Below are 142,880 nucleotides of genomic sequence, written 5' to 3'. Positions count from 1 at the left end.
CCCGACCTCCCTCCTGCTCACCCGACCTCCCTCCTCCTCACCTGACCTCCCCGCTGCTCACCTGACCTCCCTCCTGCTCACCTGACCTCCCTCCTGCTCACCCGACCTCCCTGTTGCTCACCCGACCTCCCTCCTGCTCACCCGACCTCCCTCCTGCTCACCTGACCTCCCTCCTGCTCACCCGACCTCCCTCCTGCTCACCTGACCTCCCTCCTGCTCACCAGACCTCCCTCCTGCTCACCCGACCTCCCTCCTGCTCACCCGACCTCCCTCCTGCTCACCCGACCTCCCTCCTGCTCACCTGACCTCCCTCCTGCTCACCCGACCTCCCTCCTTCTCACCCGACCTCCCTCCTGCTCACCCGACCTCCCTCCTGCTCACCCGACCTCCCTGCTGCTCACCTGACCTCCCTCCTGCTCACTTGACCTCCCTCCTGCTCACCTGACCTCCCTCCTGCTCACCTGACCTCCCTCCTGCTCACCCGACCTCCCTCCTTCTCACCCGACCTCCCTCCTGCTCACTTGACCCCCCTCCTGCTCACCTGACCTCCCTCCTGCTCACCCGACCTCCCTCCTTCTCACCCGACCTCCCTCCTGCTCACTTGACCCCCCTCCTGCTCACCCGACCTCCCTCCTTCTCACCCGACCTCCCTCCTGCTCACTTGACCCCCCTCCTGCTCACCTGACCTCCCTCCTGCTCACCCGACCTTCCTCCTGCTCACCTGACCTCCCTCCTGCTCACCCGACCTCCCTCCTTCTCACCCGACCTCCCTCCTGCTCACTTGACCCCCCTCCTGCTCACCTGACCTCCCTCCTGCTCACCCGACCTTCCTCCTGCTCACCTGACCTCCCTCTTGCTCACTTGACCCCCCTCCTGCTCACCCGACCTCCCTCCTGCTCACCTGACCTCCCTCCCGACCTCCCTCCTGCTCACCCAACCTCCCTCCTGCTCACCTGACCTCCCTCCCGACCTCCCTCCTGCTCACCCGACCTCCCCCTGCTCACCTGACCTCCCTCCTGCTCACCTGACCTCCCTCCTGCTCACCTGACCTCCCTCCTGCTCACCTGACCTCCCTGCTGCTCACCAGACCTCCCTCCTGCTCACCTGACCTCCCTCCTGCTCACCCGACCTCCCTGTTACTCACCCGACCTCCCTCCTGCTCACCCGACCTCCCCCTGCTCACCTGACCTCCCCCCTGCTCACCTGACCTCCCTCCTGCTCACCTGACCTCCCTCCTTCTCACCTGACCTCCCTCCTTCTCACCCGACCTCCCTCCTGCTCACCCGACCTCCCTCCTGCTCACCCGACCTCCCTCCTGCTCACCCGACCTTCCTCCTGCTCACCCGACCTCCCTCCTGCTCACCTGACCTCCCTCCTGCTCACCCGACCTCCCTCCTCCTCACCTGACCTCCCTCCTGCTCACCCGACCTCCCTCCTCCTCACCTGACCTCCCTCCTGCTCACCCGACCTCCCTCCTGCTCACCTGACCTCCCTCCTGCTCACCTGACCTCCCTCCTGCTCACCCGACCTCCCTCCTGCTCACCCGACCTCCCTCCTCCTCACCTGACCTCCCTCCTGCTCACCCGACCTCCCTCCTCCTCACCTGACCTCCCTCCTGCTCACCCGACCTCCCTCCTGCTCACCTGACCTCCCTCCTCCTCACCCGACCTCCCTCCTGCTCACCCGACCTCCCTCCTCCTCACCCGACCTCCCCGCTGCTCACCTGACCTCCCTCCTGCTCACCTGACCTCCCTCCTGCTCACCCGACCTCCCTGTTGCTCACCTGACCTCCCTCCTGCTCACCCGACCTCCCTCCTGCTCACCCGACCTCCCTCCTCCTCACCTGACCTCCCCGCTGCTCACCTGACCTCCCTCCTCCTCACCCGACCTCCCTCCTGCTCACCCGACCTCCCTCCTCCTCACCTGACCTCCCCGCTGCTCACCTGACCTCCCTCCTGCTCACCTGACCTCCCTCCTGCTCACCCGACCTCCCTGTTGCTCACCCGACCTCCCTCCTGCTCACCCGACCTCCCTCCTGCTCACCTGACCTCCCTCCTGCTCACCCGACCTCCCTCCTGCTCACCTGACCTCCCTCCTGCTCACCAGACCTCCCTCCTGCTCACCCGACCTCCCTCCTGCTCACCCGACCTCCCTCCTGCTCACCCGACCTCCCTCCTGCTCACCTGACCTCCCTCCTGCTCACCCGACCTCCCTCCTTCTCACCCGACCTCCCTCCTGCTCACCCGACCTCCCTCCTGCTCACCCGACCTCCCTGCTGCTCACCTGACCTCCCTCCTGCTCACTTGACCTCCCTCCTGCTCACCTGACCTCCCTCCTGCTCACCTGACCTCCCTCCTGCTCACCCGACCTCCCTCCTTCTCACCCGACCTCCCTCCTGCTCACTTGACCCCCCTCCTGCTCACCTGACCTCCCTCCTGCTCACCCGACCTCCCTCCTTCTCACCCGACCTCCCTCCTGCTCACTTGACCCCCCTCCTGCTCACCCGACCTCCCTCCTTCTCACCCGACCTCCCTCCTGCTCACTTGACCCCCCTCCTGCTCACCTGACCTCCCTCCTGCTCACCCGACCTTCCTCCTGCTCACCTGACCTCCCTCCTGCTCACCCGGCCTCCCTCCTTCTCACCCGACCTCCCTCCTGCTCACTTGACCCCCCTCCTGCTCACCTGACCTCCCTCCTGCTCACCCGACCTTCCTCCTGCTCACCTGACCTCCCTCTTGCTCACTTGACCCCCCTCCTGCTCACCCGACCTCCCTCCTGCTCACCTGACCTCCCTCCCGACCTCCCTCCTGCTCACCCAACCTCCCTCCTGCTCACCTGACCTCCCTCCCGACCTCCCTCCTGCTCACCTGACCTCCCTCCTGCTCACCCGACCTCCCTGTTGCTCACCTGACCTCTCTCCTGCTCACCTGACCTCCCTCCTGCTCACCCGACCTCCCTCCTGCTCACCCGACCTCCCTCCTGCTCACCTGACCTCCCTCCTGCTCACCTGACCTCCCTCCTGCTCACCCGACCTCCCTCCTGCTCACCCGACCTCCCTCCTGCTCACCCGACCTCCCTCCTGCTCACCCGACCTCCCTCCTGCTCACCCGACCTCCCTCCTGCTCACCTGACCTCCCTCCTGCTCACCCGACCTCCCTCCTGCTCACCCGACCTCCCTCCTGCTCACCTGACCTCCCTCCTGCTCACCCGACCTCCCTCCTGCTCACCCGACCTCCCTCCTGCTCACCTGACCTCCCTCCTGCTCACCTGACCTCCCTCCTGCTCACCCGACCTCCCTCCTGCTCACCTGACCTCCCTCCTGCTCACCCGACCTCCCTCCTGCTCACCCGACCTCCCTCCTGCTCACCTGACCTCCCTCCTGCTCACCTGACCTCCCTCCTGCTCACCTGACCTCCCTCCTGCTCACCCGACCTCCCTCCTCCTCACCTGACCTCCCTCCTGCTCACCCGACCTCCCTCCTCCTCACCTGACCTCCCTCCTGCTCACCCGACCTCCCTCCTGCTCACCTGACCTCCCTCCTGCTCACCTGACCTCCCTCCTGCTCACCCGACCTCCCTCCTGCTCACCTGACCTCCCTCCTGCTCACCTGACCTCCCTCCTGTTCACCCGACCTCCCTCCTCCTCACCTGACCTCCCTCCTGCTCACCCGACCTCCCTCCTCCTCACCCGACCTCCCTCCTGCTCACCCGACCTCCCTCCTGCTCACCTGACCTCCCTCCTCCTCACCCGACCTCCCTCCTGCTCACCCGACCTCCCTCCTCCTCACCTGACCTCCCCGCTGCTCACCTGACCTCCCTCCTCCTCACCCGACCTCCCTCCTGCTCACCTGACCTCCCTCCTGCTCACCTGACCTCCCTCCTGCTCACCCGACCTCCCTGTTGCTCACCCGACCTCCCTCCTGCTCACCCGACCTCCCTCCTGCTCACCCGACCTCCCTCCTGCTCACCTGACCTCCCTCCTGCTCACCTGACCTCCCTCCTGCTCACCCGACCTCCCTCCTGCTCACCCGACCTCCCTCCTCCTCACCTGACCTCCCCGCTGCTCACCTGACCTCCCTCCTGCTCACCTGACCTCCCTCCTGCTCACCCGACCTCCCTGTTGCTCACCCGACCTCCCTCCTGCTCACCCGACCTCCCTCCTGCTCACCTGACCTCCCTCCTGCTCACCCGACCTCCCTCCTATTCACCTGACCTCCCTCCTGCTCACCAGACCTCCCTCCTGCTCACCCGACCTCCCTGTTGCTCACCCGACCTCCCTCCTGCTCACCCGACCTCCCTCCTGCTCACCCGACCTCCCTCCTGCTCACCCGACCTCCCTCCTGCTCACCCGACCTCCCTCCTGCTCACCCGACCTTCCTCCTGCTCACCCGACCTCCCTCCTGCTCACCTGACCTCCCTCCTGCTCACCAGACCTCCCTCCTGCTCACCCGACCTCCCTCCTGCTCACCCGACCTCCCTCCTGCTCACCCGACCTCCCTCCTCCTCACCCGACCTCCCTCCTGCTCACCCGACCTCCCTCCTCCTCACCTGACCTCCCTCCTGCTCACCTGACCTCCCTCCTGCTCACCCGACCTCCCTATTGCTCACCTGACCTCCCTCCTGCTCACCCGACCTCCCTCCTGCTCACCCGACCTCCCTCCTGCTCACCTGACCTCCCTCCTGCTCACCTGACCTCCCTCCTCCTCACCCGACCTCCCTCCTGCTCACCTGACCTCCCTCCTGCTCACCTGACCTCCCTCCTGCTCACCCGACCTCCCTCCTGCTCACCCGACCTCCCTCCTCCTCACCTGACCTCCCCGCTGCTCACCTGACCTCCCTCCTGCTCACCTGACCTCCCTCCTCCTCACCCGACCTCCCTCCTGCTCACCCGACCTCCCTCCTCCTCACCTGACCTCCCCGCTGCTCACCTGACCTCCCTCCTGCTCACCCGACCTCCCTCCTGCTCACCTGACCTCCCTCCTGCTCACCCGACCTCCCTGCAGCTCACCCGACCTCCCTCCTGCTCACCTGACCTCCCTCCTCCTCACCCGACCTCCCTCCTGCTCACCCGACCTCCCTCCTCCTCACCTGACCTCCCCGCTGCTCACCTGACCTCCCTCCTGCTCACCCGACCTCCCTGTTGCTCACCTGACCTCCCTCCTGCTCACCCGACCTCCCTCCTCCTCACCTGACCTCCCTCCTGCTCACCCGACCTCCCTCCTGCTCACCCGACCTCCCTCCTGCTCACCTGACCTCCCTCCTGCTCACCAGACCTCCCTCCTGCTCACCCGACCTCCCTCCTGCTCACCCGACCTCCCTCCTGCTCACCCGACCTCCCTCCTGCTCACCCGACCTCCCTCCTCCTCACCCGACCTCCCTCCTGCTCACCCGACCTCCCTCCTCCTCACCTGACCTCCCCGCTGCTCACCTGACCTCCCTCCTGCTCACCTGACCTCCCTCCTGCTCACCCGACCTCCCTCCTGCTCACCCGACCTCCCTCCTGCTCACCCGACCTCCCTCCTGCTCACCCGACCTCCCTCCTCCTCACCCGACCTCCCTCCTGCTCACCCGACCTCCCTCCTGCTCACCTGACCTCCCTCCTGCTCACCCGACCTCCCTATTGCTCACCTGACCTCCCTCCTGCTCACCCGACCTCCCTCCTGCTCACCCGACCTCCCTCCTGCTCACCTGACCTCCCTCCTGCTCACCTGACCTCCCTCCTCCTCACCCGACCTCCCTCCTGCTCACCCGACCTCCCTCCTCCTCACCTGACCTCGCCGCTGCTCACCTGACCTCCCTCCTGCTCACCTGACCTCCCTCCTGCTCACCTGACCTCCCTCCTGCTCACCCGACCTCCCTGCAGCTCACCCGACCTCCCTCCTGCTCACCCGACCTCCCTCCTGCTCACCCGACCTCCCTCCTGCTCACCCGACCTCCCTCCTCCTCACCTGACCTCCCCGCTGCTCACCTGACCTCCCTCCTGCTCACCTGACCTCCCTCCTCCTCACCCGACCTCCCTCCTGCTCACCCGACCTCCCTCCTCCTCACCTGACCTCCCCGCTGCTCACCTGACCTCCCTCCTGCTCACCCGACCTCCCTCCTGCTCACCCGACCTCCCTCCTGCTCACCTGACCTCCCTCCTGCTCACCCGACCTCCCTCCTCCTCACCTGACCTCCCCGCTGCTCACCTGACCTCCCTCCTGCTCACCCGACCTTCCTCCTGCTCACCCGACCTCCCTCCTGCTCACCTGACCTCCCTCCTGCTCACCAGACCTCCCTCCTGCTCACCCGACCTCCCTCCTGCTCACCCGACCTCCCTCCTGCTCACCCGACCTCCCTCCTGCTCACCCGACCTCCCTCCCCCTCACCTGACCTCCCCGCTGCTCACCTGACCTCCCTCCTGCTCACCTGACCTCCCTCCTGCTCACCCGACCTCCCTATTGCTCACCTGACCTCCCTCCTGCTCACCCGACCTCCCTCCTGCTCACCCGACCTCCCTCCTGCTCACCTGACCTCCCTCCTGCTCACCTGACCTCCCTCCTGCTCACCCGACCTCCCTCCTGCTCACCTGACCTCCCTCCTGCTCACCTGACCTCCCCGCTGCTCACCTGACCTCCCTCCTGCTCACCCGACCTCCCTCCTGCTCACCCGACCTCCCTCCTGCTCACCTGACCTCCCTCCTGCTCACCTGACCTCCCTCTTGCTCACCTGACCTCCCTCCTGCTCACCCGACCTCCCTCTTGCTCACCTGACCTCCCTCCTGCTCACCTGACCTCCCTCCTGCTCACCTGACCTCCCTCCTGCTCACCCGACCTCCCTGTTGCTCACCTGACCTCCCTCCTGCTCACCCGACCTCCCTGTTGCTCACCTGACCTCTCTCCTGCTCACCCGACCTCCCTCCTGCTCACCTGACCTCCCTCCTGCTCACCCGACCTCCCTCCTGCTCACCCGACCTCCCTCCTGCTCACCTGACCTCCCTCCTGCTCACCCGACCTCCCTCCTGCTCACCCGACCTCCCTCCTGCTCACCCGACCTCCCTCTTGCTCACCTGACCTCCCTCCTGCTCACCTGACCTCCCTCCTGCTCACCCGACCTCCCTCCTGCTCACCTGACCTCCCTCCTGCTCACCTGACCTCCCCGCTGCTCACCTGACCTCCCTCCTGCTCACCCGACCTCCCTCCTGCTCACCCGACCTCCCTCCTGCTCACCTGACCTCCCTCCTGCTCACCTGACCTCCCTCTTGCTCACCTGACCTCCCTCCTGCTCACCTGACCTCCCTCCTGCTCACCTGACCTCCCTCCTGCTCACCTGACCTCCCTCCTGCTCACCTGACCTCCCTCTTGCTCACCCGACCTCCCTCCTGCTCACCTGACCTCCCTCCTGCTCACCTGACCTCCCTGCTTCTCACCTGACCTCCCTCCTGCTCACCTGACCTCCCTCCTGCTCACCTGACCTCCCTCCTGCTCACCTGACCTCCCTCCTGCTCACCTGACCTCCCTCTTGCTCACCCGACCTCCCTGCTTCTCACCTGACCTCCCTCCTGCTCACCCGACCTCCCTCCTGCTCACCTGACCTCCCTCCTGCTCACCTGACCTCCCTGCTTCTCACCTGACCTCCCTCCTGCTCACCTGACCTCCCTCCTGCTTACCTGACCTCCCTCCTGCTCACCCGACCTCCCTCCTGCTCACCCGACCTCCCTGTTGCTCACCTGACCTCCCTCCTGCTCACCTGACCTCCCTCCTGCTCACCTGACCTCCCTCCTGCTCACCTGACCTCCCTGTTGCTCACCTGACCTCCCTCCTGCTCACCCGACCTCCCTGTTGCTCACCTGACCTCCCTCCTGCTCACCTGACCTCCCTCCTGCTCACCTGACCTCCCTCCTGCTCACCTGACCTCCCTCCTGCTCACCCGACCTCCCTCCTGCTCACCCGACCTCCCTCCTGCTCACCCGACCTCCCTCCTGCTCTCCTGACCTCCCTCCTGCTCACCTGACCTCCCTCCTGCTCACCTGACCTCCTTCCTGCTCACCCGACCTCCCTCCTGCTCACCCGACCTCCCTCCTGCTCTCCTGACCTCCCTCCTGCTCACCCGACCTCCCTCCTGCTCACCTGACCTCCCTCTTGCTCACCCGACCTCCCTGCTTCTCACCTGACCTCCCTCCTGCTCACCCGACCTCCCTCCTGCTCACCTGACCTCCCTCCTGCTCACCTGACCTCCCTGCTTCTCACCTGACCTCCCTCCTGCTCACCTGACCTCCCTCCTGCTTACCTGACCTCCCTCCTGCTCACCTGACCTCCCTCCTGCTCACCTGACCTCCCTCCTGCTCACCTGACCTCCCTGCTTCTCACCTGACCTCCCTCCTGCTCACCCGACCTCCCTGTTGCTCACCTGACCTCCCTCCTGCTCACCCGACCTCCCTGCTTCTCACCTGACCTCCCTCCTGCTCACCTGACCTCCCTCCTGCTTACCTGACCTCCCTCCTGCTCACCTGACCTCCCTCCTGCTCACCTGACCTCCCTCCTGCTCACCTGACCTCCCTGCTTCTCACCTGACCTCCCTCCTGCTCACCCGACCTCCCTGTTGCTCACCTGACCTCCCTCCTGCTCACCCGACCTCCTTCCTGCTCACCCGACCTCCCTCCTGCTCACCCGACCTCCCTCCTGCTCTCCTGACCTCCCTCCTGCTCACCCGACCTCCCTCCTGCTCACCTGACCTCCCTCCTGCTCACCTGACCTCCCTCCTGCTCACCCGACCTCCCTCCTGCTCACCCGACCTCCCTCCTGCTCACCTGACCTCCCTCCTGCTCACCTGACCTCCCTCTTGCTCACCTGACCTCCCTCCTGCTCACCTGACCTCCCTCCTGCTCACCTGACCTCCCTCCTGCTCACCTGACCTCCCTCCTGCTCACCTGACCTCCCTCTTGCTCACCCGACCTCCCTCCTGCTCACCTGACCTCCCTCCTGCTCACCTGACCTCCCTCCTGCTCACCTGACCTCCCTCCTGCTCACCTGACCTCCCTCTTGCTCACCCGACCTCCCTCCTGCTCACCTGACCTCCCTCTTGCTCACCCGACCTCCCTCCTGCTCACCTGACCTCCCTCCTGCTCACCTGACCTCCCTGCTTCTCACCTGACCTCCCTCCTGCTCACCTGACCTCCCTCCTGCTCACCTGACCTCCCTCCTGCTCACCCGACCTCCCTCCTGCTCACCTGACCTCCCTCTTGCTCACCTGACCTCCCTCCTGCTCACCTGACCTCCCTCCTGCTCACCTGACCTCCCTCCTGCTCACCTGACCTCCCTGCTTCTCACCTGACCTCCCTCCTGCTCACCTGACCTCCCTCCTGCTTACCTGACCTCCCTCCTGCTCACCTGACCTCCCTCCTGCTCACCTGACCTCCCTGCTTCTCACCTGACCTCCCTCCTGCTCACCTGACCTCCCTCCTGCTTACCTGACCTCCCTCCTGCTCACCTGACCTCCCTCCTGCTCACCTGACCTCCCTCCTGCTCACCTGACCTCCCTGTTGCTCACCTGACCTCCCTCCTGCTCACCCGACCTCCCTGTTGCTCACCTGACCTCCCTCCTGCTCACCTGACCTCCCTCCTGCTCACTTGACCTCCCTCCTTCTCACCTGACCTCCCTCCTGCTCACCTGACCTCCCTCCTGCTCACCCGACCTCCCTGCTTCTCACCTGACCTCCCTCCTGCTCACCTGACCTCCCTCCTGCTTACCTGACCTCCCTCCTGCTCACCTGACCTCCCTCCTGCTCACCTGACCTCCCTCCTGCTTACCTGACCTCCCTCCTGCTCACCTGACCTCCCTCCTGCTCACCTGACCTCCCTCCTGCTCACCTGACCTCCCTGTTGCTCACCTGACCTCCCTCCTGCTCACCCGACCTCCCTGCTTCTCACCTGACCTCCCTCCTGCTCACCCGACCTCCCTGTTGCTCACCTGACCTCCCTCCTGCTCACCCGACCTCCTTCCTGCTCACCCGACCTCCCTCCTGCTCACCCGACCTCCCTCCTGCTCTCCTGACCTCCCTCCTGCTCACCCGACCTCCCTCCTGCTCACCTGACCTCCCTCCTGCTCACCTGACCTCCCTCCTGCTCACCCGACCTCCCTCCTGCTCACCCGACCTCCCTCCTGCTCACCTGACCTCCCTCTTGCTCACCTGACCTCCCTCCTGCTCACCTGACCTCCCTCCTGCTCACCTGACCTCCCTCCTGCTCACCTGACCTCCCTCTTGCTCACCCGACCTCCCTCCTGCTCACCTGACCTCCCTCCTGCTCACCTGACCTCCCTCCTGCTCACCTGACCTCCCTCCTGCTCACCTGACCTCCCTCTTGCTCACCCGACCTCCCTCCTGCTCACCTGACCTCCCTCTTGCTCACCCGACCTCCCTCCTGCTCACCTGACCTCCCTCCTGCTCACCTGACCTCCCTGCTTCTCACCTGACCTCCCTCCTGCTCACCTGACCTCCCTCCTGCTCACCTGACCTCCCTCCTGCTCACCCGACCTCCCTCCTGCTCACCTGACCTCCCTCTTGCTCACCTGACCTCCCTCCTGCTCACCTGACCTCCCTCCTGCTCACCTGACCTCCCTCCTGCTCACCTGACCTCCCTGCTTCTCACCTGACCTCCCTCCTGCTCACCTGACCTCCCTCCTGCTTACCTGACCTCCCTCCTGCTCACCTGACCTCCCTCCTGCTCACCTGACCTCCCTGCTTCTCACCTGACCTCCCTCCTGCTCACCTGACCTCCCTCCTGCTTACCTGACCTCCCTCCTGCTCACCTGACCTCCCTCCTGCTCACCTGACCTCCCTCCTGCTCACCTGACCTCCCTGTTGCTCACCTGACCTCCCTCCTGCTCACCCGACCTCCCTGTTGCTCACCTGACCTCCCTCCTGCTCACCTGACCTCCCTCCTGCTCACTTGACCTCCCTCCTTCTCACCTGACCTCCCTCCTGCTCACCTGACCTCCCTCCTGCTCACCCGACCTCCCTCCTGCTCACCCGACCTCCCTCCTGCTCTCCTGACCTCCCTCCTGCTCACCCGACCTCCCTCCTGCTCACCTGACCTCCCTCCTGCTCACCTGACCTCCCTCCTGCTCACCTGACCTCCCTCCTGCTCTCCTGACCTCCCTCCTGCTCACCCGACCTCCCTCCTGCTCACCTGACCTCCCTCCTGCTCACCTGACCTCCCTCCTGCTCACCTGACCTCCCTCCTGCTCACCTGACCTCCCTGTTGCTCACCTGACCTCCCTCCTGCTCACCCGACCTCCCTGTTGCTCACCTGACCTCCCTCCTGCTCACCTGACCTCCCTCCTGCTCACTTGACCTCCCTCCTTCTCACCTGACCTCCCTCCTGCTCACCTGACCTCCCTCCTGCTCACCCGACCTCCCTCCTGCTCACCCGACCTCCCTCCTGCTCTCCTGACCTCCCTCCTGCTCACCCGACCTCCCTCCTGCTCACCTGACCTCCCTCCTGCTCACCTGACCTCCCTCCTGCTCACCCGACCTCCCTCCTGCTCACCCGACCTGATCAGAGATTGATGGAGGAAGCTGACCCGAGTGCAGACAATGGTGAATACTCCTCAATCCCCAAAAGAACAGTGGCACAAACTCCAACACAAAAAAGAGATTAGGCGAGACAATGTAACAGCAGTACTGTCACCTCAAATCAGCAGCTGTCAACACGCCATCTATTTGTGCTGCAACAACTCTCCTGTTATCTGATAAGCACAACAGAAAATCCTTTTCCGTTTTCTTATAAACTTAGCTTCATATCAAGAGAATGATTAAAAATATAAGTTCTAACGATTAGACAATATTAAAGAATAAATTTAAGCATTAGCTAAGCATCAGAAGTTTCTGAAGAACATTTTAAAGATGTAAAACATCTGTGGACTGGCAAAATTAAAGTCAGATTAAATCCTTTGGCTTGTGAGCAAAGGGATACTTGGAGAAAAATGGTGCAGAATTTCATGAACAGAACAACTCTCCAACTGTTAAAGACAGCGTGGATCAATCATCATCAGGGTGGCCATCAAAGTAACCTGAGCCAAACATCCCTGAAAGTCTGTGGGCTTTAAAGCTGGAGAGTTTATTCACAGAGTTCATTGTTGTCTCTTTTTTAATTATATGATGGTGCTGTCTGTAAAAGATGTGAAAGCTTTCATAGCCACCTGCCTAACACTGAGCATTTCTTCCTCGTGATGCCAAAAGAGCTCTGACCAATCGGGGTGAGGACAGATAAGATCTGAGGGTGACCCAGAGTTTCTGGTATCGGGATGTTAGCAATTCATCCTTTGGACCCTTTGTAGGATGAGTTTTTGGTGTCAGTTTGCTTCCCAGAGGTAGCATCAGATCCCATCAGAGCTCAGGGGCCGGGTGAACACACTGAGGTCCTGCTGACAGTCTTCTTCTGTGAGCGAGTACTGCTGCCGTATGCCGGGGTGTGACCGATGAGAAAAATGTAGGTAGGGAGGTACATGTTGATAAAATGAACAGTTAAACTTCACTTGTTGGTGGTTTTGATGTTGGGGCTGATTGGAGTATGCGCACATTTTCAAAAAACAGTGATTCAGACAGCTGGAGTTTTACATGAAACAAACTTGAGGAACAGGATCATTATATGTACACCATGCTTCCATCTATTACTTTTCAGGAGGAGAGTCCAGGTGCCGAACTGGCCTGTCTGCATTCTGGATCTTGTGCCGCTTGAAAAATTTGCAGCATCGTGAAACACAAAATATGAGAGTGGACCCACGAATCATGTATTAGACAAGAAAGGGACACAATTCCAATCTCAAAGGTCCAGAAATTGGTCTCCTCAGTTCCCAGAAGTTTACGGAGTGTTGTTAAAAGAAGAGGGGATGCTGCACAGTGGGAAACATCCCAACTTTGAGTGAAGTTGCTGCCATCCAATTCAAGATGAGCTAAAACTTTTCATGCCTGCATACTTGTTATGTTTTCTGTAACGTAGCTTCACTAACTCTTAGTTTGTTTTTATTTCATTTTGGTTCCACGTCACTTCACTAACTCTCCTGTCATTTCAGATCCTGCCTTTCTTCCCTGCCATGCAATCTGCTCATTTCCCCGCCCATCTCCCCCTCACCTGCAGTCCATTTGCTCATTAAGTCCTCAGTATATATATACTAGTCCATTTTCACTTGATCCCTGCTCTTCTATAGGAAAGAGGAAATTTCATCTTGAAAAAATGTTTTTGCACATCAACAGAAAGAATTCAGAAAACATTTATCGTTCAAATCATCAGTGCATATTTAATGTGGATTAAAAGAACATTACAATAAAGTAATATTGACAATTCTGTAGCCCCACAACATTGCCAAACTAACATGAAAAGTCTTTCATCTGTGTTGTACACATCCAATTTACTTTATTTCTCCCTTCTTAAGGACTATTATTTATTTGGCAATCATTTGCTCAGCAACAGATGGGTCATGTGCAGACATTTATAGGAAAGCAGTTGGTGCAACAAATCTCATTCAGGTAATAAAAAAAAAAAAGCCTTTTGGACAGTCAGCAAGTTAGCTTAATGACAGTTAGCCAAGTAGCTTAAAGTCCGTAAAGTCTGGTCAAACTCAAAGTTTTTAAAGTTACACAATGGAAAAAAAACAATGGAGATTAGCGGATTTGTTGCAGTACACGTTTCACTTTAAAGCAATTAAAGCTCATGTTTGGGAGAAGGAGGGGATATTAGCATGTAGAATAGTTATACCTTCTTGAGATATTTTACTGTGGATCTCAGCCACTTTTGAAAGACACTTTTACTTTGTAATCAGTGAGTGTAAAGGTAGAGGTAACAAAAAACTTCCTACATTCAACGTTTAACATTTAATAGGCTGCTCTGACAAATATGCAGTAAGCTTGAATTCTTTACGTGCTCATTTGGGTGAAATGCTTACAATTTCACCCAGATGATGATGTCTTTCTAACCCTAACCAAGTATTTTTTTGTCTGTCTAAGCCTAGCTAAACATTTGGAGAAAAAATGCAATACAAAATTAAAACAAAATGTGTATATATGGTCCTAAATTTCTAATAATAACATAATATTTGCCTAATATTGCCTCTAATATTTGACCTCATGAACTTTGGGAATGGCAGTATTTATTACAGGCTTTAGGTTCTGTTTTTGACTTTCAATCAGAGATCCTGACTGACCTTCCTAAGCCAAAAATAGCCCCCATCAGTCCTGGTGTCCTCTGGTTTAAAGAGCTTAAATCAGAAAAGGAGAAGGATCTTTCACATCTTCTCTACAATGTCACAGATACTGCATTCTGTCAGATAATACAAAAGGAATAACAATTTTAGAAAAATAGATGTTCATAAGTATGTTCAACATTACAAAGACAAAAAATTTATATTTTAGGCATAACTTCTCCTCCTTAAAGAAACCCTCCTGCAACATGCCACATAATATTCTCACCTCCTGTATTTTTTCTTCACTCTCTTAAAGAGTATAAATGACAGTATCAAAAAAGAAAAAGGATAATAAGTTGTGTCTTAGCCACTGAGTCCTCTTGTTACAGGGCAGAGGGTAAAGATGAGGGGCCAAGAGTGAAATGTTAACTTCAGTAGCCCTTCATGGCGATGGAGGCGCCTCCCATGTTGTCATGACGTTTGATCTGATATATCATCAGGAGGCTGATCAGCAGGCCCAGCAGCTATAAGGACAAACAGGTGGTCAGTAAGAAAATGACACAGGTGACACGTGAAGCAGATAAAATGGTAGGCATCGGTTCAAACCTACTTAACCACATCTTATCTCTGGTGTGGGAGCTAAAGGACAGCTCGTTTTCCCACTTTTAGGTTTGAGCTGCTTTTAATTAAATCCTCATTTTTGACGTTATAGAAGCACAGAGCTGTATTGTCTCCAATTATTCATTTGGTTTCTTTGACATTAGGAGGTTTTTTTTAATCATTCTGTTATCGAGACAACACAGCTTGTTTTAGCAAGTTAATTTATCTGGTTTTCTTCAGATCACAACATATAATAACATGTTTACAGAGAAAGAAGAGCTTTAATTTCTCCAGCGCACACGATGATGAGGGGAATGTAAAAGAAAAATGAGTGGTTCCTGTGATGACACCTCATTCATTATCGCTGTCATGACAGTTGTGGAGGATCTGTAACATTAAGTCCAGGCATGTTTGTGCCATTCTGTTTGCCTGACTGCTCTTGATCTGCATGGGCCTGAAAATATCTAACCTGACTGACCATACTTTGATTTTTCTAATACAACCTTCTCATCAAGCTAAAGCAACCAAGCTACGTCAATGATATGTATAAACACAGGAATATTAAAACATTCTTAACATTGCAAAATAACACAAGATTTTAAGAAGAAACTAAAGTGAACCACTCACTGTTAAAGCTTTTAGTTGTTATCTCATGATATACCCTGTTTTACAGTTATATTCCTGTGCTTTAATTGCTCTCATATGCTAAACCATAAAAATCCTATGTGTGATGTGATCTCATACTGCATTAGTTCTAATCATGTGACGATGTGGCGTATGAACAAAGGGAGATGCTTCAGGACAGAGCCTTCCAGAGGTCAACTGAGTTTAACTGAGGTCAAACTACAACGCACAATGCCTGATTCTAACTAGTTTGTAGATGCATCTCTTTGAATGATTATCGTCAAGGTCTCACACTCTGAATTTGCAGATGTGTCTCCAACATCCACCTCAAGAACATTTGAAACATTAAATATCTAACTTTATTGCCTCCACAAAGGAGGTTATTTGATTTGTATGGCTTATTTTTTTTATCTTTAGGACTGATAGAAAGTTTTGGGACAAATTCACTTGAGATTTTGAGTTACCAGAGGAGTGGCGTCACTCTAATCAGAGGTTATCTAATGTTTTATTGTAGAAAGCTACCACTCTGTTAGATTTACAAAGAGAAGTTTGAATGGGACTGTGATTGGCTCAATTTCAGTGAAGAAAATGTGGGCTAAATGAAGCTAAATGACAACAAAGCAGAAAGGACAGTGGGGCTTACAGCAGTGACTGCAAATCCAAAGAGGATGCCCATGACGATCTTGAAGACTATGTCAACCAATGAAAAGATGATCTCACTGCAGGGCTGCAGAAGGGACAGTGCAGGTGAAATAAAAACAAGTCATAAGTTGGAAACATGACAGGGTGGCAAAGTGGACGGTGCTTAGATTGACTGCTTGGCTGGTTGATAGCATACCTGTGCATAGATCTTGGTCGGACCAGAGGTTCCCTGTCAAAAAAAAAAAACAAGAGCAAAATGTGGTAAGAACCACAGGTTAAAGGTATCTTAAAAAAATAGAATATCTAAAGAAAAGAATAAAAAAGATGCAAAGTAGATGCCTGAGTGTGCTGGTGGAACCATATTCTGATGTTAAGATTAAAGCTACAGATCTCTGAGAAGGAAGTGGTGAAATTCTTAAATATCACCATTTGAGCTGTTTAAGAAACTAAGAATTAAGAAAATGATTTGGATCTCAAGCGCTTGCTGTAGTAAAATGTGACCTTTTGAATAACTCTTTGGCCACTGAGTTGTTCTGTATGTTAATGCAGTCATTAAAAATCATAAAACCATTTTCTGAAATGTACCTGAGGTTTGGATTCACATGGAGATGAGCCAAACAGCCCTCCTGAAGACGAGCATGCACAGGAGTCGGGGATCGTTTCACCCCAGTCCTTGGCACTCACCACTCCACAGCAGTGGGCCTGCAGCCACATGAGAGCGTTGTTGGGGTTATTTTCAGTGGGTCTATCAACTTTTTTTTACATTTCTTAAAATGTCCTCATAATAACTGTGAAAATTTGAACAAACACTCTTGAATGCAGAACATATGAACAAAAATAAAGCAGTTTTGTATTCATCATCAAACATCCACATAGCTTAGCCAGATGAAGATAAATAGTGCAAAGAGCATTACACTTTGTTGCATTTCTTCCAGCATATTTCTAAACTCTTTGGTGGCCATTAAGTTGTCGACATACTCCATGGAGGCACCCCTGAAGCCATCTGCTGCCTACAAGGTGAGAGAGAACATCATTAATGTAATGGAAAACTAAAGATGAATAAGATATTAGAATCAAGACACAAGGTGAAGGACATTAGTATCAAGGTAGACAGATACTAAAAACAGACAAAGAAAGAAAAAACAGACCTGCTCTCCGTTGAAAGTTTCTCTAAATACACAGTAAGAAAGACTAAAGTCAGATTTCTGAGTTGAACACAAGAGAGAGTGGGTCCTCATAAACCTTTGGGTCTCAAGCAGCAGCCTATTGGTTATTCTATTTTACTTGTTGGCCATTAGCAAGGCGCCGTCACCCATTAGCATTTCATGTCTGTCAACTAGCATCCTCAGGCTGGACGCTCGCCGTCTTTTTTCTGCTTAGTCATAAATTGTGAAATACGCCACTGATACCAACTGTGCACTTGACCTTTACTATAGTATATGGCTGCTACTATAATCTTGAAATCAATTTCTATTAAATGTCTCTTGCCAAGGACAGTGGGACTTCTTGGTAAAATAAATTGGTCACATGAGACTTTTTTGCCACTTTCAGCCACTCAGTTACCAGCACAAACGTATCTTTTCAGTAGGTGGCTTTTACAAGGATATCACCTCTGATATCACAACCTATGTCCCTATCACAGCAGCATAACTTATAGCTTAATTTTCAACATTGGCTTTCAGTCTCTCCAGACACTCTCAAAAAGCACTGGCACCTGCTGGTTATCGGCTGCCTCTGGTGAATCCTTCAGCCGCTGGGCCTTGCTGTCAAAACTCAGGAGGTCAGGAAAAGTGTGATCTTACATCAATATTCACCCAAAATCTTTCCCATAATTACCCCCCAACACTTTGGTTCTTGAGGAAATGCCACGTAATCTCATTTAGCAAACAAACTGGTGAGAATTATTCAAATCCAGATCAAAAGTGTAAAGAATGCAAATGGTCAGATGGACATATCCAAACCAATCCATTTTATTCATAAAGCACAGTTTAAATAAACACAAAGGTTCCCAAAGTGCTGTACAATAAAACAAACACAATAAAACTTAATAAATAAATAAAGACTGTCCACCCCAGATAAAATATCTGTGCACATTAAAAGCCAAAGAAAAGGTGCGTTTTAAGGAGAGATTTAAAATGTGCAGCGGCCCTCTGAGCTACAGCCTCAGGAGCAGGCTGACCTGAAAGATCGGCTGGGTGTGGGGGGGTGCAGAAGTTCAGGGAGGTACGAGCATTCAGAGATTAGATGAGAGTACAACATAATCCAGACCGAGATAGAGGAGCTGATAGACAGATATTATATCTTACCTTGTTTCTGATGACAGCCACGATAATCCCAAATATGAGCATGATGAGCATCCCAACGCCCATGAAACCTGCAAACTGTACATAAACCAACATGAGCAACAATCATGGAACTGTTAAATCTTCCTGAGCTTACTGCTGACAGACCACAATTAAAACAAACCAAAAAAAAGTTTAATTTAGTTCATTTACCCTTTGAGTTCTTTTTCATGTATAACAAGGACTCTTGTACGTACTATTTTGAGGGCCAGGTCTCTCTCAGAGCAGGCAGCGTAGATCCCGAAGGAGGAGAGGCCCAAGACACCGATGGCAATCACCCAGAGCCAGCCCACACCGGGGCCTCCGATTGCATTCAACTGCTCAGGCAAGACAGGACAAAACAAACACTGATCTACTGCTGAGCTCCAAGGTCAAAAAGCGGTTGCTATACCATGAAATCAACGCTTTTATGTGTTCTCAAAAATAAATAATCTTTGTAGAGGTTGACAAATATAGTCCATATATTAAAAAGAGGTTTAAAAACATTTTGTGTTGACCAATTTACTCCTATTGGACTATTTACCTTCAAAGGTTTGGTTACAAAAGGAATATAATTGTGTGAGTTGAGTAATAAAAAGACATTTTCAGATGTGGTTATTGTTTAAGTTATTTATCATCTTAATCATGGAAGTTTTAACTATTGCAGTTAGCTGTGCCATGCAGTACCACTGATGACCATAAGATGGCGACTCTCAAACAGACTTGGGTTCTTGTGATCACTGTGCTGTTCGTACCTCTGAAATAACGCCATAGATACTAAGCCTCAAAGCCAGGTTTCAAGTGTCACTCGTCAGCTACACACTCTTGTCCAAATAAAGTCACTTTTGGCTAGCAAGACACCGGGGGCTGAATGTGAACTGGATGAGTTCTTTGACTTTCAGAAAGTACTGGGATTCTGACTCCAGTGCCTGTGGGGCTGTCACACTGGGTTCCTTGAATGATTTATAATCCTACAAAGGAGTGAAAACAGCCCTGCGGAGTTTCTGTGTTTAACTGAAACTCAATACGTGTTAGTGTGAGCTGATTAAATCGTGCTAAACATTATCCTGGAATGTGCTACTCATGAGCAACAATACAAACTGAAACCACACTAAACAGGACGGTGTAGTTTGTGCTAATGACTGTGTTGTCTGGTTAGTCATCCAGAAGTATTGCTCGTGAAGTCGTGGCACGGATGATGATCCAGAGTCTTGCCATAGGCTCCCACACTATCCCACTTCTCAACTGGGGGACGTCAAAGATGCTTTTATGTTCTGTTCGATAAGCCTGTCCTGATCCAGCAGTGATTGTGGATTTGGGCCAGCTTTGAGTGAGAATTTGTACATATAGATGCATCAGAACCAAGAGCTCACATGTAATCACTGTACAAATACGCAAGATTTATAACTGGCTCCTTTTTAGAACCGGTTCATTTAGGATTTTGGCATTCGTGCTTTGGACCACTTGGGGAAGGAATTCAATACTGTTCTTGGTCTAATTATTTCCTGTAGCTTCCTGGGTTTGGGCAATCAAGGGGCCAAGGCATTATGACTCACTGGGATTCTTGGAAGTTACAGCAGAAGGCAGTTCCACATCTGGTTGGTTCCATGAAACACGTGACTTAAGTGTTTATTTACAAGCTTCTAAACAGATTGTCATGAATTGGAAAGTTAGATGAAACTCAGATGAAAACGCGGTCTTTTGTAAAGGTCAGTACTTGGTAAAAAGCCAAGTTTCAACTCATACTGTAAATCCTGGAAAACAATTACTTGTTTGTAAAATGTTCAACGAAGACGGAAGACACAGTGAACCATAGAATAAGCTACACCCAGAGACATCCTGTTTTTCTGTCAAACGAGAGAGGAAACTTCTCCCCGAGCTGTGTCTGCTTTAAGAAAAGAAACCAGAGCCTCCAACACATTTGGGCCACTGCCCAGCTCTGTGTAAACAGTCTTTAGCTCAATTTGTTTTAATCATCTACAAGCACTTATTACGTAAAGTAAAAATGTGCTCCGTGTGCACTGTGCAAATGATGCCCAGATCAAGCTCCACTCTCACGGATACAAACGTAGTACTCTACTTTTGGCCACCAAATTTCTTTATATAGAAATCTCTAATGAACGAAAGGTGGAAATTTACTAGACTGATCACTGCACAGGCTGTCCCAGGAGAACGTCCCGATTCACTGTGATATGGAAGGGTTTGGGGGCCGGAGCAAAAAGTGCAGCACACAAGCTGCTGTAGAGCTTCAAGTGGCTGTTTTTTTAAATGCCTGGAGTTTTGTGGATATGAATCTGGACGCTTTTTTTTACACTGAACAACTGTTACTGTGTGTATGTCAGCGCAAGGCCTAATCCCTCTGCTTTGCAGAAGTAAAAATGGGGAGTTGAAAAAGAGAACGGTTGCTTGACATTGATCGGTTTTAAGGCATCTGGGAAATGTGGATGGTGATGGGGAGTGAGGAGGTTGGAGTTAGGGGAGGGGGCAGGGATAGATTGCATATTCACATGTGCCAGACTCCAAAATGAGGCAAAGGCGTAGTTACATATCAGCCATTTTAGGCCGTTTTCATAGACAAAAAAACAAGTTAACATTTGCATTGAATTATTATTGACTGGACTACACAGATGAAGCGGGTTCAACAGTAATGTTATCCTTTACCTGAATGCTGATGGCGGTAGCTTTCACAGCCAAATACATCAGCACACATCCGATGATCTGGGGACAGAGTCACAGAGCTTAGTTAGTGTTTAACTAAGTAAAACCACCAGGTTGAGACTGTTAGAAACGTAGGACATGCCTGAAATCATCAAAGAACTGTCAAATCAATTTTTAAAGAGAGTGCATTTTCACTTCACACTTTCTCTCAAAGTGAATTAGTTTACTAGCATGATTCAGTCATTAAATCACGGTTTATATTTGTATAAAACAAAAAAACAAGTGTTGACTGAGAAGAGAATCTGACAGAACTGTTTTCAACTTTCTGCTGTAGATTAAACTATATGAATGTATAGTTTAATGTATATATGAATGACTTATAACCCATTCAAAGACACTTAAATATTATACACTCATTGTATCAATCAATACATTTATCATTTAAAAGAGCCTTTTTTATTAAGGGATCTCCAAGAGAGTTAATCTGTCCTTTTAGAGGCTTGATATGTATTTAAAAGCACGCGCACGTCGCGATGTTTGTCATTTCAGAAAGAGACACAAGAGGGAGACAGAGAGCTAAATACCTGAGCCAACTTTGGCCTGTGAACAGAACAGTTGATAAGTGCACATGTGGCTTTCATATGCACCACCATAGACACATTATATAATTTAGTCCGGGGGGGAGGGGGCGGTGTCGATAGGAGGATTTTTTTTCTACCTTTTTTTGTGTCAGTTACTGGAAGTGACTGTTGACCGGACATAAATGAAATGCAGGTTAATGTTTTAGAAAGGTTTTAGCACTTTTTATTTTAAATTGTCAAATCTTTTGTATTTAACATAATTGTTTTTATATAATTCACCCCTAATTGTATGATAATATATTCTTTACCCCTTTTGAATTAAATCCTTTTCACTTTCTTTGTGAGAAAAAAAGGTTGAAAATCCCCAAATTCGACACTTTTTTCATTTTTTCTCACTCAAATCTTGTCTTAGTTCATTTTTCTGCAGCATGTAATCTCAACTATGATGTTTAGAAATGAATTCTACTTCAGTTTGTTTGCTCTTTTGCTGTGATTAATTTGGGGGAAAAGAAGAGATGGAGAACCAAACAAAATCACCAAATTTCACTGAAAATTACACGCAAGTGAGAAAAAACAAAAGAATAAAAGAATTTCCACTTACCGCAAATAAAACATTGAAGAAGATGAAAAGGCATTTGAGGCATCCGTTTATTTTTCCCATCTTCACTTTTTACTGATTGACTCAGGAAAAGAAGCCGTGTGCACACGTACAGTACAGTAAGGTGATGTGTGTGCTGTGCTGTGTTGAATAGCAGAGTATGTCAATGATGGGAAGGCAGAGCTATGGCACACAGAGCAGATCTGCAGCCAAACGGTGCAACGTGCTGATGTCATGAAAATAACAAACCTTCACAACTTTTCATATCATATACATTATATTATATAATATTAGAATGATATATGAGTATGAAATGTATTTTATGTACAGTACTAAAAATGTTTGAAATCACTTAATCAACCTCAAAAAGTGCAAATCATTATAAGATATCAAATAATAATGCACATAAATAAAAAGTTAACTCTTACATGACCGGGAAACAGAAATGTCAGAACATACATCAGGTTAATGGCCTTTGCAGTGGATAAAAAGGAAACCTCACACTACTTGTGGGCACTTGTCTAGCTGCTTTAGATCTATGGTGTCTGTATCTGAAGGAGAAGACCCCACCCCCGCTTTGTGTGGGAGGGAGGCCTGTAACATTTTTCAAGGAAAACATGTGGAGGTCAGAGAAGAAGAAGAAGAAAAAAACAGGCAATAATGAGCTGCTTGTACCCCACGACAGCTTGGGGAAGTTGAAGCCATGAAATTGGAGAATACAGTATCCACTGTGCCCTTTTTTAGGGCCTACTTCAACCCATCTTTTAACACTGGAAATCCCAAACTTTCATTGGGGTCTAAAGGAGGGAGTTTAAAGAAAATATGTAGGCAGGACAGGGGAGATGCCTGTGTACAGTAAAAGTGTCTGTGAGCGAATACAGCCAGTCCTTCAAAAGCCTGCACTCATGTCAACAAGTGTCATTAACACAATGTCAGTCACCACTGATATGACTGGCAGAGGAAATGACCTCAAAATATGACGGTTAAGCTAAAGCTGTGGCTTAGCTGTGAAAAAGTCTAATAATGCTGCAGATGCATCAGCGGAGAACGTAACCGCAAGCACCTCTTTTTGTCAATTTAACTGACAAATGCCACTCAGCCAGGACTTTCCTCAATGCTCTAACTCGGAGTTCGAAGCTGAGCTGACATCTTTGTGCACAGAGCCATGACAAAAAGTATCACTCAGTCAGCGCTACTGTGCACTCAAGTTGAACAAAAACAAACTCCTCGGCGGATTCCAAAGTTGTAGGTAGGCTAAGACCGTGAACTCACAGTGAAATCGCTCACTTGCGTGATCTCTGGCATTTTACTCATCAAGTCATTTATATAATATTTGTTATATTTATTTCAGGCTAAGACGGTGTCAGAGCCCTACACGTGTCAGTCTTTGAAAAGAAAAGTGAAAGGGAAGAGTTTAACCGTTGCTTTCCACAGAGCTGCATTCAGAGGAAGAAGGAGGGGGAGTTTTACAATTTTAGTGGTTTTATCTGACAGATATTAGGTGCTTTTCAAAGCTTTGAATTACTTGAATAAGTACAAAGCTGGCTGATCTATGCCTTAAATCTATGAGAACTATCTGAAAACGTACAAACTCGTACGTACTTGTGGAACCTGAAGACAAAACATGGACAAGATAGAACACGTTATGAACAATTTACTGTGCTATGTTTTAAAAAAAAAGATTAGACATTCGCCAATCATTGAGGCTTTAACAGCGAAATGACATTTCAGACGTGCCCTCCGTTAAACGAAGAGGCAGTTTGGCTTTCTGTGAAAGGGATTGTGTGGCACACCTTTGTGTGCACTGCAGCTGCCTGGCATGACCTGCCCACGGATCAGCAGTGACTCATAGTTCAGAAAAATTAGTGATGACAAACAAAACCTGGTTTATGCATTTAGCAGACACTTTTATCCAAAGCAACTTACACTGGTAGGGGAGGATAAGGGGTTCCTGCCCTACTGGAGATAGTACCTTTCATGTGCCCAGGTCACCCACGTGAAAGGTGGCAATCTTACCTCTACACTGTCCAATCTTGCAAAAATTAAGATGATCTAAGAGCTCTGCTGGCTTTATATTCTCTGAACATATCACAGATGTATTTTGGGCCTGAACCGTTCTGGGATTTGTAAACCATCAGCAGGCTTTTAAAATCTATTCTGTGACTGACTGGAAGCCAGTGTACAGATTTTAAAGCTGGTGTGATGTGTTCAGATCTCTTAGTCCTGGTTAAAACTCCAGCAGCAGCGTTCTGGATGAGCTGCAGATGTTTAATGCTCTTTTTGGGAAGTCCAGTTAAAAGACTCCCAGCCGGTTCATATGGCTCTAACATGTCAGAGATGCACTTTGGTGCTAGACCATGAAGAGACTTGTACACGAGCAGAGCTAATTTAAAGTCTATTCTCTGAGCGACAGGAAGCCAGTGCAGAGACCTGAATACGGTCGTATTTCCTGGTTCTAGTCAGGACTGAGCAGCAGCGTTCTGGATGTACTGCAGCTGTCTTACGGCCCGTTTAGAGCCCAGTGAGCAGCCGTTACAGTAGTCTAACCTGCTGGAGACAAATGCATGGATTAGTCTTTCTCATTCTGCTTTAGACACTATTCCTTTGATTCTGGCAATGTTTTTAGATGGTAAAAAGCTGCTGATGTTATTGATTTAATGTGGCTGTTAAAGTTCAGGTCTGAGTTCAATATTACCCCTAGATTTCTAACCTGATTATTAGGTTTTAGAGAGAGAGTCTCAAGGTGACTGATAACACTTTCTCTTTGGGCACTTCCTTTGTTTCTTTCCTTTTGCCCAGTAGTTTTATCTTGTGATACTTTCATATTTTCGATGAGGCAATGTTGTGAGAAAACAATGGAACTCATAAGCAGGACGGTGACCTTAAATCCCAGTTGGCAGAGGAGAAAAACAAACACGGGAAACCGCCCTTTCAGGGCCCACTCATTATCACCCTGCCCACAGAAGAACACATACCACAAGAGGGTTTCATGCAGAACTGGTGAAAAGGGTGGACTGACAACTGCAGAGTTACAGTAGAGTTGCAGTGCTCTAATTCAAGAGCCAGCAGTGACAGAGAAATGTTCCCACATATCTACAACTGCTTGTACGTTTCCTTTCTCTTGTGCACTTGAGAGTTTTTCCATAATTCAAAGGAGTGTTTCTCATTATCCTTGGAAAAGAGCTGTTATCATGCACAAATCAAACCCCCCCCCCCCCCCCCCCCCCAACAAAGAAAAGCAGAGACGAGCTGACTAATCTTAAGTGAATATTTGGATGGAAACATTTGTTTCTCCAACTGTAAGATAAGAAAATCGTGTTTCTGGATGCAGCCTGCAGCAATATCCAAAGTTCTGACTTATAAGTGTGCTATAAATCCTGACTTTAAGTGCATAAAAGTTTCCATGAAATCAAATCTGATGTTCAAACAGCTGAAAGTCATTTAGTAGTGTTTGTCAGTTCCTGGATAATTCTTATATTCGAGTGTGTTTACTGACCTTGTATCAATATCACATTATTTGATGGAACTGAATCAAATGTTGAAGCTTTTTTTGGTAAAACCCATTTTGATTCCCATTGGTAAACATGACCCTGCCCAAACCTTTTTGCATCAACACTTAGCAAACAGGAGCTGAGTTTTGAAAGTGAAATGTTACCCTTCTTGACAAATGCGAGCAGACTGGTCTGACACCAGGTTGTGCATACAGCCGTCTGGGCCAGAGGTAGACAGAGAGTCTGTATGATTCAGTGAATGGAGCTGGTTGCAGACCCAGAGGTCACTCTGTAGGAAGAATTAGGGACAAATCAGATTCGAGCAGTCATTGGTAGCCAGTGAAGTCGGGGACCGAGAGCCATTCTTCGATATTAGGGGAAGTTCCGCCGTGGCCTGCTTGACATAAGAGGCATTTATAAACACTTGGGGGAACTATTTATGACCTCAACTTCAGGGCTTATGCTGTCCTGTACTTACCTTAGATCGTATTTTTCATTTTCCTCTAACTCAAGGGTTTCTCTGAAATTTAACAGTAATGTCATTTGTTGTTGCCCCATCCTCTTCTCAAGGTGCTTTTCTCATCAGTGTCTCATCAGAGTTTCTTAAAATAGAACAGGAAATGGAGCAGTTATGAGGTTCTTCTGTTGCAGAACCAACTGCCATTTTGGGTGCAGGAAGCGGACATCCTCTCTAGATTTAAGTTTTTTTTTAACTTTTTTTTTCGATAAAGCGAGGGTTATTGATGGCCTGCATTCTCAGGGCGGGGGATTGAACCAAATAGAAGTTTTGCCGCAGTCTGCTGGCATCCTCAGATAGACAAGCTATTATTTTAAATTGGCAATGAATGAATTAGACTCATTTGGAATTTGATTTGATTGGATTATGTTACCATTGATTGGATTATAATTGGCTTGAATTGGACTGAAGTGTCTTGAGATGACATTTGCTTTGATTTGACGCCACATAAATAAAACTTAATTAAACTGAATTTTGTTGGCGCCCTCTTCTCTTGTTTCCATAAGATTCCATATTTAACCCTTCATTTCAACTGTGTGCCATAAAATGTCTTTATCAACAATTTCTACCCACTTAGCACGCTATTGTGTCCTTTTTTTTAAGCATTTGTTTGAAAAAATAAAAAGATGTACCGGTTCTCTTGCCCAATGACAGCTGGGAGAAACTCCAGCCCACCCATAACCCTGAGTTGGATTAAGCGGGTATAGAAAATGGAGGGATGGACAATAGATTCAGTTTTTTGTGACTATTTCACATTTTACCCTGAGACGCTCATTATCTGTGTTGACTGAAAGTTATTAAATGATATTTCTCTAAATTTTCCTGCATTATAAATGCTGAGTTTGCAGGATTTTGTGAAATTATGCCAAATTGTGCTGAAATTTAGGCCCTGGAAGCCAGTGAGTAATGAAGTGATATGTGACCTTTTTGGTTAATCAAACATCAGATGTTGCTGCATTCTGAACCAGCTGTCTTGATTCTGTGCATGATGGGAGATCTGCCAGAGAAGTATTGTGGTAGTCAAACCAAAAGATAACCACGGTGTATACCTATGGTTTGGTGGTAAACTGAGACAGAAGCAAAGTGTCATTTCTTAATTGCACTTTTCAACACAAGAAATCAGAGAGTTAAAGTTCAGAAAAGGATGGTTGTCAACGGCGACGTCCTGCTTTTTCATAACCTTTGTTTGAAATAAAGATGAATGTATTTTCATATCAATGGTGGTTGTCAGGCATGACCAAACTCTCAGTCTTGGAGAAGTTTAGTCAACATCGGACATTTTCTCATCTCAGTCGAATAGGGAATTTCCAAACAGGTTCAGGATTGGTTAACACCAAGGTCCTTCCTGCCCTGCATAATTAACATTTTCCTTTGCTCCACACCTGATCTTTCAAGCATCTGCAGAGTTTGAAAAGCTGGTACACATGTGTTAGAGCAGAAATATGCAGAACAGGAGGGTGGGAAAATGTTGCTTGAGCCTGTCCTCAGATGACGAGATCAGACTTCAACAAGCTTGTTTCTGTTGTTTCAAAAGGCAACAACTCTGAAGTCTCAATCAACCTAATTTCATATTTATATTTACAGTAAATTAGAGCTAAAAGACAAAGCGGCAGACAGACAGAACTTAATGTGGATGCAAACCAGACCTGCCTGTTATAAGTTCAGAGCAGATCTCCACATCGTCACACTGCCTTGCCCCCATTTCACCTTTCAGGATCATTAACTTTTTGCGTTTCAAAATGCACTTTAGAGAGGGCTTTTCTGCCAATGTTGTTCAGGATGCAGTCGATGTTATGTACGTTTTCTCCTCCAAACTAGGTAGTGGAAGCATGTATGATATGCATTTTCCAAAAGTCAGCATCCACTGTCATGACATTAATATCAAGAGAAGGTTTGTCCATATGAACAGCTGTGCCATTAAAGACTAAATCTCTTTTTGGCCGACAGTAATTTGTCCTTATAGCTTGAGGCACTCGAAGTAACAGAAACATCTGTTTTTAAACCTCAACAGCAGTGACTTTGTACAGGAATCATGATGCAGGTACTTGGGTCAAACAGTCTGCAAAACTTTTAAAGACTAGTTTCATGAAGGAAGTACTTTCTTTTTGGAGGAAAAAGAAAACATAACTCACATCACTGCAAAAAAAAGAAAAAAAGAGGAAGTGTACATACTACAGTGGAAAAGCACAATGACCACAACAACATTTGCAAAATTTCACAAGTACTTCATGAAGGAGAGTATCAGCTCCACTGTAGCTCTGTAGGAGTGACAGCCTGCGTGGGACAGATAAGTTTTTCAGTTGCTAACAAAACCTCTAAAGCCACCTCAGCTGTACACAACTGACATAACCAAGGAATCACTCCAATAGATAAACATGTATTTATTTACAGAAAAACACAGAATAACACACCCTTTCTCTGAACTAGAAAAACAACACCCAGCACATTCATTTCCCATCACACATACTCATATTCTTAGATAGAGACTCTGGAGATTCCAAATTAACAGGTTTTTTTTATTATTATTACTCAACTTTATTTATAAAGCCCTTTAAAAACAGCTGTGGCTGAAACAAAGTGCTGTACATGAGTAACAACACAAAGTATAAGACATAAAACATAAGAACAACACAATTTTAAAACAATAAAAACATAAAGCAAAAACAGAAACAGAGTCTCGTGCTGGGTTAAAAGCCAGGGAGTAAAAATGAGTTTTAAGACGAGTTTGTTTTAAAAAAAATGGATTATCTAATGTGCAATGGGAGGTCATTCCAAAATTTAGGACCGGCAGCTGAAAAGGCTCCATCTCCTCTGAGCTTCCGTTTAGCCCTTGGTACCTCCAGGAGCAGCTGATCAGCTGACCTGAGGCACCGGGCAGGAGTGTAGGGATGGAGCAGCTCAGAGAGGTAAGGCGGGGCGAGCCCATTTAAAGATTAAAAAACAAATGAAAGAATCTTAAAATGGACTCTAAAATGCACAGGCAGCCAGTGGAGGGAGGCTAAAATGGAAGTAATGTGCTTCCTCAAACGTGTTCCAGTTAGGAGGCGCGCTGCAGCAATGTGGACTAACTGGCGACGTGCGAGGGAGGACTGATGTAACCAAGATAAAGTGCATTACAGTAATCCAGCTGAGATGTAATGAAGGCGTGGATTACTGTCTCAAAGTGTGTACGTGCAAGGAAGGGCTTCACCTGTGCCAGCTGCCAAAGATAAAAAAAAAAAAAAGCTGGACCTCACTATTGCACTAATTTGCCGGTCCAATTTAAAATCGCTGTCCATCTTAAAACCCAAGTTTGTGACTGTTACCTTCCTGTATTGCACCAAGGGGCCCAAGTCAACAGGAGGGTGTTCACAAGAGCCACTGGGACTGAACACCATCACCTTTGTTTTGTTTTCATTAAACTTTAAAAAGTTCAAAGACATCCAGGCTTTAATGTCTTCAAGACATAACAGAAGTGGTTTCAGAGAGAAAGCATCCTTCTTCCCTAGTGGCACATGGATCTGGCTGTCATCAGCGTAACAATGAGAAGAGATGCCATGCTTTCTAAGGATGGAACCCAGGGGCAGCAGGTACAATGAGAAAAGCAGGGGCCCTAAAAGTGAACCTTGTGGAACCCCATATGACAGCGGAGCAGAGCAGAACTCAGAACCACCAAGTTTTACACACATTCTTCTGTCTGCCAGGTAGGTAGGACTTGAACCAGTCCACGGCGGTACCAGAGATGCCAACTGGGTGCTGCAACTGAGGCACTAAAATGTTGTGGTCCACGGTATCAAAAGCCGCTGTTAAGTGTAGGAGGACAAGAGTCACAAATTCTCCAGAGTCATTCGCCAGGAGGATGTCATTAAAAACTCTTAATAAAGCTGACTCTGTGCTATGCAATGTTTTAAAGCAGGACTTTAAGACCTCCAACTTTAAACAAAGAGCTGCAGTGAAATCTGATCCTCAGATGTCAATCCTCAGTTCTAAGAAAACAGTTTACCCATATCATTCTTATCCAGCCAAAAATCTTTAGGTGGGCAGTTTGCCAAAATGCCAGGAGGTTGAAAACCGTTTCTCAGAAGTCAAGTTTAGTTTTGAACCAGTTTGAGTTTCATTTTTCCAGAAGTGGAAAGTGTGGAAAGTGTTTGTCACTCATTTTAAAATTGGTAAACACTCTTTTTATGAATAAAATGCTCTGATATTATATTCCTCTGTGTAGATACCTTCATGTCAGTATGATGGGAATAAAAGAGATTTCAAAGCCTCTTTATTTGCTTGCGTTTTTGTTTTTTTTCATTTTGTCTGTGCTTAAGTTTCAGTTTCAGTTTTCATGTCCTACTCCATTTTGTTTTTTGTTGCAAGACTGTGAAGATTTCTATACAAGATTTATGATGATCACCAAGCTGAAGTTTTTCATTCATTTTTGTACGTGCTGTGGTTCTTCTGTAGGTAAATTTGTACCCGTCAAGCGAAAGCTTCCCTTGTGATTCTTTGTGAGTTGTTTAAACGTGCTGGTTGTTGCCATTCTGTGAATTAACAATAGACAGCATGGGGAAGCTGTTTTTTAATGGGGAAGTCAAATTAAGCCTGCTGAGATCTTATCACAAAACAAAGTCGACTGTCTGCAGATGATGTCTGATAGATCCGACCACTACTGATCCCTATGCAATAATGTGGGTTTCCTCACGTAGACAACATCTCCTTCAGGCTGAAACACAAGCAATAGACTTTGTACCTCAGAGATCGACATAGAGGGGGAAATATTTTTACACTTAACATCTGCAGCTTTGGTGAACTACCTGTTTCCTCATTTTGGTATCTTAACGCACCCTCTTTACTACTGGACCCTGTTGACATTTTTTTGAGCTTATTCAGCATGTTGAATTGACTTTGGGTTGGTCAGTAACAATTATTCCGACTGAGTGTTAAGTGGAGGTTGAGAATAGGATACCATCCATTAAGTGCAGTTTATCCTTATTTTTCATCTCTGCTTCATTCTTTCTTTTTCCAAAACTTCACATTTTCACAGACTACGCAGTTTAATAATTATTGGCTGCAGCTCCCATCACGTGACACAACACTACCAGACACAAGACTACTGCCCAAAACGAAGTAATCTAGCCGTCTTTGAGCCTGAATTATGTACCTAGTTACTGAATGTGTGGACAAATGTTCCACTGAGACGAACCAGTCTAATCTGTTCCTCAGAAATGACAGTCTATTTGAACAGGATTGGTCCCTCGTACACTGAATGTTGTTGGTGAATGTTGTTTCATACAAGTTGTAATCTTGCTGTGAGCCGTGTTGTCAAAACCAATATAAGTAAAAGGGGAAAAAAATGGTGGAAAAAGGATCTGAGAAGGGGCTAAATGCTCAGTAGTAAAATAAAATTTAATATAAATATATATACACACAGTGACGAGGCCAAATGTGTGAAAATAATGTTTTTTTCAAAGAGACATAGAAGCACAGAGCTGACGTCACGTCGACGCTGGCAACGTTTCGGATGACTATGAATTTAGCTTCAGGCAGAGTATGTGAAGCTCCTGCTGCACACCTGTTGCTCATCTACCTTCATCAGTCACTGGCTTTATAAGGACTGGCTGGAGCCACAGATGACGCCAGATTGTCTTACTACCTTCGTGTTACTCCCCAGTGAAACCTTCATTTCTGGAATCCTGTTGGATTATTACTCAGTTATTCATCACTCTACTCCGGATCTGCTATCTGCTGTCTCTCATGCCTGCTTGCCCTGTCTAGCTAAGGAAACCAACAGATTTCACCGAAACTTGTCTTCAGTCCAATCTCCCGTCCTGAGCCTGAGGCGACTGTGGAAAAGAACGTTTCTTCCCTTTTAACAGGAAGAAACCTCTGGCAGAACCAGACTCAGGAAGGGTGGCCATCTGCCTCGACCAGCTGGGGTTTGAGAAGACAGAAAAGAGGGAAAAGAGGGGGGGGAAACACCATAACACCATTCAAAGGATACCTGTTGGAACAGGGAAACACAAGTTAATAACCACAATAATGTCACATGTACATAAAATCAATTGAGAAATTAAACAGGGGGAAAAAGAGAGGAAAGTGAGGAAAGGTGTGACAGATGAGGTCCCCCAGCAGTCTAAGCCTATAGCAGCTTAACTATGGGATGTTTCAGGGTCACCTGAGCCATCCCTAACTATAAGCTTTATCAAAAAGGAACGTTTTAAGCCTGATCTTTAAAGTGGAAAGGGTGTCTGCTTCCCGGACATTTCCTGGCAGCTGGTTCCATAGAGAGGGGCCTGATAACTGAAGGCTCTACCTCCCATTCTGCTTTTAGAAACTCTGGGAACAACAAGTAAACCTGCAGTTTGGGAGCGAAGTGCTCTGTTAGGAAAATATCTTACAATTAAATCTTTAAGATATGATGGAGCTCGGTCATTAAGAGCTTTATATGTGAGGAGAAGAATCTTAAATTCTATTCTGAATTTAACAGGGAGCCAATGAAGAGAAGCTAAAACTGGAGAAACATGATCTCTCCTGTTAGTTCTCATCAGAACTCTGGCTGCAGCATTTTGGATCAGCTGGAGGCTTTTCAGAGAATATGTGGGACAGCCCAATAATAAGGAATTACAGTAGTCCAGTCCTGAAGTAACAAATGCATGAACTAGTTTCTCTGCATCACCCTGAGACAGGATGCTCCTGATTTTAGCAATATTACACTCCTCAGCCTCCCTGGTAGGGTCTATTTGGGGGTATTGGAGAGGAGGATCCGTCGGATTGTCGAATCTCGGATTCAGGAGGAACAGTGCGGTTTTCGTCCTGCCCGTGGAACAGTGGACCAGCTCTACACCCTCAGCAGGGTCCTTGAGGGTGCATGGGAGTTCGCCAAACCAGTCTACATATGTTTTGTGGACTTGGAGAAAGCGTTCGACCTCGTCCCTCAGGGAGTCCTGTGGGGGGTGCTCCAGGAGTATGGAATGCTCCCTTGGGCTGCTCGGTCTCTGTATGACCGGTGTCAGAGTTTGGTCCGCATTGCCGGCAGTAAATCGAATGTGTTTCCGGTGAGGGTTGGACTCTGTCAGGGCTGCCCTTTGTCACTGATTGTGTGAAGTGTGAAGTTGCTGGGATGAGAATCAGCACCTCCAAATCCGAGACCATGGTCCTCAGCAGGAAAAGGGTGGATTCCCCTCTCCAGGTTGAGAATGATATCCTTCCCCCAGTGGAGGAGTTCAAGTATCTCGGGGCCTTGTTCACGAGTGAGGAACGAATGGAGCGGTAGATTGAAACTCTCAATTTACTGGTCAATCTACGTTCCTACCCTCACCTATGGTCACGAGCTGTGGGTAGAGACCGAAAGAACAAGATTGAGAATACAAGCGGCCCTAAGATCCTTTGTGAATACGGCCACAGGACCGTCAGGACCATCCACTCAAGTACAATTACTGTAATGAGTTCATTCACACAGCTGAGAGATTAACTTTTTATCAACAGTGACACCAAGCATGTTCCGTCCACGCCGCCCTGAAATGGGTTTTAATGACCAGCCGCAGGTCAAGACAGCTTTTCTCAGTTAAGCGTTATAACCAGGGTGAAACATTTCCATTCTTTCAACAATGTGGAGAAAGTCACTCAAGCTTTAATCAGTTCAAAAGTTGACTACTGCAGCTCCCTGTATAGACCACACACTGTTGTCAACGTTCAGAATACCGCAGCCCAGCTCCTGAATGGTGAAGAACATATTGCATCCTGAAATCTTTGCATTGGTTTCTGTCTCCCACTTCAAATCAGCTCATTCTCATCACTACAATCTTTTAAATATTGTCTTGTTTGACACACCTTTTCTCACAGGCTTTTCCAGGTTGACTATTACCTGGGTTTTAACCCCTTTAACTCTTCATTATCTCATTATATTATCATCAGTTTTTACCCTGCTTTCTATTTTTCTTACTTCATTTTTTTTATTCTGTTTTTTGTGTTGAATTTGTTCATTGTGTTCTGGTTGTGTTTGATGATGCTTGTTCATCACTATGAGCAACGATGTGTTATTAAATGTGCTATAGAAATAATCTAAATTTGACTACTGCCAGATGTTTCACAAAGAAAGTAAACTGGGGGATTATGGTTACATTCAGTTCCTCAAATACAAGTTTAGAGTCAATGTTCTGTGTAAATGTTTGCTTTAGAGGTGAAACTTTATTCATGCTTCTGTTTAAGTCAGCATCAGTTCGTGGCCATTTTCATCAGTAAAGAACAAACTAAATATGTCGGGGACCCAAACTACCATAATCAAAAATAAATAAATATATGAAGAAATACATAATCAAATACGTTTTTACATTTTAGTTCACCAGCAATCTCCCTGACAGGACGTCATTGCCTCTCACAAGAAAGTAGATCAAAGTCAGCTGCTTTCCTGTACACTGAGAACTGATTGGTTGACACTGTTTCTTGCAGATGAGAATTATTCTGTAGATAAAGGTCAATAACACCCACCTTATTACCATACATTTGAAGGGGACAAAGGGTGAAGAAAAGTAATAATGTGGAAAGGTGAGAAAATAGAATAAAAAATAATAAACATGGAAACAAATATAAAGTAAGTAAAAAATAAATTGATAGATGAATGGAAATGTTTAATTATTCATTTATTTAGCCAAAGACAGTTTGGCTATCATTTTATGTTAGCTTAAGGTTTTAATATTATTATAATTTTTTTGCATTAAAAGAAAAAAAAAAACAGTTTTAACCTTAGCTTCTTCACAAGTGTCTCTATATGTGACTTGAAAGTGATTAAGACACCCAAGTATTTATATTCGTGAACCACCTCTATTTCATTTCCCTCAAGAGTTGTCAGTGATGGGGTAATTTGTGGCAGTAAATAATTGTGTCATCAGCATAGACATGCAAATTAGCATCTGTCACATTTATACTCAGGTTATTGATGTAAGTAATGAATAAGAGGGAACCTAACACAGAACCCTGCGGCACCCCCTTGTGGACAGTAACAGTATCAGAACACAGGTTATCGTACTTAATACTATTAATAAGATAGTTGGTGAACCAAGTAACTGCTTGCTCAAAGAGTCCTGCTTGCAAGAGTCTAAATTTTTTAATATTGTGGTCGACTGTATCAAACGCTTTCGACAAATCAATAAAAAGAGATGTACAATGTAGTTTCTTGTCAAGTGCAACAGAAATGTCATTTACCACCTTCAATGCAGCTGTGATAGTACTATGCTTTTTCCTGAAACCAGATTGATATTTCGATAAAATGGTATTAGAATGTAAAAACACCTTTACTTGCTCACTCACAAGAGCTTCAAGAACCTTTGCCACCACTAATAAATTGGATATTGGTCTATAATTAGTTAAAATGGCTGAGTCACCCCCTTTTAATAAAGGAGAAAAGGCTCATTTCCATACAGAGGGAATTTCCTTCTCCTCCACTGTAAGATTAAAAAGGAATGCCAAAGGTTGTGCTACAAAATCAGCTGCCAGTTTCAGAAAAAAAGGATCAATTAAATCAGGTCCAGAGGGTTTTCTGGGACCTAAAGCTTTAAGGGCTTTATGAACATCTTGAACAGAGAAAGGTACAAAATCGAAAGGCTGACCCCTCTACATTGGAAAGTCGGTGGGTGGTCTCTCAGAGACGGATCCCGCAGAGTCAAATAGAGAAGCAGGAAGATATAAAATGCTTGTTAAAACAATTCAATACCTCCATTCTGTCATAGAGAGGGACAGAATCCTTTAGAACATATGTAGGTAGAGCTTGAGTACTTTCACTCACAGAAAGAGAATTTATAACTTTCCAAAATTTCCGTGGATTATTTAGGTTCTCAGTGGTGACAGACAACTGATATTCAGATTTGGCTTTCTTGATAAAAGAAGAGTATTTGTTTCGCAGTTGTCTGAAAACAAGCCAGTCAATAGAAGAACCTGTTTTCCTTGCTTTGGCCCAAGCCAGGTTACGCTCATAAATATACTCTACATAAGGGATCAGACCTATTTTTTTCCAATCAAAATTAGACAAATCATGATGGTAGGCTTGCTCATTAAAAGGTTTAAGGTTCCTCTTATAAATGATGCGAGACTTTAATTTGGGCATCTTAGTGTTTCTTATAGCAGCAACAACACAGTGGTCATTTAAGTCACCGCAGAACACACCCAAAGAGGAGAATTTATGAGGATCATTCGTCAAAATTATATCAATCAAGGTGGACTTCTCAGGGCTTTTAAGATTTTTAAGATTTTAAATCATCAGAAACTGGCTTAAGCCAATCCCAATTCAAATCACCAGCTAAAACAAGTTCACTGTAATTCAGTCTTGACAAAAGCTGTTTAAATGATTGTAACGCTTCCTTGGAGGCAGATGGAGGCCTGTGGCACCCAACAACAGTTATACAAAGGCCCCTAGTGATTTCTACAGTCAATGTAAAAAATTCCAGTTGTTTGCAGATGGATTCAGACAGAACAAGGCCAGCATTAAATTTGGATTTGATATAGATAGCAACACCGCCACCTTTCTTTGGCCTGTCAAACATTGTAACCAACCATATCAATATCTTCATCAGCAATAGATTTGAACAGCCAAGTTTCCGAAATTACAACAATGTCAGCATCTGTTGATTTAGCCCAAATCCTAACCATGTCCATCTTGGTTAATAAGCTGCGCACATTGAGATGAACAATTTTAAGACCAGACAAAGATTCAAAATTAGATGGTGTCTGGATACACTGCAGCTCAGGGCCAGGGTTAGGTCGCACATTACCAGATAAAGGTAATAATAAGAGAATCTGTTGAGCTCTGCTTCGTATCATTACATGCTGAAACCAAGTAGGATCTCTCACAGGACAAGAGGTATATATGCAGAGCTAAAAAGCTTTGAAGTTGGGGTAAGTCTCTGGGCAGGTTCATGTACTGTGCCGTATGGAGTGGTGGTTGTACCGGTTGTAAGTGCATCTGTGAGACAAAGGACAAAGAAGAGTCAATAGAAATACCATAACTCAACAACTTTCAACACTTAAAGATGTAAAGAGAAGTAGTCAGTGTGGTTTGGATGGCTTCTGCTCCAGCAGACAGTGCAGGCCTCTGGCTTCAGTATGGTGTAGATTCAACGCACAGCACAAGCCAGTATAGCCAATGTAACTGACTTGTATATCATGTTTATAGAAGATTTGAGGGCTCTCATATGTCAAAAGTCGATAAACAGCTGTGACTAAAAGGCTGTTATGGCCTTGGGGGGGCTTTGAGTCCAGTCCTGCTGGTATACGGCATGCTGGTTGTGTTTGTTTGTCTTTCAGGTGCTGATCGGTAACTAGGTGCACCTGGCTGGTGCAGAGGCTAGGTCCGCCTACCCCGATGCCAGCTCTCTCCTTGGCTTCCACCGCAGCGGCTTCTTTGCTGTTTTCTTTCCCGTTTCTTACGTTTTACATGCACAGACAACATGCATCCGTTGTGGACCATTGCAGCCACACGTTTACACACACCACTGATACTGACACTCACACGTCATTCTTTTCCCAATGTTTGATTTAATAAAATACGTTTTGTTTTGTCAACATCTCCCTTTTTGTTGCGGCTCTTGAGCCGGTCGTAACAAAGGCCTAGTAAAAAAAATAAGAAGCTGCAGTACGAGGTTGACATCATGGATTCTCCTGCTATGCAGAACAGCTGATCAGACTGAACTCTCAGTGACAAAGTCAATGAACATCTGAAAACCTGATTCTAGAAAAAAAGTTTCTGCACCATCAGTCAGTTCATCTAAAATAGGGTAGTCAGATGCAGCAACCAGGGCATTGAAAAATAAAAACACGATTATTGCTGTATCATTATCCTTCATTCATTGGTCAACAAATCACTAAAGACATAAACTCAACCATCTCATCCATATCATTTGCCACTGTTGTTATCATTGGTGTGGACTTCCCCGTCCAACTGAACTGGAGCAATAAAAGTACAATAGCTTTAGAAGTGTCTTTAGAACCTGATTATTATTTAGACGGCTTCTGCCCAGTTGATCTCTCTGAGCTAACAACAGCAATAGTCTCTTCTAAACCATCAACTTGTATTTTAGACCCAATCCCAACCAGACTGTTCAAGGGGGTTTTCCCCTTAATCAACACTTCCATATTGGATTTGATCAATCTGTCTTTGTTGACAGGATATGTACCTCAGACTTTTAAGGTTGCTGTAATTAAACTTTAACTTTAAAAATCTACTCTTGATTCAGAAGTGTTGGCTAATTATCGACCTATATCCAATCTCCCTTTTTTGTCTAAAGTTCTTGAAAAATAGTTGCAGTTCAACTTTGTGATCATTTACATAGAAATAATCTGTTTGAAGAGTTTCAGTCAGGATTCAGAGTGCATCATAGCACAGAAACGGCACTGGTGAAAGTTACCAATGATCTCCTGTTAGCTTCTGATAGCGGACTTGTTTCTGTGCTTGTCCTGTTGGATCTCAGTGCTGCATTTGATACGATCGATCACAGCATTCTGTTACAGAGACTTCAACGTGTTATTGGGATTAAAGGAACTGCATTAGGCTGGTTTAAGTCATATTTATCTGATAGATTCCAGTTTGTTCTTGTAAATGAAGAATCTTCCTCACACACCAGAGTAAGTCATGGAGTTCCTCAGGGTTCTGTGCTTGGACCGATTCTTTTTACTTTGTACATGCTTCCATTAGGTAACATTATCAGACAGCATGGCATAAATTTCCATTGTTATGCTGATGATACTCAGCTGTACTTATCTATGAAACCAGATGAAACCAATAGGTTGGTCAGACTACAAGCCTGTCTTAAAGACATAAAGACCTGGATGACTCAGAACTGTCTGCTTCTAAATTCAGACAAAACTGAAGTTGTTCTCTTTGGACCTGAGCGCTTCAGGGAGAAATTGTCTAGTTATATAGTTACTCTAGATGGTATTTCCTTGGCTTCTAGTTCTACAGTGAGGAACCTTGGAGTTATTTTTGACCAGAATGTATCATTTGATGCACATATAAAACTGGTTTCTAGGACTGCCTTCTTTAACCTTCGTAATATTGCTAAAATCAGGAACATCCTGTCTCAGGGTGATGCAGAGAAACTAGTTCATGCATTTGTTACTTCATGATTGGACGAATGTAATTCCTTATTATTGGGCTGTCCCACATATTCTCTGAAAAGCCTCCAGCTGATCCAAAATGCTGCAGCCAGAGTTCTGATGAGAACTAACAGGAGAGATCATGTTTCTCCAGTTTTAGCTTCTCTTCATTGGCTCCCTGTTAAATTCAGAATAGAATTTAAGATTCTTCAGTTATCAGGCCCCTGTCTTGTGGAACCAGCTGCCAGTAAATGTCCGGGAAGCAGACACCCTTTCCACTTTTAAGATTAGGCTTAAAACTTTCCTTTCTGATAAAGCTTATAGTTAGGGATGGCTCAGGTAATCCTGAAACATCCCATAGTTCTGCTGCTATAGGCTTAGACTGCTGGGGAACCTCATCTGTCACACCTTTCCTCACTTTGCTCTCTTTCCTCTGTTTAATTTCTCCAATGATTTTATGTCCATGTGACATTATTATAAATGGTAAATGGACTTGTATAGCGCTTTTCTAGTCTAGCTGACCACTCAAAGCGCTTCACTACATGCCGCATTCACCCCACTCACACACATTCATACAGCACGTCTTAAGATTCATAACTACATGCTTTTCTAATCATTCATACACACATTCATACCCCCAATGATACACTGGGGAGGCAACTTGGGGTTCAGTGTCTTGCCAAGGACGCTTCGACATGTATCCTGGGGATTCCAGAGTCGAACCACCGAGAGACCTTCCGATTGGTGGGTGACTGCTCTTCCTCCTGAGCTACAGCCGCCCCTGTGCGGTTAATAACCCTCATTGTGGTTATTAACTTGTGTTTCCCTGTTCCAACAGGTATCCTTTGAATGGTGTTATGGTGTTTTTTCCCCCTCTTTTCCCTCTTTTCTGTTTTCTCAAACCCCAGCTGGTCGAGGCGGATGGCCACGCTTCCTGGTTCTGGTTCTGCCAAAGGTTTCTTCCTGGTTCTGGTTCTGCCAGAGGTTTCTTCCTGTTAAAAGGGAGTCGTTAATTTCCGCTGTCGCCTCAGGGATGCTCAGGACGGGAGATTGGACTGAAGACAAGTTTCGGTGCAATGAATGAATTGGATTATTTTGAAATGAATTAACTGGATTTAATTGGATTATGATTACAATTAACTGAATTTAAATTGGCTTGAATTGGACTATATTGTTTAAGTGCCTTGAGATGGCAATTGTTGTAATTTGGCGCTATAAAAATAAAACTGAATTGAATTGAATTTACTGCGATCTTTTTAATGCTGTCCCTCAGTTACTCCTCTTCGTGTGGATGACCTTTCCGGTTACTGAAAGACGGTCTGGAAGACATTTCCTCTGTGATGCAATAATGGAGCAATTGAAAACAGGAAGGGTGGGCCAAAGGACAGACAAATCCTTTTTCTTAGAACTGCTCAAAATTTTACCAGAAAGCTCATCACAATTCCTGTGAGACTGCAAAAGACCTTCAGGTGGTGGTGTTGAGTTCTACTGATCAGCCACACCTGCACAAACACGGCTGAAATGAGCAAAGGTGTGTCTGCAAAACGCAGGGGGAAACATTAACATCACAAACAAATCACCGCCTATTGAACATGGTGGTTGATTGATCATCCTTTGGGATTGTGTCTCAACTGGTGAAGAACATATCAATGGCAGAAAGCTTTTATCAAACAGCTAAACTAAGGGTGCTGCCAAGCAGGAAATTCAGAAACTCAGGAAAGTCTAAACAACAAACTGAAGGTTGAACAAAAAATGTAACCATAGTTAAACACATGATGACACTAAACTAAGGATGTGCTAAACAGATACTGTAAACTAAACAGGACACAAACCTAATACAAACAGAATCTAACAGAGGAATGAGGACTAACACAGAATCAACTCAACAAACTTCCAGAACTCAAACATAAACTGCATTAAAACACAGAGCAGAGACTAATCTAAGACGTGAGGAATAACTAAACCAGATCCCATAACAAAAACTGAAGCTGTGATGATAATCATGTATCTACAATGAACTTATCATGGGAAACAAAGGCCAAATAATAAAGTAGAATACCCATGAACTAAATTGCCATGAACATAACTTAACCCACAAACCCTAACAGAGGGTTCTTTTACCAATGCTGAATGTTGGTTAAAGGTATTTGGGTTGTGTGAGAAAGGAAAGGGTCCCAGGTTTTGTTGAATTTTGTCAGCGATCCTTTAGCTGTATGTTTTGTTTTTTCTAGGTGTAAAAATGGCATTTCTTTTCTAACCAGGAGTAAGTGCCAGGTGGTGCAGGGCTCTTCCAGTGCACCAGTATTCGGTAAATGCAGTGACATTTCCAACAAAGATTTTTTCAGGTAGGGAGGGAAATTATGCTATATATGCGATATCATTTTTGCAATATCGCACAGTTGGAAGTATTGGAACAGACTCTGATTTGCGATACCAAACTTATTGTTATCTACAAATAAGGCCTAGTTTATGCTTCTGCATCATGTGGACAGCATAGGACTGAGCATTCAAAGTTCTGCATCGAGGGAACGTGTTGCTCTGCAATTCACCGCCATGCTGCTAGGGGTGCGTGGCTGTGTGTTTGTGTGGTTTCAGGTTATAGCCGAGGCCTTGCTTTTTCTTCCGGTCACAGTAAACAACAGTAAGCAATGGCAACGTGATGGAGCAGCTGTATTTGCAGTTGGAGCTCATCAATATTGAAGAAAAAATGCTTATATTGCAAATGTTGAAGCGCAGGCAACAGAGAAGACGTTTGCGGAGGTGGTTTGTACGACCGGTCGAGGCTGAACGGGTGAATTTATAACACTGGTTCACCCTCTGAGGGACCTAGATGAAAAAATGCGACTCGTCAGAACTAGGTTTTAGTCACCGAAAGAGACTAATGGAAGTTATCGCAGCTCGAACAACGTGTGCCTTAACACCACAGAAATCTTGAAATGTCTGCTTAAATTGATTTTTATTGTCAGCTGGTCATCTAAAGATTTTTAAAGATGTTGCCATTTTGAGTAAAAGTCTCCGAGCACATAAATAGAACAGGAGAAAGATGAGCATTTTAACAACTTTGTTGATCTCCAACTGCTTCTCACAAATTATAGATGTTTAGGAAAAAAGAACAATCACAAACTGATTTCAGCCTGGCAAGCACCAGTTTTCTATAATATTTACTTTACTGGCAGTGGCAAAAGGCCTGGATTTGGAAAAGATTCAATAAGCATCAGGCTGAAACAGGATGCACTCCCTGGCTGATGTCACAATACCCAGAGTTGAGCAAGATAAGTAAATTCCATCCTTTACTGGAAAAAGGAAATAATCATGTGGTCCAATGTTTTGCTGAATCAGGGAGGCCACAGAAAAGCCTTACTACTCATTAGAACTGGGCAAGAACAGACTTAACATTCAGGAAACTACTGACGGCAGAGGTGACAAACAGATGGAACAAAGCAGCTTCAATACTGACAGGAAAATGAACTAACTCAGGCAGTAAAGCTGCAGTAAATCAACTGGTGCAAACTGAAAGCAGAAACCAATTTAACTGAATCATTCATGAAAAGGAAGGACTTTTTTAGGAAGCAAGGAATAAGGAGGAACAAAAAGGAAATGAGGAAAAGATACATAACATGGATCAAAACGAAGACCAACAAAGAAATCAGAGCAACAACAGAACCACAAAACATACAGACACATATGACACAAATTAACAAAATGACATATTACACTGTGTCATTATTTACTGAATGAAAACTAAACCGAAACACAGAAGCAGTGTGAAAAAATAAGTGAACCCTTACTGCTTCCATTGGAATTAAGAGGGTAAGTAGCAACCAGGTGCTGCTGATCAATGCTCTGATTAACTGATCATCAGTCGGTGTGAGCAGCTCTATAAAAGCAGAAGTTCTGTCAGTTTTCAGGTGTGTTTTAACACGATGCCAAGGAGGAAAGACATCAGCAATGATCTCAGATAAGCAGCTGTTGTAAGACAAGGACATTTTATTTGTATAGCACATTTTATACACAAGTGTAACTCAATGTGCTTTACATAGCAGGAAAATAAATAACAGAATAAAAGGATGAAAGGATGAAAGGATAAAAAGTGCAAAGACACGTAAAACAAAGCAAGACAATAAAACCTTCTGTAAAATCTACTCAGCCGGAACCAGAAGTAGTGCAAGATAGAATTAATAAAATGCTTTGGTAAGAAAGAATAATACAAGAAAAAAGGAGATAATAAACACTTAAGAGTATCTGTAACTCTAACCATCATCAAATTTCAAAGGACTGACAAAACAAGAAGGTTTTGAGCCTTGATTTAAAAGTAGCAACATTTGGGACAAGTGTTTCAGGGAGTTTGTTCCAGAAATAAGCAGAACAATGTCTGAATGATGCTTTACCATTTTTTGTCTTAGGACTATAAACCCTTAGCAGTCCCTTTCCAGATGAGCTAAGGGTTCTGGATGATTGATGGGGAATAAGAACATTTAGCAGGTATTTTGGGCCCAAACCATTTAGGGATTTGTAGACCAGAAAATTAATTTTAAATTCAACTCTCTCACACAGAGGAAGCCAGTGCAAAGATCTGAGAACTGGTGTGATGTGGTCGTATTTTTGGTTTTTTGTGAGTACCCGTGCAGCTGCATTTTGAACACGCTGTAATTTTTGGATTGTTCTCTTTGGAAGGCCGGTATAAAGTCCATTGCAGTAGCCGAGTCTACTCGAGATAAAAGCATGGACAGGTTTTTCCAGGTCTGATGTAGATAGAAGACCTCTAATCCTTGATATATTTTTAAGTGGTAAAATGTCAACTTGGTTAGTGAATTAATCTGGTTTTCAAAGTGTAAGTCAGCATCTAATATAACACCCAAGTTTCTGGCATGGTTTGTCGTGTAGTGATAGGGTTTTCAGATAAGCACTGACCTTTATTCTCTCATTTTTGATAGGACCAAAAACAATAACTTCTGTTTTGTTCTTGTTCAGCTGCAGGAAATTATGGGACGTCCAGTCATTTATCAGTGAGATACAGTGATAAAGGGAATCAATCAGGCTGTAGTCATCAGGAGAGAAGGCAATGTAAATTTGTGTATCATCCGCATAGATATGGTAGTTGACATTGTTGTCTCACAAAAGTTTTCCTGAGGGAAGCATGTAAAGGTTAAATAAGAGAGGACCAAGGACTGAACCTTGAGGAACTCCACACCTCATGTCAACCTTCTGGGAGACAAAATTGCCAATGGAAACAAAAAAGTATCTGTCTTGTAGGTAAGATCTAAACCAGCAAAGGGCTGTATCAGACAGTCCAACCCATTTATTTAGTCTTTCTAATAGTATAGAATTATAGTGAACTCAAATGTGGAAATTAATACAAACTTAAACCTTTGGAAGACTCCAACATTCCTGTGTGGAGATGTTCGTGTGTAAGGACTAGATGGGGTATTCTACACCAAGAAAGAGACCAAGATCGTCTCATTTACAACAACATTTGCCCTATGAAAGGATTTTGGGGAGGTTTCTCAGTCCCTCTTTCCACAGACCTGCGCCATAAACTTTGGTGGATGCATTAACGACTGAGTGCTAACTAAGCTGAACAAACAAAAGACCCTCTTAAGAGAATAAACAGGCTAAAACACTCCCTACCTGATCTGGACAAAGTAAACCAAAGGTGACATCTACTCTGTCCCATCCAGACGAGAGACAGACGTCTCATGGAACCCTCAAAATGACTTTACTCAGATTCACTTTCAGTCGAATCTTAAAACTGTATTAAATGTGTTTTATATCTTTGTACAGGTTCTTTCAGGTTATCTTTTCAGGTTATCCATAGTTAAATCCAAATGAAGTCAATAACTGGACATTCATATGAAGTAAAGCACCTGTTAACCGATGTTTCCTGCTGTTTCTTCTTGTCTTCCGTGTTTAACACAGGAAAACAACATTATTTGGTTCATTGTTCATATGTCATAACTTTACAGATATCCATCCATGAATTTTGAGACTCATAATCGTTACCTATGTTATGTTATGTTGTTATTTGATGTCTTTATATCCTGAATCTACGTTATATCTTTAACTTTCATATCTTAACAAGTTGTGGTGTTTTCAGGATCCTCTAGACGAATGTTTATGAGACGGAGGAATGGAGAAATCGAGTTTCTTTGTTTTATCAGACTTCATGCTAGAATTAGATCCTACACAACACACCCAGGCAGACGTCACAACAGTTTCAGGCATACCATCGGCTGAAAGTGTAGCGTAAGCCTACATCATGCCCCGCCTCCACGAGTCAAACTGCGAGTCAAAAGTCAAACGAAGGATGGAAGATCGGTATGAAAAGATGAAAGATGAAAAAGACTAAGACAGACAGAAAGATACAGGATAGAAAGATGAGAAGGAAGATGAAGATCCGAGCAAAGACAAAAACAGAATGTAGTAGAAAGATTGACATCATTGTGTTTTTCGTTCGTCCGTTTGTTTACGTCGCACGTTTTTAACTCCACTGCTGCACGCGTTATAACATGGTTAGTTTTTCTTGCCAAGAAAACCACTTTAAGCTTGTCAACCTTTTGTTGATATTTTTGTGAATTTAAGTTAATCTCATCAGAGTTGGTCAGCAACCAAACGAGCTCCAACACTTGGACAATTTTGTCACTCTTTGTGGTGAACCCTCGATACCCGCCGGGTCCGTCTCCTGGGCCACGGAAAGCCCCCCCCCTCCAGTGTAGAAGAGCAACCTGTCTCAGACGACTTGAAAGTCCATGAATGTCACCCACGACTAAGGAAGGCCTTGAGACGCAGAACCGAGAGAAACCCCCTTGGACCCTGCTGGCTCACCTGGTGTGTTCAGAGCTGACTAACAGGGCGAAAGTGTCAGCCCAAGTAAGGGCTGCCCTCTAATAAATGATAAATGTTAACCGGATGGTGTAGTGGTAAGATTGCCACCTTTCGTGTGGATGACAAGAGTGAAAATTCCCTGCATGGAAGGTTCTACCTCCAGTCGGGGTCCTCAGGCAAGACCCCCCTACCCTGACTGCCTAAGTTGCTTTGGATAAAAGCATCTGCTAAATGCATAAACATAATTAGTAAACAAATCTAGATCATTTGAGTAATTCCAGCCCCCCCTTAGTTTCCTTTCAGTGTTTTCTATGTAATCACCCGTATTGAAAGTGTTTCTCATGTTTGTCTCAAGGATCGTGTCTTTGGTCATATCGTTTTAATAAATCGTTCATATATATAAAATTAACAGGTTGTGTTGTATGTTTTCTTTACGTAATGTCGGTCAAACCAAACGAGAATTCACAAAGTAGCTCTATGAGACTGAAACATTCATTTTAACATGCCAGAATCATAAGATTCTGTCTTTTTCCTTCTTTGAAGGTGGTGCCCATACATGTAAGGTTAAATAAGGTTTATTTAGATAGTAAGAACTTCTGGTAAATTCTTATAATTTATCACTTTACGCTACACCATCAATCTGGGAAGAGTTATGAGGCCATTTTCTATTTTCTAACTATTTGGAGTCCATCTTTCTACAGAGAATGATTTGAGAAGAAATTTGTCTGTTTCCACTGACAAAGAACTGGCTCTGGGCCAGAAAAACAGTTCCAGGGTAGCACCTGCTCTTTGCTGGGCTAGAGGAAAGAACTGGGGGGGGGGCATTTTCCACTAAGATAATATGGATGCAGTAAAGCAGCAGTGGTCTGTGGAGGAGACAACCTGTCTCCTAGCGATATGATGAACATAACCATCTCACATTCAGTGTAAGTAAGAGTCAAAACGTTATAAGGTTATTACCTGTCTCCTAGAACGCAATCGCCCTTCACTCAAAACCTGTCGATCAACACAAACATATTGTATCTGCTGTTTTCTGATCCCAATGAAGCACCGTAAAGCCAGAAGCAGCAGCTGCACAAACGCAAAGTCGTCCATTATTATTGTTGTTGTTGCTGCTTCTTCTTCTTCTTCTCCGTGTTGTTGTTGCTTCAATGTTTGCGCCAAGGTGTCTGCAAATACAACGACGTAACTGACGTATACAGTGACGCAATGACGTGGCGCCCCTTAGCACCCCGAGCTATGGAAGAGCAAACTGGTTCTCAGCTGGTTCGCAAGTTGAACGAGTTGTGAACCAGCACTGGAACTGATTTGATGGAAAAGGGATATGTGTATACCAAAGTATTCTAGAGTCAAATGTGAGGCCATCTGTCCCACAGCTAAAGCTGGGCTGAAACTGGCTCATCAACAGGACAAAGATCCCAAACACAGCAGCAGATCTACAGCAGAATGTGTGAAAAAGAAAAGAATCAAGGTGTTGCAATGGTCCAGTCAGAGTCCAGAGCTCAGCCTGACTGAAATGCTGTGGTGGGACCTTAAGAGAGCTGTGCAGAAACCAATGCTGCAAACCTCAATGAGCTGAAGCAGCGCTGGAGAGAAGAGTGCAAACTTTAGAATAAAGGTGTCACTCATGTGTCCTTCATGTCTCCTGTGAAAGCGTTGATAGAACAAACAGAAACACGAATATGAATGAGCTCTGCTCTGTTCATTCAGATGGCAGAAGTTCATTCTCAAAACTTCTGCCACTTTAAATGATGTTGGAATGTCCATTTTCCCGATAGTGAGATACAGAAATAGCCACCCACCCTGAACCTTCAGTACATTGTTATCATACAGCTGCAGCTGCCTTCTATTGCATGTCTTTTCAGCCTGTGACTGGAGGCTCTTTGCCATTTAGGCTATTGACACTTCTTGACCAAGCTCTCCAAAATAAAGATTTTCTTAAAACTAAGTTCTCTTTTCTTTCCTCTTGTTAATCTTCTCACAACTGCTCAGGTTTATCCAGATTCTTTTTGAAGGGGTCTGAATCAGAGGATGGGAATAGCTGTACTCAGCCAGCTCAAGTCTCGCTACTTCAGGTGCATTTCATTTAAACAAATGCATTTCCTGTGAGGCTTTGAGAGCCTGTAGTCTCTATTTCTGTTAGATTTGCTCATTCTAAACTAATGTCGGACACCTTCGGAAACAGGCACATATTCATTTCTAAATTGATTCAGTTTATTCTGTATTGCCTGCCTGACTTTAACAACTCAGACTCAGAGAATAAAGGATGCATGTAGGAACTTTTTGTATGGGACTTTTAGCAAGCACAAACTGATCAAACAGAGTTTTAAGATTAAAATACTCATAGTGGTCCCTGATTTTCCTGGACCATCAGAACCACAGTTTCCAACCCATACATTCATCCTAATTTTGATTACACTCTCAAAAAATGCCTGATGGACGATGGGTTTTGTTTTGTACATAGAAAGTTTGGTTATGTAAGCTTTCATTTTTTATGTTTTCGGTGATAATGTTGTCAGGAAATGGGCTTAGGAGCATTTCAAATACCCATAGCTCACATGCTGATCTGCTACAGATGAAATATCTCTGCTTCCATCTTGTGGTTGAAACATGAAACTCCACACAAAAGTCACAAAAAATTGGAGAGCTTCTATTAATGAAGCCTGATTTGAGTATGAGAACAAAGCATTTCATCACAACAATTTAAAGATCTCTTTTTATAGATTAAAGTTTATTTTTCAATCGTTACAAAATCCTTTTAAAATGTTTGAAAAAGCACACAGACACAGAGATTTGAACAAACTTTACACACCATTTTACACATAACCACTAAGATTCATTACATTGACCTGCTGGTTTTATATCATTTTACCAACAAACTGAAAACACTGCAGTCAGGCTTTAAGAGCTGAATGTCAAACTGTAGATCCCTGAAGAAAAGTTCTTCTAAATGACAAATTGGTGCCATTTAAAAAAAAAAAAGAAAGGATTTCATCAGAATGATGTCACTGCTTGGTGAAATAAAAACATGCTGTTTATTTTTCACCCGCAGAGTTGGTGCCTTCTGCTTGTCTTTGAATAATAACTCCTCTTTGCAGCATTTGTGACTTCTTCAGTGGACCTTTTCTGAAAGTTTGAGACTTCCTTTGTTGAATTTACATTTTTAGAAGTTCCATCTGCAGGCAGCATATGTACCGATGTCTTTATTATAGGTGGGTGATGAGAGGTTAGGTCAGAGAGGGTTTAGGCTCATATTTCACTCTGTTGAAGTCATCGACTGTAGCTTCTACAGGAGGCGTCTTCCAGTATTCTTCCAGACCCAAAGCCAGACATAGAACAATGGAAGTTATCTGCAACACACAAACAAACTGCATGAGGGAAGGTTTTACTCACATGCATCAGTGTGCTGGCGTACAGCAGTATTTTTTAGTTTTGGGTTGGGGCTGCACAGAGGTGTGGTGGTTAGCTCCAGGTTCAACTCCCAGCTGGTTCTTTCTCTGTGGGGTTTGCATGTTCTCCCTGTGTATGCTTGGGTTCTCTCTGCATACTCTGGCTTCCTCCCACCGTCCAAAAACATGCATCTTAGGTTAAATGGTGTCTCTAAATTGTCCCTATGAGTGAGTGTGTCTCATTTGTCTTTGTGTGACCCTGTGATGGACTGGCAACCTGTCCAGGATGTACCCCGCCTCCCGCCCAATGACCACTGGGATAGGCTCCAGCCCCCCCCCCGACCCGACAGTTGGATTAAGCTGGTATAGAAAATTGATGGATTTTTGGGAAGCATTGAGAACTTAGTTTGGTTCCATCACAACAACAAATTTTGAATATTTCAAACTAATTCATTGATCCAGAAGACTTGCTGACCTTGATCTCTTCCTGAAAACAAAGCAATTCTGCAGATCTTTGTTTCCATCTAGAATCTGTCAAATAAAGGTTCAAACTAAATGAATTAGTAAACCAAATATTAAACCAAAGATTTAACTTTTGACTGCATTTGAACTTTTTCTGGAAAGGGAGATTCTCGAAAGTATAATCAATATCTAGAATACTCCAATACTCACAAAACTTCTCGATACTTGAAACCTAATCTTTCAATCATGTCAAGAGGCAGATTAAAATGACAGTTTTACAGTTCCGAGTAATCTTGAATAGCAGTTCGTCTGAGCTCCTATTGAAAAATGCCAAACTTCTGAAAACTTACCAGGAAACATGCAGACTGATCTGGAATCTTCTTTATGAACTTGTAGTTTGATAAACATACCTTCAATCATTCCAGTTGTTGTTTCCAGAAAAGCGTGGATAGTATAGAATATCGAGAGACTGATCGGTAACAGTAACCAGATCTAAAGCATTTCAAACTCTGCAAGAAATATATGAATTTTTTATCTGTTTGTCTTTGTGAAGACGGGACATAAAGCTAACTGAGCCAGAACAGAAAAGCTACCAACACCACTGACCATGAAGGAATTCAATACTCAAGCCAACATCCTCACTTTCAGAAACACAAACCATCTTTCAAAACTGATCTCAAACCGAAATGGGAACATTTCCCAAAACTATTGGAGTCAGAACTTGTTTAAATAAATAATTGTTACTACTTTCTGTCATTTTTCTTTTTCGCTCTGTTAAAATCAACAGAGTCAGCAGTATCATCAGTTATAATCCATTCCACAAGTTGACGTTGTGTATTATTAATCTAAGATTTCAATCTTTAAAGTTCACAGTGAGGATGTGACATTTAAAAAGGAATAAACAGTGAACGTTACTTTACCGCAATGGTGGCGAACGCTGAAATGATCCCAATTCTGAGCTTGATTGGGAAACTCAGATGTCTCTTCAGGATGGGCCCACAGGGCTGCAACACACAGAGGTTAAAGGTCAACATTCAGCATGAATAAAAACATGCTTTTCCTTCCTTTGGTTAATAATGTAAATATAACTTCCTTTCCTCCATTAATGAACCGCCAAGAGTTTGAATGAAATGTACTTTATTGTCCTCATTCCTAAATCTTCCTTGTGCCAAACTAAAGCTGCAAGACAGTACAAATGGAAACAGGAAATGTCATATAAGACTCAGATAGAACACAAGCATTAAGATCAAAATTGCAGCTGCCCTAAAAACACTTAAAAAGGTCAGAGGTCAGCTAAAAATGATGAAGACCAGACGAGGACACGAAGACATGCAGCCTGAAAGCTCATAATCCATTTGTTCAGGACAAAATGTGGTGTTTTAGAACAGAGACATCTTTAAAATGGCTTAATTGGCTCAGGACATACAGGACGTGGAAATAGAAGGAAAATATGAAAGTCTTGGTAAAAGGACAGTGATAAGTACTGAAAAATGCCCAAAAAGTCAGCAAAACAGGGAAGGAAAATAGTTAAACAGCATTAATAAAACTACTAATGAAATAACACATGGGGGAAAGTTAGCAGGGGTGATAATAAAAGGGAGTGGGAATGCATTAACAAAGGGAGGCAGATGAAGAGAGATGATTCATTTACCTTGGAGAATACCCATGATTCATCTGAGGTATTTTGGGGCGGAGACAGAGGATCACTGCTGACCATCAAACAGGATCCCTCTGAGCTGGGGTAATCAGGCCGAGAGATGACAAACAAAAAGAACTGAAACTGGAGCTTCCTCTCTATTTTACTGAGGGTTTTACTATTTCTACTGTTATTCGTGGAAAAACTTCTTCTGATATGTATTTATATCCTTGCAAACTAAACCAAATGTGCAAATTTCCTCCAGAGATTCCTCCGGTCCTCACATGTTTTAAGATGAGGTGAATCCAACCTCAGATGAACAGCAACACAGAACATATTACACTGTGTCATTAGTTATTATCGTTGAACAACGGCACCATATTGAGGTTGTTTTTACCTCATTTTAACACCTGGAAGGGACCAGTTTTTTTTCATTTTGTCTCAATGCACAAACCTTAGAATTCAAAGAGTGTCTACTTTCCCGTTCACAGCTTTGAAAATTAAAAGAAAAACACTTGAAAGTGAAGACTCTTCATAGACTTTTCTTCATAAAAATCGGCTTTAGTAGCTTTAAACGTCCTTCACGATAAATCAGGAACTTTTCCTGAAATCTGGAAAGTTTTCTTAAACCCTTTCAAAAAGATCTTTCCCAGGTTGACTTTTCAGTTTCATAAAGTTATCCTGAGAATCTCTGAGGCGAATGCAAGCACATGAGCAAACTCAAAAGTTCATGCAGCCATAATGACGATCTCAGGGTTTTGACCAGCAGTAGAATCCACAAACAGTTCCACAAATCCGGATATTCTCAGCAAAAAGCTGAAACTCTTCTTGAAAACTACCAACCTTTGAATCCTTTTAACTTGCCTTTTAACCTGATTTGTTGCATCATCCAAAACTGAAATACTTCACTGCCTCAAGCTTTCATAGGAATTTGGAGATATATGTTGACTGTCTTACCTCAGCTCCCGGTCAGAGGTGGAAGGTGTGCAGAAACAGGAGCCTGGAAACTTATTCTTCCAGTCTTTAAAAGTTGTCAAGCCACAGCAGGAGTCCTCAGAAACATGCAAACATTATAAATGATGTTTACCTCAGCACATTAACAAACCCCACCTGCCACAAAACGAAGGTTCCTCAGCTGATAGAGCTGCATGCTTAATGGCAACAATGTTTGACTAACTAGTTCATTACATTTGATCTATTTTGCCCCTTTAATTCTTCTTCTTCGTATGTCTTACCGAGGCCTGGAGTTTCTCCAGCTCACTCTGGATGTAACGCTCGGCTCTGTAGAGAGGAGTCACATTGAGAAACAACTCGTCCACAGCACTGTCCATCTGCAGAACAGAGTTCAAGCCTTAATGCTGTTTTGTTCCATATAACCTGCTCATCTCCCAAACAAAATGTTTGCATGTTATATACAAGACCAAGTATTACAAAATGCTAAAAACATGGTTTCCAGACAGAGATGGTAAAAAATCTCAGGATATATTTTACTTCCGAAAAGAAACACAGCCTATGCAAGTACAAAGATTTCCCAGGTTGGTAATACTACATTATACCATTATCTACTATCATATCTGCCATTATTATCTTCTCAAAGATCATAACTTAGTCTTAATCTGACACAGGAGTGTATCAGTAAGAAGCACTTTGGATCTGAATTTCTTTCTAATCAACAGTTAGTACCGTTTGTAGACCTGAACTCAAACTCAAATGTAAATCAAAAACAAAACCTTCTCATTGCTGCAGTTCTGTGGAATTTGGCCCAGAAATGGGATGAATGTTGAGAAACTGGGCTTTCAAATGAACCCCAACTCATATAACTTGTGGGCCAGTTACCATCTCATAATAAAACACATGAAATATTCTTATTTCTTCTAAATCCTCACAGGACTATTACTTTTTGTGCACAACACATTCTGGTTAAAAGGAATAGCATAAAATGGCCTGGTTTGACAGTTAATGTTTACAGAATCTACATCTGTCCTGACAGTCGGACACACGTAGATTCTGCACCATATTGTGCTGCTTTGCTCTAAAAGTCCATTTGAACAAAGGAAGTAAAGAAGTGTTTAAATAAGAATGAGAGCTCTCTGCATTCACAGAAGTTAAGCACACACAGCAGCTCTTTATTCTGCTCTTAGAGGTGTAAAAAAAACCTGAGAGCAAGACACACCCTTGCCGTCAAACACTCAGCGAGTTTCCATGTCACTGGACAAAAAAGGATTGTGCTAGTCTGACTAAAACTGGACTTTTAAAATGCATGTGAGTCCAACTGAAATCATATGAAATCAAACTTCTCCAACTCCTGACACTGTGGTCGGGGACTGAATCACTCCTGCATGCACCCTTGTATCTTTAAAGTGTGCTGAATTCTGAACAAAGTCGCTCTCATTCACATATTTTTCTGATTCTTTTGTCAGACGGCTTAACCTTCAGAAACTGGGATTAAAAATCAGCACATCGGGATGTCAACTTGCATTTCCAGACTCTGTTCTAATAAAATCTTTATGTATGAATGTCTTCAATTGTTAACTCTATTTTTGCTCCAATGCATGCGTGCCAGGACAAGGATGGGGGTCAAATGAAACATTTGCAGGATTCACACAGACATTTGCTTTTAGGACAGTGGTGTTACATCCAGCAGCTGCAGGGAGCGCCAAAGAGCAAATAATAAAGTGTTAAAGTGTTACTTTAACACTGTTCTCAGCCATTCAAAGCTTAGAACCACAACAATGAAGTTCAAGTGCAGCAAAACAAAATCACATCACAACATAAACTGACAATTGGTTGGTTATTTAATGGTGCTTGAAACAAATAGTTCCATGAATCTTAGCAATATCTGGAGAAGGTGTCCTAAGACAAAGTCACCATCCCCCTCAACTCACTTCAGTGTTTACCTTGAACAGCTGATGAGAGAAGGCAGAGCTCTGTTCCACATTTCCTCCCAACCTTGAGGCAATCTATAAGGCTGAGCAGAGGCCACATGCATTGCACTGTAATGTGCAGAAAATTGAGCAATTTTGGGGGGGGCTCCATCTCACACCGCTGCAACCCATAAAGCATTGCTACATAAACAACAATGGCAGACTTTAAGTAAATGTTTTTTCTTTGATACAACAAAAATGTAACCCTGAGAAATCCTGAGTCTATATAACAAAAGCCATACAAGTCATATCAGTCAAGGTTCTGGTTCTTAAATGTGGGATATTAAGAGCTGCAATACACACTGCAGCCTCGAGGGGGCAGTGAGAGAAACAGACATAAAGTTACCTGAGCTTGAACTTGAACCAGAGGTGAGGCAACAACTGTCAGAGCCACGAACTCCACGAAAATTAGAGTAGAAAACTGGAGAAGAGAAGAAGGTTCTGTATCACTATGTCATCCAGGGTCATCCTTGTGAATCAGAGGAACAAATGTGTGTGTGTGTGTTCATTACTCTCACCACCAAGAGCAGAGGTTTATAGTCCAAAGACGCAGCACACATGCCCAGAACAGACAGAACCACTGTGATTGGACCAAACACCTGCAGCACCAGTAACCCATCACTGGTGGACAACTGGTCGAACAACTGGAGCGCAAAAAAGACTCATGAACTTGAACAGAAGCATATCAGTAACATGAGCTTTATCATTGCTGTTCGCAGCTCTTGTGTAATCAAAAGTTTTCTTTATTGAAAGTTTTGTCATGAGGTAGGAAAAATCTGGTCAGTATGATTGTTGAAACTCATCAGTTTACCAGCCTGCTGTTCATCTTTGTTTCAGAAAAAGACTGTTTTAACCTGATTTACAACAGATCAGTGTTTGTCTCTGTGTGGCCCTGTCCAGGGTGAACCCCGCCTCTCACCCCATGACCACTGGGATAGGCTCCAGCCCCCCCCCCCCCGCAACCCGACCGACGGATTAAGAGGGTATAGAAAACGGATGGATGGACAATAGATCAATGTAATTTCCCTTTAAGACCTCCAACTGCAGGTCACCTGATATTGTCTTTATCTACTTTGGACACAGGAATCATTCCTCGTGTGAATTCGGACAGGATCAGTGATACATTTACGTCTTTCAGAGGTAAAAATGGGAAGGGCTCCACCAGTCTTTAAAAGACTGAACAAGCAAATAATACAACACACATATAATACATAATATTTCCGAGCAAACAATGTTATCACCTACCGTCCATCGCACTGTTAAAATGTTGTAAAATGACGTCTTTGAACTTCCTTTGGGCTTTCGCTGTCGTACAGGTGAATTTGAACCAGCAGTGATTTAGGCTGGCTCAGTAGCACAGTCTGTAATATTATTGCATTGTTTATTTCCTCAAATAGAGGTAGGCTGGGGGAGGAGGTTATTAGGTATTTCTCTGCAAAAAAATTGCATACTTGTTGTTTGTTATAGACATTTTCAATGGAACACTGATGGCCTCCAACTCCATCACAGGCGCTTCCACTGGAAAGCAGGAAATCAAAGACACTTGCAACAAATGGCCACTGTGCACTGAGTTGAGGTTCTGAGGGCTGGGTCTGGGAGTAATTGGGTCATTTGGGATTGGGAACCCACATCCAGTCTCCATGCACACTTCAACATCAAATCTGTCGAGTCCTCAGAACAAGCAGTCAGTAGAGCAGTTGTATGGTGGATAGCGAGGCCTTGGAGGACAGTACGGCCACAGGGAGCCCATCTTAAAACGGCAGCCATCGCACCAGCTCAGTCGAAGGCAAAGGGCTCCCCAGGAGGAGCAAAAGAAGTTGGGTGACCAGAGCCAGCAGGCCAACAACAGACTTCCTTTGCTGCACACAGCCGGTGACAGACCAGGCGAGAGATCCTCACAGTGACATGTCCAGCTTTGCTGCTTGATGTCAGTTCTTTACACTGCTGTTTTAACTGAGCATTAAATATCATTCAGTAAAAGCACCCTGCAGTAATCCAGCATCCGGGACGATATGGTGATGAAGTAATGCTAACGGAACGGTTAACTTCACATCTGGAGCGTACATGAAGGATTTGGAACAAGATGTGCTGTCGTATTTTTCAGGGAAGACATTGCTTATTTCAGCAAGACTAATCTTACCATGCACACGTAACAACAGTATGACTTCATACTGGGTGCTAAACTGACCTGCCTGCCTTCCACACCTGTCACCTACCTCCGCAACTGGTACATTGCCATCAATAGAGGAAAATCCAACACCGATCATCACCAAACCAGACACCTGTGGAATGATATAGAAGGAAAGTTTAGAAGAGGGATCAAACTGCTGCAACTGAGAGTTTGTTGGGTTTTTCAGAGGGGGGGGGGGGGGGGCTTTAATGGCAGCAGCAGCATTCCTCTGGAACTGCTCTTCATCCCCAGAGAGACTCTGATCAGACTCCCATCAGCTGGGAACAGTGACAGCTCTTGTTCACAGACGTCATCTGTTTCGTAATCTAAGTTTTCTCAGGCAGCCCTTTTGCACAAACACGCGTCACTTCCTTCATGCCTAAGTTTCCAGACTGCGTTAGCTATATTTACTATTTCTTAAACTTTTCCTTGCAGTTTGACCTTTTTATCTCGTCAGTTTTAGTAACTGTTACACTGTATGAGCAACAACAGAAAAGGACCAAAACAAAAACAGCTCCAAAGATATGAATCTGTGGCAAAATAATATAAAACAATCTTGCATGCAATCACAATTACCACTGGGACGAGCAACATGAACACAAAGTGACAGACAGTCATGGAAAAACAAGACAGTACACCCACTTTCACTACTTAAGTTTTATATTTCAGAACATAATTAAAAAGTTTTAGCTTTTAAAATGAGGTAAATATAACCTCAGATGAACATCAACACATGACACATTGTGTCATTGTTGAGCAAAAATAAGCCAAAACACAGAAGCAGTGTGTGAAAAACTAAGTGAACCCTCACTGCTTCCACAGTAAGAAGCAGCCAGGAGCTGCTGATCAATGCTCTGATTAATTGATCATCAGTCAGTGTGAGCAGCTCTATAAAAGCAGGAGTTCTGTCAGTTTTCAGGTGTGTTTTAACACGATGCCAAGGAGGAAAGACACCAGCAATGATCTTAGAGAAGCAGCTGCTGCTGCCCATCAGTCTGGGAAGAGTTATAAGGCCATTTCCAAACTATCTGGAGTCCATCATTCTACAGAGAGAAAGATTATTCACAAGTGGAAAACATTCAGGGAAGGGTTGCAGCAGAAAGCCTCTTCTCTGTAAAAGGCAGCAAGAATTTACCAGTTTAAGACCTGGTACGAACCAGGTGTTTTATTTAACCACACAACTGGGGGTGAGCTTTACTTTTGACATGAATGTCTAAACCGACCATAGCATGATGAGAGACAACAACAAAGTGAGATAAACCATCAACAGCTGGATGGAAAAATGACCTCAAAGGAAAAAAAGACCAGAAAATTACAAATAAACCACAAAGGAAATGACTATAAGCTAACGACAATATGAAAGCCTGGTTTTCTGAAACAGCCATAGAGTCAAAAAGGGGGGGTGAGCATGCAGTGAAACAGGCATAAAGAAGGAAATAAAAGCAACAAAAAATGTAAAGTGGGAAAAGAAATGAAAATCAAAGAAAGAAAAGAGTTAATCTGCTCTCTTTAAAGTGCTCCTTGAAACCCAAATCCTGGTAGAAATACAGAGGTGAAATTCTCCTGTGATTTACAGTTGGCTTAAAGTGAAGTATGCAACATAATCTGTAATCAGCAGATAAGCAGCAAAACAGGAAGTAGGAAAAACATTGTTCAGTCACAAATGTTAGATGAGGACATGAGCAGAACCAAAAGCATGTTGAAATTCTGCAAAACATTCTATAAGATAAACAAAACCCAACAGATGAGTTTCTTTTAACATTTCATACAGATTTATCTTTATATAGTACGTTTGTGAATGGAAAACAAAGAAGATGGCGAAATGAAACAAGGACAAGAAAGAAGTTAGCGACAAAAAGATGAAGCCAAAATTTGAGAGAGAAGATCAAGAAACAGAAGACAGGAAGAAGATTACAGGAGGAGGAAATACACAAAGATTAAACACTATTCACACACTCAAACAAATACTTTCAGATCAGTAATTAAATTAATCATTTTTGGGGGTTTCACAGAAAATTTTTAAAGAAGTTTGAAACCTTTTTTTCTGCCAAACACCATCAGTCAGCTTCAGTTCTACAACAGGAAGGACAAACACTATTCAGCCCAAAAGTATTCACTTAATTGATGATTCTCTGATATGTATCATATGTTGGGCTGAGATGTGGTCAAGGCCCATGAATGGCATCCCAGAGGTGACCACTCCCTTCAGGATTAAGATATTTATCACAACGTGAAAGGATCAACCAGAGCAAGTTAGCACTAACCAACAGAATAACCCCTTAAAAAAACATTTAATATTAAGGATAGGTATCTCGTCCTGATAAGATGATCTTTCTAGATTTCGCATTTCTATTTACAAGGGGTGAGACGATTTAATACAGAACCATTCTGGTTTGACTTAATGAGAGTTGATTCCAAGCAGTCTGACATCATTTCAACAATAAGTGTGTCACCGGTTACACACCTTCTGAAAGATGTATTCTCAAAAACCAAGAAAAAAATCATTTCTGATTTGCTTCATTCTTTCCTTTGATAAACATGTCAAATTTAGAGTGAAATACAGTCTTTTGCTAATGCTAATTCTAACCGATGCTGTGGTTAGAAAATGTCCTCCTTATCCGCCTCTTTATCTGTGTTCTTGTTGTGCTCGTTGTAGTCGTATACAGGGATTCATCGCCATGGTGATCTGTCATTCCATTGCTTTACTTGATTGATGTTTGACAAACTTTTTCAAATGAGAAATTCAAATGCTGTCAGCGATGGTTATTGGTTATTGATGGTAATACGGATGTATTTGTTTTTACCTCGCATGCAAAAACTGTGGGTGTTTACACTGCTTACACCATGAGATCTGAAGGACAGCTGATACAATGTTTAAATGATGTGCACATGCAGCACCTGCACAGTGACAGTGCAGACCCATTCCTAATCTTTTCTTGGTGTCTTGCTCAGAACCCGAGTCAACCAGACTTTAATGGTAGAATCCTCTCTTGATCATTTTCTGGCACATTTCCTTCAGTCCAGGAGTCCATGTACCAATGTGATTACATCCCTAATATTAAAATGGGGTTCTGATTCATATCAGCTTATCTTCACACCACCACCTCAAATGCATCAAGAAGAAGGGACCCTAAAATTGTTCCCTGAGGAACTCCACAGGCTATTTTAGTGTTTCTAAAAATGATAATTTCATAAGTAAATGATCACCCAAACTAAAACCTATTTTCTAAGATGAAGATAAGTCTGTTGAAATAATACCAAACTGATATAATCAGCTACTTTTACTTTAATAAAATGCACCACGCATGAAACCATTAATGTTGTTCATTCTGAAGATAGACAATGCTCTACACCTTTAAATAGAAGACACAAATAAAACTGTTCATTGATATTTCACACATTTGTTGAACACTGGTAATGAATAATCATCCTTTTAATAATGCACCTGATCAAAGTAATCTCTTTTATGATGCAACATAAGGTTGAGCATTTCATCTATGTCAGTGCAACATGTTTTTAAATGTGTGACGTTCTCATTGAGCTTTGTTTGGAAAATATTCAAAGTTTATATCATTATCAAGTTGGAAAACACATGAAGATTACTTTTACTTGAACATACAAAAGTTCATGTGAATAAACGCCAAAAAGCCGTCACACAGAAAGATCATAAAGCCCGCTGTAATAAAATAATGTGCCTGATACAGAGTAAAAGGCCAAAAGTATTGCTCAATTGTTTTCTACTTTTTAAATGAGCTGATCAATCTCACATCACAGATGAAGATCCCACCCCCACCCCCCATTATCATCGAGCTGTTAGCATTTAGCTTACCATTAGCAGCACAGTGACACAGATGGCAAGTCCTCGCAAGTAACTCCTGCAGCGAGCCATGACCGCCGCCTCAGAGAGCCGAGCTGAAACAGAGCAAAGACCAGCCAGAGCCAACTGTGTGCATGTGAGTGTGTGTGATGGATGTTATTTGGAGCTCAGGAGTGCTTGGCTGCAGGACCAAGAACATGACCAAGTTTGGAGAGGAGAGGAGAGGAGAGGAGAGGAGAGGAGAGGAGAGGAGAGGAGAGGAGAGGAGAGGAGAGGAGAGGAGAGGAGAGGAGAGGAGAGGAGAGGAGAGGAGAGGAGAGGAGAGGAGAGGAGAGGAGAGGAGAGGAGAGGAGAGGAGAGGAGAGGAGAGGAGAGGAGAGGAGAGGAGAGGAGAGGAGAGGAGAGGAGAGGAGAGACTTCCTATTTTTCATCCTATTAAGAGGAAGAAAAACAGGAAGGGAGGCGGAAGGACGGAAGGGTTAAAAAAGAAAGTGAAAGTTAAAGATAAGAGGCAGATAAACAAGGAGTAAGTGTGAGGGTGGGGCAGGAGGAAATATGATTTCTTACACAGATTTCTTTTAACACACCACAAACACAGCGGCAAAATGCTTTTAAGAACAAGTTGCAGCAGCCTGATATGAGTGTTGGCAACCGCAGAGTCAGACGTCTCTCTCTATGACGACTTCCTGCTGTGATCTCTGCTGATAAGATGCTCAAACCACCTCAGATGACTGCCTCTAGTGGGTCTGAGCAGCTCACCTGTTCACCACGGGGAAAGGATATTATTACAGAAATCCAGCTGTGACCTGACAGGACCTGAGAGATGCATCTGGACCTTCAGCTGATCCATCTACTGTTGGCCCAAGCCTCATCAGAAATGGTCTCCATGGAAGGGTGGCTGTCAAGAAGCCGTTCTTAAGGAAGGGAAACAGGGAGAAAAGGCTGAGCTATGCCAAATGACACAAGAAGTGGACTGAAAATCAGTGGCAACAGGTCTTATGGAGGGATGAATCCTCCCCAGAGCCCGGACCTCAACATTATTGAAGCAGTGTGGGATCATCTGACAGAGAACGGAACAAAAGGCAGCCCACATCCAAAGAAGAGCTTTGGGATGTCCTTCAAGAAGCCTGGAGAACTATTCCTGAAGACTCCTTAAAGAAATGACAGAAAGCTTGTCTCAGAGGGTTCAAGCTGAGTTGGAGAATAAAGGAGCTCAGACCAGATATTCACTTTAAAGGTGCTGAGAACTGATAAAAAACTCTGTTTCTGCCTCAGATTCTGGGTTTATGTTCATGTTTGATCATGACTGCAACCATTTCCTGTTTTCTGTCACGGTTTATGTTTTGATTAAACTTGTTTTCAGGTCTTTTATCATGTTTCCAGGCTTCTTGTCGTGTTTTTTCCCTGTCACTGAGCTTCACTCAAGTCACCTGTTTTCTGTTCCACAGCTGCTCCTCATCACGAATCACCTCCCCACAGTATTTAGTTTCCATGTTTCCAGCACTCCTTGCGAAATCCTCACGAACTTCATGATCACGCCACGGCTTGTGAAGTCAGGTTTTTGCCACCACAGCCACAGTTATTTCACTTGTTATTTCGTCTTGTTATCCATACTTATTTTGTTATTTATCCATAGTCTTGCTCAGTGATTCTAACGTTAAGTATTAACTGATGATAACGGCTCAGCCGCGCTTTCTGTTTTTGCCCTTTGTGCGTTTTGTTAATAAATCTTGTTTTTGTGAAGTCTGCATCTGGGTCCTCCCTCCCCGCACCAACATCTTGACATTTTCCTGGAATAAGGGATGGTTTAGGACGCAAGACTCAGCTTTGTGTTTCCATGTGTTCATAACATCTGTCGTCTAAGACATTATCATTATCTTCTTGTTGTATCACTTTGTTTTCATGTCAAATTTAATCTCAGTGAGGCCGGTTGAATTTAATAAAAGGGAAAGGAATCCGTCTGAGTCACTTAGCACCGTGCTGTGTTGACTCAAGGCTAAAAATAACTGAAGGGATGACTGTCTGTGTGTTAAAGTCATAAATAGTATCCCTGCTCGCTGCTTGTTTCCCAGCAGCCGCTCTTATTGGAGCACATGCTTCAGATGCTCGGTGAAGTGGAACAGATTCATCCATCGCTGTCCACTGTGTGAGATGCACACACAGATGCAGCTGCTACATGTCAGGTGGAGCTTTTGTTCTGTGACTAGTAAGTGAAACAATCTTCTGAGTGTTTAATAAACTGTTTCTACAGCAGGAACACAGCTGCACTACGGAGAGGAGAAACAACAAGCAACTGTGGCAATCCTCTGTCAAACATCTGTCCTGAGCTCCTGCAGCACACTGAGTTCTCCTGACACTTTCATGTTTTGGACAGTTAACATTTAAGCCGATAGGGGGCGCTATGAAGACGGTACCAGACTGAATATAGTGAAATATTCACCAGTTCAAATGATGGCATTCAGATTTTATTCATTTGTTATTTGCCATTTTCACAGGGCATCGAGTAAAGTATAAACCTAAGAGAGTCACAGTTTACTGAGAACTCCATGTACTGCATTACAAATACAGGAAATAAATCACTTTTCAGTCACTGTAGCTCTCATTGTTGAACCTGAAGTTGGTATTAAACTCAGAAACGACCACATTTATTCCGTCATTTGGATTTGAATTCCTTAGATTAGACTTGAGGAGATTATGATATGTATTACAGTGAATTTCTTTATGATTGGTTAAACGTATCTTTGAAGTGCCCTCAGATGACACTTGTTGTGATTTGGTGCAAGATCAATGAAATTGAACCAGAAACCTAAACTTCTGGTCAGAAAATGCAGACAGAAAGCAAACAGTACATTGTTCCTTTCTCACTATGGAGGATTAAGATGATGTTGTCTTAATGCAGGCATCTCCATCATTACTTTTTGTTATATGATGCTGCATTAAGCTTCTTGACAAACCACTGCACCATGTCTAACTCTTCAGGAAGCCGTTCTCTAACCAAGATAAGAAAATGTTGCTGATTTTATTAACAGGAACAACATAGAACCATATTACATGGCAGCAGACCAGCAGCTTGTGGGATCCTCTTTTACTTCCTGATATCGTTCTGTGAGTATGTGGCCAAAACCCAATCTCTGTCCGGCACCGCTGTGTCTGAGGTTGGCCCAGCATCTTCCGTTATCACCTTGACAGAGAGCATTCTGACCCTGAACGATATGTGGCGTGAGCCCTGCTCTCATCTGATCACTGTGGGAGGTGTGGGATCGGACAGAATGGACAAGCTTGGACCCCTGACCAGGACCCAGCAGGAATATCAAGAAGGCACTGTGGTTTTCTCATGGAGACAGGGCTGCAGGAACCACTCTGACACCTCTCTACTCAGCTTTAAGCACATCCGGGCAGATGGAGAGATGTCGGCTGGGAGTTTCTGTCCGTGTTGTCTATTGAGAGAGTTCACCTGTGTTACCTGCCAATGACATCTTCTGCCAAGTTGTTACCAAGCAACAAAAACACCCCGGGCCATGGATGGCGATCTCTGAAGACCTTCCTCTCTGCTACACTTCAACTTTCTGCATGTTTGTCAGCTGATTGATATTTCATTTTGTAATCTATCTATAACAATAGCATTTTTATACATATAATGAATACTGCAGCAATATCATTTTCCAGCTGGGAATAATCAAATATCCCCCCCAACAAACTAAACTTTCTACGTCCTTCTGGAGTTATAAACATGTAGTTTTTGCTATTAAAATTCATATCAAGCTAACAAATGTGCTACGCTGTGCTAAACAAAATGGTGACGGATGGGAGAAGCTGAAAATAAGGATCTGTAGCCAGACGGAGAGCAGAAGCTGCAGCTTCTTTCAGTTTTCTGTCATTTCTTTTAACTCAGATGCTGAGTTAAAAGGAGGAACGTTTGCATATTTTTACTCAAATCACTTAAAAAAGCATAAAAAGACTGCAGAGAAGCTTAAAATGCATGTAAAATGCATGTAAATGGCATCCAAAATGTGCATCTGATGCTTGACAAGATCATTCATTTCTTTAGTGTGGACACAAGAGATAAACCTCTGATTTAATTTATGTAATGAATGAAGAGAAGCAAGGAAAGTGATCTCTGGCATTTATCAGAAATGTTCCTGTGACACTGACCTGCGCACACTCACAGCTCACAGATGGAGGCAGGCAGCTGCAGTTTCATTCATCACGTATTGTGTTTAGACAGCTGGAACACTGATGAAACTTGTTTAAACAGCAGCAGGCTGCAGATACTCAGGCAGCTTCAGTACATCAACAAACGTCATCGTCTGTCACACTTCAGCTCAGCAGGCAGCCCAAGCTACGGCCTGCGGACCAACAGCGGTCCAGCGGTGGAGGTCAGGGGTCTCCCCGGGTAAAAGGTCCACAGAAGCTGGATTAACTCGGATTCTTTCACCTACTAATTCACTGTAAATTACTAAATAGCTTGCTGTGTTAAATAAATGGTTCATAATGAGTTCCCAAACCATTTTATGGCTGATGTCAGATTAATATTTAGAGGACATTTTTACAGACTCAAACGTGTGAAAATCTAAATTTGGTTAGCCTTTCTCTGACAAACATTTCACCAATGAAAACACATTATATTCTATTTTTTTCTTAGAAAACCACCTGTTCTAAGTAAGTCACCCGTTTTCCTTTTCCCTTAAAATTAGTGCCAAAATGAGAGAAACTTTTAGATAGATGATGAACAAACAGACTCTAGAATACGGTCCGATCTGTAAGAAAACATAAAAACATTCCAATTGATAATTACCAATTTATAGAATATATATTTTCCTTTTAATTAAGTTTTAACCATCCTTCAAAGGGCCTTCAAAGCTGGTAGGAGGTGGGAACGATTCAGGGGAAACTGAAGGTGAACGTCAGGGAGGCTGAGGAGGATTACAGTGGAAACTCCAGCAGAACAACATGAGGGAAGTCTGGAGGAATGAGGACAATCTCAGGCTTCAACAACAACAGAGGAGTAGAAAGCCAGTGATGTGGTGGGAGTGTCAGGGAGGAGGATGCTGTCGGAGCTGCACGACATCTTGGACGATGTCTCCCTCCCACTCCACGACACACTGGTTAAACACTTTAGATTCCACCAAGATGCACCACAGAGCGCCACAGGAAGTCCTTCCTGTGGACTCCACAACTCCTCCCTTAATGTTTGACACCTTCTGCGGTGGATCTGTGCAATTCTTTTTAAATCATCTGCCCCCTGGACGCCTCCCTGGGGAGGTGTTCTGGGCCCGTCCCACTGGGAGGAGACCCGGGGAAGACCCAGGACACGTTAGAGAGACTATGTCTCTCGGCTGGCCTGGGAACGCCTCGGGGTCCCCCCAGAGGAGCTGGAGGAAGTGGCCGGGGACAGGGAGGCCTGGGTTTCTCTGTTAAAGCTGCAGCCCCCCCGACCCGACCCCCGGAGAAGCAGCAGATGATGGATGGATGGATGGATATATATATATTTCTCTTTTATATGCTTAGTTTTATTGTTATTTTTATATTCTATTCCTTTTAATGCTCTTTGAATGGGTGCAGCTGTAACAAAAGAATTTCCCCCTGGAGATCAATAAGGTATTCTGATTCTGGTGTAACTAACTTCACTTTATACACAGACAGACTTAGAATATGGTCTGCTCTTGTAAGATAATATAAAAATTCCAATTAATAATTACCAATTCATAGTATGTATATATATGTATATATATACATATATATATATATATTTTTTTTTTAAATCAAGGGACATAAAGATTACTAAGTGAAGCTAAACTGTTAAAAGATACATGGAAATAAAAAGACCCTTCGACCAGTGAGTGTTTAATAAAAAGCAACTGAATACAAAAACCAAGCTTTGCTCCAAAAGAACCACAATGTAAGAATGTTCAGAACAATAATAATGAAGCAGCAGCAATGAATTTAAGGCTTATTCTTTCATAAAGAGGCAATAAGCAATAGTCTGGAAGCCCATCGCTGTCCAAAAAAAGATTTTATGTCCCTTAAAAAAAACAAAAAACAGATGAGTTGAGATATTTAGGTGAGAACTTTTATTATGACCAACCATAAAACTGACAATTTATCAGTAATGGGCTTCCATAGGTATTAAGTTCCAGTATTTCAGAAAGTCACTTCGTCCAAATTGTGTTCTTTAAGGCTTTAATATGAACAGAATTGTTTGTTAAAAACATCAGCTTACTTTATACAGGACAGTTGTTCACTAAAATGCTCACAGAATATCACAGGTTAAGGCTCAAAGGAACTCCAACATTCTGGGAAACAATTTTAACAACAAATCTTTGGTCTCAGTGAATGATGAATAGCAGGAATGATTACATTCAAATAAATTTACTCCTCACTTCAATTCTAATTTAACTGGTTTTACATTTGAGCACCTCTTTGTGCAAATCATTGATTGTATTGAACTTCAGTGTATTTTTGTCACTAATGGGACTCTGTACAACATCTACCAGCCAACATATCAGAGAGCTTCTTCTTGCTGAAAGTGCAGGATAGGTTACAGGAGCACTGAGGTTAGGTGGCGGTTACATGGGTCCTTCGGGCACCGAGGATAGGCGGCGACTCAGGCAGTGGTGGCGTCATCCTTCCTGCCAGCCTGACAGTATAACATCATAGAGAAGACCATCCCGAAAAGCTGTGGAGAGAAGAAACAGCGGATTTAAAACTGAATGTTGATGTCGCTGAAGCTGAAGCAGAAGCACTGCGTTGTGTATAATGATTAAAATAATGTGGATACATTTTATTTTTACACTGATAAAAAGTGTCCATGGAGACTATTTATTTCCCTGCAGTCAAGTTTAATTAAATGAGAAATTGATCTTATTTCTATGACTCTGAACCAATTGTTGTGACTGTTTCTGTTAAATGATCTTTGTCCCTGTGCAGCTCCTCCTTTTTTAAAACTGTTCACATTGTGGGAGACAAAACGTCCTCCTAGCATCAGTGAGAAAGTAAATGCGCGTAATGTCCTCTGAAGTGCTGTAAACCCGAGCGTGTGTTTGTGTGCGAGCTCACCAGCAGGATGGCGATAGCGAAGGCGATTCCTAACACCACCTCCAGGTTATCCTGCATCAGTTTGATGATTTGGCTGGAGCAGGGCTGCAGGATGACATCACACATGACCTTCATTAATCTGAGCAGCACATATATTCAGTCCTTTATTTTAACCAGCACAACATAATGTTCCTCGTTTGCAGTTCATGGAATTAAATCCGCACGTGGAGGTCATTTCAGACCCAGCAGTCGCGCTCTTGCCCTCACCGTCTGGTTGTAGGTGGACTCGCACTTGACGGTTTCAGTGGCGTTGCAGCGACAGGAGTCGGGGATTTTGTCCCAGTCACTTGGTCCATTCGCGAGGCCACAGCACTTGAGCTGGAAGGAAAACACATGAGACAGAGGTTGGAACCACAAAAACAGTTCAGATTGTTTCCCGTTTTTTAACTTAATCGTATCTTTAAAGTAACTCAGAGTCCCTTCTATCCCAGTACATATTTGTTGCTTTTAAAGGTTTCTTTTTGATAAAGCTCAGACTCGGTTCTGGCTCCGGTGAACCTGAACCGCTCCCGATGCTAGGCCCCGGCTGCTGGTGGACCTCTTACTCTGCTCACCACCCATGTCATGTTTCTAACATGGGAGGACTTTTTCGGGACATTTCACCATCATCTACAGACCCTCGGCTAACCTTTGAGGCTCACTTCAAGCACCTTCTCAGAAACATTGCAGAACCCTGTCCCACTCTCACGCTCCCTGGTGCCAAGAAGCTTGTCCACACCTTTGTTTCCTCCAGACTGAACCACTGCAACGCACTTCTCATTGGGATCCCCAGATCCTCCCCCCATACACCTCAGCACGATCCCTCCGGCCCACCAGCACCCACCGGCCCAACTGTCCGAGGACTGAAACCTGCACAATGGGGGGCCGAGCTTTCTGCTCCGCCGCTCCCCTGCCAGCCCACCTCCACAGACCGTGTCTGGCTTTGAAAAAGGACTTTTCTCTTTAGGAGACATTCTAATCCTTGAAATCTTAATGACTTCAGGTTGCTGCGTTTTTATGTGCGTATTGTTTTTATGGGTTTAACTCCTGTAGCACTTTGAGATTACATTATAAAAACAAAGTGTTTTTCAAATAAAATGTATTGTTATCCTTATTATTATTATTAAGAAAGACAGATGTTGAGAAACTCAACTGGTTCCAGCGCTCCCACATGATTGGCTGACTGATCTCCTGTTTAAACTGCATAACTCAAGAGGCCTTTAAGAGAAACCCTGAAGAAAGTCTGCTCTCTTGTGGTCATTCCTGTAACTACAGTATGATGAAAGCAGATCAACACTCACTGTTTTCAGCTTTATTTAAAGTTTTTTCTTCCTTTTTTTCAAGCTATTATTCATAATCTTAATCTTAAGTGAAAAATTGTTTTTATCAGATTTTCATCTTGTGACATCATAGTTAAGGGCATATTATGGGCTACAAAGCCATTTTTCTTGTGCAACTGCTGGATTAACCAATTTTTATTATCTTATTTATATTCTATTTGGAAATATTCACCAGTAAACCGCAACCTACACTGAATATTTACTTTTATTAACATTTATTTTTTTAAGCTGGCTCTGTATCTTTTGTTTCCAATCTGGTGCATGTTACTTACTAGTTACTTTTGTTCTGAGATACACTAAAACTTTGTAGCTTGTTAAACCGCTGACTTTGAGGAACTCATATTTTTGACAATATACTCACAATCTCTTTAAGTCTAAGTGAAGACTACACATTTATGTCCCATAGAACCACCAGACACTTGTAACTGGAAGTTAACCTTGCTGAAATGATCTTTGGGGTTAGCTTAGCCTGCAGAAAGAACACGGGAAGTTGCTGTCCTTGTTATTCTGTTAAATGGCAGGTGTTTTTTTGGACTTTACCAAAAGTCCAGGAATTTATCATAAGTCAATGAAATGTTAGTGCTTTCTGAGGACATTTTGACTGTTTTATGTCATTTCAAAGGGTTGTTCAGTGATTTGGATTTGGTGGTGTTGGGTTACCTGACGCTGCAGTTTCTCCAGGTCGTCCTTCACATTTTGCGGTTGACTGGACAGCGGGGTGAACTTTTCCAGACGCTTCTTCACCCAGTCTTTCACCTGCAAATAGACAAGTAACGTGAAATCTGATAAGACCTATTCCCAATTGAAATAGTTTTTTGTCCACGTGTCACTTCCTGTTTTACCTTCTGCTCTTCCACGGCTCCCACGATGCCTGCCGCCAGCAGAAGGATGAAGATGATCAGGAGGCTGATGAAGAACTGAGGGAACAGTTCAACAGTCCAATTTAACCAATCACAAAATTATTTACTCATATTCTTACACTTTTTCACCTTTAAATCCAAGCGTTATCACTGTTCTCTTGTTCCTCTTGCCTTTATTTGAGATTATGAAAACTATTTCAACCACCAAAACTCCTTCATTTCCTCACTGAATTTCATCTCCTCACCCCTCATTGAAATATCAGGGAACAAAACATTTATTTGTGTCCGCTGAAGTGTTTCCATCCTCTTGTTTTCATGTATATTTTTAATTTGTGATGTAAAAAGACTGAAGATACAAATAACCTTAAATTCTTTTATTTTTTTACTTGGAATAGGTTGGGAAAAGTCAATAAAAGCGTCAGCTGACTGTAGTTCCCCAAGAAAACTACAATTCCATGAAACACACTGAATCAAAAACAGTCCTCACCACCAGCAGCAGGCAGCGGTTCTCTCTGATGGCGCCACAGCAGCCCAGGAAGCCGAGACACATGATTATCACTCCGATGGCGATCATCAGGTCAATGCCAGGAAGAGCTTCATTTGTGAGCTGTGGACAGACAAAAGCAGGAGGCAGAGATTTAGTCACTGCTAGCTTTGGGAGATAAAAGCTCAAACAGCTGCTATATCTGCACTGTGTGGAATGAGATCATGAGGTGGAGTTTCAGAAACTTGCAGCATTGATCAGACACAGACACCACAGTCCAAGGCATTTCCAAAACTGTCACGTGGTTAACTTGTGTTCTTTGAGAGCGTATTTATTCTCATAAATTCAGGATGTCATACCTCATTTTGATCCTTGCTAACTTTCAGGTAGATGGAGACACCCAGGATGATACAACCGCTGATCTGAAAAGAAAAAGACGACAATGAAATAATTCAATAGGACTGAAAGAAATCTGGCGACATCTGGTGGAGAAAACCAGCAGAACTACAAAGCTACACCGATGTGTGAGATTGTTTTCCTCCTTAACAAGAACGTTCATGCTCCGTAGAAGATAAAGGGTTCAAGAACAATGGAGACAGTCATGAGGGAGTTACAAATTTCCTCACAAACTTATAGTCCTGAAAGCGACACTAGAGACGTTTATGATCCTCAAAACTGTGCTTTTGACTTGTTTTTAAGTGCATTGACCTTTGTTATAATAATAATAATAATAATAATAATAATAATAATAATAATAATAATAATAATAATAATAATAATAATAATACATTTTATTTATAGGCGCCTTTCTGGACACTCAATGTCACCGTACATAGGTTAAAAACAATGCAACACAAACAATGATAACAAAACCAGGTTAAAATTACACAGCGCAAATTAAATCAAAGGGAAAAGGTAAGTTTGAAAAGTTATGCACATTCCCAGGCCTGATCTTTGGTTTCCAGTCCAGCACCACACCATTTTGCTTTGCTTGACAGTTTTGATGGCCTTTTATAGTGTCTCTGTGGCAGGATGTCAGATTAATGTGGCTTCTCCAAACTTCATGGTATCATTCACTATATTATAAAGGCTCAAAGACCAAAAAAGATCTTAAAGTTAAAGAAATTTACATTAATTACTGTCTGAAAATGTTGACAGAAAGAGGATGACTTAGGCAGAAAATTAGGAACCGCCTGCAAAGCAAAAAGCAAGTAATATTTATTTTGTTATCAATCTAAATGACCTGATGCAGGTACTGCAGGCTACACTTATACAGAATATGAACACTGCAGTTTCCTCTGTGCTGCCCTGTACAAGAACAAGTAGTGACAGAAAGGATGAGATTGAAAACAGATGCAGCTGAATTAAGTTTCTTGGGTCGGACCAGTCACAGCCTTATTAAAGTATAAGAATTTAATATTAATTTGTATTTTTCAACTCGTTTTGTTTCACATTTTTATCTGTTGTGGCATGAATTATATTAAGGTGACGGGAGATGAAGCAGGTATGGAAAATGCATGGATGAGTCACTTTTGAGGTTTTATGTTTTATTTCTGATACGATCGATCACAGCATTCTGTTACAGAGACTTGAACATGTTATTGGGATTAAAGGAAGTGCATTAGGCTGGTTTAAGTCATATTCATCTGATAGATTCCAGTTTGTTCTTGTAAATGAAGAATCTTCCTCACACATTGCAGTAAGTCATGGAGTTCCTCAGGGTTCTGTGCTTGGACCGATTCTTTTTACTTTGTACATGCTTCCATTAGGTAACATTATCAGACAGCATGGCATAAATTTCCATTGTTATGCTGATGATACTCAGCTGTACTTATCTATGAAACCAGATGAAACCAGTAGGTTGGTCAGACTACAAGCCTGTCTTAAAGACATAAAGACCTGGATGACTCAGAACTGTCTGCTTTTAAATTCAGACAAAACTGAAGTTGTTCTCTTTGGACCTGAGCGCTTCAGGGAGAAATTGTCTAGTTATATACTTACTCTAGATGGTATTTCCTTGGCTTCATCCTGTCTCAGGGTGATGCAGAGAAACTAGTTCATGCATTTGTTACTTCAAGACTGAACTACTGTAATTCTTTATTATTGGGCTGTCCCACAGATCCTCTGAAAAGCCTCCACCTGATCCAAAATGCTGCAGCCAGAGTTCTGATGAGATCTAACAGCAGAGATCATGTTTCTCCAGTTTTAGCTTCTCCTCGTTGGCTCCCTGTTAAATTCAGAATAGAATTTAAGATTCTTCTCCTCACATATAAAGCTCTTAATGACCGAGCTCCATCACATCTTAAAGATCTCATAGTTGGATATTTTCCTAACAGAGCACTTTGCTCTCAGGCTGCAGGTTTACTTGTTGTTCCCAGAGTTTCTAATAGTAGAATGGGAGATTGGATTTGATTGGACTATGATTGAATTACAATTAATTGGATTCCAATAGGCTTGTAGTGCCTTGAGATGACATTTGTTGTAATATGAATGAAATAAAATATGAATAAAATTAAATTCAATTGAATATGATCCTTACAAGGTGGACAGAGCAACTTAAGTTGATCCATAAAGACAATAGCAAAAATTAGGAGTAAAAATGACAAGATGACATAAACTAATCCAATAATTAGACAGAGTCAACAAAACTTAGAGCAAGTGTCACCATGTAAAATGTAAAATTCAAAAGCAATAAGACTGTGAGTAGTGCTGTCCAGCTGCTCTGTGGGCGCGGCTCAGATGGATGACAGACATGCATTATTGAACGCTCACACAATTAGCCACCGCAAACGAGCTGCTGTGAGAAATTATCTGTCATCAATATTTCATCATTAAAGCAGAGAGAAGACAGAGCCGGAAAACAGAGAGCAGGCATCTGCTTTTCCACGGAGACAGATAAAGAGCTGTCTATAACAGGACGATCGGGATTAAATTAGGAGACATTTCAAGGAAAGGCCAGAACTCACAGGAAGCTGTGTTTACGCTCTCCAAAAACCAACATTTGAGTGATGAAAAAAGCTCATTTACAGAGAGAATGGCAGAGAAATTATGGAAAAGGTCTCCCTAAAATACTAAAATATACTCTTTTATCTGTTTTTGATGCGATTCATCATGAGTATGATGTATTCCCGGGTCCTTTACTGTAACCCTAACCATCACAAGTCAGTGTCCAACACTTAAGCCTATTTCAACCCAAGACATAAAACCATTTAAACTTTTTAAACATGTGGTTCCCCCAGAACACGTTGGACCCCGCAAGTACAGTGGGCTCCTCATGTTTTAGCCCTCTAAATATAGAAAGTACACACACTCCATCTCATTTCTGATTTAAATAAAAATCCATTTCATACAGCCGAGAATATACTTTTATTTAGATTTTTATGTATTCTGAGTATTTACGAACTACAAGTCTGAGCATTTATTTAGATTCAGGAGCATCAACTGGACAAAATAATTTGCTCTTATTAAAACTGATCACGAGCTGTAGCTCTGACTTCTTGAATAACAGCCCTTCCATATTTCCCCTTCTCCTTTTTAATGTAAATGCCTTCATGGGTCATTTGAGGTTAAAATGTTTCAAACTATTAATAAGTTGTAACGGATGCATGAAGTTTACTTTTATAAGAGGATGATGGATCACTCGTTCCACCTCTGAATGAACGGAAACAGATTAAAATAGGACGTGACCTCACAGCAGCACCACACCCTGAGTCTCTCACACCTACTGACTCCCAGCATGTCGAGGATTTCCCACACATGCACACGCCTGACCAGTGAAGCCACAACCTGATGCTCTCTCTTTGTAATTCAATACTCCGTTGTGATATTTCACACCAAAGTCTTCCATGTAAAGAGATTTAAACAAGTTTTACTGACAACCAAAACTGAATTAGACATCTTCAGTATAAATAGAATAAAGCTTTGAGCTGCTTATGAAAAGATTAAGTTGATGGTAATAATTTGGACATTTTCAGCAGTGTTACAGCTTAGAAGAACCATCCTTATTGTTAGTCTTCTTTTAAATATGCAGGTGCAGTTTATCTGCTGAAGGAAAAGTGTGAGCTCACCTGAAATCTGAATTTCATTTAAGAAGATTTTTGTGCTGCTATGAGAAACATGTGGGAAGCTGCAACTTTCTGCTCTCATTTCTAAAGTCCTTCACCACCAAACAGTGTTTTAGCCTCCTTTACATCGTCACGTTTTAGATTCAAGACATATCATGAGTAAAATAAGCCATCAGCGCTATGGCTAAGGATTTCTGCAGAGAGGCGAGGTTCGACGGCCCGTATTTTCCACATGGATCATTGGAGGAACCTATTCTGACTACCTGCTTAGTGGGATGGGGAAGTTAAACCCAATGGCTGTGAGGAACCAATGAAATGAGGACAAGAAGCTGCATAGTTACTCCTAAAAACCGGAAACAGCTCAGAAATGTGCCGCTAAAAAAGACTAAAAGCTCCAGATCAAAGTGATGAACGTGTCTCCTCTTATTTCCTAAATAAATAAATCATCCTTTCAACGGTTTAATAGTGCCTCTTAAAGCATTACAGAGATGACCATCTAATATGCAGCTGAGGTCTCGCGCTGCAATTCTTTGGGATAAGAAGTGACTGTAAGTATGAGTTTGTTTGTTTGCTACATTAAATAATCTTCTCCTGAGGAAAAATGGAGCTCTGAGACGCTGCAGTCAGGCTGGAGGTGACCCATCGACACTCATGAGAATGTGTCCGAACATCAATAAAAACACTGAAGCCGTCTCACAGCTGCTGCTTGTGTTTTTGCTCAATATTGAATTTCCTGTTCCCCTTTTACTGGATATTTTTCTCCTCATTAACAATTCAGCTCCTAATGAATTAGGAATGGACTGACATACTGTAATTTCCCTTTAAGTGTACTTTGTGCAACTCAAGTTGTCTCAAGAACAAAAAGGTTCATTGCTGTGTGATTGAAAGTCAGGTGCTAAAAGGAATGAAAGGACGAAATCAAAATAACTCAATCAATATAAACTAAGCTGCTTTAAATTAATGGTCTTATAGAAGTACAATTAATTGGGTTGTATTTGAATAAAATTGGATTGAATCGGACCGTATCTAGTTGCAACAGTCCATGTTTTATTGATTCATTTTATTTTTTTTCTGTGGGAATTGCATAAATAAACAGTTTTCATACCTAATCTACTTTTTTAAAGTCATTTGTCCTTTTGAATATGAATTAGATTTTATTTGTAAAGCTTAACTATGTGGTCTCAACCACCTCTGGCAATTAGGTTGGGGGGGGGGTCATTTCAGGATGTAGGATCTTACTCATCTGTTGCAATCCTGAGAGTAAAAAGAGTAATAACTGGAATGATGGTCATAGTAGCACCTTTCAGTTTCCCCCTGACCGGAGAACCAGCCCAGCTGTTTTCAGCTGTTTTCAGCTGTTTTCAGCTGTTTTCAGCTGATTCAGCTCCGAATGGAAATGCGTGGCGGAGATATTTGCCCTTATTACAGATGGGGTCTGGTTGTATAGTCAGAAAAAAAAGACCCATCATCTTTTCCTTGGCCTTGATGGAAAATGTCATGGGGTTAAGGTAAGGCAACCACACTCTGAAACCTCAAATGCTCATTAAATAATTTACAAAAAGTGTTTTAGATGTTTCATCTATTGTGGTTTTACCACATTGTTACACAAAGTGGACATTATAGTATACTGCTTTATCATCAAAGCTCATTTTAAGACTTTAAAAGTGAAATATAGTGTTGCTCGCATTCACCCTCCTGTCCTCATATTTATCCACATGAAAGACAGTTAGTGCGACTGGATGAAAATAACTGAGCGCTGTAAAAGTTGCAGCTGCAAAGCAGTGTGGGAGGGAATTATCTCCTTTATCTCATAACGGATGGGTCAGTGGATCTGATGCAAAGGGAGATCATTAAGGAAGCATGGGAGCCTCTTTCCTCAGTGTCTGGAAAATGCAAACAGCTCTTTTCATGGTTATCATCTACCGGTAGTTAGGATGGGACCTAAACAAATATTGGACCCCTGCCATGGCTTCACAATCAAGGCTCTAAAACTGTAAAATTCTTATATTCTTATGGCATAGTCACAGGGTGGGAGTTGTTACCACAGCTTTCTAACATCTGCTCAACACTGCGAAGGAGTCCATTTAAACCAAAATATTTCCCAGAAGCTAACCTAGAAGTTTTGGAGCTGCAGACAGGACTGAACCAGTCTCCTGGGTCAGTAAACTTATGTACTTATCTGCATGGACAAAGAGACCCGACAGTCATGCAATACCAAAAGTCCCACCCTAACCCACACGCAGTGTTTTTCCCTCTCCCAGTTAAGACCCACCAGAGTTTAGTCCCCAGTTCAATTGTTTAACTGAATGTTGAACAGTACAGATGTTTTTAAACTCTCGATAGGATCCTTAAAGCCAGCTTTGAGAGGAGCTACATTCAGCTTTGTGTCTGTGATGCCTGCAGACCGGAGCTCAGATTGGTTGAGCGACAAACAGACGTCTGTTGATGGTGACACAGCCTCCGGAAAAAACCTCCATCTTTCTGCTCATGTTGTGCTTGTTGCTGAGATTAAAGATCACAAAAACTAAAACAGTTTGTTCACATCATTGCCATCAGTTAACATGTGGTTTGTTGTTTGAAAAGAGAGGACAAACCAGTCTATTTGTGACTGTACAGTAATGTTTTACCTGCTTTATCAATGAAAAGAAAACATGCCTGAACAAAGCTGCTGTTTTCTTTAAAGGCGGTTACAGAGCAACTACACAAACATTCGGTGAAAAGCTTCATCTGAGCTGTGGATCTTTGTCAGACATGCACTACTGAAGCAGCACCATGTCATGAACACTCAGAGAAACCCGCAGAACCACATAGCGAGCGCAGGTCTGAAAAACAAACACACCCTTTGTACTTGCAGTAGCCAAAGCAGACCCAACAAAGACCAGGGGAGACGGCCCTGTTGCAACATGACATCAAAATATGTCATCTGCAGTGAGGTTGGAGCTCAGTTTCCTGCTCTGTATCACACCGAGCCTCAGCATGACCGTTAGGTCAGGCTGTGGTTTCAGCTCCACTTGGCCGGGTAACCGGACCAATCTTTGTCACAGGAACAGACGCACTTATTGATGTCTGTGTGACGCTGCAGAGCTGAGGCCTGTGTGAGAAAAGCTGCTCCTAAAACTGAAAACACTGCTGCTGCGACACATTAGATCTGACTCCTGCAGGCCAAATCTGACCCGACAGATCTGAGCCGTGGTCCAGTTCTCAGTGTAGATGTCAGTTTTTTACAGAGCAGAACAGAACATTTTAGTTACTCGTGGAATCAGGATCAAAGTTATCGTGGATCAAGAATATCACTGAACCAAGTGTGAGTGGATCAGGATCAGAAAGAACCAGAGTTAAACCTAATGAGGACTGTCTCCAATCCAAATCTCTGTACATCTGGATAGATATTGACCAGGATTAGATACTGTAAGGGCTACACAGTTAGTCATTGTGGAGGTTGTGCAGGTTTACATGTGATGGGAATTTAATCTGAAAACAGCTGCAGTTAATCAGATTAGAAATGGTCGATTTTACCTGGATGCCAGATAGTCCAGTTCAAGATAACTCAGGATTTGAGTCAATTACATTTACCAAGGATTTCAGTTTAGGATTAAGCATTATTTAGGTAAAAGGATTCATTACCTGTTCCTCAGGATTACATTGCTTTTCCTGTGGATTAAACCTGATAAATGTCAAAGAATCGTACCAAAAGAAGCCGTCCAAAGTACTGATAAAGTTATTGGGATTATCTCTGTTCTGGTTTAAAGTTAAACTGATTACTGGAGTCATGATCTATAGTTGGGCGTTAGAGTTTTTCATGATAAATTCAGGTTTACATCTAATCAGGTTCAGAGCTGAATTAACTAAATTAGAAATTTCTCAAAAACAGATCTGCTTAAATCTGACTGCATTATCGCCCATCGGGGTGGTTTAAGTTTACAGTTTCTGTAAAACCTTCTTCTTCCTTCTTACTTTTGATACTTCCCTCGTTGTATTTCAGTCGGGGCAGGAAGGTGTACTGTTGGACGTCACCTGTGTACCTGTCTGTCGTGACTGAGCGGGATTCCACTGCAGTGATGAGATCATGCTGTTATTCACTTTTCTTTTCGTCATGTAGTGACGATAGTTGGCGGTTCCATTGTTCCACAGCAGAAACACCACTGCAGAGTGGGAAACTCGTTTTATGGATTCATGAAACTGCGAGCTGACGAGGCAATGCCACTAAACAGGTACTGGGTCACAGAATTACAACAGTGATGCAGCTGATTAGCATCAAGGCGTGTGCAGTCATGCCTCAGTATCTGTTTGGCTCAACAGGTATCACACATTCAAACAAACGCCACTTCAGCTTTTAACTAGACTTCACTTTGAGCTCATCCTCCTCCTGACAGTCACAGTTTTCCATTGATTCAGGTAACAATGGGTCTCTGCTGCGCCTTCTGGAGAGTTTGTTGTAATATTTACGGCTTTCAGAGTTTCATTATATGAAAGAATGCGGATTAGGCCCCCCCCCCCCCCCCCCCCTAAAGGAGCAAGAAACTGAAAACAATCACAAAGTTGAGCCATTTTCTGTGTTTTTGTGACTCTTCCAGGTTGTTCTGCATCTGTAAACAGCTTGGGTCTAAGAACTAAGAAAAAGCCTAAAAACTAAGAAGCTGATATCTTTATACATGAAGAAAAATTCAGTTATCGATGCTGAAGGAAGGCTTTTGGCAGACAGACGGTCCACATGTGGTTTGCCAGAGCGCTCAACATGCTTTCTTTCTGTTTGGATCATCTGTTTCCTCTACAGTAGGAGGAAAGAAGGCGTTTGCACTCTAACAGACACTAATATGCAGAGACAGAGCCGCTGTAATGGGTTTTCTCTTCTCCAGGGACCATAAAACAACCTGTGTGTATATTTACATGCAGGCTCCAAGCTGCTGGACTGTGGAAAATGCAGCCACAGATATTATTTCATATTTAGGCTGCTGTAATGTATCAGTTCGTATTGATGGTAAAGCACTGAGCAATAAGAGAAGAGTGACAACTCTTAGTCAAACCAAAACTTAGGCAGAGAGAAACAGATGGAGCATTTCCTTTGAGTCCATGTTTATGACTACAGAGCTCATTATGACCGTGTTTCAGTGGCGGGAACAGTCAGTTTGGACATGAAAGCTATTAAAAAAAACATGCAGCAAATAGGCCTTACAGTAAAAAAACGAGCCCACTCCACCCCCACAATCACCATCATGATGTAAACGCATCAGGGCCACCATGTCCACTGAGTGCTCCGAATCGCGTTAACATTGATTTTGCTTCGTTTCTGGGAGACAAGAACTGAAACGACCTCAGCAGCAACAGGGGGGTGGTTTAAAAGTGGACCCAGCCAAAGTGGACTTCAAATCTGCAAAGACAATGACAGAACCAGGGGGACGGGGTGCAAGGGGTGCACAGTTTGGATAATCTGAGACAGGAGAGCCTACAAAACAGGAGGGACGGGGTGCAAGGGGTGCACAGTTTGGATAATCTGAGACAGGAGAGCCTACAAAACAGGAGGGACGGGGTGCAAGGGGTGCACAGTTTGGAGAATCTGAGACAGGAGAGCCTACAAAACAGGAGGGACGGGGTGCAAGGGGTGCACAGTTTGGATAATCTGAGACAGGAGAGCCTACAAAGACCGACTGCATATATTTCTGATTCTCAGATTAACGGCCTGACTGTACCAAGCCAACAGGATGCCACAGAGACCAACATTTCAACTTGGTGACGTTTAAAAAGTCAACTTTAAATTCTGTCAACAGGTGAATGGAAGAATGACTGATGCCCTGTGTGGCTCTGTAGGCTGCCCCATCTTCACTTCCTCTTTAGTAGAGGCACACCTCACCAGCTCTGCTTTCTCAAAAGAACGCAGCACGTTAAACTTGAACTGGTTGTGTAGGTCCCGACAGCCCAGCTCCTCGTGTAACTGATCCTCAGCAGCAGACAATCAGAGAGCCACCGTGGAACCAGTTTTCCTGGTTCCTTTGTTGTTGAGATGTGAAGAACCAGTTTGCGATGAGTTCCTGGCCTCTGATCAAGGTCACTAATTTCCTAAAACCAGCTATTTAGCCGAGATGTATTCATATTAATATCTCTCACTTTAAAGTACCCGGAGGCTTTTAGTGTCACATCAGGCACACGGCCCTGAAAGCAGAGGAAAGGCTGGTGTGTCTCGACTGGAATATTAACCAGGTCAAAGATCTTCTGACTGAACACCAGACAGAGTTCTGGTCCTTCACTTTTCAGAAAAACAAAAATAGTATCTGAAACAACACTACCAGGTTTGTGTCGGGCATCTAAAATGACTTTGTGGAGCTACACATTAACCGACATGGGCCATTTGCTTTGAATGGGAAACCTTCCAGCAGAGGGTACAGGGAAATGCAAGCAGGTGAAGCAACTGAATCAAACTTTCATTGAAAGAATTGTACAAATAATTACTACTGAAAAGCAGAAGCAGCGTCAAACAATGTGGTAATGTTTGCTTCGAACATTTACATCCTTCATTCAGCTTTTAAAAGAGTTCAACCAGACGAGGTGAGGCCAAGCAGCCACGCCCTGAAACTGAACACATGTTTGTTTGTGGAGGGAGAGGCAGAGACTCGAAAGAGCGGACAAAACCTGTTCTACACAATTTACATGACAGATAGAACATTAAGATGTCAGAGAAGAGAGGGAAGCAAAGTCAGACAAGAGGGAAAAATAATCCGAAAAAGAAATCCCACAAAAAGAAAACCAAACTTATCTTTAGTGAACACAATAAGCTTCACTTTCAAACCAACAAACACTGTTAAATACATAAATTCTGCCTCAAACTGACACAAAATTCAAATTAGATGCGTGGCTCAAACTCTCAGAAACTGGAATGCCATCATCTAAACGTGGAGCTTTGAAGCAGGTTTTGTAGTCCAGACTCACCCAGAACAGAAGGTTGAAGAAGAAGAGCAGATATTTGACACATTTATTCACAGCCATGGCTTTTCTTTTCCTTTACTCCTCACAGAGAGCAGCAGCTGCTTACAGACTGAAGGCAGAGACAGTAAATCAGCCTGTTTCACCTGTTTCCTTTCACTGCCTCAGCTGAGACCTCCCTCCCTGTTCTGCCTCCTCACCTCCCTCCCGGTTTCTAGCAGACCTCCCTCCCTGGTCTGCCTCCTCACCTCCCTCCCGGTTTCTAGCAGACCTCCCTCCCTGTTCTGCCTCCTCACCTCCCTCCCGGTTTCTAGCAGACCTCCCTCATGTTCCAAAGAGGACTGACAACGTGTGAAGGTGACTTTTGTGAGACCGAAGGATTGAGAAGTTGTCTCAATAATTACTTAGAGTACATTAGGAGGATGCAAACGCATATATGGGGAAGTCAAACCTGGACTCTTTACCTTTCCCCAGTTGGAAAACATCATGGTGTTAAATAAAGATGGTCTCAAGAAAAGACGAGAGCGCTGCAATGAGAATCCAGCGCCACCCACACTCAGCTGTAACGTGGATCTGAAGCACTCAAATTACAAATGTTCAGTTATATTTCCATAAAGTGCCTCATAGACTTCATCTAATGTAATTAAACAGAAGCTATGTCCCAGACAGATCATATTAGTGAATTCAGATATAATGGAAATACTTTCTTTGATCAGAGTTGATCACCTGAAAGGAGACAAAAAGGCACTACAGTAAAAGATGTTACAGGCTCCTCCCGTCCCCATGTTTATCCATATATGAAGGTTGCTGCATATATATATATATATATATATATATATATATATATATATATATATACACCATGACAATGTATGTACCATCCTAATTTACACTGTAAATACCATATTTATCTATTCATGCATTGCAGTTAGTTGTTCTTCCTGTAAAAATGTGCCCTCTGTACAGTTCGTGTTATACTCTTTAAATCATTGCACAGACCTTACAAACACACCTTTTGTTTGTATATTATTCTTGTTTTTATCCTTTTGGAGGTAGCTGGAGGTAGCTACCGTAAGTTTCATGCACCAAGAAAACCTGGTCTTTGCCTATTCTATCCTAACATATTGTCTTTTATTGAAGTTTTGTCATAAAAACTTGAAGCAGGGATGAAATCAAAGCGTAGAAACCACTGTTCTATTTGAGCACCGACATGACAAGGTGAGGCAAGACAGTCCAACGACACAATAACCACATTTTGTAATGTGAGCAGGTTGAAAAGAATTTATCTTCTGCTCAGTTCAGTTCTCCCACATAAACATGACAAACATCATAAAGAAACCCTTAAAGCAGTTAATCAGACATGCAGAACGTGTTTAAAGCAAGTTGTTTGCATCGATGAAAATCAAGCAAATTAGTCTGCTTAAATATGAAAAGCACAACAGTCACTGCTCCTCAGAAGAAAGCTGCATGCAAAGTCTATTTGTACCGTGGCTGTTTTAAAAGGCCTGCTGGAAGCGTGTTTTCCCAGTTCTCTGATCACCATCACTGTGTCTGGGGTCAGTAAGGCTACAGTACAGTAAGGTCCGGTACTTTTCCATCATTCGTGCATATCCCTGGTATTTAGAACAAACTTCCAGGCTCAGACCACCGGAGAACATGGCTTAAACTGCCTCTTCACCCGCTGTTGGCCGGTTTATTTAGAACAAACTTCCAGGCTCAGACCACCAGAGAACATGGCTTAAACTGCCTCTTCACCCGCTGTTGGCCGGTTTATTTAGAACAAACTTCCAGGCTCAGACCACCGGAGAACATGGCTTAAACTGCCTCTTCACCCGCTGTTGGCCGGTTTATTTAGAACAAACTTCCAGGCTCAGACCACCGGAGAACATGGCTTAAACTGCCTCTTCACCCGCTGTTGGCCCCATGAAAGTTAGTTTTTGACCAAACACCTGGAAGGGATGCAACCTGTAAATGTTACACACTTGAAATGCAGAAACTCTTAAATCAGGACTTTCTGTAAATGTGGCATCAAACCTGAAAGATAACACAGACAAATGTCACTCCAACCCTACCACAACCCTTCTGTGAACCTAATTATGAGGCATACCGACCTTCTGTCAGTCATTTACCTGCGAATCATCACCACTGGAACCTTTTCGCACAGAATGGTTACGTTTTGTTGCCATCTGGTGGCAGCTTTGCAGAAGTACAACCAGCATGTCCACAGTTCCCTCCCACTTTTATCTGTTCTCATCGTCCCTATGAAGCGAGCTGAACAAGCTCAAAGGTGTGTGATAAGCTCTGAGGCACAACGTGAGCTTGGACCTTAGGTTTTTAGTCACATTTGATTCTGGTAAGTCTACACATCTACACAAACCTGGCTTCAGCTGTCACTGATGGACTCACCACAGACCTTTAAACCTCAGCTGGTTGATATCTAACATTAAACCAACAGCTGATGGTTATGATTCTAAATTCAGGAAGTTTTTTTACTCGCCTGAAACACTATTTACAGCCATGTTCAGCTGGAGGTTTGTCTGGATCCTCTGCCATTGCTAGGATTTTATTACAATCTAAAATACATTTTAGAGGCCAGGTCAACATAATGGTTTAGTGGAAGCATTTTTTAAAGGTAACAAGTCATGGTAGCAGTAAGATACGCAGTGCTGTCGGCACATCATGTTATCGATCAGGAAATGCCTTAAAATGAGGTAAAAAAAAAAAAGCGATGCATCCTTGGTGTCCTTTAATGCTGCATAAAAATGGCACGTTTTACATGTTAGTTAAAGCAGTTTGCACTAGCAAGTCGACCATCAACAAAAGAGGCAACAAATGTGCTCTATGCAACCTGACATCATCTACATACATATCTGCAAATGTATCTACAATCAGTGAATGGCAGCTGGAAATAATGGAGTCATAGTTGAATCTAAGGGTAACGACTTAACCCTTAGATTTAAGTGCCTTAAAGTTTATTATCACTGATGGCCAATGGATGCTGGTTCCAAAGCTCTGTAACCAGGGTCAACTAAACTCCAGGTTATTTGTAGCTGTTTTGAATGTGATCTTTATATGATACGTTTTTTGTTCTAAATGTTCTTTAAAATTTAAGTTCATGACTGTTTATCTCAGAAGAGCGGAGCAGTAAAAACATCTTCTCAAAAAAAAAGGTGTGCATATGTTATTGTCCTTTTTTAATAGAGGTGGAAATGCTTTAGCGCTATTTTCGGTGAGCAAAAAGCTGACAGGAGTGTGCATCTCGATGCATGATGTGCGAGCTTAAAGAGAAATAATTAGAATTGAAGTGATTAAAGAAACTTTAAGTCAGGAAACTGAAGAGATATTAGGAAAAAAACTATCGGTGAGCTGCAAGTTGAGCAGCAGGACATAAACGGATGTAAGCGTCAATTTCTCATTTAACTTGCTAATGATGTTCCAGTTTTAGCTGAGAAGTTAGCGACATGTTATCTGCTTCTGGAAGACAACCTTCACAGAGTTACTTCACCTGGGTCGTCAGTCCTCGGTCCCTCTCTTGTCATCCATCTCCAGCCTGTTTCCCTTCGGTTATCTTCAGCTTCATCCCCATCACGCTGTTGGACATTCGCTGTTAAAGAGGCTGGTAGGACTTTGAGTGCACTCAATTAATTAAATTTAATTTATTTAGGCCTATTTTTTCCATTCATTTGAACTTTTGGGACAGTTCACTTTAAAATACCTGAGATCTCAGAGGTTTTAGTTATTTTCATTATATGTTTTTGGTTCAATTGTGGTCCAAATAACTAAGAAAATGTATTTAAACACAACTATATGGTGAATCCAGATTTGGTACTGTAATATTTTCTATGCAGGATTCACTTGACTTTACTATTTTTTAAATGATCATGTGAAGGATCTTTATTATAATATACATTCTTTAAACCTTCAGTCTGTTGTTATTTGGGGTAGACATTACAGGTCTAAATAAAAACTGAGTCAGGTAATCAGCAGTCTCCTCATCGAGTCTAGTTTAAGTTGACCCTCATTTTCATATTTTAACTCTGTCTTAAAGGGACAAGTGAAGGGGGGGGGGTTACAGCTCCAATAAACCATCATTCAAAAGAGCTTAAGCTTCTCTTATTAAACACAAAGAAAATACAGTTTCCCTTAAGTCAGCGTGTTAAATCTGCTCTCTGTAATTCCATAATCAAACAGAAAGAAACAGCTTTGGTCCAATCATCTTTCAAAGGCTTCCCCCTCTCTTCCAAACTTGCTCACGTGTCGCCAACAGTCACACGCTGAACTAAACATCCTCTTTTGCTGCTGTCAAACGTTTTAGGTTAAATCTGCTCAAACCCTATTCAGCACGATTCAAACAAAACTTTATCAACAAAGGTACCGGTAATAAGTTACTGCGCAACAGACCTGAGGTTTAAGGGAAAACTAAACCAACCTCAGCAGTTAGAAATCTCTGAATTTGGAGAATTAAGTAAAGGCTATTTCAGAAACACCTTCCTACAGGTCCATCAGTCATATTATGTTCTGACAAACTACAGCTGCTGGGGAAAAAACACGCATTTGAGCTTTAGTTTAGTTTGACCCTCCTGGGCTGCTATAGAAACATTTAGTTTGGCCAGTCAGGTTCAAAGGTTCATTTGAGCTCTTGTCTGTCTTAAAAGAAAACCGAAACGTTTAACCGTCCACTGTCACAGCTTGACTGCATTCAGTCATCCTCACAATATCCCTGCAGAGATCAAATATTAAAGAGCTGATTTAGATGTAAAAAGAAGCTTCTTCCACCTGACTTATAGTTCATTAATTTGGATAGACTGGAAGCAGCATTCACACATGTTCCCTTAGCATTGGACGGTTTCCACATGATTTCCTGTCTGATTGTAGTAAGTGACCCATCCTTTGAACTTTCACTCTTTATTCCATGCCAGAAACTCTCCTTTTCCTCCTATGGCAACTCAAAAAGGGCTAATACAACTACAGTCGTGTCAGCACGTGTTTCTTGTTGTAAGGGACATACAGGAAGTGTCTTCCTCATGCTCAGTCACATGTTCTACCCACATTCACCTGCATTTTTCACCTCATTTCATGTAGAGGCAAAAGAAGAGAGACGACAGCTGTGATCTCAGGTAGTATGTCCCTGAAAACGAGCTGCTCGAAGCTATAATTCACTCTCGTGTAGCAGACTAGCTTTGAAAAAATGTTTGATGTGGTGATTAAAATACCGTTTTACTGGGAACGATCGAGCATGTTTCAGCTCGCCTCGGAATCATTTCAGGTCTTTTTAGAGCGTTTGGAGAGTTCTTTTTTCCTTTCATTGGGACAAAATCTGGTCTTCTTTTTACCTTGTTTGAGACAGCATCGGCCACACGAATAAAACTTTTAGCCGGTTCCATCGGAGGGAATCCTGCATTTTAAATGGTGGAACCAGGATCTACATGTTTAATGCTGCTCACCTGAGGTTGGATTTGCTTCATTTAAAAACCTGGAAAGGACTTTTTTTCTGTGACTGTTTGAATTTTAAGATGCTTTCCTTTCACTGATTGTTTCATTCTTGTTCTGACCAGTGTTAATTGGCCACAAAACAGCAGGATTATATCAGGTTTTCTTGTCTTGATTTTTCCAAACAGACTTTGCAACTCATTATCAAACAGATTTTGTCTTTGCTGTTGTAACTGTTCGGTTTCTCTGTGTGGATACATGGTTTACAGGAGTGCTTGGTCCAAGTGAGTCTCTGGGTCCAGGATGACGACTCGGGAGGATCTCTGGAAGATTCTGCAGAACTTGACAAATGAAGAGTTCAAGCAGTTCAAGTGGTTCCTAAAAGACGGTGGTACAGAAGACGGCTTCTCAGCCATCCCAGTGGCCCGGCTGGAGGGGGCAGACCGGCAAGACACGGTGGATCTTATGGTGCAAAACTACGGCTGCCCTGGAGCTGTCCACAAATCCTCCGGGATTTTAGTGAAGATCTACAGGAATGATCTGAGTCAGCATTTATTAAACGACTTAGAGCTGAGAGGTGAGTTCAGGAGAAAATGATTGGAGTCATATTTGTCACGGTTCAGAGTCGGTGTGATAGCAGTTCAAAAGGAATTCATTAAAGGGAACAGAGATTTCTGTAAGACTGACCAGTTATTTTCTGCTCTGCTTTGATTTAGACCTCAAGAATATTGACTCTTCTTGTTTGAAAAGTCAATCTGACAGTGAGAAGGCCAAACTAGGGCAGGTAAAGGCTGAAATCCGGCTGCTGATACAGGAGAGACGGATGATGATCAGTCAGATTCAACGCTCAGCGGAGGTCAGCAGGAAGTCTTCAGATCGACAGACCGCAGACTGCGTGGCGGTCTTCACTGTTTTAGCCGAGTCCATTCAGAGAAGTCTGGCTGACGTCATCGAACAGATCGAGGAAAAGCAGAGAACGACACAGAAACAGGCGGAAGGGCTCATCCAGGAGCTGGAGCAGGACATCTCTGAGCTGACCAAGAGAGCCGCTGAGGTGGACCACCTCCCCCTAACAGAGGATGACCTCTACCCCCTCCAAAACTTCCCATGCGCCCCTAAGAACCTGACAGAAGAACGCATCTCTCTGCCATCATATGGCACTATTGTGATGACCCAGGTGAAGGAACTGCAGAAAAAGATCGACAAAGAGATGGAGAACCTCCTGAATAAGGCCAAGCTGAACCGGGTCCAGCAGTTTGCAAAGGATGTGACTCTGGATCCTGGTACAGCACATCCCAATCTGGTTCTGTCCGATGATGGGAAGCAGGTTCACTGTGGTTCCGAGGAGCAACATCTCCCAGACAACCCAGAAAGATTCAACTCTGCTGTCAATGTCTTGGGAAAACCGAGCTTTTCCTCAGGAAGGTTTTACTTTGAGGTTCAGGTGAGAGGAAAGAGCGCCTGGGATTTAGGGGTCGTCAAAGAGTCGATCAGCAGGAAAGGATCGATCAAATCGAGCCCCGAAAGCGGTCACTGGACGATTTGTCTGAGAGAGGGAGGTAAATACCGAGCATCTGCTGTCTGTCTCAATGTAAAAGCTCCACTCAATAAAGTGGGCGTGTTTGTGGATTATGAGGGGGGCTCAGTCTTGTTTTATAACGTAGATTCTGCAGAACCCATTCACTCTTTTAGAAAATGCTCCTTTACAGAGAAACTCTATCCATTTTTCAGTCCCAGTGTTTCTCATGCGGGTCTGAACTCAGCCCCTCTGGTCATCTCTCCTGTCAGTTACACTGACTAGATTTGATCAGTAGACCAAAGTCATCAGCCACAGTAATGAAGGCTTGTCAACAATACTCATGGGTAATGTTGGAGATGAGGGACAGGCTTCCTATCAGGGAATATCACCGTTTCTTCCTCTTTGATGAAACGCAGTAATGTACAGAACAATAAAGAAACCACGTTTTCTACACCCATAATTGTACTGTCTTCTTCTGTGCTGTATCATCAGAACCAAACACTTCTTCTGCCATACAATTTCAGCTTCAGTACAGAAGAAAACTGGGGAAACGTACAGGGGCCAAGGAAGGTGAGGGCTGGTGTAAATCAGGAGGAGCGATGCTTTTCTTCCAGTCAGAAGGTGTCTGGTTCCATCTCCAGCTTCACCAGTCTGCATGTTGAAATGTCTTCTGGCCCCCAAAGTGTTCCTGTAAAGCTGCTTTCACATAAAAAGATAAATAAGTACGACGTTTGTGGGCATTATGCATGTTGAATGTGTTAGTTAGGAGATGGGCAACACCTAGAAGAGATGGATGTTTTTAGAGATCCATGAAAGTAGAAAAAGACGCCCCTAATCTTGTTGGGTTCAATCCGAAGGCAAGTTTAGTGGCTTGAATTTGATATTTGGGTCGCCGCTGGAAATCACAGAGTGGTGAAAGATAACTGTGGATTGTATCCAGAGGGATGAGAATGTTTGTTCCTGCCTTGACATGTTTAAAGGAAACGGTCTGGAAGAAAGGAGTCAGCAGCACAGTAGGATGTCACGGTGTCAGAAGCAGCATAATAATGTGAGTTTATATGGGAAACATTTACAGGATAGAACAAATAACTGGACAAAACATGGGAAAAAGAAGAAATACAAACAAATAAATCATCCAGAACACTGAAAAACTACACAACACCATTCCAATGTGTATTATTTGCTGACAACACAAATATATTTAGTCCTGGTGAGGATTTAAACCCACTTTTGGAAAAAGAATTGAACATGATGTGATGTTTTGTACAAAGTAGTTGATCTGGTCTGTCTTTTACTCTTTAACTACTGGACACACAGTTCAGTCTGACATATATCTGTTAGACATACTCATTTAAGATGTCATTTTTTAACAATTCAACACAATTTTCTGAGGCCTTAATGAGCTGTATGAAACGGGCCTTGGTCAAAATAATATATTTTCCTGTCACTTTTCCACTCACATTCTGTCACTTTTAGCTGTTTTTCATCCTGAAATATCAAATATTCTCTGTGATGCTCATATGAGCAGAACCATTGAAGCCAGAAGAACGGGTCAATTTGGTGTCTTTCCTATCTGTGACCTTCTTCCTTTCCATCCTGTCGCTAGGCTACATCCCGCTCTTGCGAGATTTGAGGTGAAGTTAAGGTTATATAAGTGGTAGATGAGGTAGTCTCCTCAAACAATTCATCAGACTTTCGGATCCAGATCAGAGAGAGAAAGCAGGAGACCTAAAATCCGTCATAATGAAATGAAATGTGTTTTTAGAATAAATATAAGTTCGGTTTAATTATTTTTCCTCAAATTTTCACTCTGATGTAACTTTTCAAATTTAAGATTTTTTTTCCCTCCAGTTTCAAATTTTATAGTTTCAATTGACCACCTAAAAGATGCTGATTCATGGAAAAGGTTCCTGCAGTCAGAATGAGGCGTCGATCAAAAGCAGAGACGGTCACCTACAAAAGAACGTTTACAAGACAATATGTGAAAGATATCTGTCAGCTAATTCTTTTTCTCTGTGGTTCCAGGTGTTTTCCAGGACCGGTTTTAGATTTGGAGGCCAACTCCTTTGGTAATGAGACAGATGACGCTGCAACGAACAAAGACGAGCTGGAGAGGGTCCAGCAGTCTGCTGTGGATGTGACTCTGGATCCTGATACAGCTCATCCCGATCTTGTCCTGTCCAGAGATGGGAAACAAGTATATGACAGTGATGTGACCAAGGATCTCCCAGACAGCCCCAAGAGATTTAACAAATGTGCCAGTGTTTTAGGAAAGGAGAAATTCTCTTCAGGAATATTTTACTACGAGGTTCTGGTCAAAGAGAAGACTGCCTGGACTGTAGGGGTGGTCAGAGAGTCCATCGACAGGAAGGGACACATCAATATGAGCCCTGACAAAGGCTTCTGGACCATATGGTTAAGAAACAAAGTGTATGAAGCTATTGACGACCCTTCAGTGCGACTCCCGCTGAAGTCACGTCTTCAGAAGGTGGGAGTGTGTGTGAATTATCCAGATGCTCTGGTCTCCTTTTATAACGTAGATACGGCAGATCTTCTCTATTCCTTCAGCGACTGTCGCTTCAGCGGGAATCTCCTCCCATACTTCCATCCCTATGTTAATCAAAATGGCACAAACTCCGCCCAAACTACTGTTTTCCTTACGTTAGCTGATTAGACTTCAACTCTGCTTTTAATTGGCCAAATATGTCACTGAAAATGACCTGAACTGCCAACAAGAACAATAATAATGTTTCTAACTGACACTGGAGCACCTGATCTCAGGACAGGATGTCTCACATTGGTCCACACTGTAAATTGTTCAACCACAAAGATTTTCTTTCTCTGTTCGTTACATAGATACAGTTTGGATTTGCTGGCTCATCAACTTTCTTCGTCAGCACATAGACTGCCTTCCCTCTACGCACTCTAAGGGTTAGCTTAGGTGTTGAAAGTGCATGTTTAGTGTTAGGGATGATTTGCCAACTATGGATTGTGCAGCTACATCTTGAACAAATGGGCAGAAATATGTGTTCCACTTTTCTCGTGCAAATGGAAGGTCATGAAGCCAGTGAGTGAGTGTAATACCACCAACTGCCAGCAGGGCTAGAAAAAATATCTATTTAAACATATGCAGCCAGGTTTTAGAGCGCACTGGAGAGGTTTGCAGCTGAGAGTGGAGCAACTGGGATGAAACTGCTTTGTTCCAAAGCTGGAGGCCCTTGTTCTCACCCGGGTCGGGGATGAGTCTCTTCCTCACACCGAGGAGTTGAAGCACCCACTTCTTTCATATAAAATGTGTAAATGGTGTGCTTCGGACTGCATCTTTGTCCGTCCTGTAGATTGATCAGAACAAAGTCAACCCCTGGTTGTTCTGACTGAATGTCCCTGGTTTGTCTGAGCCTGTCCAGTGGTCTTTGTGTTTCAGAAACGCTCCTTGTCCTCTGAGACAGAAGACAGCTGCTGCATGACAGGACTTTTGCTGACTGGAGTCTCCATTATTTATTTAGTAAGTTCTGCATTTGTAATGAAGTATTCTACCACTGGGAGAGCAAAGAATAATACAGATATATTGATTTATTTGGATGAAACTAATCCAGTTTCCAGTCTTTTGGAGCTCCATCCATGATGTGATGTGAGAAAGTCCATCTGTTCAGAATAATAAGTTCTGATCATGTTTCCTACTGTCACAGTGCTACAAAGCCTGCAATGTTCTGCTGAAAACATGAGGCACAGGCACAATTAAAGCAACGAAATGATGGCTGCTAGTCTGTTGGAATGAGCGAGGCTGCTGCTTGAGCAGAAGGACACAAGTGAAGCCAAATCTGAGCTTTTATACGTTAAAATGATCAGCGATGTTTGTTCTGTAAAACTGCTGAGATGGAAATAAAGCTACAGGTTAGAGCTCCGTTTTTTTTTTCTGAATCCAACTTTTTTTTATCTCCAAATGTTCATGAAAATATGTCAAATTTATAATGTGCTCTCAGAGTTTTGGATTCAACTGTATCGATAACTGAAAAAGTGAAGAGTTAGAGTGATTAAAAACTCTCAGATGCCGGTTTATACACAAAACTACATCACGTCAAAGCTTAAGTAGCTGTTTATCTTGTGGAACATATTAGAAAACAGCTGCTTGTTGCAAAGATAACTGAAGTGACGTCACTTTCCCAGTCTTAGCAGTTTCTCACCATGAGATATCCAACGTGCCCTTTAATGCTCGTGCTGTATGAGCAGAACCCCTACGGTTGCAGAAAAGGAGAACGTGGTATCTTTCCTATCTGTAAACAACTCAGAGCCCGAGGGAGATGTTTTAGAAGAGGAAGAGCAAAGTAAAAACTGTATTTTTTGCCTGTTATCCTGACTGATTGTGTCTCCTGTACAGCATGCCTCCTGTTGCACTAAATGTTTAGCAGAAATAAAACAGTTTGAGAAGCAAAGGTTTTGGTTGTGGAGCGGATCATATACAGCCTGCCCTGACAGCATTATTTGAACTCGCAGGGTTGCATCATCTGGAGGGAGTGATGAAGGAAGAGGAGGAGATTCTGACCTTCCGCAAAACAGGAAGTTACTCAGAGAGTCGAAAGCAAGACCGTTTACTGCCTCCCACATATTAAGGAACGTGCTTTTATCTGGATAATTTTAGGTTAAGATGGAATCTTAACACATTCTTCATGCCTTCTACATTCATGGAAATGTCTTGGGCTGAACTGGGTAAGTCTTTTGTTTTTCTTTGTTCAAGTGTAACGGCATTTCCAGCCTAATTCTGTTAGCAGTGTAAGAGCAAAGGTTGATAGAAATTAAAAAGCTGTGCATGGAAAGCAGAAGGGAATGATCCTGCAGGCTGGAAATGTTTCAGAGTGAAGAACAGGGTGATTTTTACTGTTTGGAACTGATCCCAGGCAGCACTTTAGCTGTTTAACCTCCTAAACTCCTAAAACGTGTAACCATGGCAAACCCAAAGTAAAGCTGAAGCTGAATGATGTGCTGTAAATGCTCGGGGGAACGGGGGGGGTGTCCATCTTAAGCTGAATACATCTGTTTAAATGGTTGCAAGGTAAAAGGAAATTCATCTTTTAAAACCACGTTAAACTTTAAGTTTGACTGGTGTGCAAATTATATGAAGACAGTACAGTGTAACATCCTGAACCAACCCGGACTTCTGTATACTGCAGAAAAAAACTGAACATTTAAATATGCACAAACACAAATGTAGATACAGTAAATAAGATAAAAACAGAGTTTTTTATCAGTTCTCAGCACCTTTAAAGTGAATATCTGGTCTGAGCTCCTTTATTCTCCAACACAGCCTGAACCCTCTGAGACAAGCTTTCTGTCATTTCTTTAAGGAGTCTTCAGGAATAGTTCTCCAGGCTTCTTGAAGGACATCCCAAAGCTCTTCTTTGGATGTGGGCTGCCTTTTGTTCCGTTCTCTGTCAGATGATCCCACACTGCTTCAATAATGTTGAGGTCCGGGCTCTGGGGAGGATTCATTCCTCCATAAGACCTGTTGCCACTGATTTTCAGTCCACTTCTTGTGTCATTTGGCACAGCTCAGCCTTTTCTCCCTGTTTCCCTTCCTTAAGAACGGCTTCTTGACAGCCACCCTTCCATGGAGACCATTTCTGATGAGGCTTGGGCCAACAGTAGATGGATCAGCTGAAGGTCCAGATGCATCTCTCAGGTCCTGTCAGGTCACAGCTGGATTCTTTCCTCTTTCTTAAGGACATCACTTTCAGATCCTGTTCATCTGCTGTAGATAGTTTTTTAGGCCTGACACTTCTTCTTTTGTCCTCCACTTGTCCAGTTTCCTCAAATGTTTTAAGGACACACTGCACACCATGCTGAGATATGCCAAGAGAAAAAAACACATTCCTCTGAAAATGCTCAGGTACAAGGACTGAGAATGAGGGAAAAAGCAGAAAATGTCCAAAGAAAATCTCTGAAAGAGCTTCAGAAAGCTGGAGAACTATTAATCAGGACACTTTAAGAGATTAAAAGAAAGTCTGAGTCCTTAAAGGCAAAATGTACAGAAATACGGGAGGATCAACACTCCATTCTCTCTCTCTGCATTAGTCTCCAGAGTGATGCTGGTCACTACTTAATGATCAGTTTCTAACTTATTCTGATCCTTGAACAATGTTGTTGGCTCAGATATGTTCTGGCTGATTTCTGTAAAAGATGACGAAGTCAAAACCATTTTAACTCAACTCATAATTGCAATAAGTGCAGTTAATCACTTCTCTTTCTATGCAGAACATTGCCAGGACTGACAGAGACAACATGGCTAAGCTTTCCCTGGAGCTCTGGAACATTCTGCAGGAACTAGAACAAGACGACTTTCAGAAATTCAAGTGGCGGTTGAAGCAGAACTATGTCTTGGAAGGCAATACTGGCATCCCACCAGCTGAGCTGGAGGGGGCAGAAAGGTGGAAGACTGTTGATCTCATGATTGGGAGATATAAGAGTCCGGGAGCTAAGCAGATAACAATGAATATTTTAAAAGAAATCAGGCAGAATGGTCTAGTGGATCGCCTGAGAAACTACCAAGAACCAGAAGGTAAGTCAGAGAAAAGTAAAAGCAACCTCACATGTATCTCACCAGTCATGGAGCCTAAAGGCTTCTGTTGCTCTGTCTACATACTGTGCTTTGCTTGGTTTTAGAGTTGGAGGCCAACTCCTTTGGTAATGAGACAGATGACGCTGCAACGAACAAAGACGAGCTGGAGAGGGTCCAGCAGTCTGCTGTGGATGTGACTCTGGATCCTGATACAGCTCATCCCGATCTTGTCCTGTCCAGAGATGGGAAACAAGTATATGACAGTGATGTGACCAAGGATCTCCCAGACAGCCCCAAGAGATTTAACAAATGTGCCAGTGTTTTAGGAAAGGAGAAATTCTCTTCAGGAATATTTTACTACGAGGTTCTGGTCAAAGAGAAGACTGCCTGGACTGTAGGGGTGGTCAGAGAGTCCATCAACAGGAAGGGACACATCAATATGAGCCCTGACAAAGGCTTCTGGACCATATGGTTAAGAAACAAAGTGTATGAAGCTATTGACGACCCTTCAGTGCGACTCCCGCTGAAGTCACGTCTTCAGAAGGTGGGAGTGTGTGTGAATTATCCAGATGCTCTGGTCTCCTTTTATAACGTAGATACGGCAGATCTTCTCTATTCCTTCAGCGACTGTCGCTTCAGCGGGAATCTCCTCCCATACTTCCATCCCTATATTAATCAAAATGGCACAAACTCCGCCCCTTTGATCATCTGTCCTGTGATCAACAAGAAAAATATCGCAAAGCTGAGGAGAGTCCAGCAGTGTGCAGTGGATGTGACTCTGGATCCTGATACAGCTCATCCCGATCTCGTTCTGTCCAGTGATGGCAAACGAGTACATCACGGCGATGTGACCCAGGATCTCCCAGACAGCCCAGACAGATTTAATGACTGCTGCAGTGTTTTAGGAAGGGAGAGTTTCTTAAGAAACTTTTACTACGAGGTTCAGGTGGAGGGGAAGACTGACTGGAGCGTAGGAGTCAGCACAGAGTCCGTTTTCAGGAAGGGATCAATCACACTCAAACCTGAAAATGGCTTCTGGACTATAAGTTTAAGGAGCGGAGATGAATACGAGGCTAGCGACACCCCTGTAGTGTGTCTGACTCTGAGGGCACATCCTCAGAAGCTGGGGGTGTTTGTGGATTACTGGAAAGGTCTGGTCTCCTTTTATGACGTAGACACTGCAGATCTCCTCTACTCCTTCACAGGCTGCTACTTCGCTGAGAGACTCCTCCCATATTTCTGCCCCTGTACGAACGTCGGGGGCCTAAACTCCGCCCCCCTGGTCATTTCCACTGTCCGTCAGTATGATGAGACAGGACAGTAGGACACCTGAGCCCAGCGCTAAAAGTCTAAACTTCCTGTCACACAAAGGCTCAAATAGTTGTTTCTGGCTGCCATTTCTGAGTCTGGTTCTGTCTGAAGTTACTTCTTGTTAAAACCCTTTTTTTTTCTCCCTACTCTCATGAAGGGAACATTTGAGTTTCTCTGTGTTAAATTGAGAGCTTGAGAACCTCTGTTGTGATCTGGCAGGCTGTATCTTCGCCTGTTTCTCTTGTTGCAGCACCATCAGCATCCACGCCTGACAGTGGCTGACAGACACTCTGCTGTTGCTGCTTTCACAGCTTTGTGCAACATTACTAAAAGCTGCATGTTAAAGCCGAATTCCTCCATGTCAAGACAACAGCTGCATAAAGTCTGACATTTCTTATAGATTCTCATCAGGTTCACAGTTATATTGATGATGTCCAGCCGCAGCAGCAGATGCAATATTTCTCCTCCCAGAAATCTAACAATGTGATTTAAACCAGGTTCTTTTTATGAAACAGTGCTGACATTTGAGTTCTGTGCAGTAAATAAACGTGTTGTTGTAGCATTTCCTGCCTGATATCCTTCCACCAGCTGCAGTTGAGTCTCACACAAAGCGCACTTCAGGTTAAACACATTTCAAGATGAGCAGCAGTCCAGTGTGCCGTCTGTAAACTACGGTCTGACTGTTAATCATTCACCAGCAGGGCGTTGGACTGCAGCGAGGAACGCTTCTCGCTCACGGCGGTTTCCTGCCAGTAGCAGCAGCTGTCAGCCGTGTTTCCTGTAAGTGAACTCATCTGACAGGCTCGAAGACGTCGTAGGAAATAAACACTTAAGTGACAAGTTTCAAGTTTATTTAAGTTGAGCGAGATGTTGTGTGTTAAAGTATCAGAGTCCTGAGCATCCCTCGTAGTTTTACATTTTCCTCCCAGCAGCCAGACTTTGTTTTAATCTCTTAAAGTGTCCTGATCAACAGTTCTGCAGCTTTCTCAAGCTCTTTCAGAGTTTTTCTTTGGACATTTTCTGCTTTTTCACTCATTTTCAGTCCTTGTACCTGAGCATTTTCAGAGGAATGAGTTTTTTCTTTGTTAAGCTGGATTCTGTCAGAGCAGAACAGGGTGTGGTCTCAGATTGTTCCTGATAAAGTCTGCATCTGCTTCAACCGTCTGAGAAACCAAGAGTGAGAAGGACTGGACCCAGAGATCATGGTGGTACAGTAAAGCTCCACAGAAGAAAAGGTTCTGTCATTAAATGAAATGAAAGAATAGAAACTCACCACTTGAATTCTGTTTTTATCATGTTGAAATGCAAATGAATGGATCAAAACATCAAACGAAAGTGAATTCATCTGTGACTGAATCCAACAGTTCTACATCACTGCTCATCACTTTATCTGCCAGCTTTTAAAGCACATCTGTATTTACATCTTAACAAAAGATTCTGTATCACGAAGCAACTAAAAATACTTTCAAAAGCTTTTCTTCTAATCTAATTTCGTCTTTTGAAAACCCTTCAAGCCTGTGTCACAGCAGGTTCTTACGTCCCGGCGACCCTCCTTAAACACAGAGTAGAGTTCTCCAACAACTGATCCTGGATCACTGCGAGCGGTCCAGCCAGGCGTCAGTACTCTCTGCTGAAATGCTTGTTGACTTTGACGACAGCGACGTAGACGGTGAGACTGATGAGGAAAAACTGCTTCTGCTCCTTCAACCAGACCAGCTTCATCCTCACCTCCCCGTCAGGGTTTTGGTACTGCATCAGAAAGTGGTCGCCCTTGTAGTCGAAGGACAGCGACGCCTTGGTCATGGTGATGTAAATGGGCGAGCTGACGCACCAGAAGGGTTTCTGGAACTCGTCCAGCAGAGTCAGAGTCATGATGCAGCAGTTCTACATGATGCAGGAGAGACGGAGCAGAGCTGAGGGACAGGACGTGGCCCCAGTGTCTGAACTGGCTTACAGCTAAAAGACACATGTAAAGCTTAAGAACGTGCAAAAGAGTCTAATTAATTCTACATTTAAGCCAGTGGAGGGATGCAGGAACCAGGCCGACACCACTGGCTGCTGAGCTCTGAACCGGCTGCAGTCGGGCTAACAGACGCCGGCTGGTACCAAAGAGCAGCTCGCTCAGGTAATCCAGATTCAGATCTGTGCTTTTTGGCCCCGTAAATGACACGTTTACTTCACTGTACCTCCAAAATGGAAGTTAATTCTAGTTGTTTTCACATAATACACTCAAAATAAGCATTGACCGCTGCCCTGAACTACAGAGCTAACTTTACGGCAGCGTCATACAACGTTAGCTCTCAGCAGCAAAAAGGGTTCGGAGGTGAATCAAAGGCAGCTTTGTGTTGGGCAGCTGTACCTCCACAGCGCCCTCCAGCTCCTCGCTCTTCCAGGGCAGTTTGATGCTCCCTGAAAGCGATCTGTGCTGCGACAAGTTGGTCCTGTTGATGACCCTCAGCTCCACCAGACCACGCTGGATCTGAACTGATCACCAACAAACAGAACAAAGTCCCATGAAATAAAGTCCAAAACAGACAAGAAATTATCAGGTTTTAGTAAAAGAGAATTACAGATATTTTCCTCATTGAACAGTTGTACCTGGAGACCTCCATCTTTATCAGAAACATGCCGATAATGTAACGTTAGCACACAGAGAGTGAGGAGAGGACCGGTGTTGTGTTGGAAACACACCTTAAACACAGCTGCAGGTTGTCTGAGCTACAGAACGGAACCGTTCAGCTAGAAAGCTTCAGCTAACAAAGTAATGTGGGAACAATAATGTTCATCTTTCAGAAAGGAACAGCAGTAACTCCTTAGAAGTTGGTGTACGCCATCTTCATCAGCTAAGCTGTTAGCGTTAGCTGCTGCTAAAGGAGGAAATAAATCAGTAAATAAACCATGAGGAGTTATTTCATTAGCTAAGCTGTTAGCGTTAGCTGCTGCTAAAGGAAGAAATAAATCAGTAAATAAACTATGAGGAGTTATTTCATTAGCTAAGCTGTTAGCGTTAGCTGCTGCTAAAGGAAGAAATAAATCAGTAAATAAACTATGAGGAGTTATTTCTCAGATGCTTCCATTTCCCTGCTCTGAAGTTCAGGCTCTGAGAGTTGGAACTGATCCTCTTTGTGGCTCAGCTCCTTCAGTCCAGCGTTGAACTGGACCAAGTTGTTAAAACAGTGGGATGAAAAGTGTTTGCTGCACATTCACAGTCTTTAGCTAACTCTGCTGGAACATTAGCCTCAGATATAGTTTATCCACTGGGCTCTTATATCCTCTGAGGCTGCTGCTGGATGGAAGATGCATGCTCCTCAGCGCAGCTGACAGCAGAACATTTCCACCAGAAGCTGGCTTCATCCGCCCAGCAGGGTGGATGTGAGTGGGCGGGGCTTAGCAGAGGAGGCGGAGCCAACTTAAGGAGTGTTTTTGGGGAGTTTTACACCTGCTGGTTGCTGCACATTCACAGTCTTTAGCTAACTCTGCTGGAACATTAGCCTCAGATATAGTTTATCCACTGGGCTCTTATATCCTCTGAGGCTGCTGCTGGATGGAAGATGCATGCTCCTCAGTACAGCTGACAGCAGAACATTTCCACCAGAAGCTGGCTTCATCCGGCCAGCAGCGTGGATGTGAGTGGGGGGGGGCTTAGCGGAGGAGGCGGAGCCAACTTAAGGAGTGACATACTTTAGAAATGAAAATCAGAACGGCTCGTTAAATGAGGAACTTTCAAACAAAGAGGAGCTGAAATGAATCCCACACCCTGATATATGCTCCCAGGATCAGCAAGAAGGCATTTTTACACAATATGTCACCTGTAACCAAGATTTAGCCGAATTATCAGTATTTTGATCGGGTAAAGAAGAGGAGTCTACAACTGTACGTTTTTACAGCATTCTGCACAGACTGTAGTGAACATGTGCTTGGTTTACTTTCAGTACCAACCTTAGAAAATATCTCACTATAAATGAACACGGCTGGTGAGACTGAACACCGCTGGTGGGACTGAACACCGCTGGTGTGAGTGAACACCGCTGGTGGGACTGAACACCGCTGGTGTGACTGAACACCGCTGGTGGGACTGAACACCGCTGGTGGGACTGAACACTGAGGCGCTCTCCATGTTGCTGTCCATGCAAACATTTACAATGAGAGCAAAATATCTGAGGAGCAGAAACAAACTAGTCTCCAGTGTAGGAAGACAATGGGATGAAATTTATCCTAATGTGGGTTAGCTGTCGCTGGCCCCCAGCATCCTCACAGAGAGAGGACCAATGCAACTGCTTGGCCAACAAGAAACACATGAAACTTATGTTGCAAAATGTTTCTGCATCTGCTGAAAACAGAGCTGATGAAAAATTACATTAAAAAGTGTCCAAAACTCATAACCTGATCATCCAAAGATGAAGGGTTTCTGCTTCCCTGAGTACTCAGATTACCTGTGCGACAGGAGAGCTGCTGAAAGTGTCCCGACATGATCTCAGTGCCGGTGTTGTGCAGGACGAAGTGCAGAGTGTAGCCGCGAAGACCCAAGTCAGCGTCCGAGTCATCTGCAGGTGGAGGGTCCACGGGCGCCGAGTACGGGCTGCAGGAGGTACAAACAGACCACCGCGTGTGGAAGCAAAGCTAAACAGATCCAGTTTGTCTTAAATCAGTGTTTTCTGTTAGCTAAAGAAAATCCAGAACCTGAAAGTCAAGTTTCATTTTAATAAAGAGAAGATAAATGATGGAAACAAGCATTAGAAATTGAGCTGAACAGTTCATTAGTTCATTAGTTTTCACACAAAACAGGACAGATCATGAGTTTCTACAATATTTTTTGACATTCTATGATAAAAAAAATTTAAAATCCCATCTTATATTGGACATAACTGGATTCATCAGAAGATATTTCACAGCAGCTGCAGTGGCGTATTGTGACCAGCAGATGGAGCTCTGATCTCTCTGCATCAGTGCAGCTGAACGCCACCAACCTGGTCTCCACCTTTTCTGAGGGTTTGATATGTAGTTAAATTACTCATCACTGAATCTGTGTGAAGTGAACTCTGAACTATCTCTGGTGAACACTGCAGACAGCCGTCCTTCTTGGTTCTGGTTCTGCTGGAGGTCTCCTCCTGTTTAAACATAAATACTAATATTCTGACCTGATATTTAACTGGACTTAAATTACTCCAGTCGGAAATGAAATTGAATTAAAGTGACTTTCTAAAAGTAGATTCAAACTGAATTCCAGGGAACTTCTTCACACTTCTACGTGGCTGCATCATTCTGTTTTTACACTCACAGAATGAATGAAAGCACAGAAGAAACTCATGAGCTCACCAGGCTGGAGATCCCAGCAGACTCTTCTCCACCAGTTTGTGGAAGTGCAGGCTGACCATGATGAAGGCCACCCTGCTCTGACCCTGCACACACAAACACACACACACACACACACACACACACACACACACACACACACACACACACACACACACACACACACACACACACACACACACACACACACACACACACACACACACACACACACACACACACACACACACACACACACACACACACACACACACACACTTAACTCTTTAACGTCACCATATAAAAACACAGCCCACAGAACCACGTGATAAATGTGTTGTGGAGCACGGCTGGAATGCACGTTCCCCTGAAACACAGCTGTCTGACTGTGAATAACTGAAGGAACAAACAGATGCAGCTGGTAAACATGTGGATTCTCTGCTGACATCTTACCCTCCAGATGCCCACGATGACGCCCGGCTGCAGAAGCAACACTTTAATCAGTCCGTCTTTGCCGATGAAGTGATGCCGATGAGTCTTTGTGTCGAGCTTTAAAATAAGAGAGCGCCAGTGGGGCCTGCAGGAGGAGGAGGAGTGTGGGGAGTCGTTAGGTCTTTGCCAGGACAGAACATAGCTCCTGCTGACCAGAAGAGGTGCGACAATCTGTCTGAAGCGCCCTCACTACTGCTGACGAAGCCCCGCCCTCCTGTCAGTGTCTCCTGCTCCAACACCCCGAGATAATTCAGCTCCTCCACTCAAGGTGAAGACAACCAACCCAGAGGGAGCACTCCACCTTTTCCCAGCTGAGAACCACGGCCTGGATTTGGGAGAACTGAGCGGCTGAAGGTCGCGGCTCGGAGAAGCCAACAGAACCACATCATTTGAAACAGCACAGGCGTAACCCTGAGGTTCCCAAACCAGACGCCCACTTCCTCCCAACTACGCCTCGAGATGCTGTCCATGAACCCCACAAACAGGAGGAGCTCCGACTGACCGTTGAGCCTCGCTTTCACTTTACATGCAATCAGAACTTCTTTGTATGCAGACAGGAACAAAATGTTTATTTCTAACAGGAACCTCCTAAAGAGAACCTAATGGAATTGGTTCAAAGTAATACTGAGCCGTCCTAAGTCCCATTAAAAGCGTGAAATGGAACTTTATGCCCATTTCCAGCCCCTCAGCTGAACAATCTGAGCCCACCAGAGGAAGTGGTACTGTGGAGCTGTGCAGGACGGGTTTCTTACTTCCTGCCTTTGGGGCTCCTCGGCGGCTCCTTCCTGACGCCGTACAGCTGGATGCTGCTGATGCGATGGTATTTGACGAAGCTGCCTCCGCTCCAGCGGACGATCACCGAGGACTCGAAGAAATACACTCGGCTCTGCTCCAGTGTGCTCTCCCGTCCCAGGTGGTCGCACAGCGTCAGCTCCCAGCTCACATTCAGGCGCCTGGAAGCCGCACACATTCATTTAGGCTGGTGAGGTTCACAGCTTCAAAGCTTAAGACGTGGTCAGAATCCATTTCTCCATCATACAGACTGATGCAAGCTCAATGAAAAAGACCAATAATCTACAATGTTGAGCCGAGCCGAGCCAGGTAGAAAACAAGCTCGTCTCTCAGGGACATTACTGCACAAGGGTGGCACAAATAAAAAAATAAAAGACTCATTAACTGTCAAATCAATGTTTTACATCCGTGTGATGAAAGTAAGTGCACCCTCTTTCAATTCTAAGGTTTTATGGATCAGGAAAACAGTATCATCTGGTCTTCCTCTCATCGGGAAGTGTGAGCGCCTCCATTAAAGCGGATCGGAAGCCTTCAGCTCTGGCTGCCTGGAAAGCGCCACGGTGACCGTCAGGGCCTGACATGTGGCGGAGGACTGTGGGTATCACGCTAACTTTTTAGGAAAAAAAGAAGTCGCTTCCGGTGTGGGCCAGCGGTGCGGAACGCAGGAGGAATGTCCTGGAGAGCAGCGACTTCCTGCTGCTCCTGCTGCTCCTGTTGTTCCTGCTGCTCCTGCTGTTGGGTCTGCAGCCTCAGGATTAGACACATTTGTTCAAAAAAAGCAACATAATGTTCAGACCTCACGTTGAGGATTATTTAGAAATGGCACAGTACTCAGTTCTGTGTTGATGAGCCAGCAGTTAAAATCTGAAAACAGCTTGAGGACAGCTCAGTTCACCGGCTTCCTGTCCACCAGGTGCTGTTGTTCAGCTGCGGTTATAATTAAATCATTTTCAGGATGTTCTCCTGGTCCTGACGCCTGAACCCTTCAGAACCAATAAAGGTCATCTAAAAGCCGTACCTGAGGACCCACTCGGTCTGTCTGGGCAGGCCGGTGTACGGACTGATGTCTTTCAGCTCTTTCCTCCACTTGTTCATCTCCTGTCCAGCCATGGTTCTGAAGTACATCTTCTTCCAGCGGCTGGCGGACTGATCCGCCTTCGCCACCATCTTCGGCTTCCACTTCTGACTCCCATACTCTGACACGTACAGCTTCTGCCACATGACGCTGCGATGGAAGAAACTCACAGATAGACACGGATTCTTTCAGATGAACGAAGTCCTACCATCCACTTCTAAACTCTCTGTCTGCTTTTCATTGGCTTAGAGCTTGAATCTCCTCTGACTGGGAGTCTGGGAGTAAAAGGACCTGATGAATGTGGGGTGTATCGTGCGGCTCCACAGGTTCTGTTGGCACCGACACCCTGATCTACGCACAGCTCAGAGGAAACAAACACTCACTCGTCGTTGGAGAGCCGGTGGAGGAGTTTGCTGACGTGGCTGACGCAGAACAAGGAGGAGGCGTCCAGGTACGACAGAATCTGAATCAGAATCTCAGACGGGAGCCTGAGGAGGAGATAAGAAGATGTTACTCAGCTGAGATGCAGTTTGTTTGCTGGCGCTGAGCAGTTCAGCAGCACCGTGTCCCGTACTTTATTCCAGTTTTCTGACAGGCTTCAACACATAAACTGGGCTTTCTTCTCAAGTGTTGTGTCACCAAAGAGATTTTAATTTAATTCATCGGATTTGAATGGATTATGAATTATTATGAATTGGACGTATCATTGCAGATGACATTTGTTGGGATTTGGCGCTTTAGAAATAAACTGAATTGGAAACTGCTTCAGAAAGTGTTTGAGGTAAAGGAAACATCTGGAAACCAGCTGCTCAGCTCTGTGACTGAGCAAGAGGTAAAAACTGGAACCAAGACCTGAAATTCAAAGATATTTACATTGCAAATCTGATCAGGAAATAAACCAGAAGGATTCAACTTTTACACACCCGTAATCATGTAAAATAATCTTAAATCTACCCAACAATCCAGTGTAGGCTTCAGTTTATTTGGTTTTTGATTATTTTTCATCTATTTGTAAATTCACTTAGTCAAAAAAAAAAGAAAATAGAGAATTAAAATAGAACAAATCCCTTCCCGCAATTTCTCAGCCTCCAACAGGGCTAAGAAGTTGTGATTCACATTCCCTGCAAAAAAACTAAACCTTCGTGTACTTCCACTTTGAAGCCGTTTTTACCTACCTGGAGGCTATTCCTAATTTCAGTTTTCTTTCTATTTTAAAAAAGTTACCAAAAAGTTTAAAAGAATAAACTAGTAAAACTGACATTCGTCATTGCCAACAGTTTTAATCACAGCGTCTTCGCTTAGTGAAACAGCCAATCAGAACACAGTACAGCTTCTCTCCAGCCAATCGTTAAATGAGCTAAATTGTCTTACCTTTCCAACAAGTTTTCTTTGGAGGAAGAATTTATTTGAGGAAAGTCTGCTGTCTGACCCGACCAGCTGAGATAAAAAAAAGAATAAAAAATTTAAATAAAATAAAAATGACGTGTCATATTTCAATTAATTCCATAAAAAAAAAGACGTCGAGTAAAATCCATTGGAATCAACAGCGATCACCTTGGCTCATTCCCCCTAATTGGGCTCCTTTGCGCCTTAGGCCGCCTCCTCGTCCTCCTGCCGCCCGCCTGTCCTCTATCTGGGCCCGCGAAACTTCCACTTGCTTCCAGTTTTCCTCTGCCGTGATTCTTTGGTCGTCTCACCGCCACAGGTTGGGCAGGGGTCCTCTCTAAACCCTCCATGAAACTCCGAAAAAACTCACCTCTTCCAGTCGCCATCGCAGAGTTGTTTGAACGACTCAGGTAGGGTGACTTCCGGTTGATTTCGCAATAAAAGTCCGATTGGCGTGCAATGGGGCAGCCAATGCACTAGATGGCAGTGTAGATTTATCTACATGTTAATTGGGTCCATTAATTTAACAATTTGATTTATTTTGTTTATTTATTGAGAATAGTTGTTATCATGCATTTTTTTATTAGGTTTTATCGTCATTTTCAAGCACTTTTGTGTGTTTTATGGGACAAATTCCCAATATTGTATTTTCTCATTTGTTTCTAAAATGTAATCTGTGTGTCTGTGTTGACCCCTTAAGACAGACTTTTGGTGACCCACTAAAGTCTTGGACAAAAGGTGATGAGGAAAGCCTGATCAAATGTATCCAGATAAACTCCAGCAATGTGCTTATTAATCAATATGACTGTGTATGTTTCATAAGTGTACTGTAAACTGATTTGAAAAGTGCTTCTAATCTGTATATTTAACAAAAAGTTTGAAATGATACAATTAAGTAAGAGCAAATAACTTTGACTTTAAGTAGATTTTCTTTTAGTATTTTCCAATAAAGTGTGCTATAATACAATTATTTCAAAGTGTTCTTGTGAAAAATATGTCAAAGCGTCACATTAACGCGCTTCTCTTATATTTCTAGTAGTATTTCTAGTTAATATAGTGTTAAAAATGTGAGTATATTTGAAAATTAATCAAGTGTATTTATTTTTCACCAGGGTGCAGTCTTATGAAGAATTACAGCAATAATTACTGTGGAAAGGATCATATTTAGTTTGATAGTTGAACAGTAATCGTGTTTCTCTTTTGTTTAGTTATTTGAGCTGCTGAGTGTGTGTTACATAAGTGTGCTCCACTGTTTAATTTATCTAAAAGCTGTGAAACCTGAGATCTCTTTCACACACACACACACACGTGGTGATTGAACAAACTTTATTGTCAGCAGCAGCACCACCTCTTTGCCTGTGATGTAAACATGTTGCCCGTCTCCAAGCAGCTTCATAAACAAGACATTGACACTTTACGTCAACGTCCTCATATGGGCTTCAGGACAAAGTCAAACCATCATCCTCAGACAGTCGCTTCAGACAGATGTGGTGAGAGCAACATCTCTGATATCTTTCAATATGTTTTCACTTGTTAGAGCACATTCTTCACACTTAGCTCAACCAGAATAAGACGGTTGTAATGTTCTCTGCCAACACAGAACACAATACTGAGCGTCAGCTAATTCAAAACTCAGCTGCTTGAGAACTGGCTCACACATTACACCAGCTGTTGTACTGGTTAACTGTTAGTTTTCATGTTCCTTTCCTCTCTTATTACTTTATGAGGCATTAAATGACTTTGTAGCTCCTTTGTCTACAACTACTCGATCTCATCTGGTATTTTCCCACAAGGCTTAAAAACTGCTGTTATTAAACCCATACTAAAAAAGAGCGCTCTAGAGCCGTCTGTACTAAATATATCAAACATACCATTTATAGGTCATTGAGAAGGTTGTCTATAAGCAACTTAGTAGCTTCCTGAATAGTAATGATCTGTTTGATATCTTTCTGGATTTCGCCCAAACCACAGTACTAAGTACACTAATTAAGGTGGTAAATGACATTCGCCTAAACTCTGGTAATATGTCAGTTTTAGTTTTACTGGATCTAAGTGCTGCATTTGATACCGTCAACCATCCTATACTATTAGAAAGACTAAAAAAATGGGTTGGACTCTCTGATACGGTCCCTTGCTGGTTTAGATCATACCTACAAGACAGAGACTATTTTGTTTCCATTGGCAACTTTGTCACCCAGAAGGTTGACATGAGGTGTGGAGTTCCTCAAGGTTCAATCCTTGGTCCTCTCTTATTTAACCTTTATGTGCTTCCCTCAGGAAAACTTTTGTGAGACAACAATGTCAACTACCATATCTATGCGCATGATAATCAAATTTACATTGCCCTGTCTCCTGATGACTACAGCCCGATTGATTCCCTTTATCACTGTATCTCACTGATAAATGACTGGACGTCCCATAATTTCCTGCAGATAAACAAGAACAAAAGAGAAGTTATTGTTTTTGGTCCTATCAAAAATGAGAGAATAAAGGTCAGTGCTTATCTGAAAACCCTATCACTACAGACTACAAACCATGCCAGAAACGTGGGTGTTATATTAGATGCTGGCTTACACTTTGAAAACCAGATTAATTCACTAACCAAGTCTGCATTTTACCACCTAAAAATACAGCAAAGATTAGAGGTCTTCTATCTACACCAGACCTGGAAAAACCTGTCCATGCTTTTATCTCGAGTAGACTCGGCTACTGCAATGGACTTTATATCTTCCAAAGAAAACCATTTTGATTTGAATTTTTATTCTGCTCTTACTGTGTTAATAACGACTTCTTTTGTGTTTTGGGTTGTTTTATGTTTCCTTTATCAGGTAGTTTACAGAGTGTATTGGTCTCTTTATACTGTGTGTTCATACTGAATTGCATGGCTGCTGTTTGTCTGAAGATGCTTTAAAGCTGATCTGAACTTCAACCACAGGGTCACACATGTTGAAAATATAGTTGTCTATCTGAATAAACCAGGGTTCTTCAACCCTGGTCCTCATGACCCACTGCCCTGCATGTTTTCGATGTTTCCCTCCTCCACCACACCTGATTCAAATGAATGGCTCCTTATCAGGCCTCTGCAGAGCTTGATGACGAGCTGATCATTGAAGATCATTGAAGAACACTGGAATAAGCTGTTTGAATAAAAACTACAATCTAAAAACCATAAATCAGCACATTTCTTAAACATCAGACGTCTATCCTCTTTGCTGTCATCAGCTGTATCTGTAATTTGCTATTTTTTGGGTTAGTTTTCTTCTTTTAGTGTGAATCTTCTTCTTTGGATTTCCATTTTTGTTGTCCTTGGATGCCAACTTTCTGTTTCGGCTTAGAGTCATTTTTCCTTCTGCATCTGAGCTTTACTTCCTGTTTTATCTTGTAGTATCTCTACAAAAAATACAAACGGCCTGGTCTGTATTTTTCATTTCCTCCCTCAGTCTTTGTATTCCCTGGTTTTTGGGTTTCATTTGAAAAATCCCCGTTGATATCTCTTCTGTTTCTGTGGGTTCATGTCCTCTTTTATTTTTATACATAAACCGCATTCCAGAAGCGTTGAAATTTTTTTCTAAAATGCAACGAAAACTTAAATTTGTAGATTGTTGATTGGTCTGAACCTTAAATGAACTGACACGAGTCCAAGGAAAAAAACTGACGTCTGCTTCTACAAAGATAAGAAAGAGCATCCAGGCTGTTATCAGAGCCAGCCTCTGTGATGGTGGGGGCTGCATCAGAGTCCATCGCATGGACGGCTCCATCTGTGTGAAGGTACCACTGATGCAGAGGTGGAGGTTGGAGTGTTGCTTGATTGGCCTGCCGACAGTCCACATCTGTCTCCTATTGAAAATGTATGAAGCATCATGAAGAGGAGAACCAGACAACAACAACCACGGGCCAAACATCTCCACTTTGCTCTGGTCTGTCCAAAGGACATTGTTCCAGAAGTCTTGTGCTTTGTTCAGATGCAGCTTTGCAAACCTAAGCTGTGCTGCCATGTTCTTTTTAGAGAGAAGAGGCTTTCTCCTGCAGCCCTTCCAAACAAGCCATCCTTGTTCAGTCTTTTTCTAACTGTGCTGTCATGACCTTTAACCTTTAACATGCTAACTGAGGCCTGTAGAGTCTGAGATGTAGCTCTGGGCTTTTTCACCTTGGGGTGACCTTTAACCTTTAACATGCTAACTGAGGCCTGTAGAGTCTGAGATGTAGCTCTGGGCTTCTTCACCTTGGGGTGAACTTGCTGGGACGTCCACTCCTGGGAAGATTGACAGCTGTCCTGAATGTTTTCCACTTGTGAATAATCTTTCTCTCTGTAGAATGATGGACTCCAGATAGTCTGGAAATGGCCTTATAACCCTTCCCAGACTGATGGGCAGCAACAGCTGCTTCTCTAAGATCATTGCTGATGTCTTTCCTCCTTGGCATCGTGTTAAAACACACCTGAAAACTGACAGAACTCCTGCTTTTATAGAGCTGCTCACACTGACTAATGATCAGTTAATCAGAGCATTGATCAGCAGCTCCTGGCTGCTACTTACCCTCTTAGTGTAATATGTCATGTGATGCTTTTCGCCTGAAGTCGCATTCACTGCATCTTTTTTCTATCAGGTTTGGGACTTAAAACTTTCTGATTGAAGGAGAATTTACTTTCTTTTCCATGTGACCGTAAATATAAACTAACTGCAAAGAACAAAGACATGCAAAGCACAAAAAGGGCACAAAATGAACCCAAACAGATACAAAAAAGCCACAAAGAACTGACTCAAATAGGAATATTAATAGCAGGATTCATATTTATCAATGCAAAAGCATTGCAAAGACAAAATTAGTGCAAAGAGATCATTACAAAATGCAGAAAACCAAAAAGGACATGACTGATTAAAAAGATGCTGAATAATCACAAAGAGCTTCTTTCAGTTTTTTATCCATGTGAGTGAGATGGAGGGCCTCTTACAAAGCTGTGCCCAGGCACGCTTTGTGTCATTATTAAACATACAAAGGTATTTCTAATACTCAGTCTGCAAATACTCAGTTGATACATTTCAAACAAAGTCATTTATTACATAGCTCTAGTTCTAAATGGGCACAAACTGTGTTGTGGTAACAATATAGTTACACACTTTCTTTCTTAAGGACATCACTTTCAGATCCTGTTCATCTGCTGTAGATAGTTTTTTAGGCCTGACACTTCTTCTTTTGTCCTCCACTTGTCCAGTTTCCTCAAATGTTTTAAGGACACACTGCACACCATGCTGAGATATGCCAAGTTTTCAGCTAATAGCTCTTTGGGAATCACCTTGTTGCTGCAGAAATCCTATTTTCTGTCTGTCAAACTGTGTTTTCTTTGCTGTTTTTCATAGATGCAGCTAAAGAAATGGGAACAAATTATGTGTCTTTGTGACAGGCTGCTGGTAACAAAGTGCCTAAAGATCCAGTTTAAAACGGCTTCTTTGCTGAGTTGTCTGTTCCTTTGAAATGGTTATGTGCAAGAACTGGGCTAAAAATGAAGAACAACTTTGAAAGACCTTAAGAAAGGCCTAAAGATTACAAGAAAGTCCGACTGCTTGGAAGGAAAATATAGAAATAGGATAAAGAATTCTGCAGAGTAATTGGGATTTAAGCAGAAATACAGCGCCTCAGTTCTAAGAAAACACACACTGAAGTGATAATACTTGTGAATTTCTTCCAAATATATTTTAGATCATTTTAGACAAGCACAATTCACACCAAAACGTTAGGTTTTTCTAAAGGTAAAATATAAAAATAATTGTTTGTTTTTAAAAGTTTGATCACATTTACATTCATTATAAAACTGAGAAACCCTGAAAACTGTTTTAAGGACAGTTTTTTCTGTTATTTTTAAGAATAAGGGAGTGGCGGGATAGATTTGGAAGAGGAGGAGAAATGGGAGGTGTAGAAGGAGGAAGAGGAGGAGCTGAAGATGGAGGAAGAGGAGGCGTCCTGCTCGTCTGTGACCAGAGGAGAGGAGCGGCCGCCATGTTAACCAAGAAGCCCGGAGCCTCGGTCCTCCCGACGGGTGAGCACTGTTTCTGTAGCTGGTTTTCAGGCGCCTGGTGTGGACCGCTGTGGCGGAGACACGCCGCCGTATCTCCGCCACATTTGGACGTGACCGCAATGCGTGGGAACAGGAAAACACAGCCGGAGAGGCTGCTAGCTACCTGGCAGCAGCACACACAGTCCCAGAGGCTCGCCTTTCTGCTTCCCTGCTCATTAAATGATCTGTAATCTCATAATGGCAGGCAGAGAAGAAACTGCGCTCTGAATGTTTAAACCAAACCGATAATAAGCAGCTGAACCGGGGGCGCCTCCGGACGTCTTCCTCGCTGTCTGCCATGTTTATTTTTAGCTATCAGATGAGAAGTGACAGCAGCAGCAAAAGCAGCTTTCCTGGTGGTGTCCTGCTGTTTGCTGTCTGTGTTTTTGTCGCCTTTAGCCATGTATAAAGCCCCCACAGCAGCTCTCGGGCTCTATTTGTTCCATTTTCGTGTGTTTTCGGTTGGTGGGTGTAACGGAGACTTTGGTATTCGGTGGTGTTTTGTGTGTGTTTTCGGTTGCTTGGTAATTCTTGGCCTTCAGGTTGGTTGGTTGAGAATAAAACTGCGTTTCGGTTCGGGCTGAGGTCAGTGTATTTCTCTTTGGTCCCTAATATGCCTTTTTCTCTTCTCTGTCTCTGGTTGGATGTAGGCTGTCTCATTTAAAAAGCTTGACGGTGCACATAAGGGTTGTTATGCAGTGTTACAGCTGTGTTTGTGCTCATTAAAGTGGCTTCTGTAGCTGTGTGTTAGCTTGAAACCTGCTAATGTCTCTAACGAAACCACCAGAAGAAATTGTACTTTTCTCTTTAGAGATCTGGCGATTTTTTTGTCTGTTTTTGAATATTATTTAATGCTTCATCGTATTTCAGATTAAAATGTTTACTTTTAGCATGTAGAATCTAACTAAGATGATTGTTATAGGAATTAGAGCTGTTTTAACACTATTAATCACTATGGTATTAGAGATGCTATCCTCTAACAATCCTTTAATCTCTTGTAATTACATAATACCACAGATACATTATATTTTGACAGATTTAACTGTAATGTAGTTCAAAACCTGTCATATTACTGTCTTACATCATGAGCTGCTTTGTTTGCTTTGGAAAAAAAACACAAAGCTTAGAAATTTGATGTCACAAGTTGTGGAAACGGCCAACATCTGACTTTTGGGAAGGGATGTAATCTACATTCTGTCCAGGGTGAAATATCTCAGCAGTTGTAGTGGGTATTTATTGGCTCTGGTTCCCATCAACAGTAATGAAAACACATTTCACAGGCAAAGTTTAGCTGAAAGTGCTGCGCACTGGGTTGCAAGAGTGAACACAGCTCAGCACAGAGGTAGTAGTAGTTAACAGAGGATTAACGCTGACGGTTAACATGTTACATGCTTTAGCTATGTCTTTAAGCAGTTTAAACATCCTAATTTTGGAATAAAAAATAAATAAATAAATAAAAATCTGCAATGATTTTGTATTGCTCTGACAAAAATGTTCTGACCAGCTTATAGAAATGACACCAGAAGATGTGCCTCTGTTTAATAACAATAACATACCTTTGTGAGAATTACATTTTTCTATTCTATTATAATGTTAAATCTCTGTCTTTCTGTAATTTCTGGTGCCTAATGTGCTGTTAATCTGTGTCTGTTTTGGTTGTGAGTTTGACAGGCTTGACAAACAATATGATATTCACTACCCAGAATGCAATGTTCAGGGATGTCGTTGCTCAATATCGTGGCATGTCTGTCAGTCAACAAACAAATGTCTGTAAACCCGACACATGTACAGCCATACAGATAAAGTTGCTGTCATGTTGATGAGGCCACAAAGACACAATCAAAGCCCAAAAGAATGACAAGCGACCGTAAAGCAAAATGTGTAGTGCAGGGCTCGAAACCAAAGTCATCAATTGCAGTATCTCAGCCACCACATAGCTGCTATGTTAGCCTAAATGAGATATGTGTAGTTGCTATGTTAGACTAAATCAGTTACCTTAAGCTGCTATGTGAGCTAGGATAATATATTTGTTAGCTGCTATGTTAGTCTAATTGAAATACCTTCAGCTGCTCTGTTAGCCCAAACAAGATGCAGTTAGCTTCTATATTAGCTTAAGAAAAGCTACAAAGCTACAATTTGCTGATTTGTTGTCATGAGTATATATAAAAAAACTTTACATTAGCGTCCTTAGTCAATATTGTGTCCCAAACAAAATACAGCTGTCTGCCGTGTTAGCCTGAAGAAGCATTTGTTAGCTGCTTCGTTAGCCTTGATATGTCCACATGTTGCTGCTTTTCTATCCTAAACAAAAAAAACATTACCTTCTACGCTATCCTAAACAAGATACTGCAGCATTTTTTTACAATAACAGCCGATAAGATGACATTAATTGTGGTTATAGCTCACCATATTCATGCCTCCCAGTCATCTGAACATTTAATTTGTTAGCTGCCCTGTGAGTTTAAACAGCTTTAACATCAGTATTAGCAAGAAACTAATATCTGCTATATAGGGCATGACAAAAATAACCTTGGCTTTGACTTTGATAAACTAATGAAGACACTTTTAACAGATTAATTATAATTATGGAAGGATTTTGGCATTAGCTGGTATATTAGCCTAGACAGGATACATTAGTAGCTTGAACAAACTACCCTCAGTTGCTTTCCTGTCTTAAACATTTTCTATGTTATCACAAGTAAAACTGTTTGTAGTTACACCAGCTATTTTATTTTTTCTATTTGCCACGAGCTGCTTTGTTGTACCTTCTACATTGGCTCGTATAAGATACTGTTAGCTGTGATGTTATCATAACCAATATCTTGTTGGCTTTTATGAATCATTTGTGTGGAGCATCTGCCACAGACATGAAAATCTTGTTGACAATTAATAGTCCTACAAATAACTACTTAAATGGAGGGATCTTTGCACCTTTGTCCATCACATTGTGTTCCAGATCTGATTAATTACCTCCTCCATCAGTGGGTCCACATGATGAGATTAACTGGATTACAGCTACAGTTGGGTTCTGCTCCTTATCTGAGGGTAATTATCCTTGGATATATGGCGGTGAATGAATGGAATCACTGGCACAAAGCATGTCATACCCCGGTACGATAGGTGGCGCTGTCCCCATTTCAGCTATCGCTAATAGAGCCACTTCCTGTTGACATCTTCACCGCCAACAACAACAAACTCAGGCATTCAGAAAGATGGCGAACGCAGAGCGAGATGAAGCTGCGTCCCTCTCCATCTGTGATGAGCTGGTTATGGCACAGACGATGCACAACATGTTTGTTTCTTTCTTTCTGACGACAACAACAGTAATATCGTCTCCTTCCACTTCCGGGTGACGATCGCGGGAAAAAGTCTCGAGCATGCGCAGAACGCTCGATCCAATCCACTGTCGTCTACGTGCACGTTCAGTGCACGTTTGGATCGAGTTATCTCGGGGTCTTAATCTGATCGCGAATAACCCGATTCGGTCCGGTCTTTTTGTCAGATTAAGGTGTCTCCATGAGCTGAATAACTCAGTCTTATTGTAATTTAGCCATTAATCCGATCCGGTGGCGCTCATGTAACCACGCTGCATGTTACATGGCTCTCTGTTGTCCTTTGGCTAAAAACCAAAGTGTGCCAGCTGTAGTGTTTGGTTTTGCAATAAAATCATCTGTCATTCTAATTTCCAAAACAGAAAGTTCAACTCCTTAAGGTGGACTGTCGGCATGGTACCACGGCAGGAGAGGTTTCACTGAGACGACAACAATAAAAGAAACCTCAAATCATAGAAGATGAAATGAAAATACCACCAGGACATTTCTGGAAGTCCATTCCAACTGTCTCAGGATGATTGGTGGTCAGCCTGACTAAAATAAACACCGTATCGACCAGATGTGTTCTAAATACTAGGAACACTCTGCCTGTCCGTTAGACCTGAAAAAAAACCTCTTGGACGAAGGTGAACCATCTTCAAAAGCCAAAACAAAGTCCAGTTGTCTTCTACTTAAGTTCTTAGGATTACCATGACCTGGATGATTACAGACATGTTGAGTCATACAGCAGAGCTGATCCAATCTTGTACCAAGCGACTTATCCCTTGAATGCCAAGCATTTCATCTCCACATCTTCACATGCTGTAATCACAAGCTGAAGAGTTCCGTTTGAAGGCTGCAGAACGCTCACATACAGGATGTGAATGCCGTGATGACATGTTGTTAATATGAAATTAACACCTGAAGTCTTCTCACCTTGAACTCTGTCCAGAACCAGTCTGCTGGGCTGGTTGTATTTTTAGCAGCCTGCAGAAGGTTTTGTGGCATATCTGGCAGGGAATCGGTAATTAAATGTTTTGGCAAAGAGAAAGGTGGTGGCTTGGACACATGGTGACATTTGGCTTGCATGGTATTACTGTTGATGCGTGCCGGCACGGCAACCTGGAGCTTTTAAGGCGGATAATATCACAGGTTAAGACAAATAGAGCTGTCCCAGCCTGACGTAACTAAGTAATGTCAGATGAACGCTGAAATGTTCAGTGTCCTTGAGACGGCTACACACCAGACATGCTGAGTCACTGAGTTTTGTGGCCACCTCTGGTCTACTGTTTGGTAAAATCTGTGTTATTTTTGTTAATTGATTATAGCTCAGAGATGCCTACTTTACGCCTGTTATATATTGTGCATTTAGTTGAGAGTATTTCCTCCTTCGGGGCTTTGTTTTTCAGACCTTCCCTCCATGTTTCTAACCCTAACCCTCCATGTTTCTCCCTGTGACTGCGTTCTCCGCCCCCCCTCGTATCACATGTTGTGTTCGCAGTTTGTTGCTGGTTTGAATTTACAGCCTGCATTTGCTCCCCCAGGCTGTGTGGCGACAGTTTGTGCTGCCTCGGGCTGTGTTCCACTTTTGTTCCACTTTCTGTCACAGCTTCATTTTATACACTAACAAGCACAGACGTCACTGTACGAAGAATCGCTGTCGATTGAGAAGGACTAACCTCTGCAGGGAAACAGTTTGAGCTGCTGCAGAGTGACAAACTGGCTTTAGAAAAATCCACTTTTCACTAGCTTTCAAGGGAAGTTTGATAGAATAATTAGGTTTTCTAAGCTGTCTGCAGAGCTAAAGATTCAGCCTAAATTGAATGTTTTGTCTGGTATGCGTCAGTGTGAGACCTTTTTTTTTTTTTTACAGAACATCGTGTTTGTCAAGCAGAGCAGCTCTGCCTGGAGTTTACAAGACTCAGTATTGTCTGTAGATGCATCAGCTGTGTCTTTAATTTGTAAAATACATTAGTGGAGTTTTATCTTGTCAGTTCAATGATAAAACCAGCTACAAAGAGCTTCTCTCAACCTTTCAAAATCACCATCAGTACTTACATTTGCTATTGACAGAAAAACCCTCTGAACTGCTCATAAAAGCTTGAAAGGGTGAGGAGAAAAAAAGAGACCTAATTGAAGGTCCAGCATCTTAGCCGGTTTCCTGTAAGAAGGGATGAAGGTTGCATCGCTCCACAGCATGCATGTGTTGAAGAGAACAGGATACTGAACTCAAAAGGCCTAGCATTCTGTTAAAGTGACACCATTCAGTCACTCTTTGGTCACTTTTGCATTAATGTTGCACGTGCTTCATTCAGATGTGCCTGTGAAAGTGATGGAGAGAGCCACAGTGCATGTCATTTGTGTGAAATTGGACAGTAAAACAGAAAAGTCTTTATGGAGTCACAGTTTTCTGCAGAACATGGCTGTGGCAGCAGAAAATCTCCCCTTTCTGCATGTTGGAGCTTGTTGAACCGTCAGTGTTGTTCTGTAAGGGTTTAATTTTACTGAAGTGATGGTTTGGTCGTCATCAGCTTGATTAAAAACCTCTTTTATAGTTAAAAGTTGTATTATTTGCAGCATTCTGAACTGGAATTGAGTGGATTCAGGAAATCAGAAGCAATGTGTTGTTGAAATGTCACAGAAAAGCAGTTTAATGCACACTTAACAGCATATGTTGCAATGCATTTTGGGCCACGGGGTGGTTTTGGGGAAACTCGATGCAGCCGTGCTGCGTTTCCATTCATTTTTCTTTTCTTGGGTTAATGATTTGTTGTCCTTGTTTTCGTTGGACTTTGCCTTTATTAATGCGTGTGTTGTTGCAACCTTTCCACTTAAATCCATACGTGAAGCTTGAATGAATTTGCATCGGCTCGATTTTGCATCCCAACCTGCACAACAGAACACTGCGTTCTGGGAGCAGTTTGGCAGGTTTGTCTTTGCTGCTTTGTTTCCAGCCGTAATGTGGAACTGTAAGTGCTTTATACTGCTCATCAGTGGCCTTCATTCCCATTGATTATCTCAGATTACTGATGGCTCAATGAGGCAAAGATTTAAACCCTTGACTTGTACGTTTTGAGTTGGAACAGAAGCTTACTGTTGAGTGTTTTCAGACAGCAGGAGACCGGTGTCAGCTGATCACACTGCAGAGCAGTATTTCTTCCAATAACTAAAATTTTAAAGGTGTAGAATTAGCTGAGATATTCAGCACCAGCTCTGAATTTGGTAAAACAGCCATATGCACCTCAGACACACACACATAGCAGATGGCCGTGATGATTTCCCATCTGTGAGCAGTTGAACCACCTTCTGATACCTACCTGTTAGCATTGAGGCAGAGCAGATGTGTGAACAGCGAGTCGTGTAAAGGAGCCTGTGGGGGACAGAAAGAAACCGTCAGCATGTCGCAGGGATAAACGCTGTCATTTCCAGGTTAGGTTCTGAACTGCGTTGGCTGCTTTTTAGCCCTGTGCTGCTGTCCCCTGCTGGGAGCCACATCACTGGATGGTCACGTTGCTGCAGATCTCCTCACTCGTCCTGTCGAGCAGCGTGCCAGGCGTGCTCGCCGGCTCTCTGGCATTTCCAGCTCGGTGTCGAGTTCACATTCAGCATGCTGCTGTTCCACTCTGGTAGCATGCATCTGTCAGGAGGAGGATACAGTATGTGCTTTCCAGTATAGATCCATGTTACGTTATCAGTATGTGCTGCAGAGGTGAAGTCATGTATTGTGGCGAGCTGCAGGGCTGGAGCGTGTGCAGCTGATGAAGCTCTGAGAAGACATGGGCACTTTTAGGAGGAGTCTGAGCACAATGTAGATATACATACAGGCTTCCTCCCACTGTCCAAAAACTGCACACTCTGTGAACTCAAGCTGTCATTAGTCTAACTGGAAATGTAGAACTACAGCACTGTGTGAAAGTCCTCATCCAGCCCTCATTCCTCCACATTTTCATTCCAAGCAGCCAGACTTCCTTCTACTCTTTAAAGTGGCCCTGATCAATAGTTATCCAGGCTTTCTGAAGGTCTTTTCTTCAAAAGTTTTGGACATTTTCTGCTTTTTCACTCATCTTCAGTCCTTGTACCTGAGTGTTTTTTCTCTGTTAAGCCACTTAACTCTGACCTATGAAGCATTCAGGCAGAAAAAAGGCTCCTAACTCAAGGGATGAACCAGTGTTGTGTCGACACAGAACAGACAACTTAGCAAAGAAGCCATTTTAAACTGGATCTTTAGGCACTTTGTTACCAGCAGCCTGTCACAAAGACACATCATTTGTTCCCATTTCTTTAGCTGCATCTATGAAAAACAGCAAAGAAAACACAGTTTGACAGACAGAAAATAGGATTTCTGCAGCAACAAGGTGATTCCCAAAGAGCTATTAGCTGAAAACTTGGCATATATCAGCATGGTGTGCAGTGTGTCCTTAAAACATTTGAGGAAACTGGACAAGTGGAGAACAAAAGAAGAAGTGTCAGGCCTAAAAAACTATCTACAGCAGATGAACAGGACCTGAAAGTGATGTCCTTAAGAAAGAGGAAAAAATCCAGCTGTGACCTGACAGGACCTGAGAGATGCATCTGGACCTTCAGCTGATCCATCTACTGTTGGCCCAAGCCTCATCAGAAATGGTCTCCATGGAAGGGTGGCTGTCAAGAAGCTGTTCTTAAGGAAGGGAAACAGGGAGAAAAGGCTGAGCTGTGCCAAATGACACAAGAAGTGGACTGAAAATCAGTGGCAACAGGTCTTATGGAGGGATGAATCCTCCCCAGAGCCCGGACCTCAACATTATTGAAGCAGTGTGGGATCATCTGACAGAGAACGGAACAAAAGGCAGCCCACATCCAAAGAAGAGCTTTGGGATGTCCTTCAAGAAGCCTGGAGAACTATTCCTGAAGACTCCTTACAGAAATGACAGAAAGCTTGTCTCAGAGGGTTCAGGCTGTGTTGGAGAATAAAGGAGCTCAGACCAGATATTCACTTTAAAGCTGCTGAGAACTGATAAAAAAACTCTGTTTCTGCCTCAGATTCTGGATTTAGATTCATGTTTGAACACGTTTCAGTAAATTACTTCACCTAGTTCCTGTTTTCCTGTGAATACATAAAGAAATGGGGGCTGGATCAAGACTTGAGATGGTCAACCGTTACAGATGAACTTCTATCTTGAAACATGCCTGTTTAGAGATATTTGGCTGTATTGTGTTTTTTACAGTCAGTTCATGCTTTCTGATGTGCTGTTACTAACAGGCAGCGTTGCAAATGGTTGTCAGATTGATGTCTTTAAATCTGCTGTGACTTGAGGACAAAAACCCAACTTGGATGTTTTTTTTTAACCTTTTTCATTAATGTGATCGGTGCAGATTGTCTGTTTCATATCTTCACGTTATCGTCTACAAACAAGCTATTCCCCCCAGAATCTACATCATTATCGTACATTGCAATATTTCCACCTCCTTGTAGTTTTTATGGTGCTTGTGTGCAGTTTGATTTATTTCCATACCCCAAAAACACAAATGAGAAACAAGGAAGAGAGACATGGGATGAAAATGTCAGAGCTTGTGTTCTTTTTCAGTTGATCTAATTATTTCTCCATTAAATCACGGCCCGGCTGGAGGTACAGGGTTGCTGCAGTTAGCGTTGCTAACAAGATTACGAAAAAACTACCAAGCTGAATTTCATGAAAGTTGCAGATCCGGATTATTGTGAAATACAGCATTATGCTCGTTGCATAATGTCTGAAAATGCAGTAAAGGAATTGAGTTGTTATGGTGGTTCGGTTCAGCTCTTCACAGGAAAGTTGGCACCATATGAAAAATCTCAGTTTACTTGGACTTTTGTTTGATTGCAGACGGAATGAACCCAAGATGTTTTATCTCGTAGGTCCTCATTTAATTTGTGAATAACCTCTTCTTCCTCAGCCAGGCCTTTGGAATGTGGCAGAATGTGGTTTTCCACGGTCTGCTTGAACAATGCTGGGACGTCCCAGGAAAAGATGTGGCCTTGAAGGCAGCATATGTTGCTGTAAAATCTCAGTGAGCTTTTCTGCATTAATGCTGCCGTCACAGAAGTGGAAATGAGCTTTGCCCCCTGATCCAACCCCATACCATCACAGAGCCTGGCTGCAGGGACTGGTTGCTGACAGCAGGCTGGATGCTGCTTTTGCTCTTTGCTCCATTTCTTCCAACAAAGATGTGGAATACTGATGGGTCTGACCACAGCACACGTTTCCACCGGTCCATCCCAGACGCCTCCGAGCCCAGAGAAGTGGACGCCGCCTTTCTGGGCCTAAAGAGCACAAATTGATTACAATTGACTGTAATTTCACAGCCTTATGTTACCATCCTCACATCTCAGAGCCTGGAAACAACGGAACTTACTTTATGTCATCGCTTGTCTGGCGTCACATTTTCGATCAGGAAATGAGAAGTAGACGGCAGCAGAAGGAGGAAACGCTTGTGTTTCCGTATCGAAACATTTAAAGACCCCAGAGCCAGTGCTTTGGTCACAGCAGCAGAATATATGGTGCTGTTTTCATCCGTTCAGGCAGCTTTTTGCGGCTTTCTTCCTGGTTTACTTGGACTTTGACATGGTGGCTTGGGGCGTGTTGACGGCCTGCAGTGTGGCTCGTCTCTTTCTCGGAGTTGTCCTGATTAGTAGGATTACAGCGAGCGTTCAGATTAAAGCTGGAGAGCAGAGGCCATCTGTCTGCTGCAGCCAGGAGCCGGACGGTGGCCTGCGAGGGTCCTGCCAACACTGTGACTTTACTCTGAACCATCTGGAGACTCTTTGACGCCATGCGCAGCAGTTCCAGTGTCAGAAAACATGTTGTTGATCCGGAAGCTCACCTCAGGTATCATTATTTCATCTGAAACCTTGTAAAAACACGGGTCTGACTTTTTTATTTACAATGTGCTGTATGCATTTATTTTCTGCCTGTTTGCTCTTGATTTAGTGGAGCGTTCACTGATGAGTTCATAAAACAAATGGGATCAGTTGCATGGCCCTTTTCCTCTTTTATCATCCAGCTGTAACAGCAGTCGTCTGCTTTGTCAGCGTTCAGGAAACAGACGTGTTCAAACTGAATAACTCACCAACGTGTGACACTTTTCTGACGCATAAGCTGGATTTATACCTACATATCACAGTGTTGAATAGTCATAAATTCCCTCCCACACACTTTTCTGATGCCAGTAACTTCCTGAAATCCCAACGTCTGCGGCCTGATTGGCTGCGTAGAAGTGGGAGGAGCTAGACGCTGTACCCCGTTTTCCAGCTGTCACTCAAGATTCAGTTAAACTATCAGAAATCATTTTAAATGTGCGCCGTTCTCCTTGTTTTTACCTTTTCATTCGCATTCAAAGACCAAATGCCAACCTTTAGTTCTCTGATCTTGATCAGCTTCAGCCGTTTTTCTGCATATTTCACTTTATATCCCACAAAAATCCCAACATAAGTGGTCTTTGCAGTCAAACCTGATGTTTCTGGAGACTTCTGGGCTTAAATAGTTGCTTTTGAGGTGTTTTGGACACACGTTGTGTACAGACGTCCTTGTTCAGGCTTGTTCTATGTTTAACATGCTACACTAATGTTAGAAGTTGCTTCTCCAAGCATGTGAACTGCTGCCAGATTAGCAGAGAGGGACTGAAACAGGTTTGGAAATGTCAGAGTTTCTCTTTTCTGGCTGCTGAACCTTCGCTGCGTTTGGATTTCCTGCTTCTGCTTTTGCTGCTCTGTCTGAAGCCCGAAACAGAGAGGAATGCTGGAGGGAAAGCTGGTCAAAGTCCACCGCTATCAGCTGCTGCTGGACTGAATCTTTCACTGTGACCTTTGACCGCTGACCTCTGTGTTGTTGCTGTTTTAGGAGGTGAGGCTGCAGTGTAACGGCAGGCATCAAATCGGGGGATTATCAGACTATATTAAAGCCTTCATCCTCCTTAGACCGAGTCAATCTGCCGGACCGACTGCAGACTGGACCAGATCACTTTAGCATGGGTCAGTCCAGTCCAAAGCTGCAAAGCCGTCTGCCACAATCTGTCCAAAACAAACCAAACCTTTTAAACTGCTCTCCTGCTGGTCTCAGTTAACTCATTGGTGTTGAGCTCAAACACCGCCGGAGGACGGCTTCCAGCAGCTTTATTTTGCTCCCGCTGTACAGACTGTAATTAAGAGCTTCGGTGCTGCTGACTACTGTCACAGTTACTGTCATTTAACCAAAAACAGGACCGTTTCAGAACCAGGAGACAGCCACGGCTGAACTTGGATCAGCAGAAGCTGTTCTGATACTTTCCTTTGTGATAATGTGTGAAACAGAAAATATTGGGTTTGTTGCTGAAGCATCATTCGGGAATAACATCAAATGTTTTTCCTTGAAGCTTGGCCGTGCCAGATTTGTTTCTGTTTCTGTATTTATCAGACGCTTTTATCCAAAGCGACTCACAAATCAAGATATAACAGCTGTATAAGAAGCTAACAATAAGCTACATAGAAGGAACCCAGGAGTCCGACTCTGTCAGAGGGGACAGAGTAGAGATAGGGTGCAGGCATAGAAGGAAGTGCAGAAAGATAAAGAGCAGAGATAGAGGGGGTAGGGAAGTACAAGGTAAGTGCTGGGATAGGAGATGCTCTCTGAAGAGCTGGGTTTTCAGGAGCTTCTTGAAGATAGACAGGGACGCCCCTGTTCTGGTAGCGCTCGGTAGGTCATTCCACCATCGTGGGACGACACATGAACAGAGTTTGGATTGTCTTAGGCGTGGTGTAGGAGCTGCTAGACGACAATCCTGGGACCAACGGAGGGACCCAGTTGGGACAGAAGCCTTTGCAAGAGCATTCAAGTAGATGGAGCCGCTCCATTAAGCTCTTTGTAGCTAACATCAGGGACTTGAATCTGATGCTAAGGGCAGCCAGAGGAGCTCAATGAACAGAGGGGGGACGTGTTCTTTAAGGCTGATCCAAGACCAGACGCACCGCCGCGTTCTGGACCATCTGCAGAGGTTTCACAGCACAGGCTGGAGCCCAGTTAGGCGGGAGATGACCATGGCCTGCAGCAGGAGTTGGACTGTTTTCCAGCTGTATTCTGCTGACAGTGTAGAAACTCTCCATGAGCCGGGTGGACCGTGTGTCTGTGGAGCTTTAAGCTTTAGTTTGTTTGCTTCTTTCAGTGTTTGCTCCTGGAGGAGTTGCTCCAAGTCCAGCTCTGACATCTGAGCGCTCCTGAGAATCAGGAGAAGTGACAGCAACATGTTGCACAATAGTCGTTTCTGGTTGATTACACTGTTTTCATAGAGGAGGGAAGTCCAACTCAAGCCTCAAACTGAATTCAGTCATCTTTAATAACCTCTCCATGAACTTTCTGTCATCTGACGCTGAATCGTTTGTGCAAACCAGTGATAATTATCCCAGTTCTTCTGTAATGTCTGAAAATAGAAAGAATTCCAGCCACTACAGTTCCTTTCACTGTTAAATGGACGAAGAAATGAGGAAGAAATGAACACTTTGACTGCAGATGAACGCGTGAATCAGGCTTTCCTCCCACTGAGGAGGCGCTCCAACATGGACGTCCACTTTCTGACCCCCGGTACAGTTTATTTGTTGATTGGATTTAGTTTGAGGTGGAGCTTTTGAGTGGGTTACATAATAAAGAGGAAGGAGGGAATGAAACATTACATCTTTGGGAACTGACGAGCATGCATCCTGGTTGATGAGTGGAGTCATCAATAAATGATTTCCTCTTTTTATTCTGTATCGAACGTAAAGCTCCAGCCGAGGACAGGAGGTAAAAGTCTCTGCAAGTTTTCTTTACAGCAACGGGAATAAATTGTGAGGTTAAGGTTTCTTTATTTTGGGTTTAAAACAGATGCTGCAGCGGCTAAAAGAAGCGATCCTGTCAGCTTTGTTTGGTTTATTCAACTCATGGGAATCAAATGAAGAATTTCAACAAAAGGATTATTTGAGATGGCATCATTCATTTGTTATTTGATTAGTTGTTTGGATGTAGAGGACGTATGACAGCGGATCTCTTAACTTGTTACTGAGTGTGAATCTTTGACAATGAGAAAGAGCATCCAGGCTGTTATCAGAGAAAGGTTTAAAGCCAGAAAACTGCAACAGTCAGTGTCATTAAAGGAAGCTGCTGGAACACGATGGGAAACCACTTTTACTGAGTGCTGCTGCCTCTGATGCTACATTTCTTTCCATTTTCTAAACACTATGAAGTTGGTCAGTGAAGAATTTGAATAAAGGTTCAAAATGATTAACAAATGATTTTTGTTGTGTTTGCTCCTTTAAAGCTGATAGTTTGATGTGAATACTTCCTGAAAGGAAATCAGAAGGATTGAAAATCCTCAGATGTTCTTTGTTTGCAGCAGATCTCCTTGAAATTCCTCAAACTTTTGTCTCTTGTTTGTCCTTCAGGCAAATCGGGCGAGCCGGTCTACTCTCCCGGTCACAGCGGCTCTCAGACGACATCACCCGTCACCCTGCCGCCACTCCGCAACAACAACCACAACCCGCTGACGGTACACACACTCACACTCGCTTCGGTCACATGTTCACTTGATGGCAATCTGCAAATCCACCACAAGATGTCACTAAATCTGTTGAAGAGGGACAAACTGAACTGTTCTCTGAAGAGACGCTTTGAGGCGGCCTGAGTTGTTTCTGTCATCCTCTTTTAATATTCCAGCTTTAATCATCAGTGCAAGTGATTAAAAATCCAGCTTTGCTTCTACTTTACTGCCATTAAAAGTGTGTTGACGCCTCAGTGGTTCTGCTTACCAGTGCTAATCCTGCGGTACCGGTCCAGCTGGAGCTGGCTAAAAACCCAGTGTACATTTCAGCAGGAAACATGGAAGAACTACTCTTTTAAGTTCAGATTTAAGGCTTTGTTTAAAGGAATCTTTTGGAGAAAAGAAACAGAAAAGACTGACTTTTCTCTCCTGTGAAAAAGAAAAAAGTCGGGTCGGATCAAACCTCCATGACAGCATTATTAGTTTGGTTGGAAATGCACGGATTGTTGTGCTCTTCTGATCTCTCCAGCACGCCAAAATCTGTGGGTTGAACTGAAACCAGCAGGTTTTCTTTTTCTGTATCAGAATAATTGAAATGGAAGTACAGAACATGTCAGAACCTGCTGCTCCTCTACCTTCACAACTCAATGCAACACTTTTCCTTGAGCATCTGAAAGTGACATCCCAGTGCGAGATGAAGGCAACTGGACGTACCCTCATGTGAGAAGCTTCTTTACCTCTAACTTACTGCTGTGCGATCCAGGCATTTAACCTCTTGTGGGGTTGTAAATGCCTGCGACTCCACACCAGTCAATTAGGACTCAAGTGCTTCACCACTTCTTAAAGAAACTCGATTAGGTTTGTTTGACGCTGGAAATAACAGGAGCTGGATGACAGGAACAGAAAAGCCGCTCAGTTCAAATGAAAGTCGTGGTGTTTGCAGGGAGAAGCCGCTGCACAGGCCTTTAAAATGTGTGGCATGATGCGGTGCAATCTTTTCCCTTTATAGAGATGCATCCATGTCCAGGGTTCAGCAGGCAACTGATTGGATTCATGAGAATCACTAAACAGATTACCAGAGTACGTCCTGGTGAATTAACTTTAATCCATTCTGCCTTCCCTGGAACTCTATTGGGGCCCGTCGAATTTCACCAGTCGTCATGTTTATTTATAAATATGAAACAACGAGAGCGTCTTGGAGCAGCAGCTTGCGTGTTAGCGTGCTGTTAGCTCTGAGAAGCAGTGAGCCTGTGGAAAAGTACGCTGTAGCCACGTGGCTAATAATAGCTTCCTGCTCTGAGATGCTTTAAACAGCTGATTGGTTTATAGGCTGCTGTGAAGGACACACACACACACACACACACACACAGGACTAATGGTGTAAAAGAACTGCTTCAGCACAAATGTGCTCCATTACCCTCGGAGTGGTTTCATACCTACGTTAGCATTGAGAGGGTTTCTTGTTGCACATTAGCAAAAGCTCATTAAATGTTAATATGAACTTCTGAGCAGACAAATCTGAGGCTTTAAATGCTGTAACAGTGTCACACAGATCAGTTTCTGGCTGGAGAATCCAAATTCCAGAAGTTGTCCTTTAGTAGTTTCAGGGGGAATGTTAGCGGTGGTTGTCACATTGGTTGAAAAAGACGATGAATGCCTCTAAAATCTGAGTTTCCCATTGTGACGTGTTGCTTTGGTTAATTATAGCGATCAATAAATGGCCTGCTGAGCAGAGTACACAGATCCTCAGCAATCTCATTATTATTCCATAATCGGTATGTTAGGCGTTTCCTTGTCTTCTCTGGGGCTCATGGGGATCGTAAACACTTTTCCAGGAGCTCTGGTGTGTTCAGGGTCTCTTATTCGACTTCTTTCTTTTCCACTGTAAGAGCCAGGAGCTAAACAGAGTTCCAGCGGAAGTATTTTACCACTAAAGGGACCTGGTTTAAGTGTTATAGGAACTACTCAGAATGTTCAGGGCGTGGTTCGCTGTCAATCCAAACTTTTTCTGCTGCTTGTCCTGGATCGGATCGGGGCTCATCGGACTGAACAGAGTTACCCAGACACACCTCTTCCCAGCTACCTCCTCCGAGTCCTCCAATGTTCCCAGTGAGTCCTGGTTCTGCACCCAAGGTGTCCAGAAGGCCCCCGACCAGATGCTTGAACCACATCAACTGGCTCCTTTTGATTCAGAGCAGCAGCAAACTCTCCTCTGAGCCCCTCCCAGGTGGCTGATCTCCTCACTCTGTCCCTAAGAGTGAGCTCAGGCGACTCATATCTGCTACTCGCTCATCTCAGGTTTAGTCTCCACAAGAACTCGCAAAATCTGTCAAACTTGGGCTGTTCTTCAGGAACGTTCGTAAACTCAAAGTTCACACTCGGTCACTCAAAAAGCCGAGAGGACGCAGCTCCAGAAGGTATTAAGACAGAGCTCAGGTACAAAGCAGTCAATCTGAGCAAGAAAACACAGATAAATCCCATTAATCTCAGGGTTCAGTTCCATAACAGCTCATGAAATGTGTTATTTGTTACTGTTTGGACACACATCGCTCAAACTCAGATGGATTTTAAGAGGTCCAGAATGAGGAGGCCGAGCTCAGGCTGTGACAAGAGGCCAGTTAAGTCAGAGCAATAATCATTCATTGATAATTATTAACCTTTCATTGTTTTACAGAGTTCTGGGTGCTGTTGGATTTGATGCATCCTCTCATTTATACAGGTTCAAGGTCAGAAACTAATTTAACAGCTTCTGCAGACTCATAAGATTAGATAGATTTATACTTTATTCATCCCACACGGGGAAATTGACTTGTTATAGCAGCATAAAAGAAAGTGTTGTACACTATAGAATTAAAGTGAAAAGGGCAGGAACACAAAAAAACACAAAGAACTGTCTATAAGCTACACAACAAACAAGAAAAGAACCAACCTGCAAACAGACGATGTGCTGAGGATAAGTGATGTAAAGTGACCATCATTTAAGCATGACTGAAGAGTAACTGCTGATATTTTACAGCTGAATTCACTCAGAGGATCATATTTGTGCTCTTCTGATATTGTGATAAACAATTGTTTGTATTTTTAAACAGAAATGATTCTGTTTTCTATAATAATGAACATATTTCTTTAGATATTTTGGCTAAACGAGACGTTGCCTTTGATTATAGATACATTTTGAATATGTGGTGGTGAAAGTTGTGTTCAGGTGCTGTCAGGTGTGGGAGGAGTCATGATGCCATAAGCGCTCATATGTCACCATCACTGCTGACACACAAACGCTGATGTGTGTGTGTGTGTGTGTGTTACATCTGGCAGTTCCCTCGCAGGCCGGATCTCTCACACACACACACACACACACACACACATACACACACACACACACCGGCGGCGTTGTGTTAAACAGCGGGTCTTTGAACTGAGCCGCTCTGAAACCAAATGCACCTCTGTTATCTGAAAGGACCCAGGTGGTACTGGTCACCGTGGCAACAAGGAGTGACTCAGTCACCGAACAACAGACGGAGACCGAGAGTTGTTCGTGAACACGAATTAACTGTCCTCATTCCGGGAAATTCATTCCTAATTTGTAGGGGCTCGTTAGCTGCATATTTACATTGTTGAGCATCTTTTTGGTGCATCAGATGAGGCACAAATGAGAGAAATCAGAGCATCTTTACACTGAGTTAGAAATACTAGATAGAAAAATAGTATCAGTGCCTGAAGAAAGCATACTCCCCAGACCTGTGCCCTACCACAATCCTGGATCTAAGCTCTGTTGGCAGTTCTTTTGAGCTCATCGATCGCGTGGTTTTTGCTCTGACGTGCACTTTCAGTTCTTCTATAGAGAGGTGTGTGCCTTTCCAAATACGTCCAATCAATTAAATTTACCGCAGGTGGACTCCAGTCAACGTTTGGAAACATCCCAGCAACAATCAAGAGAAATGGGAGGCTCCGGAGCTAAATTTTAAGTATTTTTGCAAAGGGCCTGAATACGAAAATGTTCTGTTTTCACTTCATTATGGGCTACAGAGTGCAGATTAAAGAGAAAAAAATGTATTTAAACTATTGTAGCATCAGGCTGCGACATAAACAGTTTGGAAAGCAACAATCTGAAGCCACTGTATGGTCTGATAAGGGCCAAAGGATGACTTTGAGCAGTTTTCACACAAACTCTCCTGTTTGATTTGATTTGAATGCAGTTTAGATTGTCCCGACCATATTTAGACCCTGACTTTGTGCTTCTGATTGCCTCTAGGGGGGTTCTAAAGCCGCCATGTCGGACGCTGTCCAACTATCGTCACAGTCGCAGGTCCACGTCACCCAGCTGTACGAGGAGAACACCAACAAGCGTTCAGTCCTCACCTCCCAACCCAACGGCCTGGCACCACTCAGCTCCACCCGCCCGGGCCTGCCGCTGCCGGACCGGCAGACCACAGCGCCAGACTCCACCCATCACTGTCGGCAGAGCAGCGCCACCTCCAACAAGTCAACGGACAGCAAGCCCAAGCACAACACGCTGTCGCCTGAGCAGGCCATGAAGCAGTTCATGTCCAAACTGTCCTCATTCGAACACCACGAGGTGTTCAGCTACCCCGAGGGTGAGCTGATGCACGTCTCTTTGTGATAACGAGCGATTCACTGGCAGAATAAAAACTCATTCTTGTATCTTCCTCCTCAGTTTACTTTGTCGGACCCAACGCCAAGAAGAGGTCAGGAGTTCTGGGCGGAGCCAACAATGGTGGCTATGACGATGATCAGGGGTCCTACATCCAAGTCCCTCATGACCATATCGCCTACCGCTACGAAGTTCTGAAAGTCATCGGCAAGGGTAGCTTTGGACAGGTACCTGCTACTGCAACGTGGGCACAAAATTGAATCGTATCTGGTCTGACAGGTCAAGGATTAATGGTATCGCGTCTCCCCTTCTCCTCCAGGTGGTGAAGGCCTTCGACCACAGAACTCAGACCCATGTGGCTCTGAAGATGGTCCGCAACGAGAAGCGCTTCCATCGGCAGGCGGCGGAGGAGATCCGGATCCTGGAGCATCTGAGGAAGCAGGACAAGGATTCAAGCATGAACGTCATCCACATGCTGGAGAACTTCACCTTCCGAAACCATATCTGCATGACTTTCGAGCTGCTCAGTATGAACCTCTACGAGCTCATCAAGAAGAACAAGTTCCAGGGCTTCAGCCTCCCGCTGGTCAGGAAGTTTGCCCACTCCATCCTTCAGTGTTTGGACTCGCTGCACAAGAACCGCATCATCCACTGCGACCTCAAGCCAGAGAACATTTTGCTCAAACAGCAGGGGCGCAGCGGCATCAAGGTCAGACTGCTGAGTCATGTTGTAGAAGCTACCCTCCTTATTTTTCTTGACAAATGAAACTGTCTTTGTCTTGGCTCTCCCCCAGGTCATAGATTTTGGCTCTAGCTGTTATGAACATCAGAGGGTTTACACCTACATCCAATCCAGGTTCTACCGAGCGCCAGAAGTTATACTTGGTAAGAAAAAGGCTGCATGTGAAGGATATTCAGTGTCTAGTCACTCCAAGTTAAGTTTTATTTAAATATGTTGAAGTCAGTGGCTGCCTAAAATGAATGATGCCATCAGTCTAAAAACTAGATATTCATCAGTATAAGATTTCACTCAGACTGCTTTGTCCTGCCCTCCAGGTTCCAGGTATGGGATGCCTATCGACATGTGGTCACTGGGCTGCATTCTGGCTGAGCTGCTGACCGGTTACCCCCTGTTGCCGGGTGAAGATGAAGCTGACCAGCTGGCTTGCATCATCGAGCTGTTGGGTATGCCCAGTCAGAAGCTCCTAGACGCCTCCAAAAGGGCAAAGAACTTTGTGTCATCCAAAGGGTATCCACGGTACTGCACCGTCACCACGCTGTCTGACGGCACTACAGCGCTAAATGGCGGTCGCTCACGACGAGGGAAGGTACGCGGCCCCCCAGGCAGCAAGGACATGAGCGCAGCGCTGAAGGGCTGCGATGACCCGCTCTTTCTGGATTTCCTCAAACAGTGTCTGGAGTGGGACCCGGCGCTTAGGATGACGCCAAGCCAGGCACTGCGCCACCTGTGGCTGAGGAGGAGACTCCCCAAACCGCCAACAGGAACCATCGCAGGGGACAAGACGTCTTCATCCAAACGGGGCACCACCACTACTGACGGTGCCATCACCTCTATCTCCAAGCTTGCCACCACCTCAACCACCAGCTCCTCCTCCTCCAAAACAAGGACTAACCTGGCAGCGATTACGGATGCCAACGGAAACATCCAGCCCAGGACAGTTCTGCCCAAACTGGTCAGCTGAGAGTGAATGCACCCCGCTCGCTGTGGTGGGAGATGACAGCTGAGCTCACGAATAGCCAGCTAGACCTGAATAAAACTGGTTTGTCCAGTTTTGAAGAGCGTTGGAGGTTTTTTGGAGCGTTGCTGGGGTGCGTTCAAGATGAATTCAGTCACGAAAACACGGCATTAGTGTTAAAGTGTGCAAAGTGGCCAGGGTGGGATGTAAGCTGAGCTGAAGGAAACTTTATTGATAAGCTGGGGTGCGTTCAGAAGCCTCAAATTCTCAGCCCTGTTGAATAACACTAGTTTTACATTTTGAGCAGTAAGATGGGAAATCGCATCTTGTTTGAAATGACAGTGGGGCTGCTCAGACAATCAAGAAGCATCACACCACTCTGTAGCTCCAAACTCACAAACACAACAAAAACATGGTGCTGATAGAGGGAACAAGGCTTTTCAAAAATATTTTTTAAGCACAGATTCTATTAAGTTGAGTTGGTTGATCAATTTAACACCAAAAATGTTCAGTCTTCAGTCTTACAAGGCTATATCTATAGTTGTCAGGCTTTACAGACAAGGTTCCTCTTGTAAACTGACAAGTGTGACATATCCTTTTAAAACTAAAGCCACAGCTTTTCAGCAATTAGCTTTTTTCATATTACTATGAAACAATTAATATTGTGTTGTGTTTCAGTATGTTTATGTTGGTGGGCGTTAATCAACATTTTTATCACATGTATGACTCTCAATCAAAGATCCTACAACCCTGATATAACTAACCATCCACCTGTTAGCTAGCTAACTTTCTTTGCTTGCTTTTGTTTCATATTAAGTAGTTAGCCAGTGCAACAATACTAGCATAGTGCCTGCAGCTGGCTAACTGTTAACTGGCATTGGTTCAGTTATTTGACAGCTGTTTGTTTGTGTTTAGCTGTCACATTTCTGTTTATTTACAGTTTTACCGGCTAGCAGTTAGTCTAGCAAACTTAAAGGAGTCGGTTAACCAAAGCTGGCTTGCCGTTTGCCTTCTTTGGCAGTCTCGTGGCTATACTTAGCCATTTTTAGCCATAGTGTGTTAGCTCTCCACTGCCCAGCCTTATGAAACAGATAAAATGAGGCAATGTTTTTACTCTCTACCATTTTGTGTTTTAACATGTTCGTTTTAAGAGTTAACAGGTAGGCGAAACAGATTAAGAAGAAGACAAATGCATGCAAAGGATGTTTATGCTAACAAAAACCAGTTTGTTCCCTTTTGTGAACCATAATTGACAGTGAACCCCACAAACTGGCTGTTGAATGAGCAGTGAAGGTAGACTTAGTTTTTTACTGACAAGTTTTAATGTTAAAATCAGAGGGCTCTGATATCAAAAGTGTTTTACTATTTTAATGTAAGAAAAAAAAAACTCATTTTAAAGTGATTTTTATTGTTCTCAGCCTTAAAAAATGGTAATTGTTTATGAATGGTGAGACCTCTTGAAACCATAACGTTGTCCATAATGAAATCATATGTTTGTGTCATTGTTAAATAGAGCCTATTATGCTTTCCTTATTTTTGAAAATAGCCAAAGTTCCACATAGATAAACTTCTGTAGAAGTAATCCGTGCTAACCAAAAGCTCAGGCTTTAGAATACAAAGTTTTCATCGTTTTTTTTTTTCCGTTTTCAGAAGAGAAATTGGTTAAAATGACTCATTTCAAACAATGAGCTGCATTGCGGGCTAGATACAGTTTTGGGTTTTTTTCCTTTAATTGTGCATAGCTAATTGAATGGAATCACAGTATGAAAATGTAGTGCTGCAAATTAGCATAACATGTCTTCTTTAACTGAGGTTGAGAGGCTAAAACAGCGCAGAGAAGTGAATTTTTTTTCTAAACTCTGGCTGTTTGGAAGACAGTGGCTTCAAGAACTTACACAGTTTAAACTTTTTTCATTTAACTTAAACTCTGCAGCAAATCCAATCTGAAGCTACATTCAGTTCAAGCTCAGCGGACAGAAATGTGAGCTTTCAGGTGTATTTTAGGGCGACAAATTAGCTTCTATGTAGTAAATATATGAAGAGTAAATCTTTTATCCGTTTGATGTATGATTATTGAAATTATACGGCTCTAAGGTGAAGTTTGCAATCATTTCCCTGACCGTTTTTTGTCTTTGTGCAGATTATTGTAGCTGTGTAATGAAAGTATCTGAGTCACATTTCTTCACTTATCCGCTAGCTGCTCTGTTCTCTCCCGCATTGCGACATAAAAGTTGCATTACTGAGATTTGACAGGTGTAGGCATTAAGCTTGGTTATAATTTAGGGTTTTTCTTCAAAGTAAACTATCTTAAAGATAGATGATCATATGTAAGAAGGCGCTGTCATATCGATACATATTAGGCGTTTTTTGGGCTCGTTAACGGCTTGTTGTGTTTCTCCAAATTTAAAGAGAATTTTCAGGAATTTGGCGAAACGTAAAAGTGTTTTAATTCATGTTCATATCAGCTGCTGTTGTTTGAATATTAGACAGTAGTACTCCATTCAGCTGCCATTAAAGACCAACTTGCAGGTAGAATCCAGCGGGTGTTTAAATATCTAAAGTTTTGATGCTGAATTAGTTCTAGTGAGGTGGAATTAGGATTAAGTCATTAAATCATAGCAGCTCAGACTACCCTGCAATGCCATTTTAATCAATATTGAATCAATAAGAAACACTCAAATACATTTTACTATTAAATGAATAAATATGGGTGTCAAATGATTACAGGAACAGATTTTGTACACGTATATGTAATTTTACGCGTTTTTAATTCGGGGTGCTTTTATTCTTTAATCCCATATTTGTTTTTACTTGCATCTCTTTTATTCAGATGAAGATCACATGTTGCACCGACTCTGATCTGAATATAAGAGATACAAATAAAAAGCTTCCCTCTTTGAAAAATGTCATTCTTGTTAGCGTTTTTCAGTTTAATTAATCAACTTTTTAAATATTTGATATTGACCAAAATGGCATTCCATACACTTCTACACAGGGCACCAAGGTAGAGACGAGTCCCTAAAGACACATTTTAGGTAATAATTAGCACTTTTAAAAGAAATGCTCTCTTTAAAACCTTATTTTCTGCTGTTACGTCTTGTAAAACACATAAAAGAAACATTTCCAAGAAATATCTGGCAGAAACTTTGAAGATTTACCTGCAAGTTGATCTTTAAAACATTCGATTAAGTCTCTGACTGTGTCCGCTCTTGGTTTATATTGCATGAGGTTTCTTTGTTATACGTGTCGAGAGTCTTTCTTCTTCATTAGCTTTACAGTTTGTTTCCAATACCACCTGAAGCCTCCTCACCACATGAAGAAGTTACTTTGCCACCACCTGCTGTGGGCTGTGAGCTCATCAGAAACCCCACAGCAGCACAAGATTCTGATTCATCTATCAGTAAATTCAATTAGAGATCAATGAGCAGCAGATCAAACTTGACTGCTGTTACTGATCCAAGTTCAGTATTGGTAAATGGATCTGTCAGTGTGATTGGGGATGGGATGTGTGCAAGAAGATTTGTATTTATTTGCCACATTTTAATATTTATAGATCGAATCTATCTATTTACGATAATGTGCAGTTCATTCTGTACTGTACTGTACTTGAATGTGTGTGTGTGTGTTGTAGCAGTATGCATGTGTGCAATATTAAAAGTTTTCTTAAAGCTTGTTCCCTCACACAAACACATGATTATATGAACACAGACACAACTTTATCTGAGCGCACTCTTAGAACGAAGTCGTATGAGGAGCTGGAGGATGAAGTTGAGGAGGAGGATTGTGATTGGCCGTGAACGCAGTCGGCCTGATGATGTAATGTAGCACACAGGAAGTGGACGACTATGATGCGATGCACAGGAGGAACCGAAAGAGTGTGGAACACAAAGACACTACCTGCTCCGCCCATCTCAGGGGAAGCTCCGCCCCATCCCAGTGGAGGAGGAGGAAGTGGGGAGAGAATCCTCTGATGTTTTTTGCTTTTATAGGGATTTGATTGGTTGTTTGGTTGTGTGGTTTTGTTTTATTTTCATTTTTTTACTTTTTTTTTTTGTTTTTTAGTGAGACGGAGTGCTGAGAGTCGTAACTTTGTGCCTTCAGTATCTCACCGCCATGACACCCCTACCCAACACACACACACATTATTACAATTTTATTACGTAACATCCTGAAAACACAGCTATCAGGAAATCTTAGTATCTTTTGGTGCAACTCAAAACAACGTGAGGTTTGTTGGCCAAAGTCTGCTTGCTGATTGGCTCCTGGTTTGTTTCAGCAAATCCCAAAGACACCATGTGAACCCATGTGACTTCAGACACATTCAGAGACACCAAACCATACCCAGAGTCAGGTTCTGGGGTCTTAACCTAATTTAAAACCTTTCTGAGCATTTCCACCTCAAATAGATGCAGTCTGAAGTGAGAAGTTGGTTACACTAACCAAATCACTGTTCATTTCTTACTGCATTAAAGGTGAAAACATTCTAAATAATAATTTGCATGCCATTAATATTCACATAATTGTCTCTTCACCATACCCGCAATATGCTAAAAGCTTGATATGTTTCTCTAACAAAGTCTAATAATGGTCGGATGCTAACCGATGGTTAGGTGCCGATGTTCCAACCTTGGGTCCACAGTATAGTTTTTTGCATTAAAGTGGCAATTAGCAGACCCGAGATCCAAATAAACCTCGTCTGACCAATTAAGGCCCGATCACAATGCCTTACTTTACCCTTACCTCTGCAAAACGGAGGGAAGGGGTCAAACATTAGGGCTAAGTGCTCATGTATGGGGTTGGGTACGGTCCCTGTGGGCCAAGTGGAACGCTAACCCACGACATCGGAACCAACCCTTAGTAAAACGTGACCCTTAAAGAAGAACCGTTCGAAATACACACAGCCTGGCTGTGTTAAAGGCCCACTACATTTCAGAAGCATTAAACTGTGGACAATTCGTAATACCCAACTAAGAATGGACAAAAACAAATAAATTCTACCAACATTAGCTCTACTTAAAGCAACATGAACTGGACCTAACCTAAACTTTAGGAAACTGTTAGCAGGTATAGCAGAAGAAGCGTTTAGCTTTAAAGAACAGTAGTAAATACATTTTTTACCATTTTTGTTTTCAGTGGAGTATAAATACCTGGACAAAGTATTGTAAGAACTAAAACGATAGTTGTTTTGAAATAAGTGAAATATCAAACTTTTTGTAAATGTTTTGAGAGATACGTTTGTAAAAATTCTTAGGTCTGTGCAATCTTGAATTCCTTTCGTATTGTTTGACCAAACACATAATTTATATTGGACTTAGTTTTGAATTTTAAAATTCTTTAATCCATGATATTTGACACAGACAGACTAGAATTGTCATGGTTATAGTCTTTTACTATTATAGTCTAAAATACTATAGTATTTTCTCTTAGAAATCTTAAATTCAAAGTTTTTTCTTCAATTGAACATCCTGTTTGTGGAAAATCAAGTCGGGTAAGCAACAGTCCAGGAGCCCCAAAGCAAATTCTTTGTCAAATTTGAATGACTTAAGAACGATGAATTTCTTTGATTTTTTTTGTTTGATATTCAAAAACCAAAAGCTAATGATTTTAGTGTCTGAAAACTATGAAATCGAATTTGGGGAAATAATGTTTAAAATCAATTACTTCGCAGATTCTACTTGTAGTTCTGATTCCAGTAACTTTTTTTGTTATTTGACTAACAAGTGAATCTATGTCTTGGTTGTACTTTGAGGCCTATCAGAAGAGTCATCCAGCCATCTTGTAATTTTGATTTACTTTGACTATTTTGTTCCTTTAATTTTCATATGTGGGTCTCCATGATGTTTACAGAGCCAGCAGAGCAGGCTAACGCACCACCCACAGATTGTAGCTTTAAACTGATCAGCACTGACATATGTTTGTGTGTGTGTGTTGGCATATGGGGGTCCGTATAACATGGCTGCACAATGTACAGACACATATCAGCCAACTGTCGCAACTTGTCGCCTCAGGACTCACGGGCGACGCCTGCTGACGACAGGGCTAAGCTAATACTAGCCGTTTGACTGCTAGCGTCAAGCTGCTAGCTGCTGCACTGACATTGATTTTCTCTACAGTGAAGCTAACACTAGCCTACTGCTAACTGAATGCTAGTAGCAAAAAGCAAGTTTTTGCCTGCTATCTGCAAATAAGTTGAGCACTACTGAGGGGCTCACACAAACTGTTAGCATTAATGTGGTTTTAAGGCATTATTTTTCATGTTAGTACCTCAGATTACATTAGTTTTGTCATTATGACTAACTCCCAGGGCATTTGGTTGAATCTACCAAAGTGCATTCCTTAACAAAGCTAGCTAAATGCTAGCCGCTCAAGCAGACACACATAGGCAGTCAGAAAGTACAACAGAAAGCAAAAATGTAAGTTAACAAGGAGGCAATCAGGGAGAAGCAGCCACCTCTGAGATAAAAAGGAAAGAAAAATGTGATTTAAAAAAAAAAAACACAAAAAAGATTAGTTACTGACTGCAGTCACAGAGGAACATGAAGTCTGGTTTAACTGACCTCTTGGTAGCATTCAGAAAAGATTTTTGCTAATGTGTGAAAGCGGCTGTAGCTTGTAAGACTACTAGCTCAGTAGCCATTTAGCTTCTCTCGGGAGGTTTTTGCAGCTGTTAGGGTGAGGCTATGCTGTATTTCTGTGATGTTTGCCAGCTGGGTTTTATCGTTGATTTTATCTGTAAATAATGTGCAAAGTGTTTGAATAATACATTTTTTCGGGGTGTTAAATGCGCTGCGGTGCCACGGCGCGGCCAGTTATACAATGTACTGTATCTACTGTACAGAACACAGAAGTTGACACTTTTCTAGTGAGCCTTTGTTAAATTTTATTGTGGTGGAAAAAAATATTATTAATAAAAACAGTTTTATTGTTCATCTTTATGTACTGGTCATTCATGAAATTAGTCTGTCAATACTTTAAGTATAAACAGGATGTTGTCAGAAATGTCTCAAAATAAGGCTTAAATCCGTCATTTATATTTAGTTGATTATATTGTTTCAATTCCAGGAGTGAAAGCTGTTATTAATATGTGAACTTGGTGGCATTCAGTGTGTTTTGATGTTGCATAAGCAGTTTGTCAGTTAGCTAGTAACTTACAAGCATAACATGACATACTACCTAACTTCTGCACGTTTGTCATCCTTTTTGTTTTCAAATTTATCCTTAAAAATCCTTCTTACAGGGTGTAAAAACAGATTAAAACAAGTGATAAAAGCATCCGGTGTGTAACCAACACCTGAATGAAGATTTAATATTAGCTTGTTAATGTTATGTCATAATTTGATTACGAAAATTTAAATGGAAACTCGAGAAAAGATTCAAGTTTTGACATTTGGAAGCTATGATTAAAGTGATCTCTTATCCTACTTTTGCAACATTTATTACTTTTATTTAACTTTAGCCTACGAATTTAGCCTAAATAGACTACAAACAGCAAAATATCAGTTTTGATCAAATGTTCAGGCACTGAGTGTTGACTTGCAGTGCAGTACAGGTTTCTGTGGGATCGGTTTTGGAAATATCTGCAATTTTTCATCTTTACTTAACATCCCACTCAGAGAGGGAGGATACTTAAGTAAATTCTTTGAGGGTGGATGTTTCTCTTCTTCTATCTTAGCTAAAATGTATCGTAATATATCTGTACATCAAGGAATCGGGCGCTTTAAAGCGACAGGATTCATGTTGTCATGACAACACGGACTGCCAGGTGCTAATAAATGCAGAGTTATCACAGAGGAGGACATTACATCACATCACCATGAGGAAAAGTGAGGTGGGTTATCATGACAACTGGTGCGTACACTGTCAATATCACTCATAGCAGAAGGTGGTGGAAACAACACACACAGGATGTCACTGTAAAAATAACCTGTTACCAGGAATTTTAAATCTAGTGGTTAAAAATCAACGTCAGTCATGTGACTCATCAGTGAGTGTCGGTTATCAACCAGGCAGCTGTGACATTAAAGCATTTTAGTCTAACTATTTTTAAGGAATATTTCCCTTGGACTAAATTTTTTAACCCTTTAGCTGCCTTTAGATGTCACTCTGTCAGCAAAGGCCCAGAGATTCTGTTTCCATCCCATCAGTAGTCTTCAGACATTCACAACTTCATCAGACCGATAAAGTGGTGGCTTTAAATTCGTGCTAAGACTTCAAAGAGTCACACAACATTTGGAATCGAGTACAGGAAGTTACATGTTCAGTAATAATGTTAAGCTGCCTGGTTATCACGTCCTCGGCCTGCAGGAAGAGCTCATTAATCTCCAACAATTGTTTAGTAATCCAAGCTAATCCAAATGGGTACCTCTGAAGTGGATGACACCATAAAGCCTGAGTCCAACACACTGAAACAAAATGACGGCTGTAAACACCTGAGACCGCAACGTTGGAGTTTGCCAGGTTCGTGCTATAAAAATGAAAAATACCCTGATTTTGTTTCACAGAACTTTTTAATATCTATAAACATGCAAATTTGTAAAAGTTTCCAATTATTAGTAATTAAACAACATTAAGCTGAATCTTCTATTAGTGCTACAGTCCTTAGAGCCACTGTGCATCTGCATCTTTAGCCTGATCCTTTATCTGCTTTTGTTTGGGAGATAATTGGGTTAATATCAGGTTAAGAGATTATTTATGGCTTCAGCATCGGTGTGCTCTGTTAGGTACATGTGACACACGTTTTTTATCTGCACAAACTGGTGTTGGTCCTCCTCACACGTTGGTATGCAGTGAAATAAATAGAAAATGAACTGCCTCTGCCTCCACAGCACTGGAACTTTCTCCTTCAGGGGATACCACCAGGACCTGCCGCCTTGTCCAGATTCAGTGTCTCCAGCTGCCTCTTCACCTGATGGCTGCAGACAGATTTAGAATTTTAAAGTTTTCACAATTAAACACACATTTGTAGACACAGCTTTTTCATATTGCTAACTTCTGAGAGACTCTGCCGCTCTAAGGTGCTCTTTTTATACCCAATCATTTCAACATGTTCCTCCAGCTGTTTCTTTTGCTCCTGTCCTAACGGATCCTATCCTTTACGGTAGTATAATGTCTCACTTTCAACTTTTGATAAGTTTCCTAAGTTCTATCATTTAGTAAAATTGGTTTATGAGATTTGCAAGTTACTGTATTTTTGTATTTTTGTTCACATTTTACCATCTTTTGGAGTTTTAGGTCTTCACCCTAAAATGTTCAGATTTACTTTGTGGAAGTTTTTTGTCCCTAAAAGGAGATGGAGTCCCCCGGTGTTGCCATCAGCCCACATCACGATAGCACACACACAGTTTATCACCCTTTCCTATCTTCTCTCACACACACATTTCTCTTTTTTCACATTCTCGCTCTTTCACACCCGTCATTGACAAGATAATAAGTTTACCATGGTAACGAGGAGCAGCCATATGATTGGATCAGCTGTTCTCCACATTAGGGAATGAGGGAGATTAGCAGGAAGGACACGGATGCTAATTATAGAAGGTACCAACAGGCTAACAGAGTAACAGTTCAAAGCGGAGCTGCAGGAGCAGCTGCTGCCTGGCTCAAGGGCAGCTGGTTGGTGGTGGAGTCTACCCATAATGTAGAAGCTTGTCATTCAGACAGAGGGGGAGCTAAACATTTACTTCATCGTTAATCAGCTTGAAATGTTTCTTTCAAATACCTTTTAACAATCAAATTATAATCAAGAGGACTGAATTCAACAAACGAGTGGCTACTATTTATCCAGTCGTTTATTGAGCTTATAGATGAGTTTATTGAAAATATAACTCCAGATTGAATGCTTTAGGGTGGCAAGTGGTGGGGATTTTAATCATTTTGCCCAAAAATTGTTCTTCCAGTAGCAACTTATTTATCCAACCGAGAGTCTGAACTTAAATGTATTCAGATTACTAAAAGGAATGACAACCAGAAGCAACAAATCACCGCATCTAAAGAGCTGCAACCAGCTAAAAGTTTGTCATTATTGCTCAAAAGTGATGAGAAATATTTCATTTGTTAACATAGTTACTGCTCTTTTTTTGTCTGCTACCTCCAAATGATGAGTTTTGTCTCAACTTATTAGAAAGTGGAAAACGTGTGAAAAACGGGGAAAAAGCCAACTGCTTACTGTGCAAAGCTTCTGTTTCCTCTGAGTTCATTGGCTGGTTCCTGAACTGTTTGTCAGTGACAAATGTCTCTGCTGCAGTCCTCAGGTGTTTAAGAGGATCAGGAGGAGCAGTGGAGGAAGTGACTCAGCTCTCACTTTAATCTGCAGCACTAAACATTGTTCAACCAGCTGAAACCTCTGGCTGTGCCAGCCAATCAGGGGAGAGCAGGGAGGGCGGTACAGGTGGCACACAGGTGCAGCTTAACACACACCAGGTGTGCACATGGATACAGTGTGCAACGTTAAAAAATAAAATCAAACCTGGGAATTCCCCAAATTGTTGTTTTTCTTCTTCTGTTGCTGGTGAAACTAGATTTTTGTGATTGTTCTGTACCTACAGATATGCAGTATGTTGCATCCCAGTTGGAATTCATGAGTGGAGTTTTCAGAACATAAAAAAAGATCATTTAAGCTTTTAACAGTGTGCTCTGACCAGTTTTTGGTTCCCAAAATGCGGTCATGTACAAACAGCGTCCATCTTCGTTTTAATGTCAAAATTTTATTTGTTAGGATGGATTAAGAAAAGAAAACCTGGTCCTCATCGGGTGTTAAAATGAGGTAAAAGCAACCTCAGCCGACATATTACATAACTGAGAGAAAACAGAGTGTGAAAAACTAAGTGAACCCTTACCAGTGTTGGTAATAACAGCGTTACTAACGGCATTATTTATTTCAGTAAGAGTAATCTCATGAATTATTTTCCCCATCATTGCAACGCAGTGGGTCAGTTAATATAAACATCTTTGACATTAAAGATATTATAGAACGTAACAGTGTATAGAACATGAAAACTAGTGTCACAGTTACTTTGCTGAGTAACTAGTTACTCTTACAATGAGGTAACTGAGTTACTAACTCAATTACTTTTTGGGAGAAGTAATTTGTAACTGTAACTAATTACTTTTTTTAAAGTAAGATGACCAACACTGACCCTTACTGCTTCCAGCCCATCATTCTACAAAGTGGAAAACATTCAGGACAGCTGTCAATCTTCCCAGGAGTGGACGTCCCAGCAAGTTCACCCCAAGGTGAAAAAGCCCAGAGCTACATCTCAGACTCTACAGGCCTCAGTTAGCATGCTAAAGGTTAAAGGTCACCCCAAGGTGAAGAAGCCCAGAGCTACATCTCAGACTCTCCAGGCCTCAGTTAGCATGTTAAAGGTTAAAGGTCACCCCAAGGTGAAAAAGCCCAGAGCTACATCTCAGACTCTCCAGGCCTCAGTTAGCATGTTAAAGGTTAAAGGTCACCCCAAGGTGAAAAAGCCCAGAGCTACATCTCAGACTCTCCAGGCCTCAGTTAGCATGTTAAAGGTTAAAGGTCACCCCAAGGTGAAAAAGCCCAGAGCTACATCTCAGACTCTCCAGGCCTCAGTTAGCATGTTAAAGGTTAAAGTTCACCCCAAGGTGAAAAAGCCCAGAGCTACATCTCAGACTCTACAGGCCTCAGTTAGCATATTAAAGGT

At 43.4% G+C, this 142,880-nt stretch overlaps 6 protein-coding genes across 8 annotated transcripts; 2 read left to right on the top strand and 4 right to left on the bottom strand.

Annotated features, from left to right (window-relative positions):
* Positions 1 to 13,234: 13,234 nt before the first annotated feature.
* On the bottom strand, positions 13,235 to 22,338 carry LOC140283205 (tetraspanin-8-like). The gene is made up of 9 exons (XM_072377918.1): positions 22,187 to 22,338; positions 21,008 to 21,064; positions 18,565 to 18,684; positions 18,332 to 18,406; positions 16,940 to 17,035; positions 16,611 to 16,727; positions 16,222 to 16,254; positions 16,027 to 16,110; positions 13,235 to 14,683 (listed from the first exon to the last, which is right to left on the bottom strand). The coding sequence occupies exons 1-9, from the start codon at positions 22,244 to 22,246 to the stop codon at positions 14,591 to 14,593; spliced, it is 735 nt and encodes a 244-aa protein (XP_072234019.1). The 5' UTR covers positions 22,247 to 22,338; the 3' UTR covers positions 13,235 to 14,590.
* A 26,483-nt stretch (positions 22,339 to 48,821) lies between these two features.
* On the bottom strand, positions 48,822 to 60,711 carry LOC140283152 (uncharacterized). Of its 2 annotated transcripts, none has more exons than XM_072377836.1 (9): positions 60,474 to 60,703; positions 56,691 to 56,756; positions 54,993 to 55,118; positions 54,821 to 54,895; positions 52,786 to 52,881; positions 52,508 to 52,602; positions 51,566 to 51,650; positions 50,835 to 50,918; positions 48,822 to 49,413 (listed from the first exon to the last, which is right to left on the bottom strand). In XM_072377836.1, exons 1-9 carry the CDS (start codon positions 60,531 to 60,533, stop codon positions 49,291 to 49,293), a joined length of 810 nt encoding a protein of 269 aa, XP_072233937.1. In that variant the 5' UTR covers positions 60,534 to 60,703; the 3' UTR covers positions 48,822 to 49,290. The 2 variants fall into 2 exon arrangements, with proteins under 2 accessions (XP_072233937.1, XP_072233938.1); XM_072377837.1 differs by having other exon boundaries at positions 49,325 to 49,413; positions 50,830 to 50,918; positions 60,474 to 60,711.
* A 5,921-nt stretch (positions 60,712 to 66,632) lies between these two features.
* Positions 66,633 to 81,339, bottom strand: tspan9b (tetraspanin 9b). The gene is made up of 8 exons (XM_072377919.1): positions 81,205 to 81,339; positions 70,579 to 70,641; positions 70,223 to 70,342; positions 69,718 to 69,792; positions 69,536 to 69,631; positions 67,764 to 67,874; positions 67,518 to 67,601; positions 66,633 to 67,137 (listed from the first exon to the last, which is right to left on the bottom strand). Exons 1-8 carry the CDS (start codon positions 81,259 to 81,261, stop codon positions 67,066 to 67,068), a joined length of 678 nt encoding a protein of 225 aa, XP_072234020.1. The 5' UTR covers positions 81,262 to 81,339; the 3' UTR covers positions 66,633 to 67,065.
* A 5,535-nt stretch (positions 81,340 to 86,874) lies between these two features.
* On the top strand, positions 86,875 to 96,223 carry LOC140283264 (uncharacterized). The gene is made up of 10 exons (XM_072377998.1): positions 86,875 to 87,205; positions 87,345 to 88,426; positions 89,088 to 89,160; positions 89,676 to 89,781; positions 90,173 to 90,643; positions 92,378 to 92,472; positions 92,642 to 92,726; positions 93,070 to 93,124; positions 94,397 to 94,700; positions 94,805 to 96,223. The coding sequence occupies exons 1-10, from the start codon at positions 86,932 to 86,934 to the stop codon at positions 96,022 to 96,024; spliced, it is 3,765 nt and encodes a 1,254-aa protein (XP_072234099.1). The 5' UTR covers positions 86,875 to 86,931; the 3' UTR covers positions 96,025 to 96,223.
* Positions 96,224 to 97,628: 1,405 nt separating this feature from the next.
* Positions 97,629 to 105,434, bottom strand: LOC140283263 (F-box only protein 15). The gene is made up of 10 exons (XM_072377997.1): positions 105,217 to 105,434; positions 105,034 to 105,099; positions 104,046 to 104,150; positions 103,606 to 103,812; positions 102,548 to 102,748; positions 101,757 to 101,880; positions 101,328 to 101,410; positions 100,445 to 100,590; positions 98,371 to 98,495; positions 97,629 to 97,895 (listed from the first exon to the last, which is right to left on the bottom strand). Exons 1-10 carry the CDS (start codon positions 105,432 to 105,434, stop codon positions 97,629 to 97,631), a joined length of 1,542 nt encoding a protein of 513 aa, XP_072234098.1.
* Positions 105,435 to 110,985: 5,551 nt separating this feature from the next.
* dyrk2 (dual-specificity tyrosine-(Y)-phosphorylation regulated kinase 2) lies at positions 110,986 to 138,146 on the top strand. 2 transcript variants are annotated; one of them, XM_072377913.1, is made up of 7 exons: positions 110,986 to 111,082; positions 124,814 to 124,917; positions 129,161 to 129,503; positions 129,584 to 129,747; positions 129,840 to 130,229; positions 130,315 to 130,405; positions 130,577 to 138,146. In XM_072377913.1, exons 1-7 carry the CDS (start codon positions 111,043 to 111,045, stop codon positions 131,221 to 131,223), a joined length of 1,779 nt encoding a protein of 592 aa, XP_072234014.1. In that variant the 5' UTR covers positions 110,986 to 111,042; the 3' UTR covers positions 131,224 to 138,146. The 2 variants fall into 2 exon arrangements, with proteins under 2 accessions (XP_072234014.1, XP_072234015.1); XM_072377914.1 differs by lacking the exon at positions 110,986 to 111,082 and adding an exon at positions 120,982 to 121,253.
* Positions 138,147 to 142,880: the final 4,734 nt, after the last annotated feature.

This window comes from Leuresthes tenuis, unplaced genomic scaffold, assembly GCF_036924035.1.
Source record: "Leuresthes tenuis unplaced genomic scaffold, fLeuTen1.0.hap1 SCAF_23, whole genome shotgun sequence".
In the NCBI taxonomy this organism is placed as follows: Eukaryota; Metazoa; Chordata; class Actinopteri; order Atheriniformes; family Atherinopsidae; genus Leuresthes; species Leuresthes tenuis.
Note: the sequence above shows the minus strand (reverse complement) of the source record. Positions and strands in the feature narration are given on the sequence as shown.

What these genes read in the sequence shown, in the direction of transcription:
- LOC140283205 (XM_072377918.1), bottom strand. Translation starts at nt 22,246, where the DNA reads ATGGGAAAAATAAACGGATGCCTCAAATGCCTTTTCATCTTCTTCAAT. An exon ending in TCTTCAATGTTTTATTTGCG is followed by an intron (nt 21,065 to 22,186) that starts GTAAGTGGAAAT and finishes CTCTGTCCCCAG; the next exon opens with ATCATCGGATGTGTGCTGAT. An exon ending in CTACCGCCATCAGCATTCAG is followed by an intron (nt 18,685 to 21,007) that starts GTAAAGGATAAC and finishes TTGCCTGAGCAG; the next exon opens with TTGAATGCAATCGGAGGCCC.
- LOC140283152 (XM_072377836.1), bottom strand. Translation starts at nt 60,533, where the DNA reads ATGGCTCGCTGCAGGAGTTACTTGCGAGGACTTGCCATCTGTGTCACT. An exon ending in ATAAACCTCTGCTCTTGGTG is followed by an intron (nt 54,896 to 54,992) that starts GTGAGAGTAATG and finishes TCTCTTCTCCAG; the next exon opens with TTTTCTACTCTAATTTTCGT. An exon ending in AATCATGGGTATTCTCCAAG is followed by an intron (nt 50,919 to 51,565) that starts GTAAATGAATCA and finishes TGTGTGTTGCAG; the next exon opens with CCCTGTGGGCCCATCCTGAA.
- tspan9b (XM_072377919.1), bottom strand. Translation starts at nt 81,261, where the DNA reads ATGGCTGTGAATAAATGTGTCAAATATCTGCTCTTCTTCTTCAACCTT. An exon ending in TTAGCAAGGATCAAAATGAG is followed by an intron (nt 70,343 to 70,578) that starts GTATGACATCCT and finishes GTCTGTCCACAG; the next exon opens with CTCACAAATGAAGCTCTTCC. An exon ending in TGGAGAAACTGCAGCGTCAG is followed by an intron (nt 67,875 to 69,535) that starts GTAACCCAACAC and finishes TTTTCCTTCCAG; the next exon opens with CTCAAGTGCTGTGGCCTCGC.
- LOC140283264 (XM_072377998.1), top strand. Translation starts at nt 86,932, where the DNA reads ATGACGACTCGGGAGGATCTCTGGAAGATTCTGCAGAACTTGACAAAT. An exon ending in CCGCTCTTGCGAGATTTGAG is followed by an intron (nt 89,782 to 90,172) that starts GTGAAGTTAAGG and finishes CTGTGGTTCCAG; the next exon opens with GTGTTTTCCAGGACCGGTTT. An exon ending in TAAAGCTGAAGCTGAATGAT is followed by an intron (nt 93,125 to 94,396) that starts GTGCTGTAAATG and finishes CTTTCTATGCAG; the next exon opens with AACATTGCCAGGACTGACAG.
- LOC140283263 (XM_072377997.1), bottom strand. Translation starts at nt 105,434, where the DNA reads ATGGCGACTGGAAGAGGTGAGTTTTTTCGGAGTTTCATGGAGGGTTTA. An exon ending in AAAGAAAACTTGTTGGAAAG is followed by an intron (nt 104,151 to 105,033) that starts GTAAGACAATTT and finishes TCTCCTCCTCAG; the next exon opens with GCTCCCGTCTGAGATTCTGA. An exon ending in CAGACCGAGTGGGTCCTCAG is followed by an intron (nt 102,749 to 103,605) that starts GTACGGCTTTTA and finishes TGCGGCTTCCAG; the next exon opens with GCGCCTGAATGTGAGCTGGG.
- dyrk2 (XM_072377913.1), top strand. Translation starts at nt 111,043, where the DNA reads ATGTTAACCAAGAAGCCCGGAGCCTCGGTCCTCCCGACGG. An exon ending in ACAACCACAACCCGCTGACG is followed by an intron (nt 124,918 to 129,160) that starts GTACACACACTC and finishes GATTGCCTCTAG; the next exon opens with GGGGGTTCTAAAGCCGCCAT. An exon ending in AGGGGCGCAGCGGCATCAAG is followed by an intron (nt 130,230 to 130,314) that starts GTCAGACTGCTG and finishes GCTCTCCCCCAG; the next exon opens with GTCATAGATTTTGGCTCTAG.